The following is a 140,627-nucleotide window of genomic DNA, read 5'->3' as shown; positions in this document are numbered from 1 at the left end:
AATGAAAATTTTTTAGAATTACTTAAAGTTTCACAAAAAAAAATCCTTGTGAAAATATGAGTCATTGTTGATTATATTAAGAAAACTTAAAAAAAATTGTATATTTTTTTTGGAGTTCAGTTTGCCAACATATAGTGTAACACTCAGTGCTCATCCTGCCAAGTCCTCCCCTCAGTGCCTGTCACCCAGTCTCCCCATCCCCACATCCCCCCACCCACCTTCCCCTTCCACTACCTCTTGTTCATTTCCCAGAGTTAGGAGTCTCTCATGTGTTGTCACCCTCTCGGATTTTTTCCACTCATTTTCTCTCCTTTCCCCTTTATTCGCTTTCACTATTTCTTATATTCTCCACATGAGTGAGACCATATAATGATTGTCCTCCAACTGACTTACTTCACTCAGCATAATACCCTCCAGTTCCATCCATATCGAAGCAAATGGTGGCTATTTGTCATTTCTAATGGCTGAGGAATATTCCGTTATATATATGGACCACATCTTCTTTATCCATTCATCTTTTGATGGACACCAAGGCTCATTCCACAGTTTGGCTATTGTGGACATTGCTGCTATAAACATTGGAGTGCAGGTGTCCCAGCGTTTCATTCATCTGAATCTTTGGGGTAAATCCCCAGCAGTGCAATTGCTGGGTCGTAGGGCAGGTCTATTTTTAACTCTTTGAGGAACCTCCACACAGTTTTCCAGAGTGGCTGCACCAGGTCACATCCCCACCAACAGTGCAGGAGGGTTCCCCTTTCTCCACATCCTCTCCAACATTTGTTGTTTCCTGCCTTGTTAATTTTCCCCATTCTCACTGGTGTGAGGTGGGATCTCATTGTGTTTTGGATTTGTATTTCCCTGATGGCCAGGGGGGCGGATCATTTTCTCACGTGCTTTTTGGCCATGTCTATGTTTTCCTTTGTGAGATTTCTGTTCATGGCTTTTGCCCATTTCATGATTGGATTGTTTGTTTCTTTGGTGTTGAGTTTAAGAAGTTATTTATAGATCTTGGAAACTAGCCCTTTATCTGATACGTCATTTGCAAATATCTTCTCCCATTCTGTAGATTGTCTTTTAGTTTTGTTGACTGTATCCTTTGCTGTGCAAAAGCTCCTTATCTTGATGAAGTCCCAATAGTTTATTTCTGCTATTGTTTGTTTTGCCTTCTTGGATGTATCTTGCAAGAAGTTACTGTGGCAGAGTTCAAAAAGGGTGTTGCCTATGTTCTCCTCTAGGATTTTGATGGAATCTTCTCTCACATTTAGATCTTTCATCCATTTTGAGTTTATCTTTGTGAATGGTGCAAGAGAATGGTCCAGTTTTATTCTTCTGCACATGGGTGTCCAATTTTCCCAGCACCATTTATTGAAGAGACTGTCGTTTCCCAGGGCACAATCTTTTCTGCTTTGTCGAATATTAGTTGGCCATAAAGTTGAGGGTCCACTTCTGGATTCTCTATTCTGTTCCATTGATCTTTGTGTCTGTTTTTTGTGCCAATACTGTCTTGATCACAGCTTTGTAGTACAACCTGAAATCTGGCATTATGATGTCCCCAGCTCTCGTTTTCTTCAATATTCCCCTGGCTATTTGGGGTCTTTTCTGATTCCACGCAAATCCTAAGATTATTTGTTCCAACTCTCTGAAGAAAATCCATGGTATTTTGATAAGGATTGCATTAAATGTGTAATTTGCCATGGGTAGAAAACTTTTAATTTGATTGTATTATTTTGAAAATCCTTATGATCATAGCATCCATTTTCACATTTAAAGAGAAATACAAGCACTTTTGTACATTAGAAATATATCAAGAAATTGGTGATTAACTATTATGTAACATGCCTTCTCTCTTGGCTCAGATGTCTCTATTCGATACAAATGTAACCTTCAGAGTGGGATGTTTTAAATGTATAGTTTTTCTGGAGTTACTTTCTGTGCCTTCAATCAGAATTATTTAGTTTCTTACAGAAATTTAAGCTGTATTTGGAAACATATTAATACATGTATCCTTTTTCATTTCTTTCTTCTTTTTTTTTCATTTCTTTCTTCTTTTAGTGTAGTTCACTCAGGCTTATGTATCAGTTGAGTGAATAATATTCACTGATGGACATAAATTATTTCATAAGCACTTTATGAAAAATTGCTTAATACAATAGTGCCTTTAGATTTACACGCTCGGCTTTTTATCTGATTTCTTATGTCTTTCTAAATAGATCATTAGATGAATGAAGCTATTATATGGACTTACAAAAGAAGCATGGGTTTAGAACTTAAGGACTTCTGCTAAAATTGCTAGTATTACAGAAAAGTAAGTTAGTAGTGAGGTCTTCTTAAAAGTGATCCTACTAAGTGATCTTATGTACCACTCTTACCTTTTAACAGAATCTTTTATGCTATAATGTTGACCATTTTTGTTGTTGAAATTTTAATGGAGTAAACCAAGTAAGGCTAAATCATATTAATTATCTTAGATCTATATTAATTTACTAAAGTCCTGTGGTTTTGTTTTCACTTATTTCTTTTTGAATGACTGGCTACTATAAACATTTGGAAGAGAAAATATCTAGGATAAAAAATTTCCTTCCAGTAGTTTTCTTCTTTGATTTTTCATTTGTTCTTTTCTTTTTTGAAAAAAAAATTGCTTAAAGTAACTCTTTTTTTAAGATAGGTTTGGTTTGTTTGTTTGCCTATTTATTTATTTACTTATTTATGAGAGAGATAGAGAAAATTCAATCTGGGGTAGAGACAGAAAGAAAGAGAGAATCCCCAAGCAGCTCCCTCTGATCGCACAGTCCCACCCAGGGCTTGATCCCAGGAGCCTTAGGTCGTGACCTGAGCCAAAACCAAGAGTTAGACGTTTCACTGAATAAACCACACAGATATCCCTTAAGGTAACTATTATGGATGGTGATGCAGCAAAAAGCAAATACTCATTGCTCTCATTTCTTCCAATATGTTGCTTTTGTGATATGACCCTATTTACATTTTTATTTACTGTGTGCACAACACTTTTTCTCACTAGACTCTTACAGAGTAATCCTGGATTATGACAATGTAAGCAGTCTTCCCTTCTACTAAAATAATGTTATTAATTATTGAGTCTGAGAGAAGAGATGAATCAAATCCTGAGTCTAAGTATTGCTTTTTAATTACCTCCCAAAGGCTCTGCTTGTGTCTCTTCAAAGACAAAACCAATCTTCAATAAAATTTTACTCTTTGTATAAACAATTACTGAAGTAATAGGGACATTAAAGACTATCATTTACATGTAGAAATTCAGTAAATAGGGCTAAACATTAAAGGAAACATTACTAGATATAAGACAGTCTCAGATTAATACTTGAATGTTTTCATTGTTTCCTTACTTCCCTTCTCCACAACCTCCTTCTTTGTCATTTCTGATCCTATTAGATCTGCTGATACTGCAGAATGGTGAAGAAAACAGGAATGGCCTTCAAGGGGCTTTCATTCCAATTGCATTCCAATTGCCTAAAAAAAATCACTTGAGAATGGTGATGTCTCAGTGATAGGGTCCTGGAATAATTGGTCACTTACTGAGAGACATATTTAGAATATGTTTAATGTGAGAGTTAATATTAAAATAAATTTCAGATTTTTAAAAAATATTAAATACTGAAGTGTGATATCATAAATATCTTAGAAAAAAGTGAATATTTGAATTTTGGATTTCATGATGAAGAATCACCTTAGCTTAAAAATAATAGAAGATTCACGCCAGAACAGATGGACAGATTTGAATACATAAATATGTATTAAACCTATTTTGTATCAAAACATGGATATTTTAATATACACTTGTGTAGAGGACCGAACATATTTAAATCAAAATATTTTAGTAGATATTTTGTTTATATATGATATAAACAATTAAATATATATATATATGCATATATATATAATATCCCTATCCATTTCTATATTTCACATAACTACAATGGCCATGGCTTACCTATATAATAAAAAATTTTTTTAAAAATTCAGTCCTTTTTGAAAGTGTTGTTGATGGCTAAGAATGAGGTCAGGCTACAGTATTTGATAACTAAGCCAAATTAAAATTTTATTTTATATTTTAAGTAGCATATACACAAAAAACAAATTCAACAAATATTGAATCAATAAAAGTAATATTAATTTTCATTTTTTAAATGAACGTAATGGGTTTTAAGACCTATTTTATCCTCCATATTAAAATTTTAAAAATATATAAAGCTAAGTGTAACATTATCAAATCTACTATCTAATCATATTCCATTAGTTCATGTCCTTTTCTTCACTTGATGCGTTGGATGGGAAACACTCAGAAAAAAATATCACTCTAAGTATTCATAATTCCTATATTTAACCAAGCTTATTTATGCATGCGTATATATATATAGTATGTATGTATGTGTCTGCTTCAAGATGTTTTAGAGGGGACGCAGGTTTCCTCCCTTTCCTGTCACAGAAGCACACACCTAACAAAAAGGAAGGAGGATGAGGGACTCATTTATGGAAAGTTCTGCATCATACATAAAAATAACTCATATTAAGTTTTTGGCATGTGAGTCCAGAATAATAATGCTGGATTATTATATAATCAAAAATGTTAACTTTATGGATGAGCGAGTTATGATGCCAAGGCCCATATATGCATATATTCTTAAAAAGAGTAGAACTACAAAATTTATATTTTGAAATATAAAACTTATAATAGAAAACTTATAAAATCTAAACTTTCTAAGTTTAATATATTAAAATTTCATTTTATTGGCATTGTTGTCTAACTGAATTTTCCAATGTGCAAGTGTTATAGAATAGCAAAGTTTAATCAATATTATCTAAAATTCATGTGCAGCTTTTACTGATATTTTGGCAAATAAAGCACTGGATAACATCAAGAAAGTATTAAAGTTTTATGCTTTTGTTCTCGAAAATTAGCAAAAGAATAAAAAAAATCTATAAAAGTTGAATCAGTTGAATATTCTCATCAGTCAATACCTACTCACATGGAAATGTGACTGTAGAATAAGAAGAGAATATTAAAAAATTGCTACCTCTAAATTACTTAGGTATAAAAGGAATTACTATTGCTCATTGCATTCATATAAGTGTCCCCAAATATAGGTACCTCAGAAAAGTTTTGAGGCCTGTGATACAACATCATGGAATACTTCTAATTTTTAAATGCAGATCTACCGTTAAATGTGAAAAATATATATAACATATGATTTGTACTGTGTTGACAATTTACTATTGTTTAAAGTGTTTACTTTTGGGGCGCCTGGGTGGTGTAGCCAGTTAAGCATCCTGCTCTTGGTCTTGGCTCAGTTTGTGATCTCATGGTCCTGAGATCCAGCCCCCATCACTTCATGTTCAGGTAGGGGTGTGCTTGAAACTCTCTCGCTCTCCCTCTGGCCCTCCTGCTCATGCTCGCTCTCTCTCTACAACAAATAAATAAGTCTTAGGAAAAATGTTTACTTCTATGAACACACGGAGTTGATGGATGCCTCCCTCTGTGACAGCTTGCCAGCCCGGGTCTGCCGAATGGGAAGACGTGGTTGGCCCATCCATACATGCACTTCCACATCGCATAATTCTTTGTTTACTTGATATTTCTACACTGCTGACTTTACAGTGGTATTTCCATTATTAAATGGTAGCTTGGGAACCCATACCGCAAATGAGTGTGCACTGTTTGCAAGGTTGCGATTCTGAGTGTTTAGAGTACATGCACGCACACTTCTAGTCAGAGTTGGTCGTAGAACAAGGGTTCTGAAACTTCAGTTTGCATGACAATCTCATGGGTCTTGAAAATTCCTGGGCCCTACGACCTCAGTTTCTGAACTCCCTGGAGTGTGTTTAAGATTTGCTCTTCTAGGGGATCCCTGGGTGGCTCAGCGGTTTGGCACCTGCCTTTGGCCCAGGGTGCAATCCTGGAGTCCTGGGATTGAGTCCCGGGTCAGGCTCCCGGCATGGAGCCTGCTTATCCCTCTGCCTGTGTCTCTGCCTCTCTCTCTCTCTCTCTCTCTCTCTCTCTGCCTATAAAAAAAATCTAAAAAAAAAAAGATTTGCTCATCTAACAATATTCTAGCTGATGCTGGTGCTGTTAGTTTTGTGGTCCACATTTTGAGAACCAGTGATTTACAGGGGAAAATATTGGGCAGTAACTGGAGGGTCGCAAAGTCTGTTTGATCCATATTGTTTGTTATCTCAGGAGGATTTTTAAAAATTCACATTTAAAAATCATTTATTCTTATAGGACATTGAAAAAATATGGTTGCTCTTTTTTGCTTATTGATAGATCAATTCGGAAGTGGGATAACAACTAGACCAGCGTTTTGCACACTGGAAAATGATTTTCTTTCCATATAGTCATTCCCTTGGCAAGTATTTATTCATCAGAATATCATTAAAATTGTCGTTGGAGTCTCTGGTGGATTAAAACAACCTGACTTAATTTCACACGCATGCACGCACACATTTTATACAGGAAATAAATACTTTGACGTGCCTAGGTTGGAGAAAAATTGTGAAATATTGCCTGTGTGCCTGGCTTTTGAATTGCTGTGAATTTCTGGTCAGTTTTCAATGACATGACTCACATAGTATCTTGGTAAACGTTAAGTGCCTAAGACAAATGACCTCTCTCCAGTGAAGCTCCTGAAAGATGATGAAGATTACAACTTCTCATGATTGAAACGGATTGAAAATTATTGCCTTCCACTGAGAAAAAATCCCAAGCTATTCTTTCTGATCTGTGCACATTCTATGAAAAAAAAAAGGCAAGAACAGGGATGAATTTTTTTCCTTCAGTGTGCACCAAATTTAGAAATTGGACATTTTCAAATTTTAAAAATTTCTAAATCTGTAGTACCTTTTGAAATATTAACGGGTATTAAGTCTTGAAACAAGATAGTTTCAATGTATGTATTGTTAGCTCTTGAAGATTAAGTGATAGACTTGACGGCCTTTGCACTTTTCCTCTAGGCTTTATTATATGATATTGAGAAAAATTAAAATCAGTATCTAAGAATTAAACATTATACATTTATAGAAGTATATTTGAGGCAACAAATGCCTATTAAAATATTACCTTATGTTCTGTTCACAACTAGAAAGTCATAAGAGTGTTGGAGTAAATCTTTCACTTTATGGATTTGTAAACTCTAAATAGAACTAGGCATAAGGTATTAAATGATGCTGAGCAAAGCACTAGGGAAAAGTCAATTAAATGAAGTGGAGAAATAATCCAAGTTACAAGGTAGACCTGCTCCATAGCTATATTCTCTCATTTATTATAATGAGGCCAAGTGGATGATATCAAACAGCTAAAAGAATACATACAACAACATAAAATGTTCTAATAACAGTAAATATAATTTTTGAGTACTTTTGAATACTTTGATAACCTTTGAGACCGATTTTTAACTTTAAAATGGAAATTAAAGTTTGTGAGACATAAAACAAAATTTTAGTGTGGCATGTATGTAAAAAAGCTATAAAATGAATAACGACTCGGATTTAACTTTCATGCTTTTAAAATAACATAGGAATAGAAAAATAACAGCAAACAAAAGTTAAATGGAGAGACCAGGTCATTAATATCTACACTTCGTGCCACCTCTTCTCTCCACCAAATATCTTGGTTTTTTCTTTAGGGAAATTTAAATCCAAAGTCTACAAGCCATCAAAGTTATAAGGCCAGGTAAACAAAGGTAGCATGCCCTGGGGTCTTGACTTTTTTATGTTAATAGATCTTATTTTGATGTAGATAATAGATTGTTTTTAAATTTAGCTATCTAAGGATTCGGATGTATTTTGAGTAAGTGTAACTACTTATCTCACAGTTTTAAACAGGTAGAAGAATTTTAAATGCGGCTATATTGAGAGGGCATGGACTCCTGTGAGTGACCCCATAAAACATCTGTTAGGAATCCTCTTGTAGGGTCCATGGCAGGTCTTATCTTGAAGCTAAGGAAAAACAAAACAAAACACAACTCAAATTCTTGATTTTGTTAACAACAGGTTAACATTCTGTTAACATCCCAACTAACATAAAATAATTCCTTGAGTAAAAATAGAATAGAATTGACTTCCCTTTTCTCAAATCAGGCAGCCCTAGCAGTGAATTTAAACCATGGTAGTCAGACTGTCCTTAAACACACAACTGTTAATATGCCGTGAAAGCCATTGCATCCTGGATCATTTCCAATGCTCTGTAACAAATTACCTGGAACTTAGGGGTATAAAACAATACAGATGTATTATGTTGCATTTCTAGAAGAAAAAGTCTGAAATGGTTTTGTAAGGTTAAAATCAAGGACTGTGTTTTATCTGGATGCTGTAGGGAACATTCCGTCCCTTGCCTTTTCCTGGTTCCGGAGGCTGCCTTCCATCCTTGGTGTGTGCACCTGCCGCCCTGTCCTCAGCCGTGTAGCCACATCCTCCTTCACTCTGACCTTCCTGCTTCCCTCTTACACTGGTTCTTCTGGTCATATTGGGTTTCCTGGAAAATCCGGGACAATCTTCCCATCTCAGAATCCTTAACCCAATCACTTCTGCAGAAGCCTGTTTGCATGGCGATATGATATGTTCCAAGGGTGACAATGTGGGCATCTTTCAGGGGCCAATATTTCTCTTACCTGAGACAGGAGCACAGTTTTTATGTAATAATAATGTGTAGTTTCTGTGGAGTGTCAAATGGTGTTCCCCCTGAAGGTATACCCACGTCAAATTTCTGGAAACAGGACACGTCCGTCACCTTATTTGGAAGAAAGGATCTTTGCAGATGTTAGGTCAAAGATCTTGAGAAGAAGCTGCTTACACCCTCCCCTGTCCTGGAATTGTGCCTGCAAACTACTATTCACATGTCGGCAGCCCTTTTGGGGATGCAGTCTGAAGAGAGTGAGGTGTTCTTGAGACAATGAAGATGTTGTTGAGAGCAAATAACTAAACCAAGTTAAGTCCTCTGTATAAACTTTTTTTTTTAATATGCACAGAGCCTGATGTGGGGCTCGATCTCACAACCCTGAGATCATGACCTGACATGAAATCAAGAGTCTAATGCTTCATGGACTGAGCCACCCAGGAGCCCCTAAACTGTTAAGGTCCAGTGTGTGGGTGGGTGTGGGAATCTCCTTGTCTTGGGGCCACTTAGGATAAGCCTCATATTCCCTTGTTTATTAAAACAGCCACCTGCCAATCTGGAATCCTCTGCTGCTTTCTCTGGGCTCTCCAAGCCCCCTGTGTGTGGGGGCCACATTCAGATTTCACCTGGGGAGCCCTCAAGGTTGCAAACCAACAATACAGCCCGTCACAGGAAAATGACATAGTCCCTAAATGTGAAAATGCCTGAAAGGCATATTTCGAGTTCTAGAAATTTTTCAAAGATTAAAAATAACTTTAATAATCATAGTATTCATATGCTGTACATTTATAATCTTAAAGATTTTCATATTTTTAAGAAAGATCTTATTTATTTATTCATGAGAGACCCAGACAGACAGGCAGAGACACAGGCAGAGGGAGAAGCAGGCTCCATGTAGGGTGCCCAATGTGGGACTCGATCCCAGGACCCTGGTGTCATGCCCTGAGCCAAAGGCAGATGCTGAACCCCTGAGCCACCTAGGTGCCCAGATTTTAGTATGTTAAGACACATCTTTAAAGACTGTGTAGAGGTGTCGCCTGGCTGGCACAGCTGGTTAAACATCCAAGTCTTGCTTTAGGCTCAAGTCGTGATCTCAGGGTCTTGAGATCAAGCCTCACATTGGGCTCTGTACTAAGTGTATAGTCTGCTTGAGATTCTCTGTCTCCTGCTCATTCTCTCTCTAAAATAAATAAATCATAAAAAACTGTATAGAAATATCATACCTAGAGATATACCCAAGAGGGGTTTCTTGTTTGTGATAACTGAAAGATAAATACATAGCTCTGCTATGAACTCTTGTTTCAGGAGTTGAGTAAAATTTTACAGAATTGAAAATGGTGAATTAAGCAAAACAAACCTATAAATCCCTTTCCTTCATACTGGTGGACTAAAAATGGTTTGTAAGAAAAAGAAAAGATTATATATAACATTGTTACTCTGGGTACCAAATATAAACTTGTAAATAAATTCACAATATGATGAGTCTTTAAGAGGATAGTTGATAGAGTGAGTCATTCTTTATTGGTGCCATTATTTATGTTTTTCATTTCCTACAAGTTTTCTTGGCGAGAGCTAGATGGAAAAATAAATTTCAAATATTACAACACCTGCGCTTCAGTAAAATTTTCTAAGAAGAAACTTTATGCTAACAACTGTACTAAATATTCTAGGAATACAAATTGCAGATGATCTTTCTTAGTTTTTGAGATTAATAGAACTTTGTGGGCTCTTTTTTGTTATTTTTTATTTTTTCATTTGAATGCACATATCATTTTTTACCTAAGCCTGAATAATGTCTACTTGTTACAACCTGGGATAGTCATATAGTGTAAAGAAGTGCATGAACCATAGGCAAAATGTTTAAAACAGGATGGCCTGTCATTATCAGAGGAGTTAGTGTCATAGAACTATTATCTAAACTACTTCTGATATTCATGCCATGGTTTAGAATGATCTGGTGTTTGGTTTGATTCCTTTGTTTTTATTTATTTTTTAAAAAAACTTTAATTTTCAATGTATTGGAGAAAAAGCAAGTCTGTTGCCACAAACCATGAAGGTACATGGCTCTATCTCTCAACATGAGATCCTGTGCAAGTCTGTGTGCGTGTGTGTGCATGTAATTGATTCATAGCATTTGCAAAATACTCTGGGTCTTAGGATCATTCAAATGACATACATTTACAATATAGACTCCATTTGAGGTTGGTTGCTTTTTGTCTGTCATTAGTACCAGAATCTCAAAATTGTGCATGGCAACAGTGTATTTGCCTTAGTGACTGTACGTATCAATGACATCTATAACCTGTTTATTAGTAACATTCCTGTCTGTACTTAAAACATTTTTAAAATACAGATTAAATTTTACTATTTGAAACTATATGGGGATCTAAAATTTCCTGATGACATATTTATAATGCAGTATGCTAATTCAATCATATTCTGTAAATCATATTTTTATTGACTGTAAGACATACTGATTTTAAATAGCTTTTTTTAATAATAAAAATATTTTTTTATGGGTGTTCAATTTGCCAACATACAGCATAACACCCAGTGCTCATCACCTCAAGTGCCCCCCTCAGTGCCCATCACCCACTCACCCCCACCCCCGGCCCTCCTCCCCTTCCACCACCCCTAGTTCATTTCCCAGAGTTAGGAGTCTTTATGTTCTATCTCCCTTTCTGATATTTCCTACCCATTTCTTCTCCTTTGCCTTCTACTCCCTTTCACTATTATTTATATTCCCCAAAAGAATGAGGACATATAATTTTTGTCCTTCTCTGATTGACTTATTTCACTCAGCATAATACCCTCCAGTTCCATCCATGTTGAAGCACATGGTGGGTATTTGTCATTTATAATGGCTAATATTCCTTTGTATACATAGACCACATCTTCTTTATCCATTCGTTTTTCAATGGACACCGAGGCTCCATCCACAGTTTGGCTCTTGTGGACATTGCTGCTAGAAACATCGGGGTGCAGGTGTCCCGGCGTTTCACTGCATCTGCATCTTTGGGGTAAATCCCCAGCAGTGCAATTGCTGGGTCGTAGGGCAGATCAATTTTTAACTCTTTGAGGGACCTCCACAGAGTTTTCCAGAGTGGCTGCACCGTTCACATTCCCACCAACAGTGTAAGAGGGTTCCCCTTTCTCTGCATCCTCTCCAACATTTGTGGTTTCCTGCCTTGTTAATTTTCCCCATTCTCACTGGTGTGAGGTGGTATCTCATTGTGGTTTTGATTTGTATTTCCCTGATGGCAAGTGATGCAGAGCATTGTCTCATGTGCATGTTGGCCATGTCCATGTCTTCCTCTGTGAGATTTCTCTTCATGTCTTTTACCCATTTCATGATTGGATTGTTTGTTTCTACGGTGTTGAGTTTAATAAGTTCTTTATAGATCTTGGAAACTAGCCCTTTATCTGATACGTCATTTGCAAATATCTTCTCCCATTCTGTAGGTTGTCTTTTAGTTTTGTTGACTGTATCCTTTGCTGTGCAAAAGCTCCTTATCTTGATGAAGTCCCAATAGTTCATTTTTGCTTTTGTTTCTTTTGCCTTTGTGGATGTATCTTGCAAGAAGTTACTGTGGCCGACTTCAAAAAGGGTGTTGCCTGTGTTCTCCTCTAGGATTTTGATTAAAATTCCCCTGGCTATTCGGCTTTTCTGACTCCACACAAATCTTAAAATAATTTGTTCTAACTCTCTGAAGAAAGTCTGTGGTATTTTGATAGGGATTGCATTAAACGTGTAAATTGCCCTGCATAGCATTGATATTTTCACAATACTAATTCTGCCAATCCATGAGCATGGAATAGTTTTCCATCTCTTTGTGTCTTCCTCAATTTCTTTCAGAAGTGTTCTATAGTTTTTAGGGTATAGATCCTTTACCTCTTTGGTTAGGTTTCTTCCTAGATATCTTATGCTTTTGGGTGCAATTGTAAATGGGTTTGACTCCTTAATTTCTCTTTCTTCAGTCTCATTGTTAGTGTATAGAAATGCCACTGACTTCTGGGCACTGATTTTGTATCCTGCCACACTGCCAAATTGTTGTATGAGTGCAAGCAATCTTGGGGTGGAGGCTTTGGGGTTTTCTATGTAGAGTATCATGTCATCAGTGAGGAGGGAGAGTTTGACTTCATTTTTGCCAATTTGAATGCCGTTAATGTCTATTTCTTGTCTGATTGCTGAGGCGAGGACATCCAGTACTATGTTGAACAGCAGTGGTGAGAGTGGACATCCCTGTCTTGTTCCTGATCTTAGGGGAAAGGCTCCCAGTGCTTCCCCATTGAGAATGATATTTGCTGTGGGCTTTTCGTAGATGTCTTTTAAGATGTTGAGGAATGTTCCCTCTATCCCGACACTCTGAAGAGATTTGATCAGGAATGGGTGCTCTATTTTGTGAAATGCTTTCTCTGAGTCTATTGAGAGGATCGTATGGTTCTTGTTTTTCACTTGCTGATATGATGAATCACATTGATTGTTTTATGAGTGTTGAACCACCCTTGCATCCCGGGAATAAATCCTACTTGATCATGGTGAATAATCCTCTTAATGTACTGTTCTATCCTATTGGTTAGTATCTTGTTGAGAATTTTTGCATCCATGTTCATCAGGGATATTGGTCTATAATTCTCCTTTTTGTTTGGGGTCTTTTTCTGATTTTGGAATTAAGGTGATGCTGGCCTCATAGAACGAATTTGGAAGTACTCCATCTCTTTCTATCTTTCCAAACAGCTTTAGTAGAATAGGTATGGTTTCTTTTTTAAACGTTTGATAGAATTTCCCAGGGAAGCCATCTGGCCCTGGACTCTTGTTTCTTGGGATGTTTTGATGACTGCATCAATTTCCTCCCGGTTATTGGCCTGTACAGATTTGCTATTTCTTCCTGTCCAGTTCTGGTAGTTTATGGCTTTCCATGCAGGGATCCCAATGTGGGACTCGATCTTGGGTCTCCACGATCAGGCCCTGGCCAAAGGCAGATGCTAAACTGCTGAGCCACACAGGGTGCCCTATTCATTTGTTTCTAATAGTGATTAAGAAAAAATCATTTTAAGATACATTGAGTACCACGTGCCAATTCAAAGTTACTATTGATGTTTTTTTGTTTTATTTTTTTTACATTTCCAACTGATCTAGATACTGAAAAAGGAATCTGACAATATTCAGTTACCTGGCAAATAAAATACATATACATAAAATTTACATAAAATATATATTACAAATAGAGACAGTCATATATATCAAAGGAAAGGCTAATTATCTAACTTTCTAAAAGTGAATTCCACATCATCAATTTGCCCAATGCAGTAACATCTTGTGGAGGCCTGTAAATGCAGCAAAAAGAAGTTTATTAAGTAATGGTGTCATTTCTGCATCTAGAGAACAATATGCTATCGGTGATCTAATTATTAATATTAAATTTAAACTAGAATATTAAAATTAAGCTAGAACTTTCGTGTTATAAGACAGGGAACTACAAACAAACCTTAAAAGAATTTCCAAAACCCTGGTCCAGAATGAGAAAAAAAGAACAGGCACCTGAGAGGTTCAAAGAATTGAGAGAATCATCATGTGTACCTAAATTCCACTTAAATGACAGGAGAGCAGAAAATAAGTTCCATTAGCAACACATGAAAAATTTTTAGAAATGTCTCGAAGATTAGAAATCAGGGTTGAAATGATAGATAACCACTGCAGAAGAAATCTCAACTCATAACAGACACAAGAAAAATGTTACAAAGAAGAACCTGCTTCCCAAGGAAACCCCAGAGAAACTTCACACTTGGAATGAACTGGCACACAAAACCCCTCTGGGCCTTTGGCCAATCACCAGGGAGGGCAGAACTGGGGCTGCATAGCTTGCTGTCCCCAGGAGAAACACCCAGAACTGCTGTCTTTTACGTAGTTGAGGATTTGTTCTGGGAGTTGACTGCTGAGGATAAAGAGAAGCAAAGCATGGCCTGAATTTTTTAATCTTGGTGGTGCCCCTTGGTAGCAAGGGGAGGAAAGGACCAGGACAGTAAGCTCCACTAAGGAGTGAGATTCAATAAGGGAGAGAACACAGAACAAAGCCTTCTCTCCCTTGGCATTATCACCACACTCCACACTCCTGTGAAGGAGGAGACAGAGGAGGGGGAAGAGGTTACGTGAGTGGGAGAAGGGAGAGGGGAGGAAGAGGAACTTGTGTGTGTGTGTGTGTGTGTGTGTGTGTGTGTGTACACAAGCAGAATCCTTGTGAAAAGTTGTAAAAATATGAATCAGACTGTTAACAGTTATCATTTGGAGGTGGGGAGAAAAAGTAGCCTATATTCAATACAGTTTTAGGGTTTTTTGTTTTGGTTTTTACAATGAACAGAATCGTTGTAATTTTTAAAACAATATATATTAGAAAATTCCAGGAAGAGACAGACATGATCATAGTCATCATTTCTGGGCAAGAAAGGGTTGATGCAAAAGTTCAAAGCACTGAAGCAAATCTAACCATCAGCTACAGTTAATTAAAGGATGTTCCTGTAACAGTTAAAGCATCCTTGGAAGTGTTTTAATTCCAAACCTCCAGAAACTATAAAGTTATTTGTAATTAAGAACATAATTAACTTCTATACAAATGTTACTTTTTTATGCAACAAAAAAAAACAAAAAACAACACACTCGGCAAAAGAGAAGACTCTTTCTAAATTAACTCAAAGTGGTAATTTCCAGGGTTTGGAAACCACTTACTAAGAGTTACCCAAAGCAACAAAGGATTCACCTAATGAAAATTTCAGAAGACAATCATAAATCTTAATACTTACCTGATCAATACCCAAGAAATTTAATTGAAATGTCTTTCCAGAATATTAATCATTAGTTTCATGATGGCCTTCATAGCAGCAAGAAAAGATAATAAGTTTTAATTTTAAAACATGGTAACATTAACTTAAACTGCAATCATAAGACAGACACAGCATGCCTATTTAGGGGCTCCATAACAAAAGAAAATTTTAACGTACCCGTTAAAATCTCAACTTAGAGTAATAAGAGCATTATAGCCACCAAGGACCAACCACATGTTTTGTCTGTTTGCCAAGATATGGTAAGAAGAGAAATGTCATTACAGGTATTTCTCCAATCTATTTATTTAATAGAAATCTCTAGGTACCTTTCTAAATATAATTCCTACAACTGCCCCAAATCCCCCCCTTCATTCACTACCACAATAGTTTTCAGAAATATCCCTAAACTTCTCTAATTTAATCACATAACTCTTCATTATATTGTTCTCCTTCAAAATTTCCCATTGTCAGAACCTGCCAGATTCCTAATCCCTGGAGCTCTTTTGAGCCCTTGGGGCAATATTCCTCACCTGTAGACTCACCTCCAGGCCGAATTCTGTGCCCTTTGGCAAGGATTTAAAGGGTGTTGACCCAGGGATCCCTGGGTGGCTCCGTGGTCTGGCACCTGCCTTTGGCCCAGGGCACGATCCTAGAGTCCCAGGATCGAGTTCGCTTCAGGCTCCTGGCATGGAGCCTGCTTCTCCCTCTGCCTGTGTCTCTGCCTCTCTCTCTTTCTCTCTCTGTCTTGCTCTCTTTCTCTCTCTGTGTCTAAAATAAATAAATAAATAAATAAATAAATAAATAAATAAATAAATCTTAAAAAAAATAAAGGGTATTGACCCAACATCCTGGGAACTCAGCAACTCCCCATTGCCATTAGCCTGGCTCTGCCCTGGTATTCCAGCTTTGGGGACTACTTTCGTATTCTCATCCTGACCCCCTCCTAAACTCTGCCTGGAGTCTGGGGTCCTGCTTATGGTTCCTGTTATGGGCTCCAGGTGATTTTGTTGAAAATGCTTGAGCTGGGGGCACCCAAGGTGGCTCAGTCAGTTGAACATCAGACTCTTGGTTTGCACTCAGGTTACAATCGCAGGGTCATGAGATTAGGTTCTCCTGTCAAGCTCTGTGCTCAGCAGAGTCAGCCTGACCCCCTCCCCCGTTCTGCTCCTCCCCCTGCTTAATCTCTCTCTCTCAAATAAATAACACCTTCTTAAAAAAGGCCTTAGCTGGGACGCCTGGGTGGTCAGTGGTTGAGCATTTGCCTTTGGCTCAGGGCGTGATCCCGGAGTTCCAGGATCGAGTTCCACATCCGGCTCCCTGCAAGGAGCCTGCTTCTCCCTCTGCCTGTGTCTCTGCCTCTCTCTCTGTGTCTCTCACGAATAAATATATAAAATCTTTAAGAAAAAAAAATAAAAATGCCTTAGCTGAAAGAAGGCTGTTCAACATGATCTTTCAAAAAGCAAATATTCTTTTATTAAAAAGTTATTTATTTTAGAGGGAGAGAGAGACAGCGAGCATGAGTGGGAGTCAGAAGTAGAGGGCAGAAGGAGAGAGCATCTTCAAGCAGCCTCCCCACTGAGCTAGCAGCACCACAGGAGGGGGTGCCAATCTCAAGACCCTGAGATCATGACTTGAGCCAATACCAAGAGTCCCATGCTTTATGGAATGAGCCGCCCAGGCACCCGAAAAGCAAATATTCTTCAACCAGTGGTTTTCATTGTGTTGGTAATCAGAATACAACATAGAACAAATGGTTTTATGTTATCCATCTCTTGCATTATATCATCCATCATTCTGAATTTTTTGTTTTTTAGTCTATTTTAAAAGATTTGATTTATTTATTCACGATAGACATTGAGAGGCAGAGACACAGGCAGAGGGAGAAGCAGGTTCCATGCAGGGAGCCTGACGTGGGACTCGATCCCAGGATTTCAGGATTGCACCCTGGGCCAAAGGCAGGTGCGCTAAACTGCTGAGCCACCCAGGGATCCCCTGTTTTTTAGTCTTAATTCATTTTGCTTTATTTATATATCATTTTCAGCTAATTACTTTTTACTGTAAGCAGTTTGGAATATCAAAAAGCTGCAGTGGGGCAGCCCCAGTGGCGCAGTGGTTTGGCGCCTCCTGCAGCCTGGGGTGTGATCCTGGAGACCCGGGATCCAGTCCCACATCAGGCTTCCTGCATGGAGCCTGCTTCTCCCTCTGCCTGTGTCTCTGCCTTTCTCTCTCTCTCTCTCTCTCTCTCTCTCTGAGTAAATAAATAAATCTTAAAAAAAAAAAACAAAAAGCTGCAGTAGTCTAAATGTCCAACAAGAGAAGTTGCAATAAATTAAATGCCTAAAAAATGGTTTTAAAAAGTATCAAATATAATTTTTGGGGGGGGGCATACACTTGCATTATTTTATTTTGCTTTTCCAGTCTGAAGCTACTATCAGGGGCATTTAGTTATACAAATCACACAAAAAATAAAAGACCAAGACACCCAGAGTGAGATGCATGGCAGAGATGAACTGGTAGCGGGGGCTGGCAGGGGCCGGGCTGGGAGCCAGGGGCCTGCGGTTTCCCGATGGGGCTCTAGGTGGAGGGCGACGCCCAGCTTCATCCCACCCCGAGAACCGAGGAGTCCGGTCGGACAGGGAGCACCCATCACACTGGGGGTTCTGGCTGAGGCGGCGAGGGAGCTCAGCACCACCAGATGGGGAGAGAGGCCTAGGCACACAGGAAGGAGGGGGCCAGCGAGAGCCTCCTGGGGAGGTAGGGGCAGGTTCTGGATTCAGGGGAGCATCCTGCCCCCTCCCCCCAACTAGCAGACAAGGAGAGCACCGACTCCTAGAGATGCTGCTTCAAGATTCCCCCACAGGACCCCTTGAAAATCATTCACGGCTACCACGAGGCTTGCCTGGGTGCTTCCAGCAATAATGCTTCATATAAAAAAAAAAAGATACTGATTTGGTCATTTTCTGATTCCAGTCAGGCCAGGATGAAGGGAGAGAGAACAGGGCCCCAGGCCAGAGCGGGATGTGCGGAGGGTGAGCCTGCTTGGTGCACAGGAGCAAGCAGCAGGCGCACACTGGTTGCACCGCCTCCTTCCCGCGGCCTTCCCCAGACACAGGGAAAGTGCATGGGGCGGGGGGCGGGGGGCGATGGCCCAGTTCATGGGAAGTCGGGGGTAGAGGCTCTCACACGGGGACGTACTGGACGCTGACAGCCACGGTGGGCGTGCAACCCACCGCCTCCACCAAGAACGCCAGCTGCTATTTTGACATCGAGTGGTGTGATGGGCGGATCACACTGCGCGTGTCCGTGCAAGTGTGTGACAGCCAGGAAGAACGGCAGCTGGCTGCCTTGGTGGAGACAGCAGGGGACTCGGAGCTTTTCTTCATGAAGCTCATCAACCGTCCCATCTTCGTGTTCCGTGGAGAGCATGGCTTGCACCCTGGGCCAAAGGCAGGTGCGCCGTCACGGGCACCCCGGATGCCAACCGATCCAGCTACGATGTCTTCCAGCTGGAGTTCAATGATGGTGCCTACAACATCAAAGACTCCACAGGCAAGTGACTCGTCGGTCACCACCGGCAGCGACACCCCCGTGGACTTCTTCTTCAAATTCTGTGACTACAACAACGTAGCCATCAAGGTTAGCGGCGCTACCTGAAGGGGGACCATGCAGGGGTCCTGAAGGCCTGCGCTGAGGCCATCGAGCCAGCCAGCTCTGAGAGTACTAGCCCGCTGCCCAGCGACCCATCCCCTAATAACTCTCTTCTCCAGGCGGGCTGTGGCCTGGTGGTGAGCCCCTTGCCCTTCAAACTGGAAACCCAGCAAAACTGGTGCCCCTACCCATTGGCCCAGGCCTGGCCCTCAGAGGGATCTCAGATCCTTCTGTCCTCTCTTCTCTGCTGTGGGCGAGGCTGGCACCCCTTTCTTCTGACCTCAGACGACTCTGAGCCTTATTTTCCCAAAATGGCCAAGAAGAGTGGGGGGCTGGTGGCCTGGCGGGTGTGTAACTGGAATCTCCTGCCCCCTCCGACAGCTTTAAATGTAATTTTAGAGGAAAAAATATGTATGTATGTCATGTATATCATTGTGCTACATATGTATCATTGTGCTATATACATACATATATATCTCAATAAATATAGACACATATATCAGTGTGCTCCCAAAAGAAAAAGATATCAAACAGGTTAGCAGACCTTGTTTATTTGTTTTTATTGAAGTTCGATTTGCCGACATACAGTATAACACCCAGTGCTCATCCCATCACGTGCCCTCCTCAGTGCCCATCACCCAGTTACCCCAGCCTCCTCCCCGCCTCCCCTTCCACAACCCTTTGTTCATTTCCCAGAGTTAGGAGTCTCTCATGGTTTGTCTCCCTCTCTAAATTTTCCCAGTCAGGTCCCATCCTTTCCCTTATAATCCCTTTCATCATTTCTGATATTCCTCCTATGAGTGAAACCATATAATGGTTTTCCTCCTCCGACTGACTTACTTCACTCAGCATAATACCCTCCAGTGTTATCCACATCGAAGCAAATGGTGGGTATTTGTCCTTTCTGATGGCGGAGCAATATTCCCTATATATATATACATCTTCTTTATCCATTCATCTGTCGAAGGACACCATGGCTCCTTCCACAGTTTGGCTACTGTGGATATTCCTGCTATCAACATTGGGGTGCAGGTGTCCCAGCATTTCACTGCATCTGTATTTTTGGGATAAATACCCAGTAGTGCAGTTGCTGGGTCATAGGGTAGCTCTATTTTTAACTTTTTGAGGAACCTCCACACTGTTTTCCAGAGTGGCTGTACCAGCTTGCATTCCCACCAACAGTGTAAGAGGATTCCCCTTTCGGGGATGTCTGGGTGGGTCAGTGGTTGAGCATCTGCTTTTGGCTCAGGGCATGATCCTGACGTCCTGGGATGAGTCCCATATCAGGCTCCCTGCATGGAGCCTATTTCTCCCTCTGCTTACATCTCTGCCTCTTTCTGTGTCTCCCATGAACAAAGAAATAAATTTTTTAAAAAAGAGAGGATTCCCCTTTTTCCACATCCGCTCCAACATTTGTTTTTTCCTGCCTTGTTAATTTTCACCATTCTCACTGGTGTGAGGTGGTATCTCATTGTGCTTTTGATTTGTATTTCCCTGATGGCAAATGATGGGTAGCATTTTCTCATGTGCTTTTTGGCCATGTGTATGTCTTCTTTGGTGAAATTTCTGTTCATGTCTTCTACCCATTTCATGATTGGATTTTTTGTTTCTTGGGTGTTGAGTTTAATAAGTTATTCATAGATCTTAGATACTAGTCCTTTATCTGATATGTCATTTGCAAATAGCAGAGCCTATTTCTAAGTAGAAGGAGTTGTACATATTTTACCATGTTCTTCTGCTAGTCCATATGTTATAATTTTTCTAGAATTAACGTGTTATTTTCGCAGTAAAAAAATAATAAGTAATAAACAGACCTTGATAAATAAATAAACTTGATGCCAAGCAGTGGTACCACTTAGTGACTAAACAGCACAGGCGCTGGGCGGGCTAGGGTTCAATGTCTCTTTCTATGATTAATTGGCTGTGTAACTGCAAACAGCTTCATCGCTCAAACCACCAGTTTCTTCATTTGCAAGATGGAGAAAATAACAGTGCTTATCTCATAGACTGATTTTAAGGAATAAGGTGCTTGGCACATGATGAGCATTTGTGAATGGTAGTCGCTATTATTATTATTATTATTATTATTTTTATTATTATTATTTTTATTAATTATTATCATGATGTAAAGCTTGAAAGCCTGTGGTTAAAATATTCATTTTATTTTCAAATTTATTTCAACCCAACTGTCAAATAAAGTTGCTCTGACAATGCTGCTTTTTACTAAATTTCATTTGGCCAAGTTGATCTCAGCCAAAATATAATTCAATTCCACTGACTGCCTCCCAGAGCTCTGAATTGCTTTGGATTTCTGCTGCCACGCACTGTTCGCTTGTTAACATACTAATGCATCACTCTGGGATCACTCTGATCCCAACCACTTGTCTGAACTATATCTCAAGTGACCAGCCATCTGCTTTGTCTGCAACTGAAGAGTTTCCCAGATCATGGGGCTTTCAGAGCTAAAACTAAGAAGAGTTCTGAGCAAAACATAGCTTTTGGTCACCCTAATTATACCCATCATGTTCTCCAAAACCACATTCTTTACTTACAATTTCCTACCAATAATATTTATTGGGTCCATCCCCCAATCTCTAGTCTCACCTCAAGACTCTCAATAGACAGAACCAGCCATAACCCAAATATGGCTTCAACAGCATATCCAATAGACTCCCATAATCTGAACTCAGTTTGTCCTCTCATCTTCAAATATCCTTCAAACGAACCTGCCTCCTATTTTTCAGTCCAATTGGTATACTTCCTCTCAAAAACACTGGACTCATTCCTGCCTTAGTACAACTGCAAAGATGCCACCTGGCCTCTCTTACAACGCTTCATCATCATCATCTGAGGCACAGGTCATTTTTATCCTTCTCCATCTCTAATCTACTAAATGCATGTAGGTTCCAGGAGTTTTTCTATATAAAGTGTCTTAATTTTATGGGTCACTTATAATCCATTTCAGTATTTTTTGTCACTTAATTCATATGATCAGTGAAATTCTAATATGTGTTGATATCATCTTCCCAAATATAATTTCCTCAAGGCAACAAACAAGAATTACCATGTGTTGCCCACAGCATTAGCTGTACTCATTACAGTTGCTCAACATTTGACAAATAATGAATAGTAAAAAAAAAAAAAAAGCATATTAAGATGCTTGTGTCTATAGAAGAAAAACACTTATTAATAAAAGTTTACTAAAATAAATAAGTAAATAATAAATAAATAAATAAAAATTTACTGATATTTTCCTTTATTTGACTTTGGTAATAGGCTATTACAATAAGCCAGGTCACAGATAGTGATGACTTGGGAATATTATGACAGGGGAATAGTGGAGATGGGGAGAAGTAATCAGTATGATCTGAAGAGAAAGCAGATGCTATTTCCTGACAGAATGTACATGCAGTATGAGAGTAAAAGGTTTAAGGATGAGTCCAGGGTACTACGGTTTTCCCTCAAGCATTCACAGATGTTACTCTATTTAATGATAATTCTTGGGATGCCTGGGTGGCTCAGCAGTGGTTGAGTGTCTGTCTTTAGCTTAGGGCATGATCCTGGAGTCCTGGGATTGACTCCTGCATTGGGCTCCCTGCATGGAGCCGGTTTCTCCCTCTGCCTATGTCTCTGTGTGTCTCTCATGAATAAGTAAGTAAAATCTTTAAAAACATTGAAAGGAAAATTTCCTGTTGAAAAATAATAATAATTCTTCTTAATGTTCAAAATAAAACACTAACTACAGATTTTTGCTTTGAATCAATATCTTCTCTGTATATTTCAACATATTTTCACGTGTTCCTTCACTCATGTGCCAAAGAATATTAATCAACTCATTTTTAAAAAAACATTTTATTTATTTATTTGAGATAGAAAGAACAAGATAGAACAAGCATGAGCTGGGGGTCAGCAGAGGGAGAAGGAGAAGCAGATTCCCTGTTGAGCAGAGAACTCATGTGTTGTTTGATGCCAGGACCTTGGGATCTTGACCTGAGTCGAAGGCAGAAGCTTAACCAAATGAGCCACCCGGATAACCCAAATTCAGCCATTTTTAAAGTTAACTACTATTCTTCAACAAATCTACACAGAGTCATTTATAATTCCCAACCAAAAAATAAATCATTTTAGTAACAAACTACTTGCAAAGCTCTTCCTTTGGACTGATAATCTATTCAAGTAAGTAAAGTACAGGAGAATGTTGATCTGTTTCTCTGAATGACACACAAAAATCATGGTGGCTTACAGTTTTATTAGATTCATCATTTTGGTAGTAACATCTCATAGAGAATTCAGATTTACAGGCAAATTTGCACATACAAGAGCTTCTCTGAATGTCCTAGTTGTTAGGGTTTTTTAAACAAACTTAGGAAATGAAGATTAAACAAGCCCAGAAAAATGTAGTAAGTAACCTGGCTGGAATGATTCAACAGGAAAACTGGAGATAGTGCCTTATGGTAGAGCTGCTACAGAGTATTCTCTTGAGGCGGGTGCTCTGCCAAAATCCTAATGCACCACAATGACCGTTTCTGAATTCATAAAGTATGGAAGGGTCGCCATATAGTGTTATATCCAACTATCATGAAGTTTGAAAGATTACCTGTATGCATATAGTCTTTAAAAAATACTATCATCGATGTCATTACCTCTTTCCATACTAGTAACCTACTCTTACCTCGCTAGAGTGTCTTAGCTGATTGGGAAGTTCCAACACAGGAATCAGTACATAGTGATGGAATCAGCCCCTATGCCAGAATAAAAACTCAGGTCTAGAGAGGAATAAGGAGAAAGACTGGACGATTGGCTTTAGAACTAGACTAGGAACTGACACTACTCTCCTACTTTCTGCCTATGTAGATATCCTTCCTTATCCCATGGGCCTCAATTTCCTCATCCATAAAGCAGAAAATAGAAAACTTATTTATGCCTTGGATCGTACTGCTATTTTCCAATAAGTGGCTAAGAACACATAAAAGAAACAACAATACCTCACATCGATAAAGCACTTGGCAATTGTCTAAAAATATCACGTACTTTATCAGGTTTTCACCTTCTGAGAGATGGATGAAAAAGTCAAGTGCATTTCCAAGTACACTGGGTGGAGAGACTCTGCCTTGGAATCAGATAGACCTGACTTGGGATTCTGGTATACAACTTATTAGCAATGTATCCTCCGGAAAGGTTATCTTAACTTCATTTATTACCTTATCTACAAAATAGGATCAATAGCACCTACCTAAAAGAGTAATTCTGGATTAAAAAATTCAAAAAATATCAGGAAGGGAGACAGAACATAAAGACTCCTAACCCTGGGAAACGAACTAGGGATGGTGGAAGGGGAGGAGGGCGGGGGGTGGGGGGAAATGGGTGACGGGCACTGAGGGGGACACTTGACGGGATGAGCACTGGGTGTTTTTCTGTATGTTGGTAAATTGAACACCAATAAAAATTAATTTATTAAAAAAATTTCAAAAAAATCTGGGTCCATCTCCCAGAAGAACACCTCCAAGCTGTGCACATTTTACCAATGGGAGAGTTGAGACTAAGTGATGATAAACAATTGTAAAGCTCACACTTAGCAAATCCTAGAGCCAGCCTATAACTAGAACCATGAGAAGAACAGGCGTAGTGAACTCAGGAGTGAAATAGAATGAGTTAATCTATATATAGCTTTCAATTTTCCTGGATAAAACATTTCTTAAAGGAGGCTAAAACAACCCAATGCGTTTGACAGCTAAATGGAATTTGTCCTCATATATTTCTTTTATTTCTTATGCTTACTTTTCAATGACTCACAAAACAATTTCCTTTCTTTGGCCAGACACCTATTATTAACTATGCTACCTCAATGTTATGTGCAGGAAGAAAACTTATATTCTGTTATGTACATCTGATATTAATATACTCATGAAATAGCCACTTATATGTCATATACAAAGTAAGAACACTTAATTAGGAGACAAGATTGTTCTTCTGGCTTTGGCTTTCCCATTTGGGCCCTTTCACCTTGGGCGAGTCTCATCATCTTTGAAACTCTTTCACTTAATCTGTAAAATGGTGTAGGTAGACTTTGTAATCTCATCCCTTTCAGAACTAGATTCAATCACAGGTGAAATAACATCTTTCCCAAGAGCTTTAATGACGTTAAAGAGAAATGCATATACAGGATGATGTGATCATTGCTGCCCCTCTCAGACCTCACCCTTTGAAAAGGACAGTTGGTATGGAATTAAGAAACACACTTAAGTGGGATATGACAGTGAAAAACTGGAATACACAATCTTGGAAGATTGGGGGAGGGGACTTCTCTGAAATTACACAGGATAATGTAAGCCACCATTTGATAAGCTTTTACCAATGGAACTGCTTCTGTATTGTGGCAATAGCTAGGACCAAATAAACTCACAATGCCTTCCAGTCTAATTCTTTCTGATTCCATCACTATCACAAAACATTTACTCCTGGATATCTAGATGTATCTACTTTTCAAACTTCCTATCTCCTTCCAACATCCAGCATCACTCACAAATCTCCAATTTCTCTGACAAGTTGCCCACTGTCCCTTTTCAAGTACCATACCCCACTAAGATTTCATGTTCTCATGCATTTGAGGTTCAGTTCTGCTATTTCAAAACAGCAAATGTAACTATCTCTTGTTTTGTAAGGAAATATAGTCCCCACTGTGCACAAGTAAATATAACTCTAGAAAAGGCCATGCGTGATTTGGTATTTCAGCTGCACCTGTCTGTGACTTAACTTGGTTTCTCTTTACTTGCTGGGAGACTGTTGTCCACATGTGGATGCTGTTAAAAAAAAAACAACATGACTATGAAATTGGCAAAGGCATAATTTAGTGTATTGAAATGGTAGTAGATAGCGTCAGATTATCCAGCCAAATTGACTAATGACTAATCAATACAATAGGAAATAGTCTTCAAAATTCCTAAAGTTACAAACTGAAACTATACCAGTATGGACGAAAAAAGTTTGAACTCCCGCTCAATTATCAATAGAAGTAGGAGACAAGTGATAAAGGTGGAGAAAATAAAATATAATGAAGTAGGAAGTAAGAATTCCATATGTAATATCCTTTCACTTAATTCTTCCTTACAAAGATCCTAATTCAATCTCAACCTGTATATTAACATCAGTTCAACAGAGTTCAAAATATAAAGCTGAAAAATATCAGGAAAAAATTATTTCCACAGTAAAATTCACAAAATATATCCTTAATACTCCTCTAACAAAACAAAAAATCTTTAAAATGAACACTGGGTGTTTTCTGTATGTTGGCAAATTGAACACCAATAAAAAATAAATTTATTATTAAAACCTAAAAAAAGACCTGACTGTAACAGAGCATTGCATTCCTATTTATTTACTCCCATCCCAGGAGGGGGCACTGTACCAAGTTGTGATCTAGCCCAGAGTGGTGTGTGTGTATGAGGTGTGTACTGTATCAGGCTTGACCAAATGACTTGTACTGACACATGAAATGTGACTGGAAGCAAAGTGAATCATGTCCAAGAGAATGCTTTAAGAGTCGTCATGTTTGGGGGACTGTTCTTTCCCTTCTGCCAGAAAAATGCATGTCTCTTGTAAGTGTTGTTCCCTTACACATCAAGTGGAACCAAATGCTGGAAAGAGTCACAGCCTCCTGTACCCCACACTTGCATGGACAAGAGCTAAATCTTTGTTGCTAGAAACCGCTAAGACTTTAAGGTTATTTGTTTGAGCAGTCTTCTTGGCAAAAGTTGACTGATACAATGACTTAAGCAAAATAATACTTTTTAAATTATTCCCTTGGTAAAAATGAAGCATCTTTTAATCAAGGAAATTTATGTGAAGCAGAAAAATGACAGGTGTATTCAAAAGAGTGAACTGTGCAAAATAAGTTAATTTCATATTTACGGCACACTCATCGGGTCCTATTAAAAAGTGAAGTTTCAAACAAATGTAAATGTTTCTTTTCTTTTCTTTTAAAAAAGATTTATTTATTTATTTGTGAGAGAGAAAACAATGGAGGGGAAGAGGGAGAGCAAGAAGGAGAGAAGCAGATTCCCTGCTGAGTGTGGAATCCTACTCAGGGCTGGATCCCACAATCCATGAGATCATGACCCGAGGTGAAATCAGGAGTCAAATGCTTCACCAACTGAGCCATCCAGGTGACACTAAAATGGTCTCTGATGGTTTCTAATCACAGCTAATAATCAGCCACACAGCAAGGAAACAATTTAATAGGATTCCTAAGAATGGGATCCTATATTAGACAATAAAACTAAGTCCATAAATAAAAAACAACAACCACAAATCACTAACATATATGCTATGTTTCTCTGAGGGGCTCAGGCAAAGACAGTAATCTTTAAAGTATCTTACAAAAAAAAAATCTGACATGGAAAAAAAGTCAACAGAAAAGACAAGAAGAATAAAAAGAAAAATCTGTTACACAGAAAACATGTGATCTGATCCTAGGAAACAGGTACTCTTCACAGGAAAAAAAAAGGTATACCTCAACTATTTTACTGAGATAAATTACCAATCTCGACAGGCCAAGAAACTTTAGAATAAGATTATGTCACAGAGAACAGAGTGGCTATTTTATAGACAAGCAATTAGAGAGCATATTGTGTTCCCAGAGCATTTTTGCTCTATTTTACATCAGAAGTTTTTTAACTGACCTCCACTTAACTCATTCCCAGATTTACCTGACACTGCATCAAGTCAGCTGAATGACGTCCAAAGCAAAGTCTTCTCAGTTGGCAGCCTGCTCTCTGCTTTACTGGCACACCTCTGTCCTCAGCCCTTGACTAGCATGCTTGTGTCGCGAGAGTCCCTTGTGTGTGTTCCCACATATGTTTATGACACTTGTACAAGATATTTTAATCGATAACTTAACCAAATATTACATAAACCAAAGATATACGAGTTAGAAAAAAATTCATTTGTTTCTAAGAAAATCAGCTGTATATTTTTAAAAAACACTCAAAGGTAAATCTGTAAAAAGAACTGTCAAGTTACAGAAGGAAAAGAAAAGAGGAAAAAAACAAAAAAAGTTACAGAACGAAAGCAATTATAAAAGATGGAGGAAAATCATAAGTCTGGAAGGAGTTTATACTCCACTTGCTTTACAAGAAGGAGGCTTTACTCATATTACTTTAAAAATAGCAAAACTGAATACTATAAGGAGTGGTTATAAAAAATATATATGGTTGCAAACTCTAGTGAGAAAACCTATGCTCAGAATCAAGAAGGCTTTGGTCATAAATTTTATTTTTTTTAAAAAGATTTTGTTTATTTATTCATGAGATAGAGACAGAGACAAAGACACAGGCAGAGGGAGATGTAGGCTCCATGCAGGGAGCCCGACGTGGGACTGGATCCCGGGTCTCCACTATCACGCCCTGGGCTAAAGGTGGGACTAAACTGCTGAGCCACCCAGGCTGCCCATAGTTTTAAAACTTAAAGAATCAATGTGTTCTCATTCATTTAGGGAATATAAATAATAGTGAAAGGGAATATAAGGGAAGGGAGAAGTAATGTGTGGGAAATATCAGAAAGGGAGACAGAACATAAAGACTCCTAACTCTGGGAAATGAACTAGGGGTGATGGAAGGGGAGGAGGGGGGGAGGTGGGGGTGAATGGGTGACGGGCACTGAGGGGGGCACTTGACGGCATGAGCACTGGGTGTTATTCTGTATGTTGGTAAATTGAACACCAATAAAAAATAAATTTATTATTTTAAAAAAGAATCAATGTATACTTACAAAACTTAAACTAAAATTAAATGGTTGAAATATCAGTTCTATTTTCCCTGCTAGCACAAACTTTTTCTATTACCTGACCACGTACCGGTCCATATAACATCAGAAAAGAGAATTTCAACCAAATTATTATATAACCAAGTTTGAGCAACGGATTCCCCACACATGCCTCCCTAACCAACTTTGCTATCCCTATCAAAGTATTTCCCACCCTGATCTGTATTTATTTAGATGCATCCCCCAACTGGGCTGCAAACTCCATGGGGGAAGGGGTTATATCCTCAAATTACATATAAATTATCATTCCCCAAATATATATTATTCTCAATGGCAGGAGACTTCACTAAACACGGATTTCTCCTTCCCCTTGCCTCCTCCCTTCCCCAAAGATTCCTTGCTCCCAGAGGGCACGCAATACATCATATTCATCTATGTAGAAATCTCAGTACCTGACTCAAAACCTTGCTCACTGAGGGCCAGACACAAAGAACCCAATGGACTAAAAACTAAGAAAAATAACTGGCATTTTCCTGTAAATTAATAAGATGATAAAGGCAAGAATGTCATTCAGGAAAGTGGAACTTGCTAGAAAAAGGATTGAGGAATCAAGTTCGCATTCCCAACAAATTCTTAAGAAATCAAAAGTTAACCAATAATTGAGAGTATTTTAACCGACTGGAAATAAGAGGACAGAGTAGATAAGCAGATGTGCTTCCTGGAAAGAGAACCAGAATCAGGCCAAGCACACTCCACTCACATACCAAAAGTCAATTCAAAAACCTATGAGAGAAACCGAGTGTTCATTCAATGCATTTATTGTAGCACATCATGTGCACCATCCTGCAGGACCCCCCCACCCCCCACCACTCACAAGAAAGTCAATACCAGTTTCTGCTCTGTAGGACTTGACATGCTTTTGGTGGAAACAGAATAGGAACTGGTTAAATTACCATAAAAAGTAAAAGAGGCCAAGACAATTGCATGGAGAGCAGCAGCTATGGAAGTCTCAGAGGCAGTTTCACAACAGTGTTTGAGATTCACTCTGAACCTTGAAAACTAGGAAAGTTTGGGACAAGATTGAGAGGGAGTGGGTTTATTAAAATAGGGCAAACAATGTCAGCAAAGTCACAGTATTACCAAGCGTAGCTCAGATTATGGTAAGCAACAAACCTAGCTAGAACACTGGGTATTGCAGACAAGTTGTAGAAAAGGAGACTGAAAGAGCAGCTTCGATGTGTGGAGTGACTGAAAAGTCAGGCACAGATTCAACATGCCCTGCCTTTGGCTCAGCTCGTGATCCTGGAGTCCGGGGATCCAGCCCTGCATCAGGTTCTTTGCTCAGTAGGGAGCTTGCTTCTCCCTCGGCCTTTACCTGCCTTCATGTTCTCTCTCTCTTGCTGTTTCTAATAAATAAAAAAAATCTTTTAAAAAAATCTAAATATGCCTTGTCAATTGCAGCATTTGAAGAAAATTATAAGGCAACCACCTCACCCTAATGAAATAGAAAAAAAAAAGACTAAAAAGTAGAAATCTATAATAAATTTTGTTCATTTGATCAATATGATGGTATATTTTATGTATCAACCTGACTGAATCATAGGGTGTCAGATATCTGGTCAAACATTATTCTGAGTGTATCCATGAGAATATATTCAAATGAGATTAAGATGTGAATTCATTGACTGACTATAGGAACTTGCTAGCCACAACATGGGTGGGCCTCATCCAATCAGCTCAAGGCCCAAACAGAACAAAAGACTAACCCTCCCCTGAGAATTCCTCCTGCCTGACTGCCTCCAAACTGGGACATTAGCTTTCTTCTGCCTTTGGACCTAAGTTGAAACACTGGTTGTGTCTCGAGCTTGAGAGTCTTTGACCTGAGCTATACCCTCAGTTCTCCTGGTTCTTAGGCCTTCAGACTCAAACTAGTACAGCACCAGCTCCCTTTGGTCTCCAGCTTGCTGGCTTACCCTGCGGATCTCAGAACTTGTCAGCCTCCATAACCACCTTAGCCAATTCTTACAGTGAGATATATATATATATATATATATATATATATATATATATATACACACACACACACACACACACACACACACACATCCTATTGATTCTGCTTTTCCGGAGAGCCCAGACTAATACAATCAAACTTGAAATTTCAGATGTCTGTTATATTGCTACAATAGAATCTATCTGATAAAAAACTAAAGGACTCTTGATACACCTTCTAGTCAATGAAAACATGTTAACCTTGACCAAAATGTAACATTAAATAGCCTTCAGATAAGTTCAGAGCAATAGTCATTCAATATCAACCATTTTTAATTTTACTTCTTTTTATTTTAATGAAGAAAGAAATACTTATATAGATAAACAATTCTTTTGAGAAAAAAAAATGAGCCTGTATGTGCAAGAGTAATGCTAGGACTAAGTATAACACAGTGAAATAAATAAAGCAGGCACAGTACCCAACCTCAAAGAGCTTACAGACTAGGTAGGGATAAGCCATTAATCAACCACCAAAGAAATGGAAAATAACCTGATGAATGCAAGGACAATGATGAACATGGTGCTACTGGAGTATATAATGGAGAGAGCTAATCTCATCTGGAGTTCAAGGATGGTTTCTTGGCCCTGTGATGACTGAACAGAGGAATCTAGCAAAGGAAAAAGAGAAAATGCAAATGTAGAGCAAGTGGAAGGCACTCAGACATTTAATAGCTGGGTAAAAAGCGTATAAGCTGCAAAAAAATAGAACAAAAAAATGAGTGGCTAGGAGATGGTTTCAGTGAAGTCAAGGAAGAGAGTGCTTTAAGAGGGAGGTATCTGTCATCTGTCAACAACCCCTAATGCCACTGGGCAGATCAGCAGAAGGAGCTCCAAAAAGCCTGCAGTGCTTTAGTGACACAAAGTGCATGGTGGCCTGAGAGAGTCACTAGAAAGCTCAGGGCAGAAGCCATCTCAGTGCGGGCAGAGGAGCACATTGGAGGTGAGAAAACTGGAGACCTAGAATATCCAAGCAAAGAGGGGATCCCTGACGAAAGGGCATGTAGAATCAAGAGGGAACAATTTTGAAAAGAAAAAGTCTGAATATTTAATATCAATGACAATGATCATCAGTGTCAGAGGGTGAATATCAAATGAAGAGAGGGGATGCTCTACGTCCTAAGTGTTCATCAGAGGGGGTACACAGGCTTGTTCTTCAGAAAGAGGAGGGGACAGACACTTCTCTATGCCGGGAGGACGAAAACAGAACGAGTGCACCGATGAGTGAGTGTGAGTGTGTGCTGTCAGGAGCTGATGTGTCAGTGTTATTTACATTATCTTTCCAGTTGTTTACTGACATTCTAGGGTTAAAATTACCATAGGGTTTCCTATGGGATTCAGATGGTGTCAACAGAATTAAAAATCTTACGTGTGGCAAGGTACAAAGTATTTCAAGGGATTATTAAATGTCACTTTTGTGTACAATATGGCATTGGTCCTACCATGAATTGAAACAAAGCAAAATATATTTATAAAAGTTTAATATAGCATATAAATACCCAATAATGTGCATTTAAATTTAATAGAGAAAAAAATGAAGAAAGATCAGGAAAGCTGTTTACAAGCACACTACATTCCAAAGTCGACAAATGGGCCCATGGAACTAAGTCGCGGAGGGAAAGCTCTCCAAAGCCTGCTTGGTTCCATGCTGTTGCTAGAGGAAGAGTCAGGGAAACTGTCAGCAAGAATGACCATGCTCCTTTTTCTTTGCTTTTCCTTTCTGAAAAACAAAAAGAATGGGAGGGAGGGAGGGAGGGAGGAAGGAAGGAAGGAAGGAAGGAAGGAAGGAAGGAGAAAGAAAGAAGGAAAGCAAACCGATAGACAGACAGACATGTAACCCACCCCTAACTGTGCACAGCCATACATCACAGGACTTAGTTCACCAAAGGGAAAGACACAAGGAAATGTCGCTGTCATCTCTGCCCACTGAGATGAATTAAATCAATCGCCCATTCAATCCCGCCTGAAGGAGGCAGCTGAGCTGGGGCGGGACCCTGAGGCTGCGTGTCCTGCCCCTGAACAAGGGGCCTGGGACACGGCCTGGGCGCTGCTGCTCCTGCTGGCGCTGCTCCAGGCGCCTGTGGACAGCGCGCGCCTGCACGGATCTCTGCATGCAGAGAATTCGATGCCTCAGGAAACCACCAACAGGGAATGTCACCTCTGTGACCTCCAGCTCTAGGAGCCAGGCCACCAGCAGCTCCGGGAACCCGCTGACCAACCGCCATCTCCATCTCCAAGACGCATGGCTACAGCCAGAATCCCAGCAGCTGGGGGCTGGGCCAACAGGATCTCCAGCAGCTCAGGGTCCCAGAACACAACCCAGGCGCCACTGGCCTCGGAGACCATCCCCATGACAGTTCAGCCGCGGCCTTTTCTTATCAGTCACAATCACACCAGCTATTAGCTCTAAAGGAAATCCAGGATCCAGAGTGGATACTGGCAGCTCTCTGGGCGGTATTGTGCTGACACTGGGTGTCCCGTCGGTTCCTTACATCGGAGGCAGAAGGTATTATTCCAGAAGAGGCGTTCGATCACGAACCATTGGTGAACATGATGCCATCATCTAAGGAGGTCCAGGACCAGTGGAAGAAGACGGATACAGCCCTGTCAGATCATTTCGGTGATTCGGCCATGCACATAATATACAATGTGCTATATAAACATGTGGAGCGTCCTCCTGGTTCCTAAAGGGAAAACGGGTTTGGTTTGGGTTTTCTAAAGGAGTATTTGGAACATAGAGTTAATGCAATGGTTATAGTCACTTTTAAGAAATACACAGTAAGACAAGGCCTGCCCTTTCCTTGTATGGCACTGGTCACAGCAGGGGAGTGATCGGCAGACATGGTCCCCCATGGGTGCTGTGCCCTCCCCACATACAAATAAGGCCCTCAGGATGCTGACAGAAACACCACACAGCAAAAATTATAGGAGTTCACCAGCTCGCAAGCATAACTTTAAAGCGTTGTGCTGGGTGCACTGCCCCCAGGGCCCAGTCAAACTAGCAATGATATCTGGGCTTTGCCCTGCTAGGGAGAGCCTGAACTTTCAATGAGAGGTAATCTAAGTATTTTTTTCCTCTGTGTATTTCACTAAATTGGAACACTGAACAGTGTTTTAAAGATTTGGTTAGGTTATTGCTGATGTGAGACTAGTGTCACTACCAGAAATCGCTCTATTTCATATGGAACAGTTATTTTCTGTTTAGTGAATATTTTTAAGAGGTGTAAAGCTTTCTGCTCCTAGAATCGCTGAATGTCCTGTAAACTTCCCTAACCTAAGTTCCTCCTGTGATTTCCAAACCCACCCCACAAGCTAAGGCTGTGCCAGTCCATCCAGGGGCCGTAGGGCAGCACTACCTACACAACCCCTCAGGCTCCCACCTACATACCAAATGCTGCATTTTTGTGCACTGTTGATTTTACTCAGATTGGGGACATAGCATTTTTATACTACAAAAGCTTTGGAGTACATTTTTAAGGCTTTTAAAGATAAGCTTTTATTATTCTTCAGGCCACTGGTCTACTCGGGGCGGGGACATGGCTGTATTATGGTATTAGAGAAAGCCCCATGTTGTAGGGACCCCAGGGCCAGTCAATGTAGTTCCTGTTACAAGCAGCCAAAACTCGTTCATGTTTGGTGAAAAAATGGTACTTAATCTGACTATATGACCATCCGACAGAGTGTTGCTATCTTAGTAAATTTCTGCTAATCCAGAAATGCACTAATATGTCCTAATGTCCCTCGTCTGCACTGCAAAGGATTTAAATGTGACTTGTGATCAGCTTTTGTGTTTCAGAGGATGCTAGGAATTTCTATGTAAAAGCATCACGTCTACACACTGTGCATTAAGGCCTAGTCTGCTGAGGACCAGGTAACGCCGCAGGCCTGAGATGTGTATTGTAGAAGGAATCCAAGAAAGCCTGGGTGGGCAGAGTTGGTAACAGACCACATACTTGCCTGGTAGGAACCCCCACCGTTTCCATTTCTTTGTAAAATGACGATGCGGGTGGGGGGTGTTTTCAATTTTACCTTTTTCATCTCTTGTGTTCTTTGTGCTTCCCGGCTTGAGGTCCATTAGAACCCCAGAGGCAGGGGATCCCTGGGTGGCGCATCGGTTTGGCGCCTGCCTTTGGCCCAGGGCGCGATCCTGGAGACCCGGGATCGAATCCCACGTCGGGCTCCCGGTGCATGGAGCCTGCTTCTCCCTCTGCCTGTGTCTCTGCCTCTCTCTCTATCTCTCTGTGACTATCATAAATAAATAAAAATTAAAAAAAAAAAAGAACCCCGTAGGCAGCCGGATTCTGAGCACTCTGAGGATAGGGAACCACTTCATGTCCCTGAATACCTTTCCGGTGGCCTGAGGCCTGTCTTCTCCCTATGGAAGCTGCATCGCTCACTTCCCAGGCCAACCACTGCTCCCCTAGTGCACATTTCACGCGCATAAACTCATTACCTAGTCCTGTTCACTGCGGCAAATACTCGCTTCTGTTCCCGCTGAGAAATGTATTCACTTGAAGATACGTGAGAATCCAATCCAGGACTTTAGATAATCCAAAACATGAATCACTCCCATTCAGGTAAATGAGAGTTGACAATATATTCGTGAGAATTTTGTATTTTTAAGGAGAAAAATTTAAAGCAAATTCCTTTAACTCTTTTTTCCTTTTATTATAATGACCAGGTTTTGGTATTTAATTGTCACTGAGAACTATTTTTAGAATAAAATTTTGTTCTTCATCTAAAAATTAAAAAAAATAAAAAAGTAAATACCAACCTAAGAAATAATAGACACATCAGTCAGTTGATTATGCATTTAATTAAGAATAATAGTGTGTATAGTTTTGACATAAGTCAGCCATGATAATAATATATTTAATTACTTTTTAGACTCTTGTTAAACAAACTCCCGGGATCCCTGGGTGGCGCAGCGGTTTAGCGCCTGCCTTTGGCCCAGGGCGCGATCCTGGAGACCCAGGATCGAATCCCACGTCGGGCTCCCAGTGCATGGAGCCTGCTTCTCCCTCTGCCTCTCTCTCTCTCTCTCTCTCTCTGTGTGACTATCATAAATAAATTAAAATAAAATAAAGTTTAAAAAAAAGAAAAAAAAAACAAACTCCAAAAAAGGGAAGGCCACATTTTAGAACTCCTCTCCTTTTTTTAAATTTATTTTTTATTGGTGTTCAATTTGTAAACATACAGAATAACACCCAGACTCATCCTGTCAAGTGCTCACCTCAGTGCCTGCCACTCAGTCACCCCCACCCCACGCCCACCTCCCCTTCCACCACCCCTAGTTCGTTTCCCAGAGTTAGGAGTTAGAACTCCTCTTCTATTCAACTCTGTACCCTCTTGATGCAATAAAGCACCACAAACAGTGGCCTACAACTCAGTAACTTATCTTCCTTTTTCTTTTCTCCAAGCAGTCTTTTTTTTTTTTTTTTTAGGCACAGGATTTCTTTTATTTTTGATTTTTTTAATAATAAATTTATTTTTTATTGGTGTTGAATTTGCCAACATACAGAATAACACCCAGTGCTCATCCCATCAAGTGCCCCCCTCAGTGCCCAGCACCCAGTCACCGCCCCCCCCCGCCCACCTCCCCTTCCACCACCCCTAGTTCATTTCCCAGAGTTAGGAGTCTTCATGTTCTGTCTCCCTTCCTGAGCAGTCTTTTTTGGATCATGTGAGATTTCCAAAGAGGGCTAAGGCACAATGAAGGATGACTAAAGTTCTAGGAAACATTTTTCCTAAGGTTCTAAGAAACATTTTTCTTAAGGTTCTGTGAGCTTGTTTCTCAAATTCTCATAATTTAATATACTTAGCTGAATACATCTTTATTGTGCAGGTTACATTCACTGAATTATATAAAGTATAAATATAAATCATAAAAATTTATATTACAAGACAAATTTTAAACCTTCTTTTGAATATTTTATTAATTCAATGATGCAATGTAGAACTTCACATTTTATTTTGTATGGCTAAGTAGTGGCTGAATCTTTTATGAGTATCCACTCATGTTACTAGATGGAATAGATTTTTCTTGAATAAAAATCTCCCTAGAAACGCAACTTTCCTTCATAAAGAACTAAATCTAGCTAATTCAAGTGTTTTATGTTATGTGCATTACATTAACTTCACTTTGCAGCTTATTGACTATTTTTATACCAATCATTAAAAAATAATCTAATACTCATCATAAAATATATCCCCAATTTAAAAAAAAAAGGCATTTTCTTCTTTATCTTCCTACACAAAGAAATCCTGTCTGGAAACAAGCAATATGTATGGTTAATTTTAGTTGTCTAGATATTAGATTTAACACTTAAAAGTGTTATATTCTTTTAATTTCCTCTTGTGATAAGTGATGTATTCATGTTATTTGCCTTACTGAATCTAACTCGAATGCCTCTTCTTTTCATCATAGTTTTTAGCAACAAAAGATTGTAAACTTTCTCCTTTTTAGTTTTTACCATATCTCTTCTTAAACCTGTGTATTTAATGCAATGTGGATTAATTTTAGAATACTAATCTTTCATTATTACATTTGTTAAGCATAATTTGAAAGAACCCTGCAGCAAATACCATCTTCCCATGAACCTTAGTCATTTCACTGCTCTATATCCAGGTTTCTGAGTAGTCCAGACAGGACTGCCAGGTTCTTAGTCAATGGGGTATCTTAATCGAAGGCTCTGATTATCTGTGGTAATAACCATAAAAAGATCTATGACCTAACAACAAGATGCTGTTGGCCACACAGTTATGTGGCTCAGAGATAAGCTACTTACACAGTAGACCAAAATGTGTACACACATACCAGTACATACTCAGCAATCCCAGGGTAAAAATGTAACACTTTGCCAGACCAAATACTTCCATGCACATGAACAGCAGACCAGAGTTCAAGTGGAAGAATTTGCTTTCTGTGACTTCCAAGGAAAGAGACATAAGCTTTCTTCCGAATTGAAAAGGCACACTGGACGAGGTGTACTGCATCAGGAGAGAAACGAAAGGGAACAGAGGAGGCCAGATCACCCAGCATTCACTGAGCCCCGACTGCCAGGGTGGGCAGTGAGAAAATAAACATAGCTGTTCTGTGTTCCTCAGTTCAGTTCTTGAGGAACTCAGTTCAGTGACAAAAACACATATATAAGTAAATCATTTCTCTAAGTGGGCCCATGGATATATTACTCTAGATTTCTATTCTAGAGGTATTGGGAAAATCTTAAACAATTCTGCTTCAAATTCACTTAAAATGTTAAATTAGAAATTAAATAGAATTTAATTTTCAATTAGTAATAATAATAACTTTAAATATAAAATCCAAGACTCAGCACTTTTCCTCCCAAAGAAGAATTTCACAGAATTCCTTTTTTAAATTCTATTTCATACTTTCAGTATCACCAATCCTGTTAACAAAGGCCGCAGCGCAGTTAGGAAACAAACACTCTAGCTTCTCCTTGGTTGATGCCTCAGCGGTAGGCTTTACTGCCCTACAAATTATGAAGGTGTAGGCTCACTGAAATGATTTCTAAAGACCCTACCTACTAACATCCAGCATTCCCCATTCGGAAAGGTAGCTGACTGCAGGCACAAGGTTGACTAAGAAACAATCAGCTGGCACAAAACCTGCTTCTCTTAAAAAGCTGAAAGCGGTTTAGCATAATAATAATGATCTTAAACCTATCTCTAAAGCTGCCAAACCACCATATCTAATAAAGGTCTCTGCACAGCACAACAAGATATCTTCCCTACAGGACATTTCTTACATTTATAAAGTCCTAGTAACCTTTCCAAAGAGAAGACAGGCCACCCAGCCGTAGCCAGTACGATGGCCCCGGTAAACAATATTCAAGTGGCCTAAGTGAACACATGCTTCCCTGTGCATCCAACTGAGGAGCCCAGGAACAGGGCACTAGGCTGCTGCTGTCTTCATTGGGAGTAGGCCCGTTAGGACTGTCATCCACATAGCACGTTGTTCCTTGAGTGGTGATTATTTACTTAAACGTCTTTGGCATGCTTGGGATTTATACCAGCTACCTTGAGATGTTAGAGAAATAAAACAGACTTTGCTCTGTTTTATATAGAAACAAAACTACAGAGACAAAAACTATACACATGGCAGAGTGGTGATAAAAATACTTGCTAACTTATATGGCACACATAGGGGCCAGGTGTTTTGCTTATGTTATCTTATTTAACTTAATCTTCACAAAATCCAATGAGGTAGGTATTATCATCATTAATTCACAACAGAAACAAGAGTTCCAAGATTATTTTTACCACTATGGAAACAGTGACTAGATTATCTTTTGAACTATAACATGTCCAGTGTTCTGTACAGGCCCTGGCCCACAGCAGATGCTCGAGGGCTATCAGTTGAATGAATGCATCAAGTGAAGTGTTCAGCCAACAAGGGTCAGGGCCAGAAATTAGGCCTTTAAATTGCCTTTCTTAACAGAATCCAAACTGGGCTCAGTTCTGCATTCTTTCTACTTCTATATCAAGTGGTTGTTTTGTCCACTGACTCTAACTTTTCCTCATCCTCCAACAAAGCTAATTTCCCTCACCAAAGGGAAAAAGAGGCTAAAACACATATTGCCTACGCATGACTTTTGTATAAAAGAAAAGAAGGTGCAATGCCTTTGAATGAATTCAGGATGTTTTGAGAACTTAAAAATATCAAGGAACATGAGTTCTAAATAACTCTAAACTATGTATATTCTTAAATGAAACTGTTTGCAAATGTTCAGTAGTTTCAAAACTATCTAAATAGTAAATTCAGAAGCATGGAAGGCTTTTAAAATCTGTGTTTACTCTTTTGCAAATTAACTCTAAGGTATTAGAGCACAGAGGTTTACACGGTGGACAGGGAAGACAAATTACCTGGACTCAGTTCCTATCCAGCTACTCAATGGCTGTGTGGCTCAGGCAAGTTACTTAGATTCTGTATCAGCAACCTCACCTGACAGAGGAGGGGACAATTCTAGTGCCTTCCTCACATATTCATGGTACATATTAAGGTTCTAATACACATGACCACTTATAGGCACATAGTACCTATTCTGTGCTAGCTGCCGTCACCATCATCATTATTAAGGATTAAATGATGTATTTCAAAGTTATCAATCTATACAGCTTAAGGATATTTCTAAAAATAGTCGTTTGACGTGCGGATAATCTCCAATTGAATTAAAATAATATATTTATAAGTAATATAATAATTTAACTTCCTATAGTAATATGTAGCCACAGTAGGGCTAGTACTTAAAATTTCATAGGACCTACTGCTTCTAATTGTACTTATTTTAAACTTTTAACTAAGGAAAGACAAATATGTACTTTACTATAAAATAATCCATTAAAAGATCTCCAAGATATTTAACTGATATTATTATGGTATTACTAAAGAAATCATTAGATAGCTGCTCCCTAATATTCTGTAACAGAGTCTAGAAAAATTATTAAAAAAAATTTATATAAATCTGATTTAAAAAACAGAAAAGAAACTGAATTAGAGAAAAGTCTTTATAATTTTTGGTATAAATGAAAAATCCAGTTGATTTTTTTTTTTTGGTTGCTAGGTTGGTGCCCCTGTGATCTGAATGCTGCATCAACAACATTTAATAAGCCCATGGATCTCAATGTCTTCATGACAATGGAGAAAGTCTTGTCTGTGCTTTAGAAACAATCAAGTTGCTTCTCTCACAGGAATCCACATTTGATCTCTCGGCTCCGCCATTTTGAAATATCATGTGTCACCAGAAGACTCCAAGATAAACTGCCTAAGACTACCCATCCTTGCACAAGGCAGAGAAAGGAGAGAAAATAATATGTAATAAAATAGCTCTCCTACTAATGGGAAAACGAAACTGACATCAGAATTGGGACAAAGCTTTGTTGACATCACAAGTTTGGCTCAATACCTAGTGCTCTCTCAACATATTCAGTCCATCCCCACAAACTGACATCCCTCATGAGGTGTTCCAAAAACCCAGGTTTTCTATATGCTCCTTTTTCTTATAACACCAAGCCACCTTTTCATTTATGTTGATATTATGCTGCAAAAAAGTCCCAGGAAGGGATGCCTGGAACTATGTCTTTAAGAACATGAGATGTAGCACTATATCTAAAATATTCCAAGAATTCAAAGTCTTGACTTTAAATGATGTAATTCTGTACATAAATAATTTTCTATGAAAAGATCAGAAATTTTTAAAAGCCTGTAAAATCTGAGTAGGTCAAATATTTCTTCCAATATTACATTTTTCCTTTGGTGTAAAGAAATTAATACTTAGTAATAAGAATCACCCATTTTTTATGGAGCCTAAGAATTCTTTTGGTTCATTTTAAGCCACATCTTTCACACTTAGAATTTTCTGGTTCAGTTGGAAATACTTTTCAGAAGTCTGAACATACAGTTCAATGAATTGTTCTGAAATGTGTGCATGTGGGAAGAATTTTTTGCTTATGAGATCCTTCAATAATTCATATATTTAAATCATCATTTCCAAAGCAAATCTTCCAAAATCAAATAAATTGCAAAACTACCAGTGAACTAAGTCTCCAAAAAGGAGTTCCAATTCTCTGCCAAAACAGACTTCAAATTCTTAATCCCTTGTCCAAAAAAATTGGACCAACTATTGATGTTTTCCACCAAGCAAGCCACATAGCCACAAATGTTTCTCATTTACTCCAATCCTGGGACATACAGCTCAAACAAGAAATTTCCTGAATACCCCAAATTTCAGATACAATTTGGAATGTAAGTGATTCATAATGTTAAGCAGGAAACATTATGGTCTTCTCCTACCAGCTCGATGTTTCTGGAATGCAACCCTCAGGAGATTATTCCACCGAATCAGAAGGCTGACATCACTGTCAGCCTTGTGACCCATTATAGCTGGGTCCTCTGCTCCCAGCTCAGATGTGATTCTGAACCCTGAACAGTCTGCTACTCCAGCTAGCATTCAAGGAAAACAGACGTTCCGCCAAGGGAGCGAACAAAGATCCATACTGTGCTCTGTGGCAAGGAACACAGAGTGCACTCGATCCCACTCTAAGGAAAAGCCAAGATAATGTTAAAAAGAATTAAAGACACTGTCATCACTTGTGCACCAAAAGGCTCTCACACTGGCCTCTGAACAGATTCTAATTAATTTGAATATGAAACTTCACAGATCTTCTAGTTTATGAATCCTCTTCCAGTCACACCCCCACTTCACCTCCTCTTAAATCGAACAATAATTTCTGAGAGTATCAAAGTTGCCAACAGTCATCTTCTGTAGATTCCTACTCTATTTCAAGGAAGGAAGCGCACCTGACATAGCAGAAGACAGGTATGACACTGAATGACCGAATGACCGGGAGAACTGTGTGAGTCTTTGCTACACCGGCTACTAAACAAGAGAGACGTGCAGGTGGTTCCCTTATAAAGAAATACATAAGTAGGGCCTAGAGGAGTGATGTGGGTAAAAGGTGGAGATAAACACTTACCGACATAGTATTCCATTACCTAAAGGGATCATTGCAAGCAAAATATACAGTTAAAGGGAACTCAAAGCTGAGCAGCCAATCCTTTGGGAGTCTGGGCAAACGTAGAGTGTTATCGATGATACAGACATAACCACCAATAGGAAGAAAGGTCACAAACAAAAGGCAGCTGAGCAAAGGTTAGAGTTACTGTTTAAGCATAAGGAAAAAATGTAGATTAAACAGAATAACATTCTCTAAAACACAGAATAAAGAAAGAACACAAAACAGTGGATTTGCCTAAAGTAAATTCCATGAGTCTACATGTAGGCTTTTTGATATCAGTAACATTCACAAGGAGACACTTGAACTGAGTTTGTAAATTAAAATTGTGAGGTCATGCTGGAGGTGCTGGAAGAGGACTGCATCAGGAAGCCATAAAAAATACAAAATGCTTGGAAAAAATTAATGTATGCACATTTAAAAATATCAGTTGAAATTTGTGGTTGGATCAACGTATATCATGAATAACCTAAAAAGTGGCTTGAATATCTCCAGCTGCCAAAAAGATTCTATTTTCCAGCCCAATCTAGCCTTTTGTAAGAGGCATCTCTCATTTATCCAGACAAAAAAAGACAGTAATTACATTGGTTATCCAATGCTTATCTGTATGGAGAAAATATGGTTAGCTAATAACATCAGGAAATGGAATATTCTAGATGACTATCCTTTCTGGTTACTTTAAAAACTAATTCTGTGCATTTTCCCTCTTCTGACTGTGGACTTTACACTCAGAATGGAGTGAAATCAGCATAACTCTCAGCAAATTATTAAATTTACAGTCTTTCGGATCAGAGTAAATGACATGATGTACAATGAAGCTTCTAGAACAATAAACATGGTAAATTCTTTGTTTTTAAAGATTATTAATTAATTTATTAGAGAGAGAGAGAGAGAGAGAGTGAGAGAGGCAGACGGAGAAGCAGGCTCCATGCAGGGAGTTTGACATGGGTCTTGATCCCGGGTCCCCAGGATCACGCCCTGGGCAGAAAGCAGTGCTAAACCGCTAAGCCACTGGGCCTGCCCGCACATGGTAAATTCTTAAAGAAATATTAGTTTCCTTATTCTTTCCCTTCTCTCTTACTTCTGCCAACCATAGCTTTGCTTTTTTTTTGCAGCTTAGGTACCAGGAGCTGTGCTTTCACATGCAATCAACCAATTTCCCAGTGAATTGCAATGTTTCTTCATTCTGTTAACCATCTGATAAAGGAGTTTTAATTAGAGGACTCCTCTAAAAACCTATTGCTTAACTTTTTCTCATCTTGGCGGAATTTCTGCTGAGGAATCGGCTATGTTCAACTCACAGTTTCTGTCAGAGCCCAATGTAATGTGCAGCACTAGGCAAGGATACAGGGATATGGAATTCAATAAAATACGGTTCCTACTGAGGATGGTTAATTTTATGTATTAACTTGACTGGGCCACAGGATCACCAGATAGTTGTTCAAACATCATTCTGGGTGTTTCTGTGAGGGTGTTCTGGCATGCAATTAACATTTAAATAGATGGACTTGACTAATGCAAATTGTCCTCCAGTGTGGGTGAGCCTCATCCTATCAGTTGAAGACCTGAACAGAACAACAGGGTGATCCTCCTCCACATAAGAGGATTCTCCTGCTTGATGATCTTCAAACTAGAATATCTGCTCTTCCAGCCTAACGGTGTGTAAAGTGGGACACTGGTTCTTCTACGTCAGCCTGTGGCCTCTAGATTCAAAGTGGGACACTTGTTCTGCATATTCTGGACTTGGCCAGCCTCCATAACCACGTGAGCCAATTCCCTGGAATGAATCTTTCGATAGATAGAGATATATATAAATAGATAGACAGAAAGACAGATATCTAGATCCTATCAGTTCTATTTCTCTGGGAAACACTGGCTAATACACTATCCTCGAGAAGCTCAAAATCTAGTCATGAGGATATACCCAAATAAAATTTCTCCATGAAGCCTTTCCCAAGTAATAACACAGAATATTGCACTATGAGCCAAATAAACCATCAAGTAAAGAAACTATCAATAAATGTTCACTGAATGATTCAAAAGTACTTGAAAACAAGATCTGCCAAGGACATTATCAGAGCATGTAATTCATTCCCTCAAGAATTCTCATAAAGAGAATGATCTGGTGTCAATTTACAACTAGATTTAACCCTTTTCTGCATATGCTGAATACATGAGATTTCTCTGCTTTATGAGTTAGTTACTGTTATTTGAAGCAGGTCATTGGGAATAAATTTAAAACAGGGAGTGCAGTTATAAATTGGTTCATTCCTCTCACAGTACATAGTACAAATAAGAAGCAAATAAGCTTCCTTGAATGGCAGCCAAGTTTTTCTGCTCCTGAGATGGTGCCTCATGAACAAAGCGAAGCCAGTTGGAGTGTTGAGGGTTGGTAGCATCCAAAATGTATAGTACTTCTCCCTTACTCCCACGAACCTGAAACATAAAAAGCTGCTGAGTTTGGACATGAAGTTAGTATTAGTCATACTAAACATATCAAGAGTAGGATATGATATTTTCTCATAAGGATACACATTTCTTATTAACAGATGTTGAATAGATGCTGGATTAACATCCATTCTCCCCCTTAAACATACGTACAAATAGAACTTACTATTTTATTTGGCAGATGTCTAGACGACTCACAATTGCAGCAACTCTCAGAGTTGATAGCTCTTTTCTGGTTCAAATTATTTGTTAGTTGGTATATTTTAATAGACGTGTTGCAACTGCAACCACCCAGGGGACAACCATAATTGCAACCTGTCCCCCTTTTCCCACTGAAAAGGGGATACTGCTTGGTTCCCACTTGAGGGGGGCAGAGCTGGAGCAATCCTTTCAATTTCACTCTCCACCTGTTTCCTGAATCTTTTCCATATGAGGAGAACTTGCCAATGAAACCAGTAGAATCTGACATCCACTGAGCCACATTTTCACATTTCTAAATAGTAGATAAATAAAATAGGTTCCATTTTGTCTTTTCATGGCCTGCTCATGGCTTGTTGAGGTCAGTGCGCCCTCTGTCTTTTGTTTCATGCCATAAGGCTTCCTGGTCAGACCCACTCAACATTCAGTTGGAGGGAGAGAGGTAACTGCCAAAGGAGTGGGTAGCTCATTTTACATTCTGGAAACCAAGTTGCTTCAACTCAAGCTTCTCCAAGGCCCCCACGCTGTAGGTTATCAGGCGGTGCTCAGTTTAATAATGGAAAAATCAATCTCCATCCAACTCACTGTGTGTTTAAATTCCATTGGAATCCAGGGGAGGAGGAAAGGAGTGAGTGATCAGCACTTCAGATCTCTAATACCAAGTAACACAAATATAAGAATATAAATTCACCTTTGCAGACTTGGGGTGGGGATAAACAAATTCTACATCTCCAAAACTTCATTTAATAAAATAAAGCACCACGAGCCTAATAATGTCTGAATTTCCCAATGATCCATTTGGACAATCATGCATTCACTGGACATAATTCACTGAGTCCCTACCATGTGCCAGGTACAACTTAAGGCACTATGAATCTTTCAGTGAACAAGACAGCTGGAACTGGACATCGTTGCAGCACTTAAGAACAAACAAGCATAGGATATCACTTCAGGGAAAGGTAAGAGCTGTGAAGACAACTCAAGCAGAGCAGAAGGAGGCAGAGTGAGGGGAGCTGAGCAATCTCAGAAGAGATGATACAGCCTCTCTGACCTGAGAGGAGCTCTAAAGAAGGTAGGGACTGGCCAGTGGCCAGTGGAGGGCTGGAGACAGAGTGCTCCTACCCAGAGAGAACAGCACATAGAAGGCAATTAGAAAGGCCCCGGGAGTGGCACAGAAGCAACCAAGAAAATGAGGGGCAGGGACATCAAACAAACTGCACAGGTCCAGCCACATACTGATGTACAGACTAGGAAGCCATCTGCAGAGGTCAAGTTACCTCCAAAAGACTGTTACATCAAAACATCTGCTACATGAGCTCCAAACACTGATATGTCAAGATTTTAGCATATATTGTCCAGAAAAAATGCAGTTTTCCTGTTCTGTCTTTATACCATTCACTGCCATGTGTCTCAAACAATTCCTGTTTTCTTAAATGCCAAAGGATCCTCAATAATCATTTAAAAATCTTGCTGACAAAATGCGAGACCTCCATGAGAAGCAGAAATTTAATTTTTGATATTGTAACTGCTAAAAGAAGAACTCAGGACTATAAACACCTACTATTTATATCTCATATGTTTAGGTGAGAAGCCATGGGAATTTGTAACTTCTCACTAGGAAAGCTCATACTGAGATCTCCTTTGGGAGGCACTTGAAAACTGTGCTATGTTGCTGCTTACCCCTCACTGCCCATTGGGTAACGTCAGAAGTGTCCAGAAAGACTGCTGGGATACATAGAAAGAACTCTCCATGCCCCTCCTCAAAGAGGACATCAACTCACTGTTCTTTAAGGACAGTGAATAAATCATTAAATAAGTCACGTTAGATAATTGGGTATGAAGTCTCCTTTCCCGGTTCCTCTGTAGCTACAGTAACAAAACTGTTTACCTTGACAAAGAGCTAAATGAAGCAGAATGAGCAGCAATGCCATTAGATTCTTGAAACAAAAATTTTCTTAGAATCAGATTTTAAAATCTGCGACTGTTTTGCAGAAGGGAGACTGAAGCAGTGGAAGGAACACCCTAAGGCACGGTCCCCAGTCTTTAAAGGGAAATGATGGGGAGAGGAGCAGAGGCAAGGCTGGTGATAAATAAGCTACACATTAAAATCCTGGGAAGAGGCATGCCTGGGTGGCGCAGCAGTTTGGCGCCTGCCTTTGGCCCAGGGCGCGATCCTGGAGACCCGGGATCGAATCCCACATCAGGCTCCCAGTGCATGGAGCCTGCTTCTCCCTCTGCCTATGTCTCTGCCTCTCTCTCTATCTCTGTGACTATCATCAATAAATAAAAATTAAAAAAAAAATCCTGGGAAGACAATGGCCTCCTTTGTAGTTTCTAAGACCTTGGGGTGGGCAGATCAAATGCCTCAGGTGTAGAACATGCTCTCTCCCCTTCCACCCCTACCCCAAGGTAACCCCTAGACTCATTATAATGTATTTGCATAATGGCTACAACTCTCTATCCCCCCCCCCCACGGAGAAGGCTGCCAAACCTCAGAGGGTCAAACTCTTACTCCCAACTTGTGGGAGGAGTTTCCCAAATGACTGGAGGCAGCCTCCATTAAGAGACCACCTCACTGCAGATCACAGCTCCTCCCAGCCCAGAGAGGCCCAGTAATACCCAATTCCAGAACAACCTAGGGGCCGGTTCCACCTCGCAGAACCTGCCTATTCTCCCACCTTGAGAGTGCACTTTTTTTGCTTTAATGAACCGCTTTGCATTTACTACATTCTTTCTGGCTATCTTTATTGGAGTGCAGATCCCCACATAAATCTTCTGGGGAATCCAAGGACTGAGACCTCCATTTACACAAACAGACACTCTCTTCCAGAACACCATTACTGTTTGGAATCCACACAATCCAACTTTTTTTTTTTTTATGTAGGGAAACCCCAATGGCTCTGTCAGGGACATATCTCCGTTGGAGAGGACAGCACTACTCACAGAAACTACCTCTGAGTCATACATTGGCTGCCCAGTAGGAAGTACAATATACATCAGATGTGTCTGACATTTGGAATTCTTTCTTCAAAGATGTGAAATGTAACAAAGATTTCTCTGTGACTTATTAGAGTAAGGACACTCGGCCAGGGGCATCGTTGGCTCTTTGTATATTTCAGCTTTTTCCCAGGCCCTTTGCCTCCAACCAGGTCCAAGTATTCAGTATTAGTGACTTATTTCCGGTCCATTAGATGTATTCACTCTGGTTGTCTGTAACCATCTCACACCACATCACAGCTTAGGAGACAAGCACCATTTAATTTTATATTAAACTTCTGATGAAACCTGTCCCTTTCAATACATCCATTTTACATATCGATTCAGGATTACTTATATTCTCATAGCAACAAGATCATAGACAGCAGTGTACTGTAGAGTTGCTTACATATTCATAGCTGAGATACTTCTTTTTGTTCATTAACAGAACCACTATTTATTTTATTCAAAACACCCTGAACCAAATGACTTCTGAGTTCCTCTCTGCAGGCTACCTGTTCCCTCCAACTCTGAAGTGCCTTGTTCCCCTTCCCAGTCTTAACACTTCCCTGAAGCTGTAAGATCATCTGCTCATGTGATTTGTATCTTCCCACCCTACCCACAGCATTCCCCTCTTGAAATATCTAAGAGACATTCAAAGATAATCTAAGCCATCCTTCCTCTCTCCAGACAAACCAAATAAAAACTCTCCAGACAGATGGCTACTATTAAAGTCTCCATTTATCTATTTTTAATTTGATACCAAACCCTGAGGTAATAAATTGAACATTTTTAAAGTCTAAGGAATAAGGAAGATATTCCTCTTAGTATCATTTTCCTGCATCTAACTAACCTTTGCAGCCAAAATATAATTTTTTCCTGTCAAAACTTGTCTTCCAAATAGCATCATCTTTTATTTGAATTTTCATGAAGATGAAGTGTATTGGTTACTGTCCTACTGAAGATCATCTCCCACATGTCTGGGGGCCTGTAATGAGTGAATATTCTCATCTTGCAGTAAAAACCATCTCGATCCCAAACCCTGTTTGATTTGCACAGACCTCCTAAGCCAGTTACATAAAAAAAAAAAAATGTAGCTAAGGTGGGGAAGGAAAAGAAAAGAAAAAGAAGCTAGTTTTAAGCACTAATATTTAAGGTAGGGATATCTTTGGAGAATCAGATGGCACCATATGTTTATATTAAATTACAGGCATTTTTTCCTTTGTTTTTAACTGAAGTTAGGCCAGATGCTCTGCCTTCAGTGTCCAATTAAACAGATCTCAGGATATCCTTAGAAGCACAAAGAAAAAAAAAGTCTGCTCATGTAATCAATTCTGACAGCCCACCGTTCTCAGATTTAAACCCAAGAGAGACACATTTTTAGAAATCAACAAAGATCGTCACTAGGACAGTAGAGATTTACAGTTTTTCAGCAAAGGGCACAGGGCTTTTTCTACTGATTTCTCAAAGGATTCTTTTTTTTTAAATAATAAATTTATTTTTTATTGGTGTTGAATTTGCCAACATACAAAATAACACCCAGTGCTCATCCCGTCAAGTGCCCCCCTCAGTGCCCGTCACCCAATCACCCCCACCCCCTCGCTCCTCCCCTTTCACCACCCCTAGTGATTTTTCAAAGGATTCTGTTAAAAATTCTTGCTGTTTTGGGCTTATACACACGTATACACATATCACCGAGGCCTACCTGTTTATATCTTCTCCAGGGGTATTATCCAATAACCCTGACCCATGGAATCCCCTATCTCCAGATTGAAAAGCAGATAGAAAACACATATTTTTACAGATCGCAGTCTCTTTAACTGAACAGCATTCAGAATACAGTACACAGGAAGTTAAATAACTTAAAAGGGTTGATGTGAAAAATTAAGTCAGTTTTTCATTACAAGTAATTAGTGCCCTAAATATGTGTAGCTGAAGAATGTCAGAAAAGTATTCTGGGCAAGATGGTGGAAGAGTAGGGTTCCCAAGTCACCTCTCCCCACCAAATTACCAAGATAACCTTCAAACAATCCTCAAAATCTACCAATTTGGCCTGAGACTTAAAGAGAGAACAGCTGGAACGCTACAGTGAGAAGACTTCATGCATCTATCAAGGTAGGAGGACGGGGAAAAAGAAATAAAGAAACAAAAAGCATCCAAGGGGAAGGGGCCCCATGTGGAGCCGGCTAAGGCTGGGGACGGTGTCCCCAGGACAGAAAAGTCCCGTCCCGGAGAAGCAGGAGCTTCACCAATCTTCCCAGATGGAAAGGGGCTCACAGGAAGTTGGAGCAGGACCCAGGAGGGTGGGGATGCCCTCAGGCTCCCAGAGGCACTAACAGACACCTGCGCCCCGGGGACAGCACGCCACACTCCAGAGCCGAGCTCCCTAAAGGGCTGCAGTGCACTTGGCTAGACCGGGGAGTAGCTCGGAGGGGCTCCGGCTGCGGCTCCGCGTGAAGGGGGTTGCGTGGCAGGAGCAGGATTCCAACAGCACAGGCCTGGGAGCCCAGGGCGCCGGGGACACAGCCCAGTATCTGGCCTCCTTCGCTGACAGGTAGAAGCCGCGAGGGCCAAGGACAACAAGGAGGCTCCTGCCACAAGCTGAGCAGATGAGTGCCCCCGCCCGGGAGTCTCCAGGCCCCTGCAGACTGAGAGCTCCCGAGTTACTGCGGGAGCTGACTGTAGGGCTGGAGAGCTGGCTGCCACTACTCTGGTTGCTCCTACTGGGGCCTCAAGGGGTAAACAACCCCCACTGAGCTTCACAGTGGCCTCACCTGATAAACAGTTTAAACATCTTTCACTGAGTCTTGCAGCAGGCAGGGGACTGAGCAGTTCCCCCAAGTGCTAACACCTGAAAATCAGCACAGCAGGCCCTTCCCCCAGGAGACCAGCTAGGGGGACAGGGGAAAAACAAATTATTCACCAAGCAGCACTGGAAAGTTCCAGGGGGGGTCGAGGGATTTACAGTACACAGAATCAGAGGGTACTCCCCCTTGTTTTTTTTGTTTTTTGATTTGTTTCTGACCCCCCACCCGTTTTTTTCTTTTCTTTTTTTCTCTTTCTTTTATTTTATTCTCTTTCTCTTTCTTCTCTTCTCTTCTCTTCTCTTCTCTTTTCTTTTCTTTTCTTTTGCAAGAGAAACACAAGCAAAAATGAACTATTGGGACTTGATCAAGATAAGAAGCTTTTGCACAGCAAAGGATTCAGTCAACAAAAGTAAAAGACAACCTACAGAATGGGAGAAGGTATTTGCAAATGACGTCTCAGATAAAGGGCTAGTTTCCAAGATCTATAAAGAACTATTAAACCCAACAGCAAAGAAACAAACAATCCAATCAGGAAATGGGCAAAAGACATGAACAGAAATCTCACAGAAGAAGACATAGACATGGCCAACACGCACATGAGAAAATGCTCTGCATCACTTGCCATCATGGAAATACAAATCAAAACCACAATGAGATACCACCTCACACCAGTGAGAATGGGGAAATTAACGCAGCAGGAAGCCACAAATGTTGGAGAGGATGCGGAGAAAGGGGAACCCACCTGCACTGTTAGTGGGAATATGAACTGCAGATAGGGGATTCCAGGGTGCAGCCACTCTGGAAAACTGTGTGGAGGTTCCTCAGAGTTAAAAATATATCTGCCCTAGACCCAGCAATTGCACTGCTGGGGATTTACCCCAAAGATACAGATGCAATGAAACGCCGGGACACCTGCACCCTGATGTTTCTAGCAGCAATGTCCACAATAGCCAAACTGTGGATGGAGCCTCAGTGTCCATTGAAAGATGAATGGATAAAGAAGATGTGGTCTATGTATACAATGGAATGTTACTCAGCCATTAGAAACGACAAATACCCACCATTTGCTTCGACGTGGATGGAACTGGAGGGTATTATGCTGAGTGAGATTAGTCAATCAGAGAAGGACAAACATTATATGGTCTCATTCATTTGGGGAATATAAAAAATAGTGAAAGGGAATAAAGGGAAAAGGAGAAAAATAATTGGGAAATATCTGAAAGGGAGACAGAACATGAGAGACTCCTAACTCTGGGAAACGAACTAGGGGTGGTGGAAGGGGTAGTGGGCGGGGGGTAGGGGTGACTGAGTGACAGGCACTGAGGTGGGCTCTTGACGGGGTGAGCAGTGGGTGTTATTCTATATGTTGGCAAATTAAACACCAATAAAAAATAGATACATGAAAATAAAAAAGCCACAAAATGTAAAGTAGAATAAATAAATAAATAAATATTTTTTAAAAATTTAAGGAAATGAGACATATAACGTGACAGCATAGAGTCTCAGACAAACCTTATGCCTAATACAGTCTTTAATACATGATAGATATTACTTTTCAGTTAATCAAACATTATTAAATGGAGTATACCTTCAAAAGTGATTTCTTGTAAAAATAAAAATTATTCAAGAGGCTTGTACAGAACAACTAGATGTTAGCCACTGCTGCTTCTTAGGCTCCTGTTTTAAAAGCACTAATATCTGTACAGAAACACTTAAAGGAATAAAATGGTCTTTTCAATGCTTGTTTTCTCTCAATTTAGTACTGAAAAACCATTAAGACTCCCTAGACTAATAATAACTACACTATATATGATGTAATTTTCTGAATAATGTATAAAAATAAAGAGCTGAATATTTAGTTGAGAAAAATAAATATAAGAACATATCTTGTTTTCCCATTACTATCAAAAACTTAATTTTTTTTGCAGAAATAAGTTATAGATTTGGGGGACCTTTTTTCAAAATATCAAAGATAAAACTCACAACAAATGTGAGAAAATAAATAACTATAATGAAAACAATTGCAATATTTCACAATAATCATAATTCTAAATCGCAGAATGGTTTTTAGTACTAGATAACATAATACTTTAACACTCTGATACAGATTTGGAAACTAAAGTTGGTCTGTTATAGCTCCTACCGAAGGGGCTCAATTGAGGAAATTCTCTAAGTATGCTGAAGCTTGGGCCTCCAGGAGGGCTATGCACCAGGTTTTTGAGCAGTAATATTTGGGGAGATTTGCAGGATGCTTCAGACAAGTAGATTAAAAAGTTGCAGGACCTGAGTAATCCACAAAACACAACATATTCCCAAGTTTTGAAGATTACTATTAAAGTGTCATCCCTTTTTCTTTCTGTCCAGTGCTTTTTTCCATAAGTCATGTGAATTAATCACTTTAAAACCAGAATTACAAAAATTATACTAATTATTTGTCTGGAAAGGGATGGTTAAACACCTATACGGAAATCTGCTAAAATGATCTGTAGGAAAACCACAAAAATAACTCACAAAAATAAATATAACATTAGATATTTTTCCTGCCCTTCAATCCTAATTTTACAGTTTGAGTTACACTGTTTGAATGATTTGACCTGCATCCACTACTCATATATTTGGAAAGTAGTTAAAGAAGAAAACTATTGAATCTGAGAATCTGACACTCTGCTCTCCTTGTGAGAATCAAGAATGCTTAGTGCTGGGGCACCTGGTGGCTTAGTCGGGTAAGCATCTGCCTCTGGCTCAAGTCATGATCTCAGGGTCCTGGGATAGAGCAAGGAACCATGGGCATCAGGCTCCCTGCTCAGGGGAGAGTCAGCTTCTCCCTCCTCCTTCTGCAGCTCCCCCTGCTTGTATTCTTTTGTTTGTGTGCATGCTCTCTCTCTTGCTCTCTCAAATAAGCCTAAAAAAAGAATGCTTAGAGCAGAGATTTTTTTATTCATAATTTTTTTTATTGGTGTTCAATTTGCCAACATATAGAATAACACCCAGGGCTCATCCTTTCAAGTGCCCTCCTGAGTGTCTGTCACCCAGTCACCTTCACCCCCCGCCCACCTTCCCTTCCACCACCCCTAGTTCTTTTCCCTGAGTTAGGAGACCTGAAAGAGATTTTTAAGCTCACTAATGAATGTCTCTGCTTTGATTCCCTACCCTCTCTCACTTTAAAGCTGAGGGTTATTAATTTGGGCCAATTCCAATGCTGGGGACAGCACTGGGAGGTCTGAGCTCCCCTTCCACTTCCTTTTCCAGTACCTCACAGAATTCACAAATGGTTCTGTTCAAATCATTAATTAACATTCATGTAAAAAATAAGGACGCTTAAAATCTATAAAATCACCATTCATTTGTTCTAATTCCCACTTGCCAGAATAAAGCAATGACTGTCTGTGATTATATTTAAGGTGCTGATGATTCTCAAGATAAAGATAAAAGAGTAAACTACTGAAATTCATTCTAGGAGAGAGAAGAAAATATACATTATTTCCTTTAAATTTCTTAAGAACCCTACAAAGTAAATGCTATCCCCATTTTACAGAGGAGGCAAATGAAGCACCTAAGGTCATACTCTTTGAAAGAGATAGCTCCAGGGTTTGAAGCTAAGATTTGTCCTATCTGGGGCCCTTACACAGTATTCATCAGTAGAAATCAATATGAAAGAGTTTGGAACAATGGCTTCTAACCAAGTAGTATGTACGTAATAGTATGTCCTTGGGGGCATTTGGAAATGTGGGTCAGTATGATGGGGGCACTCTGGCAATTAGTGTCTGGGGCCTTGGGATGTTAAATATCCTGCAATGTGTTGTACAGTGTCTCAAAACAACATAAAAAAGCCACCATCGAACTCCAATAGCATCCCTCACCTTTTCTTTTTGAGAGGGGGAGAGAGAGAAGCTGGGGAGGGAAAAAAGTGAGAGGGAGAGAGAGAGAATCTTAAGCAGGGTCCATGCCCAGGATGGAGTCCAAGGTGGGGCTTGATCTCACAACCCTCAGGTCATGACCAGAGCCAAAATCAAGAGCTGGACACTTAACCAACTAGACCACCTAGGTACCCCCACAGCATCCCCTTTGAGGAGTACTGCTTTAGATAAAGAAAAGATGACTACACTATAATAGGCTATTATATGAAGCTGGGGAGATTCGGAGCACCTCCAAGTGATATCCTCAAATAACCTCTACTCCGATATTACAGTGATTAGTTCTCTTGGATCTGGCATGGAAAGGACATGAACGCTCTGCCTGAAGTTATCTAGTATTTCCAAGTTTTCTCCAGCTATGAAAACATCTGAGAAGCTAACTGGGACCCGATACAAATTAAATGCATAACTGCTTCATGTGGTTTTACATTCACACTTGACTGAGAGTTGAAAGAGATGTGTTCTGTAAATTTCCGTGCACTCACAAACACATGTGTGAAAAATATTCCTTAAAGGAAATCCTACTTATCTCTGAAAGAAAACATAGTCACTGACGTCTATGCTGTAAATATGTAAACTGATTTGTTTTGCAGCTGAGATATGGGAAAGACTGTGCTGGTTTGGCACTTGGGGGCACCTCCAATTGGAGGGACCCCAAACAAGTGTGTTGTGGAGATCTGTATTTTTCTATGAAAGTGTCTTAAATTTTGTGTTTCCACACTGATTAATAATAATAATAATAATAATAATAATAAGAAGAAGAAGAAGAAGAAGAAGAAGAACAAGAAGAAGAAGAAGGACGAGGAGGAGGAGGAGGAGGAGGAGGAGGAGGAGGAGGAGGAGAGAAAGAAGGTGAAAGAAGTATACTTTAAAATACTGGGATGACCACCTTGGAATCAAGCACTGTCCTGCAATTTTGGCAGTCAGGTATATATTTGTGTTCACAATCACACTGCAGTTTAGTGGTCGCAGAACAAAGGGAAATCTTGAAAAGAGACCACCTTGATATGCAAATATGCTTTCAGACCAAGGGAAACCCAAAGTTGGTATGCTGTGCTATTGGAATAAAAGCTTCCTGACTGAGCAGACCCAGGGGAAGAAGTCAATCATCATTAAGGCAACTGTAGCAAAGGTGAGCTGACCTCAGCAGACCCTTTACTGGGCAGGCAGGGCCAGATTCACTCTAAAAAGGTGATTTAATAAATGCTGTCAACTTGTATCTGGCTGGGGTTGTACCATTTTAGTTTGTAATTAACTCACAAATTTATTTTGGTATTACAATTGGAAAAATGCTGTAATTATGGCAGCATTATACCAGCTCTTAAGAATTCCACGTTTAACTAACATTAAATAAAAGGAAGCCCGGCACTAGATGGTAGGTATCTGGAACTTCTTGCTGTGTCTACATCGCTTTCTTTTAGGAAATTCCCTCTCCCCCAAAGGCATTTCAGATTGTGGCTTATCCACCCCTTGGATAAACCTATTCTTCTGGACACAGTGATTGGTCCAGAGCTGGCACATGACCCAGGCAGGGCCAGAGAAATTTTGAGAGGACTGACACAAATAACAAGGTATTTCTCTAGTTTCAGAATATTAAGAGCCACCGAAAGTTGCACCAAAAAGGCTTCCAGCCTATAAAGAAAATGTACAGAATAAAGCCAACACAGCATAAGACCAAAAAATGGAAGGGTAGATGGACAGAAGGAAAGAAAGAAGGAAGAAGAGGTGAATGGATGGACTGAAGGAAGGACAAACAGATTAAACAGACATACAGACAAACAGAATCTTGACGGGTATTTGATCAGCTCAATTTCATAACCAAACCAATCTCCAGGCACTTAATCATGTAAGTCAATTTTATATGCATCCAAGTAGGGTTTATGTTACTTATGACCAAATGCTTTCTAATATGCTAGAGATGAATAAGACTGTCTTTAGCAGGGGAACACTACTTAAGTCTGAGAAACACCGGATTACATGATCCTCTCTAACTCTAAAGTGCAAAAATTCTGTGTGTGTGTGTGTGTGTGTTTTAATTATTTCATCAGCTTAAGAGATCCGGATCTTTTCTTATACCTCGGTATATGTACAGAGAGCAGAAATAAGGATGGCTATTTTTTATAGTTATCACTAGAGATATGATACTAGAAGAGGATCTTTTCAGTCCCAAGTTTAGTTTTAATAAAATTATTCAGAAAAGGTAATTTCCAAAAGGTTGACTTTACAATTCAGAATCAGAGGAAAAGTCTCGAGGAAAACAGAAGCTACCAATGGCACATAACACTTTAAATAGCATGTTCAGTACAAACTACAAACCAGAGAAATAAATAGATATCCTTAAGAGCTTCTTAAAAGGTTTTTAGAATACTTAGCAAAATGACTCTTAAGAACTCAAGTTCTTAACTAATTCAGCACAGTTTTGCAGTGTCAAAACTTAAGCCAAGTGAGTACTTGGCTTTACCTGCCTTAAACATTTGCTTGGCAGTAAGCGTAAATTTCTACCAGTTAGAGAAAATGAATAAAGCACTTACATCGTAAAAAAATATATATAGTTCAAGTTAAGTGGGAATACCAAGTCGGTAAATAAGATTACAGAGCTAAATATCAAATGAATGACTCCTATATTGGAAAGCCTTCCTTCATTTTTTATTCCTAGGTATGTAGCTCACAGGCGCTTTTTACTCAGAGCCTGATATAACAGATATCACCACGACCACATCAATCAGCTGTAAACACTGGTCAACTGAATCCGCATCTATCCAGCTAAACTAATTTCATAGGATGTCCTGCAAAGTCAGTAACTAGACTGCATCCTAAATTCAGAAATTAGTCGTTTTGAACCCTCCATGATAAATCAACTCAGTGATTTGTTTAATTGCCCAGTGGTCCTTATGGAAGACTTTCCTCCTAGGAAGAGGCTGTCATCCTATAATCAGCTCTGAGAACAAAGAACACATCTAATTCGACATAACATTTACAGGTTTAATAAAATAATAGGTTGAAAAATGTTTGGGGGATAAACTAATAAACACCAAACAGTTCTGTGTAGCCTTTTCAACTACAGAAGAAATCTTTCTTGAGCATTCTTAAAATGCAGTAGGAAGTTCAAGCAAAGTCCTAAGTTATTTTGTGTTTCAAACCTTAGGAAACCTTCTCTGTATTCAGATAAGGATGAAGGTACAAATTCTACCTTTGAAACTTAAAAGCCAGTTTCGGATATTTTAAATATTTAGGTGGAATTACTAAAAAGAAAATTTTGTTGCACAACATATTCAAAATACTAAAAACTGCACATCTTGAGGTGAGTACTAAAGAGCAGCTTAAAGCTGGCTATATGAACGCTGTTTATAAACCATACAAAAAGAAAAGGTCATTACCGCATCAGAATTACCACCATAAAATTATTATAAATAAGACCGAAGTCAGACTGAGTCAATAACCATAGAGTTTTATTATCTTCAACACTAGTGACAACTTAATAACATATGCCTCACAAATCATTTATCTGATAATTGGAATTATATTCCTATATATTCACAGAAACAGTATCTTTTGAAAAAGTGGATGGCAATATTTATTTGATATCTATCATCTGATTTTATTTCATTTGAATTTTTTATAATACATTTATCTTTTATTGGTGTTAAATTTATTTCATCTGATTTTAATAGAACTATTTTGCAAATAAGAATATTACAGCTTTTAGAGATGAGAAAAATTATGACAGAAACAAAGAAAGAGAGAAGAAAAGAAAAGAAGTGAAAAAAATCCTAGACACAGGACCAGGAATGTGAACTAATTCAGCACAGTTTTGCAGTGTCAAATAAAAAGTCTATCGCTGAAAGCTACACGGAAGTGTAAGACTTCTGTTTCTGGACTTTGATCCAAGCGGTCATAAAAACTTGTCCTCACTTAGTAATTCCTATTTCCATTAAATGCCAAATATTCTGAATATTCTCTTTGCCTAGTACAAAACAAAGCAATAAAAAGTCAACCATGCTACTCCTACAATACTAAATGATGTAAAACATCACCCTCCTTGGCAGAGAAGTTTAGTAAATAATGAAAGGTAACATTATTTTAGTATGATGGCAAGAAGAAGAGCTGTTAAAGTGGCACTGGCACCAGAAGCCTTCATTTGCAAATGCATGAAGATTAGAGCCCTTAGTTCACAGGGTATGTACACAGGCAGGTAGAACAGTGAGGGTGGGATTTTCCATACGTTGTAGTTTGCAAGTCTCAAAATAATTTTTCTGCCTATAGACTATGTTATGAATTCTTCAATTGACACTCAAATTCACATAAAGAGGCTGCGATTCCTTTTTTTTTCTTTGAGGCTGCGATTCCTAAAAAGCATCTATGCCCCAAGCTTGTAGCTTTAAAGTAGGTGCTTAGCTCTGTGTTTGAAGATTAGTTATAACAAACAATGTAATATAGCAGCAGAACTCCTTTCAAGGTCAACCAATTTTCACAGGTATTTTTTAAATTTTATTTATTTACTCATGATATATATATGTGCAGAGACACAGGCAGAGGGAGAAGCAGGCTCCATGCAGGGAGCCCAATGTGGGACTTGATCCTTTGTCTTCAGGACCACAACCTGGGCCAAAGCCGGTGCTAAACCGCTGAGCCTCCAGGGCTGCCCACCTGTACTCTTATCTAATTAATACTTTCCTTAAGTAAATTTAAGGCTTTTATCTAAAATTTTATTGATGATGGAACTCTGTTACTAGTGCAAATCAGAAACCAGAACTAATTGCCTTAAGTAAGTTGTAGAAGATTTCTACACTGCAAACAAAGTCTGGGTTTATATTCTTCCCTGCCCTTAAGTGAAATAAGGAGACAGAGAGAGAGAAGAAGAGAGTAGCAATTACTGCGGGAGCAATACATACAAACTGGCACCAGTTTGAGACTTTATCCTTGATGTTATAAAGTTAATTACAAAGAAGTTTTAAAGGGAATAATTTTTTTATGGTCTGATGCTGTTGTTACTTAAGACCACTTTGTTTAGTCCCCATAATCATCTTGTTTATAGCCATGGCCTACTTTGGGAACATTTCTTGTAACATGGTCCCCAAACAGAACACACAGCACACCTAAATTCATAATTGTTTGATTTTTCACAAGTTACTTAATTCCTTTAAGCCTTGGTTCCTCATTGTGAAAAAGGGCTAATATATTTACATTTCAAGATCACTCTGAGAATTAAATGAGGTAATGTCCACAATGTGTCTAGTCCTGTGCCTGGAGTTTATTAAAATACATGAATACCTTGGGGCAGCCAGGTGGGCTAAGTGTCAATCTGTTAAGTGTCCTACTCTTGATTTTGGCTCAGGTCATAATCTCAGGGTCATGAGATGGAGCCCCATATTGGCTCCATGCTGAGCGTGGATTTTCTTTCTCCCTCTCTCTGCCCCCCCCACCCCACCCCCCTGCATAAGCTTTCTCTCTCTCTCTAAAACAACAAAAACAAAACAAAACTATGTGCCAAGCACACCTCTTTGGGGCTCAGGCTCTAGAAGAACACGTGACAGAAAATGGCTCTGCTTTCATGGAACTTACAGTCTGTTGAGATACAAATCAACCATAAACTCAACAAAAGAGCAAGTCACTCCAGGCAATATCGATAAAATCTCTATAGTAAATAAAGTGAAGCACCATGAAAGAAAGTGACTGGTGTTTACAGAATGCTAATTTTCCTCCTGATTTTCAACTGTATGTGATTAGTGTTCCATATATGGAGAAAGAGATACCGGCTATTGAGAATATGCTTGTCCAATGAGATAAGCAAATGGCAAAAGATAGAGAATGAGTAAGAACTGCAGTTTAAAACATAAATACGTGGCCCAAATTTTAAATGTCTGTACTGCTCTAAGATGTGCCTTCTTAAATGATGTTCTTTTTTTTTTATTAAATTACTTTCTATAGAACACATGATCCTCTCAGAAACAGAGAACATTTCATTGTTCATTGTCATTGGAAAGAAAATACAGTTGGGGCTTTATCACTTTTGTTGTGGTTGTGCTTAAAGAAAAAAAAAACAATATAACCAACTTCAGAACTTACTGTAATATGTGTGATGAGTTTGATTTTAGTAAAACTAAGAACATTTTGTCACATTATTCGGGCCCCTAACTACACTGAAGTCCACAAATTCTGAGTTGGGCTGGGCTCGGAAGTCAGCGTGCTGATGAGGACAGAATGGGAAAAATTAGGATTTGTTTCTAAAACAAAGGATGGATTTATATAGAGAGAACCAGTTCTGAGATTTCTGAGACCTATTATCTGGCCCATGAATGATAAATGAACTCATTTGAGGCACTGCAGATTAACTTTAGAGGGCCAGGAAAAAAGTTTCCTGTTTTCCAATCCATTTATCTCTTTGCCACTCTAGTCATTTGCAGTGACTTTGAATCCTGTTGCTCTTACTGGACTCTGTTTAACATCCTTCCAATGTCTAAATGGCTTAATTACTGGAATTAAGATTTTGAAGAATCCATTAAGAGTATCTTCTGGAGATAGGATACCCAATTAGGAAGCACTGAGAAGGCAGCTACTCTGCTCCCAGCATCCTTCATCTCAGTCCTAATGGAATTCTGCTTTTCCCTCTCAAATAAGAGTAAGTCTTTTGATCTCTGTGAAAGAAGCAAAGATCAAGCTGATCCTCTGAATGAATATCCTCCTTCCTCTACTTCTTCAAAGATGTAGTTAAGTGTGAGTTGTACTTATTTTTTAAAAATGTTTTCCAATGCAATTACCAGACACAAAAGAAAATTACTTCATCATCATAACACAAAACACCATTTCTTTTTTCTTCTAGTTTTTTTATGTTACATTTTAAATCAATGAGAGTCTTGTAAATTTAATTTTTTTCTCTGACAGTTCACAGTAAGAGACTTTCATGGTAATGCCACAAATAGTTGCTTTTTTTTTTTCTTGTGTAAGAACTGTTACCTCTAACACAAGTCGTTCGGGGCTGTTGGTTCATAATTTACTTTGGAAACATAATGATTTTTATTTCCCAGAACAGCAATTGAGAATGTTTAACAGATGAGATGATATAGTGGATAAAGCTGTGATCTACTTCTGACCCAGTATTTGCTATTTGTTTTCCGCAAGTGAAATCTGAATTCTGAGCCCCCAGTTTCATATCTGTCGAACAATATTTGTCCATGGTGCTATTTGGAGGAAGAATCAAATGTGGAAATACATATGTGCTGTTTTTAAACTGCCAAGGCTGCTACGATGAAGTTTTATTATTACCACGGTGCTGGAAGAAAAACGTGAAAGGGCTCATGAAGCATAGCAATAGTTAATCTCACGTTTTAGTGCTTACTTTATGCAGCTACTTGCATTCATTTGAATGCTTTCAAATGTCATTTTGAGAGTTTGAAATGCCCCTGATGCTGTATCAGTTCTGCTCTAAAAAATTCCAGGAGATGACTGCTGAGATTCCAAATACAGAATGAAAGAGCAGCTCAGATCCACCCTTACCTAGCGACTCTCCATCAGTCTTGACATATGTATCAGGGTACAGGTTTAAAGACTTCAAGAAAATTTACTTCGAGCAATAATGACACAAATGATACACCATCCATGATGTGAATTCAGTGGCAAATGTGTATTAACATTTTGAGATCAGCCTGCCTCATAGACATTTGCTTTTTTCACTCATTGTCTCTTCCACCAAACCTACCATGCAGGAAAACCTCTGATACACAAAGCTGTTGGGAATTTGGTCTTTGTGGCTGTGTCATCTAGAGAGCTCTTTGAACTCCTGATTAGTTCAGAGGTTTTAGGTCTGTAGCAGATTGGAGACCCTTACAAAGCTGAAATCATATTGCATTTTATTTGGTGGAGTAAGGTGAAATGAAGTAGAGCTGAGTGAGGAAAAGAGGTAGAAAACAGAGCCTAATAGACAATGACACACCGTGATGGTTAATTTTATGTGTTATTGTGGTTATGCTATGGTGCCCAATAGTTTGGTCAAGAACTAGTGTAGACGTTACTGTGAATATATTAGATGTGAATAAGATTTAAATTAGTAGGCTTTGAGTAAAGCAGATTACATTCCGTAGTGTGTGTGTGTGGGTGGGGGGCATCATCCAAACAGTTGAAGGCCTTAAGAGCAAAGACCAGTTTCCAATAGAAGAAGGAATTCAGCCTCAAGACTGTGCCATAGAAACCTTGCCTGAATGTCTCATTTGCCTGTGCAATTTGGGCTCAAGACTATAACATCAATTCTTACCTGAATTTCTAGCCTGCAAGCTTGCCCTATAGATTTGAGACTTGCCAGACTCCACAATTGTGTGAGCCCATTTCCTCTTTTGAAATAAAGATTTTATTGAATGATTGATTGATTGATTGATTGAGAGCATGCAGGAGAAGGGGCAGAGGGGGAAGATAAAAAGTTTCTAGATAAAAATTGTGGTTGTTTTTCCCTCCAAATTCTAATCTTCTCTTAAGGATAATACTTTCTTCTTAAATTATAGCCATTTACAGATTTTCTTAACACCCATTAATGTGCTTTGGAAAGAAATCTAAAATTTGCTGTCTGCAAAGAACCATTAATGCTATAAAATTTGTGTTCATTCTGGGAGGCCTGAGGCACCATTTTTTAAAGAAAATGTTAGAAGGGAACTAACATTTAGGAGATTGGCACAGAGATGTTTGAAAGATTAAGAGGAGTGATGACTATGGATGTAGTCTGCATGTTTGCACACAAACCAATCAAGAATAAGCTGACCCAATTATCTAGACATAACTGTGCCAGTCTCTTTGGGAGCAGAAGCCTGTGTTCTCCTAAGAGAGACAAAGCTAAAACATACTACACATTTATACCAATATTTTTGGGTTCACAAAACTTTTTGCTCAGATCCAAAAATGAAGTAATAAAGCAAAAAGTATAAAAAAAGAGTTGAGCTGCTTGTTCAAGGCTGTGGAGTGACCAGAGCAAGGCTCCACTGGTTTGCTTAAATTTCCCACTGCTCTAGCCCTGCTCTTGTACGTGCCATGTAGAACCACCTGAGAACCATTCAGCAGTCACATTTTCTATTTCCTCATATTCTAGGACCCGTGGATTACATATGTGTTATCCATAAAAAGCATTTGATGGGTAAACAGAGAATTGCTGAAAAAGATATAGATATATACACAGACAAGAGAGTAAAATTGAAATTTCAATTTCAGAAAATGTAAAATTACAAAATGAAACGTGCCTTAAAGACTACATGTCACAAAAATCACAGGAAAATGATTATAAGGCTACAGAAATTCACAAGAGAAAATGCCAACATGACTGAACAAATCAAGACAGACTTTGTTGGGAAGCTGACTCTATAGGTCGGACATGGATGGGAAGAGGACAAGAAGGGAACTGTCTAGGGATAGCAAGAGCATGAGTACAAGTGCTAGAGCAGAGATGACAAACTGAGAAATTCGGAAACTTGAGAATTTTCCACATCTTTGAGTCCTGACTTCTTTTTGCTTAATACCTTCTTCAACTCATTTCTCTCTTCTTGCATTTTAGTATAAGCAGTCAGGAAGAAACAAGCTCCTTTAAAACTTTCCTGAGCAATCTACTCAGATAAATCTCTGATTTTATTGCTTCCAAGTTCAAACTTCCACAAAATACTAGAACACTCGTTAAGCCAAGTTTCTGCCATTTCATGACAAGGTTCTCCTTGTTTATGGTTTCCAATAACACGTTCCTTATTTCCATCTGAGATCTCACAGAAAGATCTTCAACATCCATGTTTCGAACAATCTGTTTCTGATTAGTTATGTATTCTCTAAAAGATACAGTCTATCTCTGAAGCTCTTGCTTTTATTTCTGAACTCTTACCGGAATCGCCTTCAACATCTATTATTTCTACCAATAGTTCCTTCACAGCAATGGGGCTTTTCCCAGTGTGGCCCTCCAAACTTCTACAGCCTTCCCCCTTACCCAGTTCTAAAGCTGCTTTGGCATTTTTAGGTATTTGTCACAGTAAGACCTACTTCTTGGTACCAAAATCAGAGGGGAAAATGAATGAAATGAACTTTTTAAAGATTTTCATTTAATTAAGAGAGAGCACATGAGCAAGAGAGAGCAGGGAAGGAGAGAAGAAGAGAAGGTATCTCAAGCAGACTCCCCGCCCAGTGAGGAGCCCCATGTGGGGGCTCCATCTCATGACCTGAGCCAAAATCAAGAATTGTATACTCAACCGACTGAGCTACTCACATGCCCCTGAAATGATCTTTACTGAAAAAATATAAAATTGTATGAATAGGAAAAAGATCTGATTAGTAATCCCAGAAAACATATAGGTGTGGAGAAAAGAAAAAATAGGAAAGTAAAAGAATAAACTCTAGAATGACCAAGGTTAAGGAATTAATAAACTGGAAAAAAGAACTGAGAATTCTACCCAGGATGCAGTACAAAGAGAAAAAGTGAAAAGGTTGTTCGTATCGAGTGTTCTTTGAGAATCATTGTTTCAGAAAATTTTAATGGATTCTTGTAAAAGATAATAGAGGAATATTGGAACAAATTGGTCAAAGACATAATAGCTGAGAAATTCTAATATAAATAAAAATTGACACAGAGGATACAAAAATATGATTTATGAATCTAACAAAACTTAGGAAAGAAGAAAAAAGGAACCAGGAGGAATCTTCAATGAAAAAGAAACACAAAATACGGTTTGTCAGTATAACTCGAAATATACTATAATGACAATAAATGTAATAGATTAAATCGCTTTAATAAACATCAGAAATTATCAGTGTGGGGATCCCTGGGTGGCGAAGTGGCTTGGCGCCTGCCTTTGGCCCAGGGCGCGGTCCTGGAGACCTGGGATCGAATCCCACATCGGGTTCCCGGGGCTTCTCTCTCTGCCTGTGTCTCTGCCTCTCTCTCTCTCTGTGACTATCATAAATAAAAAAAAATAAATTATCAGTGTGGATATAAAAAAATCAGTTATATGCTGCTTACAGGGGACACTGCTACACACACAACCTAAAACAGAAAATATAAAAAGGGAAAAAAAGAAATAGACTAAGCATATATGAACCAAAAAAAAAAAAAAAAACGCTAGTGCAACAATATCTGTCAAAGTCGAATATGAAGTTGAAGCATTAATGTGAATAAACCAAATAAGCTATAATATATAATTCATGAAAAGGCTACAGAAATTATAAATTTGTATGTGCCTAATAATATAGACTTAAACCATAAAACACCAAAAGCCAGCAACTACGAAAACTCAGAATTACAAAATAAAAGTGAAAAGCTCAGAGAAGCATAGTGGCAAAATTTAACACCTCTCTCAGAAACTGCACATTCGGAGAATATATAGAGAATTTGAGTAACACGTATGACATAATTGTGAGTTTACATATCCCTGCACTCAAAAGAGGATACAACAGAGAATAGACATTCTCCTAAAGCATGCATGCAACATTGTAAATATTTATAAAATCAACTGTACACTCTCAGTCACAAAGAGTCATAGTTATTCAAACCATATTATCTGATTACAGTGCAGTTTAATTAGAAATGAACTATTACAACTAGTAATTAAAATCCTACAGGTTAGAAAATCTGAAAAAAAAAAAAAACCCAAATGCTTAAATAATGACTAGGTTAAAAAAGACTTCACAAGGAAAATCATAAACTGTAATGGCTTTATCAACAAACTAAAATATGAAAAATAAATTTGTGAGGTATAGCTAAAGCAATACTTAGAAGTTCTGAATAGTCTTAAATATATTTACTACAATCAGCTAGCATTTAATCCAAGAAGCTAGATGAAGAAATCAAAAGAGTAAGAAAGTTGAAGCAACAGAATTATAAAAACAAAACACAAATTAATAAGCCTAGGAAAAACATTTATGGAGATGATTTAAAAAATCAATTTCTTTGAAAGCTAATAAACTAGGTAAGCCTCTAGAAAGTTTGACTAGATGTGCCCACACATACATGTATCATCATATAATGGAATACTACTGTTCAGCCACTTGGACTGAGTGAACCAGATCATCAATACAGAGGAATCACAGATAAAATTGCTGAATGCTAAGAATTTCTGTAGTTTAGGGACCTCTGGGTGACTCAGCGATTGAGCATCTGCCTGCCTTTGGCTCAGGGTGTGATCCTGGTCTGGGGATCGAGTCCCGCATCTGGCTGCCTGTGAGGAGCCTGCTTCTCCCTCTGTCTGTGTCTCTGCCTCTCTATCGGTCTCTTATGAATAAATACAAAATCCTAAAATTTCTGTCGTTTATTTACTTATTCATTGAACAGTGTTTTGTATGTTTACATATACAATTCAATGTGTGCGTTTGTGTGTGCATGGGTATGTGGTAGATATTTATATGATCAAGTTACCTACAACATGTTCTTCATTAGTATGAAGCACATGGTGAAGTGTAAGCATTTTGAAATCTTCCAAGAATTTAAATTGATGTATGTGTGCTTGGAGTTTCTTTCTTTCCCCTTTCTCCTAATCCTGGTCTTTCCTTGCCCAGAGATAATTATTATCCTGAGGATGATGTTGTTTTGTTATGTTTTTTTTTTCCCCCAACTAGTTTTACACTTTTACATTTTGGAAAACCTCCCATTCTTATAAAGCAGTCTCTTTATCCACTTTAAGAAATTACAATTTTCCTTTGGCAATTTGGTTTTTCTACTTGTTTCTTTTATTTGACAAAGGAATGACTTCATTCTTTAAAAGAGCAAGCCAACTAAATTAATACTGACATTGAGGCCCAAGACTACGAAAAAACCAATTTGTTCGTAGCACCAGTTATGCTATGGGTAAGTAAAACAAAACAAAACTGGAAAAGACTCACCATCCACTATAAATCTTCAGAGTATTTATTGGCCCATTTGACTAGCATAGAAAGAATTACAGAAAAATAAAAAAGGCATTGTTCAGTGCTCTCTGAAAAAAAAAGCTGGTTTCTTGTACTGATATATATTCCATTCACCAAATTCTTACATGTTCCTCGTATGAATAAAAACTGAGTCTTATTAGAGAGAGAGAGAGAGAGAGAGAGAGAGAGATTCATCATGGTAATTGATCCACCAATTATGAGAATTAGCTTTCTTATACTGGTAGCCTGTGAGTAACTTTCTTTCTGGAATAAAGTCAGATAGTCATTCTAAGTACCTTTGTTTTACTTTTAGACATGTTAAACCTTAACTGTATCACTAAGTGCATATTAACTAATGATTACACACACCTTACTCCCAGGTATGGTAAAGGCCAATGGGGAACACCTAATTGCCTGTCATTCATTCTAGATTATGCAATTATCCTTTTACAGTTTATCAGTATTCTCAGGATCTTCTCTTCAAAATTAAGAAATGAATTGCTCAGTCCAAGTTAACTCTGTCCCCAGAATTTAGTTTCTGCTTTAGGATTCTGCATGATTTTATATTGGCTGATTTTTTGAAGATGCCTCTGTGACTGTCATTTAACATATTCTGTTAGGATTCATGGATTCATATTTGGCACAGGATGTGTCTTTAGTCTTAGGTAAGATGTTTTCAGTTGTTAGATTAGGTAGACTCAGTTGAAAGAGACTGGAGACTACTGTGAGTTCAGAAGGCAATGGGAAAATGTGAAGATGATTCATGCACAGAGTCCATTTTGACTGATCTGAACAGGCCTACGTGGGTCTCTGGAAAAAAGTGGAATGGACAAAAAGTTGTCCTGCTGTATTGGCCTCATGACTCTGCAATAGATAAATCAAATGACACTACCAAAGCTTCTCAGCCACAGCCAGGGGCTGTCTATAGATTTCCCCATTTGGGGTAAGTTTGCATGAGAACACTTGGCCTCTCCGAGGTCCCCCTCCTCAGGAAGGCAATAAAAGACCAAACTGAGACCTACCAGAATTGGGAAGGGCAAGTTGTCATTACTACAGATATCCACGAGAGGGAACTCCAAAGCGCTGTCTGGGATCTGCAGAAGGCTCAGGTGTGCACTTGTTGCAGCAAGTAGCACCGTAGCACCAAGAGGCTAACCTTCTGAAAAGACTTCTTTTAATGGTCTTCTGGCCTGAATCTAAGGAAGAAGGGAGGTTAGTGTATTTTCATTCACTTAGCCTTATTTTCACCATTGTCATTCTAGAGCGTGTTCATTGTAGTGGCTAGAGGAGGGAAACGGAGTCATTTGTTGGGTACAACTCTCCACGTTGTGCTGTTGGCTAATACCATCGTTATGGTGTTGAAGAGTTCTTCCTCATATCCTTCAGACTGATGGTTAAACCTAGAGACTCGATCAGATTGAAGGTCAGTATTTCCTGTGCCATCAGTTACTGTCTTTGCAATGCAACAGGAGACACTGAACCTGGAGATGTTTGTTTTCTACTGGAGTGATCAGTGGGTTCAGGTGTCAGATCTGATTTTAAAGGCTAGAAGGATTTGGTACGCAAGTCAAACTGAGTGTGGTGATCCTCTGCTTTCACAGCCAGTCTCCCCTCAGCCTCAAATTTCCTCTTTGGCTTTCTGACTGCTCAAGTTCTACCATCCAAAGGATCTGCCTCTTTGGAAACAACTTGCTGACCCTACTTCTCTGTTCCTCTGCTCTGGGCCACCTTCAAGGACGACTTTCTGCAGTCAGGGTCCTTGGGAAGTAGTCATTCCATGCTGGCTATGTGGTGGCTGTGTTCCCTTGTGATACCACTCCAACCCACCCAGAAATGATGTTTTCAGTTAAATAGGTTTAACATTTACTGAAAAGAGCCTAAACCAGAATGAAGTGTGGAAACACTTCCTCACACACACACTCAAACATACATGTATATATACACCTACACACAAGCACAAGGCTTGAAAGAAAACATAGAAAATGCAAAACAATAAGAGGTTAGGAATGCATTTATAGACCACCAGTTTCCAGAGATGATTTTTAACTACTCAACATTCCCTATTGAAGGAAGAACTTTCCAAAGAAAAGGAGATCAGCAGTGAAAAGCTGAGTTCAAATTTCTACTGCTCAGCAGTGAATGTTTCCCTTTGAAGATACCTTAACATTGCTTAAATAACCGATTGCTTTAAGAGTCAACAGATGAGCCAAGCTGTCGAAGGATAAAAAGATGAGGAACATTTCGCCAAATAACCTTAAACACCGGGCAACTTGGCTTTTCTGGGATGTAGTACGTGCATCAGCACCTCCACTCATGTAGGGCCAGCACTGCACCAGAAGCATCCATGTTCTGCCACTTAGGAAGCTCAGCATTTTAAAGCTTTGGTTTGCTCAACTTTAACGTAAATGATGCTGTCTACACCAAGTTAAACTAAATGTATAAGATACTATTCGGCACAAGACAATAAATGTTCCCAGGATCATTAATGAATGGGGTCGCTTCAAAAGGGTCGAATAATGTGAAATATATGGGGAAGAAAACTGGGGCATTTGACTTCCAAAAGGAAAGTAAGAATTTCCTAGACCTATTTAACAAGGGAACCGTTCCTGGGAAAGGGAAAACAATGCATGGATCATATATTCTATATGCACTGATAGCAATCTCCGTCTACACGCTGGCATAACTCAGAAATGTACAGTTCTGTAGTTCTAAATAGCTCACTTGATGCCTAGTTTGATTCTCTGTTCTGAGACTGGTAGTGATTTAGGTTTTCTTAATTGCCCCATGAGTGTGTCTATGTTCTGGAGTCTTCTGGTGCAGGACAAGTTGTAAAATGGTGAAGTGCCACTTATCTAATTGCTCTGTGTCATTGATGTATATAAATAGCTGCTGAGGTGTCCAAATTGCTCTCTGGTCCTGGGAAATTGGCCTGTACTCTTATTGCTGAGGCATGTCTTTCACACCCAGTGGCTTTTTATTTCTTCCATACTATTCTGGGACTGATGGAGATACATGTTCCATGTTGAGGTATAAGAAACTTACATGGACATAGAGGGCCCCATAGTTCTTAGACATGTCAGCTCACTATTCTGTGAGGATTTTCTGCTTCCATTTGGTTTCCATGCAGGAAATGGTGCAGATATCCTATGTACCTACCAAAGGTTTTGGGCTTTTTTCCCGTGAGATTGCCACCCAAATCTTCTACTCTATGCCATGAATCATTTCTGTTCCCTAGAAAGCCAACACTGTAAAACTCATAAGCAACATGGAGATCCCTTTTCCTCATATTCTCCTCTTGCTTCTATGCCCGGAGGAGGTGATTTAATTGTCTCTAAAGGCAGCTTAAGGTAGGAAGAAGGTTGAGGGAAGGAATATCTCAGGTAAAAAAAAATTAGTATTTCAAAGATTCTTCCTACCCTACTTGGAATACCCCTTAGGAAATGCTGGTGTACAGAAATGAGGATGAAAAGCCAGTGAAGGAAAGGATATGTGTGGTAGTGGTGCTGCTGTGAGTTTTATGATGTGTGGTCTCAAGAAATAATGCCTCCTCGTCTTGAAAACCACCACCTTTGGCGTGGTCCTTTGCACAGTCCTCTCCCACATTAAGTCTTGAAAAGTCCCTCTTGCCTCTGGGTACTCTTCCTCCACCATATGAAAGGAGGAGAAGCTACCTTATGGAAGACATGGGGACCAATTGAGAGCCAGCGCCAATACACAGACACCTAGGTTAGCTCGACAGGAGCTGCAGGCTAACTGCAAGTGCACATGTGACCTCAGCTGAAACCAGAACTGCTCAAATGAGCTTCCACTGAAGGGTTATGTGAATCATGAACAAAGAAATGGTTGTCTAACCTACTGAGCTATGGAATGATTTTTATTATCCATATAAAAGTATACAACACAACACAGTACAATACAATTCAAAAAGTAGGTAATAGGATATGGTCGGCATTGAAGATAGAGGAGATAATTTGTGGGACGATATCCTCAATATGAATATATGGGACCATGGAAAATCTTTTGAATGCAAATAGCTGGGTCTTGGAAGGGGTTCATTTCTCATTCATTGGAAAAATAAAGAGGAGGTGTCAAGTGTCATTATGGAGATTCCAGTCTTCAGTGACTTCATAAACTGTAGATATGTAGGTGGATGGACGCATGCCAGATGGGAACTTGGTAACATTCTGCAGTTGTGCCTTTTGGGAAATCAGTAGCACTCTCAGTGGCTTGGATTCAACAGTTTGTTTTTCTGTCACTGACGACATGAAAAACAAACACTTGTCTTGCACCAGCACATTCTCTGACATGGCACTAGACTCATCTTAATTCCTGATGACACGGATTATCCAAAAGCTTCCCTCAACACAATGAGGTATATGTCGTAAAACGAAGACATGTCAAAAGTATGGAGGGATTGATGATATGTATCTCCAGGTTCTGAATCTAAACGCCATTTTACAAAAAATGGGGTGTTGCCAGTGAGCTGTGATTTGTTAGGCTCCAATAATACTCACACTAGTCTCAGGGGAACTTTTCCTAGTTCTATTAATTACGTTTTAGAAATGTGTTTTACACCCTTTATCTTATTGAATCTTGACAACATTTCTAAGATTTAGACATTATTTTTATCCACATTTTAGGCATGAATAAAGTGATACGGAGCTAGAGTAATTGGCCAAAGGTCCTATAGCTGATAAATGGGGGCACTGGAATTTGTACCCTGGAGAGGTTGTTTGACATCAAGTCAAGTCCTTTTCTCTCAATGATGCTGGTTCTTTTCAACTTCTTTTAAAGAGCACTGGAATCCTGTGGTGCCTCAAGAGCCACTGATCATAAAGAGGATGGAGCAGGAATAAAAGTCCTGTGCTATGGTTTCAACCAGAGCACATTTATATATTATTACTAGAAATAAATAATTATGCATTATATGCTTACCTACATATATAATACAATATAGATGTGGGATCCATTTAAAATTGTGTTTTAAAAAATCCCCAAACACTGTATCATACCATGCTATCTCCTAATACTGCCAAAACGTCTTGAAGTTTCTATGCTTTCGTGGGTCTCCAACAGTGTGAAACCTCCCTTGACCTGCTAGCCAGCCTTCAGAAGAAGGAGCAGCTGGGAATCATTGCCCTGGGGATGCTCTGGGCTCCAGAACAGGGCTAAGTATCTGCCATGACCCCTGGCAACCTTGCTGTCTGTGTCTCCCTAAAGCTTATTAAATTATCCACAGTACCTGCAGCCTTCTCATTGTAATGACAACTCTTTGAATTATCTCCCATGAGAGAAGTGATGTCTTCGCCAAATATCTTCAGACAATTTTCATACAAAAATTGTATAAGAGAAGCCTGTAATGCAAAAAGAACACAATGGGGTGCTCTTTTTCATATGGAAGAGTTATAAGTCACATTTTGTTTATAAACCTTGGATCTAACCAAAACTGTGAAAGACTTCTATGAAAAATTCAGAGTTGATAAAAATATATAGAAACCCAATTTCTCTAATAAAATAACATAGAGTGATACTTTCCATTGTACTTTGAGTACAGATTTTAAAATACTACTAGTCAGTGGGCTAAAGTCCTAATTTGTGGCATAATTTAATAGCTAATATTGTGATACCAATGGTTACACCTTAAAACTAGGATAGCTTTCAAAGTAATCTACCTTCTGAAAGTTTACTTATTTTGTAAATATTTGCTTCCAGAAAATATTGGGATGTAACTTAGTATAATATATGATTAAAATGTATAAAGCAGAGACAAATTCCTATGAAATCAATTTCTTAAATAGGGCAGAATATTTTTTTGGAAAGTGCATATTCCTGTGGATTTTTTTTCTATGTTTTCTTTTGTTTTGTTTTTGAGTAAAACCTCACAGGGATGGGGAGATAACATGTCTGTCTCTCTAACCGAAGTCCCTTCTCATGTCTCGCTTTGCCTAAAGCTGGCTCTTGGCATGAGCTTGGGGAAAAGCTGTCATCTTATTAGGCATGTGTGGCTTCATTAGGATGTTCTGGAATATCTCTCTAGTTTCTGTCTGATGTAGCGGAGGCAAAACAGTAGCCAAGTATTTTTCTAAATGAGCCAAGACTTGCAGAGCAAAGCCAATGTGTTTGGAGCCATGGGTGCTCATAGTGCCCGAGGCACCTAGGACGTGCCAGTAAGGACCACAGAAGCCGGGGGTTGTTATCATTGTGTCATGAAGAAACCATGGCTTTGCCCAAGGTTACAAGCTCCCGCCTCAAGGATAAGGCTGAGAAGGATAAGGCTGAGATCTGACCTTGGCTTGTCAAACTCTGGAGCCCAGGTCTTTTCTACCATATTACATCATTCTTCTCTCTCTTTTGTTTAGTCAGTCTAGTATTGAATCTCCTGGATGGGAAAGAAGCAACTCAACTGCCCTGCGTTTCCCACTTTAACAACACCCCTTCCCAGATTCCACCAGAGAAGGATAACAAACTCTGCAATTCCAAGGAAGCCTATGAAGATGTGCACTGTTCAGAACTGATCCATCCAATTGACTACTACACATTTCAGGTTCAAAGCATGGATTCTAAACCTCAGGGGACACATATGAGAGCTCTCCCTACCTTTTTTATGAAGTTCTCTTCCAATTCCAAGCTGCCACAATTAGGTGGACAAAGAATGCTTGGGGCTATACACACTGATAAATCATAAGCTGATATCTGGTTGGGTGAGGATTCTTGCTCAATGTTGTGTAGCACTCCGAAAAGGTATCGCAAGACAACCACATTCACATTTGGCAGCTGAGCTAGAAGCCTAAAGTCAGAAGGATGTACTTTTGAATAAGGCAAGTCATTGCACTTAGCAGCTGGAAGTATAGAGATGGAGAGCAGAGAACATCTTTCTAGATCTAGTACACAGCCTGCTGTAGCAGAGTTCCAGGCATGAACGTATACAAAAATGTTTTACCGAATTCAATTTCTGAGATAACCCACTCTGTTTAAATCATTGACAAACTGAAGGTTATACCACAGACTGTTGATGCTCTGGCATCTCTTTTAGGCCACTGACTTTTGTTTACCAGTTTCATATATACAGAAGTTGTATAATGGCTAAGGAGTCCACATTAATAAGGTCTGGAGAAGAGCAATAATAGCCATAAGGCATGCCTGTATTCTGAAACTGGCCTCCATGGGTGTGAAGAATTGAAACTATTTGGCATTGAATATTGTTTTAGTGGTCAAAGAGGCAAGAAGGAAGCCAGTATTTTCCTAATAGTATATTGGCTGTATTTCTGAGCCATGACCAGAGTAGAGTACTTATTGCATCATTACCTCCGGGCTGCATTTATTTTCTCCTCCTCGGTCATTTCGTCAAGAACACCAAGCCATTTTTCGTAGAGTTCCGATGAAAGTAAACTTCCTTCGATATTTTCAAGAAAATCCTTATGTGGATAGAAAAATAAATCAATACATGCAAACAGACACATTCACACAGACGCAGACACACACACACACACAAATATATAGGTATATATGATACAAAATATATATTGGAAATATCACAGAGAAAACACTTAGTTCAAAACTTCAGTTCAGTCCCTAATTTCTTCCTAGATACCCGAACTGTGACCCACACGGAGTTCACCTCATACTCTCCATTGACTTGCACGTGCAAAAGCAGGTTGTGGATTTTCTCCAACAAAAATGAAAGCATCAAAGCAGAGCCTACGCTTCAGTGGAAAGGAAGACAAAGCTCCCTTCTATCATATGGCACTTACTCTCTTGTGTGCTTTTTTGCAAACTACTACAAAAGCTACTCTCATAATTGCTTCATTCTTCCTTTCCTTAACTATACAAAAGTAGATGGTCTAATGGCAAACTCATGATGTTCCTGTGGATGTATTCATTTCTAGTGTAGACCAATTCTCCAGATAGTTTGACATGATACTATTCAGGCCAAGGTTGCAGAGTCTGTTCCTCCACAAAGATTAGTCAACTTTAAGTAGGGAAAGCTTCAGAAATGTCTAAGAACTCTATGCACACGTGGTCACCATCCTCCTAGGCTGTGCCTATAACACGGAAATAGAAAAGACCCTACTAAACCTTGCTAGAAACATCAATTGCAGGTGTGCACCTTCAAGAGGGCAACACTTATCATGCTATTCGAGTACCTAATGTATCATCATTCTTTCTCCTGTGTCTTGATGCCTATTTACTGGTGTGTTTTACTGTAGCCCGGTGTAGTAGTGGTCAGGGAGTATTGCTATTTATCATATAGTTGGACAGTAATGGGGGACAAGGAAAGACCACTTGTGACAAGGAAGGACCAAATATGACCTTGGTTCTAAGAGTGCCATCATTACTGCCTTCACATACTTTTGTTCAGAGCTGTTAGCAAAGTGCCAAGGTAGATGGATTAAATTCTTTGTTCTAGTTCTCACTTCTTTCTCCATTACCATTTTAGCAATAGAATGGGATATCTGTGATGTAGCTGTATAATTTCCAAATTAATCTAGTTCTTAAGTCATTCTATTGAATTTTCAGAATACCAAAGTACTTTTGTCTCTTGCACCTACTCCAAAAGTTAGATTTATCAAAAGAGGCATGTAGCTAGAGCTGGTTACCGTGTCATTATAACCTTGGATTTTGGGCTAGACATCACAAATATTAACAAAAGGATACCTAAGATCTGGTGAAAGGAGACACAAATGGCGAAATCCTTCCTCCATGACTTAAAAGTAAAAGGCACTAAGAAACAGGAGACAATGATGGTTAAGAATGATTTGGTCGCCTCACTGAGCCTTTTTGTATCCCTCATAAAGTAAACATTTGCTTACTATTGTGAACTTCTAGATCTATTCTCAAATTTTTCATGTGATTTTTCTTTTGGAAACTGCCTTCATTAGGAGTGTGGTGAGGTAATCATCAGGAACAGGATGTTTTCTTTGGTAAACGTTATGAAAGTGTCAATGTATATTTTGAAATTTCTTATTATTATAGTAGTCACATTAGTACTAGTATTTTGCATGGAGTCTTCAGGTGGGAGGTGTGTGGTGAAAACAGAAAGTATCTCTAATGTAAGGGGCTTTTTCCTTCTACAGTATCTTCCTTAAATTTTTATTTCATGAAGTGTTTTCCATCTGACCAGTTCTTAAACAGTTATGCCTATGTTGGTTCTTGGGCAATCATAATGAAAGACACCATCACAGCTTGAGTAACTCATATGTGGATAAAGCTAGAACTTTCCCCACCTTTAAAACAGATGGTACCAGAAGAACAGATTCACTGTCCAAGTTCACTCTGTGCCTAGAATTTAGTTTCTCTTTTAGGATTCTGCATGATTTTATACTGGCTGATTTTCTGAAGATGCCTTCCATGAGTGGTCCTTTTTGATTGATAAAGGAAAACATATAATGTAGGAAAAAAAGAAGAGTATATGGCATTTCATATCTCAAGCCCAGAGCAAAAGCTTGCTTCCTTTTTGAAAGAGCTAGGCTATCGGATGGTATACAGTTTTAGAGCTGCAGAAGTAAAGTCAATTTAGATTCTTTAGTCAATGTGTCTCTATCGTTTCTACCCAAAATCCCCGTTACAGTCATACACTGAAACTTTGTAATCACTTATTTAAATCAGATTTTTTCATTGAATTTACTTTTAAATCAAGCTTCCGTGTTTCAAGGTCTTGTGGAATCCTCGCCGGGTCTCCTACTTTATCAGTCTTTTTTCATTATTCCCTTCCATAGATGCACTTCCCCATATATGGAAATCTTTTGTATACTCATTTCCCATTAGTTGATTCCTCTTTAAGTGATTGTATCCTCCAATCCTACTATCTCTATTTCCCTTCCTCTTTAAAAGAATAGCTCAAATGCTCTCTTATTCTCTGATTACATTCCCTTCATGAGTCTTTCAACCGTCCTTTGCTCTATCTTCATGCCCTCTCCCTGCAGTGTAGAAAGATAATAAGGGCTGGAGTCAGATGGACCAAGGGTTCAGAAACCTACTCTGCTTCTGATATATTGTGTGACCTGGGGCACATGCGAACTGTACTGAAAACTTTCTAATCCATTTATAATGTGTGGAGGATGACAGTTATAGCTACCCCCTAAAATTGCTGTGATGCAAGGACTGGGGTAGTAGCAAGCATGGAACTAACGTGGTTAATTTCTTCACACCTAGGATAACATTCCCAAATCTAGTGCAGGGTTGCAGAGGTCCTGGATACTCCGCAGTTTCCATACTGACAATTCAGTATACCGATTTCAGATAACACAGGCCAAACTCTGTGGCTGTCATTTAACATGCTCTTTTAGAATTAGCAGATTCATATATGCCTCAGGATGAGTCTTTATGCTTAGGTAAGATGTTTTCAGTTGTTAGATTAAGTAGACTCCATTGAAGGAGACCTGAGACTACTGTGAGTTCAGGAAGCCAACAGCAGAATGTGAAGATGATTCATGCACACAGAGTCCATTTTGACTGATCTGAACAGGCCTACATGGGTCTCTGTGGAAAGAAGTGGAATGGACAAAACGTCGTTCTGTGTATTGGTCTCATGACTCTGTAGGAGGTAAATCAAATGACACTAGCAAAGGTTCTCAGCCAAAGCCAGGTGCTGTCTAATGATTTCTCCATTTGTGGGTAGGTTTGCATGAGGACACTTGGCCTCTCCGAGGTCCCTCTCCTCAGGAAGGCAATAAAAGACCATACTGAGACCTACCAGTATTGGGAAGGGGAAGTTGTCCTTATGAAAGATATCCGTGAGGGAAACTCCAAAGAGCTGTCCTGGTTTTTCAGACAGTGCAGCTCTGCACTGGTTGTTCTGGCAAGTGCCAGCACAGTGGCAAAATGCCGAGTTCGTGAAAGCACTGCTTTCCTTGGTGTTCTGGTCTGAATCTAAGGAAGAAGGGAGATTAGTGTTTTTTTAATTCACTTAGACATATTTTCACCATTGCCATTATACAGCATGTTCATTGTATAGGCTAGAAGAGGGAAACTGAGTCATTTCTTGTGCAGAGCTCTCCACGTTCTGATATTGGCTAACAGCATCCTCATGGCATTGGTGAGTTCTTGCCAATAACATTCAGACTGATGGGTAAACCTGGGACTTGATCAGACTCAGGGTGATTATTTCCTTGGCCATCAGTTACTGCCATTACACTGATCTGGAGGCACTGAAACTGTAGATGTTTGCTTTCTACTGGTGTGATCAGTGGGTTCAGGTATCAGACCTGATTTTATTTTTTTATTTTTTATTTTTTTCTGATTTTAAAAGCTATAAGTTTTTGGTATGCAAATCAAGCTGAGTTTGGTAATCCTGTGCTTTCACAGCCAGGCTCCCCTCAGCCTCAGATTCTCTCCTTGGCTTTCTGAGTGCTCAAGTTTCTACCATCCAAAGGAATTGCCTCTCAGGACACAATCTGCCTGACCCCTACTTCTCTGGTTCCTCTGCTCTGGGCCATCTTCAAGGACGACTTTCTGCAGTCAGGGTCCTTGGGAAGTAGTCATCACATGCTGGCTATGTGGTGGCTGTGTTCTCTTGTCATACCCCACCAACCCACCCATAGATGATGTTTTTGGTTAAATAGGTTTAACATTTACTGAAAAGAGCCTAAGCCACAATGAAGTGTGGAAACACACTTCCTCACACACACACTCAAACATACATGTATATATACACCTACACACAAGTACAAGGCTTGAAAGAAAACATAGAAAATGCAAAACAATAAGAGGTTAGGAATGCATTTATAGACCACCAGTTTCCAGAGATGATTTTCAACTACTCAACATTCCCTATTGAAGGAAGAACTTTCCAAAGAAAAGGAGATCAGCAGTGAAAAGCTGAGTTCAAATTTCTACTGCTCAGCAGTGAATGTTTCCCTTTGAAGATACCTTAACATTGCTTAAATAACCGATTGCTTTAAGAGTCAACAGATGAGCCAAGCTGTCGAAGGATAAAAAGATGAGGAACATTTCAACAAATAACCTTAAACGCTGGGCAACTTGGCTTTTCTGGGATGTACTACGTGCATCAGCACCTCCACTCATGTGGGGCCAGCACTGCACCAGAAGCATCCATGTTCTGCGACTTAGCAAGCTCAGCATTTTAAAGCTTTGGTTTGCTCAACTTTAACGTAAATGATGCTGTCTACACCAAGTTAAACTAAATATATAAGATACTATTCAGCACAAGGCAATAAATGTTCCCAGGATCATTAATGAATGGGGTCGCTTCAAAAGGGTCGAATAATGTGAAATATATGGGGAAGAAAACTGGGAAAGTAAGAATTTCCTAGACCTATTTCACAAGGGAACCCTTCCTGGGAAAGGGAAAACAATGCATGGATCATATATTCTATATGCACTGATAGCAATCCCCGTCTACACGCTGGCATGATTCAGAAATGTACAGTTCTGTAGTTCTAAATAGCTCACTTGATGCCTAGTTTGATTCTCTGTTCTGAGACTGGTAGTGATTTAGGTTTTCTTAATTGCCCCCATGAGTGTGTCTATGTTCCGGAGTCTTCTGGTGCAGGACAAGTTGTAAAATGGTGAAGTGCCACTTATCTAATTGCTCTGTGTCATTGATGTATATAAATAGTTGCTGAGGTGTCCAAACTGCTCTCTGGTCCTGGGAAATTGGCCTGTACTCTTATTGCTGAGGCATGTCTTTCACACCCAGTGGCTTTTTATTTCTTCCATACTATTCTGGGACTGATGGAGATACATGTTCCATGTTGAGGTATTAGAAACTCTGCATGGACATAGAGGGCCCCATAGTTCTTAGACATGTCAGCTCACTATTCTGTGAGGATTTTCTGCTTCCATTTGGTTTCCATGCAGGAAATGGTGCAGATATCCCATGTACCTACCAAGGTTTTAGGCTTTTTTCCCGTGAGATTGCCACCGAAATCTTCTACTCTATGCCATGAATCATTTCTGTTTCCTTTAAAGCTAACACTGTAAAACTCATAAGCAACATGGAGATCCCTTTTCCTCATATTCTCCTCTTGCTTCTATGCCCTGAGGAGGTGATTTAATTGTCTCTGATGGCAGCTTAAGGTAGGAAGCAGGATGAGGGAAGGAATATCTCAGGTAAAAAAAAAAATTAGTATTTCAAAGATACTTCCTACCCTACTTGGAATACCCCTTAGGAAATGCTGGTGTACAGAACTGAGGATGAAAAGCCAGTGAAGGAAAGGATATGTGTGGTAGTGGTGCTGCTGTGAGTTTTATGATGTGTGGTCTCAAGAAATAATGCCTCCTTGTCTTGAAAACCACCACCTTTGGCGTGGTCCTTTGCACAGTCCTCTCCCACATTAAGTCTTGAAAAGTCCCTCTTGCCTCTGGGTAATCTTCCTCCACCATATGAAAGGAGGAGAAGCTATCTTATGGAAGACATGGGGACCAATTGAAAGCCAGCGCCAATACACAGAAACCTAGGTTAGCTCGACAGGAGCTGCAGGCTAACTGTAAGTGCACAGGTGACCTCAGCTGAAACCAGAACTGATCAAATGAGCTTCCACTGAAGGGTTATGTGAATCATAAACAAAGAAATGGTTGTCTAACCTACTGAGCTATGGAATTATTTTTATTATCCATAAAAAGGAAACAACACAACACAGTACAATACAATTCAAAAAGTATGTCATAGGATATGGTCGGCATTGAAGATAGAGGAGATAATTTGTGGGAAGATATCCTCAATATGAATATATGGGACCAAGGAAAATCTTTTGAATGCAAATAGCTGGGTCTTGGAAGGGGTTCATTTCTCATTCATTGGAAAAATAAAGAGGAGGTGTCAAGTGTCATTATGGAGATTCCAGTCTTCAGTGCCTTACTAAACTGTAGACATGTAGGTGGATGGACCACATGGGGACTTGGTAGCATTCTGCAGTTGTGCTCTTCTGGAAATCACTATCACTCTCAGTGGCTTGGATTCAACAGTTTGTTTTTCTGTCACTGACGACATGAAAAACAAACACTTGTCTTGCACCAGCATATTCTCTGACTTGGCACTAGACTCATCTTAATTCCTGATGACATGGATTACCCTAAAGATTTCCTGAACACAATGAGGTATATGTTGTAAAACGAAGACATCAAAAGTATGGAGGGATTGATGATATGTGTCTCCAGGTTCTGAATCTAAACTTTATTTACAAAATGGGGTGTTGCCAGTGAGCTGTGATTAGCTAGGCTCCAATAATACTCACACTAGTCTCAGGGGAACTTCTCCTAGTTTTATTATTTGCATTTTAGAAATGTTTTTACATCCTTTATGTTATTGAATCTTGACAACACTTCTAAGATTTAGGCATTATTTTTATCCACATTTTAGGCATGAATAAAGTGATACCGAGCTAGAGTAATTGGTCAAAGGTCATGTAGATGATCAACGGGGGGCACTGGAGTTTGTACTCTGGAGAAGTTGTTTGACATCAAGTCAAGTCCTTTTCTCTCAATGATGCTGGTTCTTTTCAACTCATTTTAAAGAGCACTGGAATCCTGTGGTGCCTCAAGAGCCATTGATCAAAAAGAGGATGGAGCAGGAATTAAAGCCCCGTGCTATGGTTTCAACCAGAGCAGATTTATATATTATAAGTAGAAATAAATAATTATGCATTATATGCTTACCCACATACAAAATATAATATAGATGCGGGATCCATTTAAAATTGTGTTTAAAAATATCCCCAAACACTGTATCATACCATGCTATCTCCTAATACTGCCAAAACGTCTTGAAGTTTCTAAGCTTTCGTGGGTCTCCAACAGTGTGAAACCTCCCTTGACCTGCTAGCCAGCCTTCAGAAGAAGGAGCAGCTGGGAATCATTGCCCTGGGGATGCTCTGGGCTCCAGAACAGGGCTAAGTATCTGCCATGACCCCTGGCAACCTTGCTGCCTGTGTCTCCCTAAAGCCTATTAAATTATCCACAGTACCTGCAGCCTTCTCATTGTAATGACAATTCTTTGAATTCTCTCCCAAGAGAGAAGTGATGTCTTCGCCAAATATCTTCAAGCAATTTTCAATCATAAACTGTATGAGAGAAGCCTGTAATGCAAAAAGAACACAGTGGGGTGCTCGTTTTCATATGGAAGAGTTATAGGTCACATTTTGTTTATAAACCTTGGATCTAACCAAAACTGTGAAAGACTTCTATGAAAAATTTAGAGTTGATAAAAATATATAGAAACCCAAGTTCTCTAATAAGATAACTTAGAGTGATACTTTCCATTGTACTTTGGGTACAGATTTTAAAATACTAGTAGTCAGTGGACTAAACTCCTAATTTGTGGCCTAGTTTAATACCTAACATTGTGATACCAATGGTTTCATCGTTAAAACTAAGACAGCTTTCAAAGTAACCTGCCTTCTTAAACTTTACTTATTGTGTAAAATTTTGCTTCTAGAAAATATTGGGTTGTAACTTAGGATAATATCTCATTAAAATGTGTAAAACATACATGAAATCCTATGAAATCCATTTCTAAAATAGGGAAGAATGTTTTTTGGAAAGTGGATATTCCTGTGGATTTTTCTTTTTTGATGTTTTCTTTTGCTTGGTTTTTGAGTAAAAATCACAAGTCTGGAGAGAAAACATGTCTGTCTGTCTAACCACAGTCCCTACTCATGTCTTGCTTTGCCGAATGCTGGCTCTCAGCATGAGCTTGGGGAAAAGCTGTCATCTTATTAGGTATGTGTGGCTTCATTAGGATGTTTTGTAATATCTCACTAGTTTCTGTCGGATGTAGCAGAGGCAAAACTGTAGCCAAGTATTTTTCTAAAAGAGCCACAACTTGCAGAGCAAGGCCAATGTGTTTGGAGCCATGGGCACTCATAGTGCCCGAGTTACCTAGGATGTGCCAGTAAGAACCACAGGAGCTGGGGGTTTTTACCATGAGGTCATGAGGAAGCCATGGCTTTGACCAAATTTCCAATCTCCCTCCTCAAGGATCAGACTGAGAGTTGAACCTTGGCTTGTCAAACTCCGAAGCCCAGGTCTTTTCTATCATATTATGCCACTCTCTCTCTCTTTTGTTTAGTGAGTCTAGTATTGAATCTCTTGGATGGGAAAGAAGCAACTCAACTGCTCTGCATTTTGCAATTTAACAACACCCCTTCCCATATTCCACCAGAGTAGGATAAAGAAGTCTGCCATTCCAAGGAAGGCAATGAAGATGTGCACTTTTCAGAACTGTTCCTTCGAATTTACTACTACACATTTCAGACTCAAAGCATGGATTCTAAACCACAGGGGACACATATGAGAGATCTCTCTACCTTCTTAATCAAGTTGTCTTCCAATTCAAAGCTGCAGGAAATGGGTGGACAAAGCAGACTTGGAGCTATACACATTGATAAATCATAAGCTGTCATCTGATTGGATGAGGATTGTTGCTCAATGTTGTAGAGCACGCCGAAAAGGTATCGCAAGAGAACAACATTCGCTTTTGGCAGCTGTGTTAGAAGCCTAAATCAGAAAGATGCACTTTTGAATAAGGCAAGTCATTGCACTTAGCAGCTTGAAGTATAGAGACGGAGAGCAGAGAACATCTCTCTAGATCCAGTATACAACCTGCTGTAGCAGAGTTCCAGGCATTAACGTATAGAAATATGTTTTATCGAATTCAATTTCTGAGCTAACCCTCTCTGGTTAAATGTTTGACAAACTGAAGGTTATACCCGGGCTGTTGATGCTCTGGCATCTCTCTTAGGCCACTGACTTTTGTCTACCAGTTTCATATATAAGAGAAGTTGTACAACGGCTTAGGAGTCTACTTAATAAGGTCAGGAGAAGTACAATAATAGCCATAAGGCATGCCTGTATTCTGAAACTGGCCTCCATGGGTGAGAAGAATTGAAACCATTTGGCATTGTATGTTCTCATTGATTTGGGGAATATAAATAATAGTGAAAGGGAATATAAGGGAAGGTAGAAGAAATGTGTGGGAAATATCAGAAAGGGAGATAGAACATAAAGACTCTTAACTCTGGGAAACGAACTAGGGGTGATGGAAGGGGAGGAGGGTGGGGGGTAGGGGTGAATGGGTGACGGGCACTGAGGATGAGGGTGAATGGGATGAGCACTGGGTGTTATTCTGTATGTTGGCAAATTGAACACAAATAAATAACAATTAAATATATTATTAAAAAAAGAAACCATTTGGCATTGAATGTTATTTTAGTGGTCAAAGTGGCAAGAAGGAAGCCAATATTTTCCTAATAGTATATTGGCTGTATTTCTGAGCCATGACCAGAGTAGAGTAATTATTGCATCATTACCTCCGGGCTGCATTTATTTTTTCCTTCTCAGTGACTTCGTCAAGAACACAAAGCCATTTTTCGTAGAGGTCCGATGAAAGTAAACTTCCTTCGATATTTTCAAGAAAATCCTTATGTGGATAAAAAAAAACACACACACACAAATATACACAGAAACACACACACACACATATGTATATTTAATACAAAATATATATTGGAAATATCACAGAGAAAACACTTAGCTGAAAACTTCAGTTGATTCCTACTTCCTTCATAGATACCCAAACTGTGACCCACATGGGGCTAAGCTCTGACTCTCCATTGACTTGCACGTGCAAAAGCAGGTGTGTGGCTTTTCTCTGACAAAAATGAAAGCATCAAAGCAGAGCATAGCCTTCAGTGGAAAGGAAGACAAAGCTCCCTTCTATCATAGGGCACTTGCTCTTTTGTGTGCTTTTCTGCAAACTACTACAAAAGCTACTCTCATAATTGCATCATTCTTCCTTTCCTGAACTATACAAAAGTAGAGAATCTAATGGCAAACTAATGATGTATTCATTTCTAGTGTAGGATGTATTCATTTCTAGTGTAGGTCAATTCTCCAGATAGTTTGACATGATACTATTCAGACCAAGGTTGCAGAGTCTGTTCCTCCACAAAGATTAGTCAACTTTAAGTAGGGAAAGCTTCAGAAATGTCTAAGAACTCTATGCACACGTGGTCACCATCTTCCTAGCCTGTGCCTATAACACGGGAATAGAAAAGACCCTACTAAGTCTTGCTAGAAACATCAATTCCATGTGTGCACCTTCAAGAGGGCAACACTTACCATGGTATTCAAGTACCTAATGGATGATCATTCTTTTCCTTGTGTCTTGATGCCTATATATATATTTGCTGTGTGTTTTACTCTAGCCCAGTGTAGTAGTGGTCAGAGACTATTGGTATCTTTTGTGTAGTTAAACAGTAATGGGGGACAAGGAAAGACCAAATGTGGCAAGGAAGGACCACATATGACCTTGATTCTAAGAGTGTCATCATTACTGCCTTCACATAGTTTTGTTCAGAGCTAGATGGATTAAATTCTTTGTTCTAGTTCTCACTTCTTTCTCCATTCCCATTTTAGCAATAGAATGGGATATCTGTGATGTAGCTGTATAATTTCCAAATTAATCTAGTTCTTGAGTCCTTCTACTGAATTTTCAGAATACCAAAGTACTTTTGTCTCTTGCACCTACTCCAAAAGTTAGATTTATCAAAACAGGCATGTATCTAGAGCTGGTTACCATGTCGTTATAACCTTGGATGGTGGGATAGACATCTCAAACATTAACTAAAGGATGCCTAGGATGTGGTGAAAGGAGACACAAATGGCGAAATCCTTCCTCCATGACTTATAATGTAAAAGGCACTAAGAAACAGGAGACAATGCGACAATGATGGTTAAGAATGATTGGTTGCCTCACTGAGCCTTTTTTAGATTCCTCATAAAATAAACATTTGCTTACTATTGTGAACTTCCATACCTATCTTCAAATGTTTAATATGATTTTTCTTTTGGAAACTGCCTTCATTAGGAGTGTGGTGAAGAAGCCATCAAAAGCAGGATGTTTGCTTTGGTAAACATTATGTATGTATCAGTGTATATTTTGAAATTTCTTATTATTACTAGTAATCATATTAGTATTAGTATTTTGCATGGAGTCTTCAGGGGCGTGGTGTGTGGTGAAAACAGAAAGTATTTCTAATGTATTGGGCTTTTAACTCCTACAGTAGATTCCTTAAATTTTGAATTCATGAAGTGTTTTCCGAATTGAGAAGTTCTCAATCAGTTCTGCCCATGTCGCTCCTTGGGCAATCATAATGAGAGACACCAATCACAGCTTGACTTACTCATGTGCGGATAAAGTTAGAACTTTCCCCACCTTTAAAACAAATGCTACCACAAGAACAGATTTGCTGTAATGCCTCACTCTGTCTCCAGAATTTAGTTTCTTCCTTAGGATTCTGCATGCCTTTATACTACCTGGTTTTCTGAATATGCCTTCCGTGAGTGGTCCTTTCTCATTGATAAAGGACAGCATATCCTGAGAGAAAAAAAGAAGAGTATATGGCATTTCATATCCCAAGCCCAGAGTAAAAGCTTGCTACCTTTTTGAAAGAGCTAGGCAATGTGATGGTATACGGTGTTAGAGCTGGAAGGACTAAAGTCAATTTAGATTCTTTAATCAATGTCTCCCTATAGTTTCTACCCAACATCCACCTGACAGTCATACGCTGAAACATTGTAATCACTTATTTTAATCAGATTTTTTTCTCATTGAATTTACCCTTTTAAATCGAACTCCCGTGTTTCAAGGCCTTGTGGAATCCTCGCCTGATTCCTTGTGGAATCAGTCTTGATTCCTTATTCCCTTACATAGATGCACTTCCCCAAGTATGGAAATCTTTTTGCCATACTCATTTCCCATTTGTTGATTCTTCTTTAAGTGATGGTATCCTCCATTGCAACTATCTCTATTTCCCTTCTTCCTTAAAAAAAAAAAAAGCTCAAATGCTCTCTTCTTATTAACTGATTACATTTCCTTCATGAGTCTTTCACTGTCCTTTGCTCTATGTTCATGTCCTCTCCCTGCAGTGTAGAAAGATAATAAGGGCTGGAGTCTGATAGACCAAGGGATCGGAAACCTATTATGCTTCTGATCATTTGTGTGACCTGGGGCAAATGTGAACTGTACTGAAAGCTTTCAAATTCATTTTTAAAGTGGGAGGATGATACTTCTAGCTACCCCCTAAAATGGATGTGATGCAAGGACTGGGGAAGCAGCAAGCATGGAACTAACGTGGTCAATTTCTTCACACCTTGGATAACATTCCCAAATCTAGTGCAGGGTTGCAGAGGTCCTGGGTACTCAGGAAATTTCCACAATGACAATTCAGTACACCGATTTGAGATAACAAGGGCAAACTCTGTGGCTGTCATTTAACATCCTCTTTTAGAATTAGCAGATTCTTATATGCCTCAGGATGAGTCTTTATGCTTAGGTAAGATGTTTTCAGTTGTTAGATTAAGTAGACTCCGTTGAAGGAGACCTGAGACTACTGTGAGTTCAGGAAGACAACAGCAGAATGTGAAGATGATTCATGCACACAGAGTCCATTTTGACTGATCTGAACAGGCCTACATGGGTCTCGGTGGAAACAAGTGGAAGGGACAAAACGTTGTTCTGCTGTATTGGCCAAATGACTCTGCAGTAGGTAAATCAAATGACACTAGCAAAGCTTCTCAGCCAAAGCGAGGGAATGTCTAATGATTTATCCATTTGAGGGTTGGTTTGCATGAGAACACTTGGCCCCTCCGCGGTCCTTCTCCTCAGGAAGGTAAAAAAAAAAACGACCAAACTGAGACCTACCAGTATGGGTAAGGGCAAGATGTCCTTATCAAAGATATCCGTAAGGGAAACTCCAAAGAGCTCTCCTGGTTCTTCAGACAGCACAGCTGTGCACTGGTTGTTCTGGGACGGGCCAATGCGCTGGCAAAAGGCCGAGTCTCTGAAAGCAGTGCTTTTCATGGTCTTCTGGTCTGAATCTAAGGAAGAAGGGAGATTAGTGTGTTTTAATTCACTTAGCCTTATTTTCACCATTGCCATTATACAGCATGTTCATTGTAGGGGCTAGAAGAGGGAAACTGAGTCATTTATTGTGTAAAACTCTCCATGTTCTAATGTGGCTAAGAGGGTCCTCATGGCATTGATGAGTTCTTGCTCCTATCGTTCAGACTGATGGTTCAACCTTGGGACTTGATCAGATTGAAGGTCAGAATTTCCTGCCATCAGTTACTGTCTTTGCAATGCAACAGGAGACACTGAACCTGTAGACGTTTGTCTTCTACTGGAGTGATCAGTGGGTTCAGCTGTCAGATATGATTTTAAAAGCCAGAAGGATTTGTATGCAAATCAGGCTGAGATTAGTAATCCTCTGGTTTCAAATCCAGTCTGAGACCAGAACTGCTCAGATGAGTCTCCACTGAAGTGTTATGTGAATCGTAACCAAAGAAATGGTTGTCTAACCTACTGAGCAATGGAATGATTTTTATTATCCATATAAAAGTATACAACACAACACAGTACAATACAATTCAAAAAGTAGGTCATAGGATATGGTAGGCAGTGAAAAGGGGAGATAATTTGTGGAAGATTCCTCAATATGAATATATGGGACCAAGGAAAAAACTTTAAATGGAAATAGCTGGGTCTTGGAAGGGGTTCATTTCTCATTCATTGGAAAAAACAGAAAAAGAAGTGTCAAGGGTCATTATGGAGATTCCAGTCTTCAGTGCCTTACTAAACTGTAGACATGTAGGTGGATGGACCACATGGGGACTTGGTAGCATTCTGCAGTTGTGCTCTTCTGGAAATCACTATCACTCTCACTGGCTTGGATTCAACAGTTTGATTTTCTGTCACGGACGACATGAAAAACAAACACTTGTCTTGCACCAGCATATTCTCAGACATGGTACTAGACTCATCTTAATTCCTGATGACATGGATTATCCAAAAGCTTCCCTCAACACAATGAGGTATATGTCGTAAAACGAAGACATGTCAAAAGTATGGAGGGATTGATGATATGTGTCTCCAGGTTTTGAATCTAAACTCCAATTTACAAAAAATGGGGTGTTGCCAGTGAGCTGTGATTTGCTAGGCTCCAATAATACTCGCACTAGGCTCAGGGGAACTTCTCCTAGTTCTATTAATTGTGTTTTAGAAACGTTTTTACATCCTTTATGTTATTGAATCTTGACAACACTTCTAAGATTTAGGCATTATTTTTATCCACATTTTAGGCATGAAAAAAGTGATACCGAGCTAGAGTAATTGGTCAAAGGTCATGTAGATGATCAACGGGGGGCACTGGAGTTTGTACTCTGGAGAAGTTGTTTGACATCAAGTCAAGTCCTTTTCTCTCAATGATGCTGGTTATTTTCAACTCATTTTAAAGAGCACTGGAATCCTGTGGTGCCTCAAGAGCCATTGATCAAAAAGAGAATGGAGCAGGAATTAAAGCCCCGTGCTATGGTTTCAACCAGAGCAGATTTATATATTATAAGTAGAAATAAATAATTATGCATTATATGCTTACCCACATACAAAATATAATATAGATGCGGGATCCATTTAAAATTGTGTTTAAAAATATCCCCAAACACTGTATCATACCATGCTATCTCCTAATACTGCCAAAACGTCTTGAAGTTTCTATGCTTTCGTGGGTCTCCAACAGTGTGAAACCTCCCTTGACCTGCTAGCCAGCCTTCAGAAGTAGGAGCAGCTGGGAATCATTGCCCTGGGCATGCTCTGGGCTCCAGAGCAGGGCTAAGTATCTGCCATGACCCCTGGCAACCTTGCTGCCTGTGTCTCCCTAAAGCCTATTAAATTATCCACAGTACCTGCAGCCTTCCCATTGTTATGACAACTCTTTGAATTCTCTCCCAAGAGAGAAGTGATGTCTTCGCCAAATATCTTCAGGCAATTTTCGATCAAAAACTGTATGAGAGAAGCCTGTAATGCAAAAAGAACACAGTGGGGTGCTCTTTTTCATATGGAAGAGTTATAGGTCACATTTTGTTTATAAACCTTGGATCTAACCAAAACTGTGAAAGACTTCTATGAAAAATTCAGAGTTGATAAAAATATATAGAAACCCAAGTTCTCTAATAAATAACATAGAGTGATGCTTTCCATTGTACTTTGAGTACAGATTTTAAAATACTACTAGACAGAGGGCTAAACTCCTACTTTGTGGCCTAATTTAATACCTAACATTGTGATACCAAAGGTTACATCTTTAAAACTAGGATAGTTTTCAAAGTAACCCACTTTCTAAAAGTTTACTTATTTTCTAAAATTTTGCTTCCAGAAAATATTGGGTTGTAACTTAGGAAAATAACTGATTTAGATGTATAAAGCAGTGACAAAATCCTATGATATCCATTTCTTAAATATGGACAAATATTTTTTGGAAAGTGGATATTCCTGTGGATTTTTTTTGAAGTTTTCTTTTGTTTTGTTTTTGAGTAAAAACTCACAGGGCTGGGGAGAAAACATGTTTGTCTAGCCGCAGTCCCTTCTCATGTCTTACTTTGAATAATGCTGGCTCTTGGCATGAGCTTGGGGAAGCTGTCATCTTATTAGGTATGTGTGGCTTCATCAGGATGTTTTGGAATATCTCACTAGTTTCTGTCTGATGTAGCGGAGGCAAAAGAGTAGTCAAGTGTTTTTCTAAATGAGCCACAACTTGCAGAGCAAAGCTATGTGTTTGGAGCCATGGGTGCTCTTAGTGCCCAAGCCACCTAGGATGTGCCAGTAACGACCACAGGAACTGGGGGTTGTTACCATTGTGTCATGAGGAAACCATGTCTTTGCGCAAGGTTACAAGCTCTCCCTCAAGGATCAGGCTGAGATTTGAACCTTGGCTTGTCAAACTCCGGAGCCCAGGTCTTTTCTACCATATTACATCACTCCTCTCTCTTTTGTTTAGTCAGTCTAGTATTGAATCTCCTGGATGGGAAATAAGTGACTCAACTGCTCTGCGTTTCCCACTTTAAGACCCCTTCCCATATTCCACCAGAGAAGGATAACAAACCTGCCATTCCAAGAAAGCCTAGGAAGATGTGCACTTTTCAGAACTGATCCATCCAATTTACTACTACACATTTCAGATTCAAAGCCTGGATTATAAACCCGAGGGGACACATATGAGAGCTCTCCCTACCTTTTTTTTGAAGTTCTCTTCCAATTCCAACCTGCAGGAATTAGGTGGATAAAGAAGGCTTGGGGCTATACACACTGATAATTCATAAGCTGTCATCTGATTGGATGAGGATTGTTGCTCAATGTTGTAGAGCACTCCGAAAAGGTATCGCAAGAGAACAACGTTCACTTTTGGCAGCTGGGCTAGAAGCCTGAAGTCAGAAAGATGCACTTTTGAATAAGGCAAGTCACTGCACTTAGCAGCTGGAAGTATAGAGATGGAGAGCAGAGAACATCTTTCTAGATCTAGTATACAGCCTGCTGTAGCAGAGTTCCAGGCATGAACGTATACAAAAATGTTTTACCGAATTCAATTTCTGAGCTAACCCACTCCGTTTAAATGTTTGACAAACTTTAGGTTATGCCACTGGCTGTTGATGCACTGGCATCTCTTTGGCCACTGACTTTTGTCTACCAGTTTCATATATTCAGAAGTTATACAATGACTAATGAGTCAATGTTAATAAGGTCAGGAGAAGTACAATAATAGCCGTAAGGCATGTCTCTATTCTGAAACTGCCCTCCATGGGTGACAAGAATTGAAACTATGTGGCATTGAATGTTATTTTAGTGGTCAAAGTGGCAAGAAGTAAACCAATATATTCCTAATAGTATATTGGCTGTATTTCTGAGCCATGACCAGAGTAGAGTAATTATTGCATCATTACCTCTGGGCTGCATTTATTTTTTTCTTCTCTGTCACTTCGTCAAGAACACGAAGCCATTTTTCATAGAGGTCCGATGAAAGTAAACTGCCTTCAATATTTTCAAGAAAATCCTTATGTGGATAAAAGAAAAATACACACAGACACACTCACATATACAAAATATATATTGGAAATATTACAGAGAAAACACTTAGTTGCAAACTTCAGTTCAGTCTTACTTCCGTCATAGATACCCAAACTGTGACCCACATGGAACTCTGCTCTGATTCTCCATTGACTTGTACGTGCAAAAGCAGGTGTGTGGATTTTCTCCAACAAACATGAAAGCATCAAAGCAGAGCCTAGGCTTCAGTGTAAATGAGGACAAAGCTCCCTTGTATCATATAGCACTTACTCTTTTGTGTGCTTTTCTGCAAACTACTACATAAGCTACTCTCATAATTGTATCATTCTTCCTTTCCTGAACTATACAAAAGTAGAGAGTCTAATGGCAAACTCGTGATGGTCCTGAGGATGTATTCATTTCTAGTGTAGGCCAATTCTCCAGATAGTTTGGCATGATACTATTCAGGCCAAGGTTGCAGAGTCTGATTCTCCACAAAGATTAGTCAACTTTAAGTAGGGAAAGCTTCAGGAATGTCTAAGAACTCTATGCACACGTGGTCACCATCTTCCTAGTCTGTGCCTATAACACAGGAATAGAAAAGACCCTATTAAACCTTGCTAGAAACATCAATTCCATGTGTGCACCTTCAGGAGGGCAACACTTATCATGCTATTCGAGTACCTAATGTATCATCATTCTTTCCCCTGTCTCTTGATGCCTATATATATATTTAGTGGTGTGTTTTACTGGACCTCAGTGTAGTAGTGGTCAGGGACTATTGGTATCTTTCATATAGTTGAACAGAAATGAGGGACAAGAAAAGACCAAATGTGACAAGGAAGGACCACATATGACCTTGATTGTAAGAGTGTCATCATTACTGCCTTAACTTAGTTTTGTTGAGAGCTGATAGCAAGTGCCAAGGTAGATGGATTAAATTCTCTATTCTAGTTCTCACTTCTTTCTCCATTCCCATTTTAGCAATAGAATGGGATATCTGTGATGTAGCTGTATAATTTCCAAATTAATATAGTTCTTGAGTTGATCTATTGAATTTTCAGAATTCCAATCTACTTTTGTCTGTTGCACCTACTCCAAAAGTTAGGTTTATCAAAACTGGCATGTAGCAAGAGCTGGCTAACATGTCGTTATAACCTTGGATGGTGGGCTAGACATCACAAATATTAACTAAAGGATGCCTAGGATGTGGTGAAAGGAGACACAAATGGCAAAATCATTCCTCCATGACTTATAAAGTAAAAGGCATCAAGAAACAGGAGACAATGCGACAATGATGGTTAAGAATGATTTGGTCACCTCACTGAGCCTTTTTGGATTCCTCATAAAGTAAACATTTGCTTACTATTGTGAAATTCCCTACCTATTCTCAAATTTTTCGTATGATTTTTCTTTTGGAAACTGCCTTCATTAGGATCGTGGTGAGGATGTCATCCAAAGCAGGATGTTTGCTTTGGTAAATATTATGTATGTGTGAGTGTATATTTTGAAATTTCTTAGTATTAATAGTATCATATTAGTATTAGTATTTTGCATGGAGTCCTCAGGTAGGCTGTTTGTGGTGAAAACAGAAAGTATTTCTAATGTATGGGGCTTTTAACTCCTACAGTAGCTTCCTTAAATTTGATTTCATGAAGTGTTTTCCAGTTTGACAAGTTCTTAATCAGTTATGCCTATGTTGGTTCCTGGGCAATCATAATGAAAGACACCATCACAGCTTCAGTTACCCATGTGTGGTAAAGCTAGACCTTTCCCCACCTTTAAAACACATGCTACCACATGAACAGATTTGCTGTAACAGTTAACTCTGTCCCCAGAATTTAGTTTCTCTTTTAGGATTCTGCAGGATTTTATACAGGCTGATTTTCTGAAGATGCCTTCCAGGAGTGGTCCTTTCCGATTGATCACGGAAAGCATATCCTGTAGGAAAAAAAGAAGAGCATATACATTTTGTATCCCAAGCCCAGAGCAGAAGCTTGTTTCCTTTTAGAAAGAGCTAGGCTATTGGATGGTGTACGGTTTTAGAGCTGGAAGGACTAAAGTCAATTTAGATTCTTTAGTCAATGTCTCTCTATAGTTTCTACCCAAAAATCCACCGTACAGTCATACACTGAAACATTGTAATCACTTATTTTAATCAGCTTTTTCATTGAATTTGCCCTTTTAAATCAAACTTCTGTGTTTCAAGGCCTTTGTGGAATCCTCACCTGTCTCCTACTTTACCAGTCTTGGCTCCTTATTCTCTTACATAGATGCTCTTCCCCCAGTATGGAAATCTTTTTGCCATACTCATTTCCCATTTGTTGATTCCTCTTTAAGTGATTGTATCCTCCATTCCAACTGTCTCTATTTCCCTTCTTCCTTAAAAAAAAAAAGCTCAAAAGCTCTCTTCTTATTATCTGATTACATTTCCTTCATGAGTCTTTCACTGTCCTTTGCTCTATCTTCATGTCCCCTCCCTGCAGTGTAGAAAGATAATAAGGGCTGGAGTCCAATAGACCAAGGGATCGGAAACCTATTATGCTTCTGATCATTTGTGTGACCTGGGGCAAATGTGAACTATACTGAAAGCTAATTCATTTGTAAAGTATGGAGGATAATACTTCTAGCTACCCCCTAAAATTGATGTGATGCAAGGACGGGGTAGTAGCAAGCATGGAACTAACGTGGTTAATTTCTTCACACCTAGGATAACATTCCCAAATCTAGTGTAGGGTTGCAGAGGTCCTGGGTACTCAGGAAATTTCCACACTGACAATTCAGTACACCGATTTGAGATAACAAGGGCAAACTCTGTGGCTGTCATTTAACATCCTCTTTTAGAATTAGCAGATTCTTATATGCCTCAGGATGAGTCTTTATGCTTAGGTAAGATGTTTTCAGTTGTTAGATTAAGTAGACTCCGTTGAAGGAGACCTGAGACTACTGTGAGTTCAGGAAGACAACAGCAGAATGTGAAGATGATTCATGCACACAGAGTCCATTTTGACTGATCTGAACAGGCCTACATGGGTCTCGGTGGAAACAAGTGGAATGGGCAAAACGTTGTTCTGCTGTATTGGCCAAATGACTCTTCAGTAGGTAAATCAAATGACACTAGCAAAGCTTCTCAGCCAAAGCCAGGGACTGTCTAATGATTTCTCCATTTGAGGGTAGGTTTGCATGAGAACACTTTGCCTCTCCAAGGTCCCTCTCCTCAGGAAGGTAAAAAAAAGACCAAACTGAGACCTACCAGTATTGGGAAGGGCAAGTTGTCCTTATCACATATATTTGTGAGTGAAACCCCAAAGAGCTGTTGTGGTATTGCCGATGGTGCAACTCTGCACTGGTTTTTCTGGCAAGTGCCAGAGCGCCGCCAAAAGGCCCAGTCTCTGAAAGCAGTGCTTTTCATGGTCTGGCCTGAATCTAAGGAAGAAGGGAGATTAGTGTATTTTAATTCACTTAGCATTATTTTCACCATTGCCATTTTGCAGCGTGTTCGTTGTAGTGGCTAGAAGAGTGAAACTGAGTCATTTGTTGTGTAGAACTCTCCACGTCCTGATGTTGGCTAACAGCATCCTCATGGCATTGATAAGTTCTTGGTCATATCCTTCAGACTGATGGTTAAACCTAGAGACTCGATCAGACTCAAGGTGAGTACTCCCTGTGTCATCAGTTACTGCCAGTTACAAGGCATCAGGAGGCACTGAACCTGTAGATGTGTTTTCTACTGGAGTGATCAGTGGGTTCAGGTGTCAGATCTGATTTTAAAAGCTAGAAGGATTTGGTATGCAAATCAGGCTGAGTTTGGTAATCCTCTGCTTTCACAGCCAGTCTCCCCTCAGCCCCAGATTTCCTCTTTGGTTTCTGAGTGCTCAAGTTTCTACCATCCAAAGGATCTGCTTCTCAGGACACAATCTGCCTGAGCCCTACTTCTATGTTCCTCTGCTCTGGGCCATCTTCAAGGATGACTTGCTGCAGTCAGGGTCCTTGGGATGTTGTCATTACATGCTGGCTATGTGGTGGCTGTGTTTTCTTGTCATATCCCACTAACCCACCCAGAGATGATGTTTTTGGTTAAATAGGTTTAACATTTACTGAAAGGAGCCTAAACCACAATGAAGTGTGGAAACCTACTTCCTCACACACACACTCAAACATATATGTAAATATACATCTACACACAAGTCCCAGGCTTGAAAGAAATCATAGAAGCGAAAAAAACAATGAGAGGTTATGAATGCACTTATAGAGGTTATGAATGCATATATATATTATATATATATACGAAGGCACCAGTTTCCAGAGATGATTTTTAATTACTCAACATTCCCTATGAAGGAAGAGCTTTCCAAAGAAAAGGTGACCAGCAGTGAAAAGCTGAGTTCAAAGTTTCTAGTGCTCAGCTGTGAATGTTTTCCTTTGAAGATTCCTTAACATTGCTTAAATAACTGATTTTTGAAGAGTCCAGAGATGAGCCAAGGTTTCGAAGGATAAGCACATGAGGAACATTTCACCAAATAACCTTGAACACCCGGCCACTTGGCTTTTCTGGGATGTAGTGAGTGCATCACCACCTCCACTCATGTGGGTGCCAGCACTGCACCAGAAGCATCCTGGTCCTGCCACTTATGAAGCTCAGCATTTTAAAGCTTCGGTTTGCTCAACTTTAACATAAATGATGCTACCTACAACTCGTTAAACTAAATATATGATATACTACTCAGCACAAGGCATGGCTCAGGGCAGCCTTGAAAGTGCTCTGAGGGTATAGAGAAAGACAGGAGTTAAAGGTCTTCCCAAAAGATTTAAAACAAGGAAACAACCTTCATAGAAATGAGTTGGGTCTTGATGTCAGACTTTTGAATTTTTCTAAGCTTGATTTTGGGTAGTTTTTGCATTCTTTCCTATACTGTTCCTCCTCATTGATGACAATAAGCTCACCCAGAAAGAATAAACTGTGTGTCTGAATTGTGTTTAAGCATGGAGACATGAGCCAAGGGAAGGCACTTGAAGAAAAGCAAGCGGCTCACCTCTCCCTTGCTTGTTCTGGGCTGGGTGCCTGGGCTTCAGTATGAAATGGATTTGCATCTCTGTGATCTTCTGCTCCAGAAGGAGGGACTCCTGAGTTGGGGAAGGAGAGATGGAGTCCTCTGCTTCCTTTGGCAGTGCTTTAGTAGATGGAAGATGGCTCATTTTAATTCCATAGGGATGTTCATGTCCTGTATGGAAAGAAACCTGAATATTTAAGATGATGGTGATGGCTGTCATCAAACTACCTGAGTGTAAGCATCACCCTATTTGTATATGTTGGTATTTTTCTGGGACTTCTAGATAAAGAAGGCTGTGCCTCCTCAGTGAGCATCATATGCACCCTTGTGGGAACACCTTACAGAAAGCGTGTGCCCAAGAGAAAGATTTTAAGAAGAGAAAACAATTTAAAGCATGTTACTTTGCTTGAAATACATATATTCATGAGTGCAATAAACAATGCTGACTTTTGCTGGGTAACTATCTGAGAATGTTGAAGGTTTTCTAGTTTGTGCCTTGACACTAACTACATCTATACATCTTAGGCAAATTACTTGACCCCGTCGAGCCTTACACTAATTCTTTGAAATGCTTGTCCACACACAAACTTATCAGAGTGAATATATTAATAAGCATTGGTGGTTAATATTCTTATTTTTTATTTTTATTTTTTGGTTAATAAATTTTTAAATATTTGGAGTATATATATATAGAATTGCTATCTTCACTATTCTCTCCAACAGAATGTCAGTCGAACAGATTTTTTGTTCATTTCCTTTTGTCAATTCTCCAGCCAGAGCTACTCTAGAGTAGTGGGATGGGTTGCCCTTATGCTTTATGGTTCCCTTCCACTGCTGCCCTCCCTCTATGGGGTGTCCTGCCAGGCAATGATCAGAAGGAAGGGTGTGCAGAGTGGGAAACCCAGAAGCAAACTGTAAAACGATGGTTAGAGAATAGAAAACCACACCCAGAGCTATCCAGAATTGCCTGCCAAGTGATTTGTTTTGCTCTTTTATGCTTTAAATTGTTTTTCCTCTCTAGAGAATTCTCAAAGACCCTATGAAATGATATGGATTTCATTTTTTAAGAATAGAATGAAAATTCTCATTCTGTCATTCCAGATTTATTACTGAATGTACCTAAAGGAGCTTTTGCTGTTCTTTTCATCCGTCATGAATGCAATGTTCACAAGAATCACAGGGACTTCGCTCCATTAAGGAAAAAGAAGCTTCTATGACAGCAATACAACCAAACCAAGATAACCAGGAGTTAATCCACAATTGAGAATTGAGAGTATGTTTTAAAAAATGCATTTTTGAATGCTCTAATGGATCATCATGAACGACAGGCTCTTCAGATTCCTTAGAGCTGCGTTCGTGTGTGAAGCTATTCAAATTCTCAAAAGTTACCATCTACATCATTTTATCTAAATTAATGCACTTTATTAAAACATATATAAGTATTTAACTTTTTTCCTTTTTACTGCTAACCAACTATTTTTTTAGATTTTATTTATTTATTCATGAGAAACAGAGAGAGAGAAAGAGGCAGAGACACAGGCAGAGGGAGAAGCAGGCTCCATGCAGGGAGCCCAACGTGGGAGTCGATCCCAGCTCTCCAGGATCCCACCCTGGGCTGAAGGCAGCGCTGAACCACTGAGCCGCCAGGGCTGCCCCTGTCCAACTTTTACAAAGATGTCAACATTAATTCAAAACAGGAAGTGGTACTGAGGGGTTTTGTTCTCAGTGATGAGCTTTGTGACTCTATAGTCTAAGACTGGGAATATATATTTTGCAGAAAGAAATTGGTTGTTTTTTAAAAAAAGGAAATTGGTTGTTTAGATTTCCAGATTATTTGAAAAAGAGTTATAGCTTCACAGGTTTATTAAAAGGATAAAAAAATTTCATGTAAGAAGGAATGCTTTAAGATTTCTAGAAGAGATTATTGTCACCATTACCATCCATTACTATACTTCAAGGCCTGCTACCAATCCTGTCTTCTTTTTCTTTTTTTTTAAACCCTTCCATTACTGGAAACATTAAACAATTTTGCTAATCCAAAGATTTTTTTTTTCAGAGAACTTGTGCTAATAACTATTTTAGAAGAGGTGCAATCTGTTTATCAATAACCTTAAGAACAGTGATGGAAAAAACCTGAGAAACAGCAAAGTGCAGGCGATTTCATCAGTGAAGATGAGAGGAGTTTAAATGTGATTATCTCATTTTCCTTATGATGCAGAGAAAACTGGGCACAGGGCAGGGGTGTTAAATACATATCTGTACCTGGATTCAGAGACATAACTGGATTTTAGAGAATTCTCACAAATAGAGGCTTCTTAGCAGTTAGGAACTAGAATTCAAAATTGACATATGAAAAATAAATGTATGGGAAAAATTCCAATCCATTTTGCTTTCATACCTAATGAGTAAATAAGTAAGTAAATAGTAAATAATCACACTTTTTCAAGACAGCTCTGTTTGTCAGGTAAAAAGAAGTAGAAACAAAAATTTACATTTCTCTCCCTCACTAAATCATAGCTGCTGAATGAAGAGATGTTATCAATGCCTGGGCAACAGTACCTGGTAATTCTTTATTAAACATGTGAGTGAATATTGCATGTGATTTTCACTTTTAAGGATTTTGAAGCTTAAGAAAGAACAACCATTACTTTGAAACTTAGAGTTACAATTTTGAACCTAATCAATCCCATCTTAGATTTTCCCTGACACTTACCAATTAGTGGAAGTTTTTCCTTGCCAGAACTCGCCCACAGCTGGAAGTCGTTCTCAGAGCCCTTGGAAACAAAAAGAACTAGGTGTCAAAACATATCTTTCACAGTACTTGAAGAACACATTTCCTTAGCATATCTGTGTTTCCAAAAAGAAAGAATTGGGGCCAGGATAAATGGTATTTGGTCCATGGAGGTAGCTATAGTACTTGTTAACTAGTTCCCCTCACAGCTTCCAATAGACTGTCCCAGATTCTTGTAATTTTTGATAAAGACCGGGAAACCACAGTACAGCCAGCCCCTCACTTTGTGGGTGGCCCATGGTGTAAGAAATGAGATTTGTGTCCCTTTACTATGGAGTAAAAGTCTCATCTCAGAGTCCTCTCTTCTGCTGTCTCTAGACTCCTTGGATAGCGTTGGCCTTTGTCTCCAAATGTCCCTGCCCAGAGATGCATGTTGTCCAGAGAGCCATATACTCTGCTATGACTAATCCTGAGCAAAGTACCTTGAGAGGCATCAATAGCTCAGCAGCCCTGAGCCAAAGGAGACAAATGCCCAAGAGACATTGAGGAGATAGTGGACGGAAGTCTGCCACTGGCTTTGGGGCAGGCAAACTCCACTTTAGGGAGAGAAAGGATGAGGACTCTAGGCAGCATGTCAGATGCAGAAAATGATTACTCCCAGCACAATTATTGCCCAGTAATACTGAAAATCCCAATTGTTTGAAACAAACAATTCTAAATTATAAAGATTGCTGAACTATTTTAAAGAGTCTTCCTGGAGACGAAAGCAAAAAAACGTTTGAAATGGAATTATTGGTAATAGTTATCATGTGCCCTTGACTCCTGATTAAAAATCATGGCCTTCACCTTATGAAGGAATGTCATAGGTATGGGCACAGACACAGATACACACACACACACACACACACACACACACACACACACACAGCTAAATCTGCTCAAGATTGTGTTGCAAATAAGAAGTAAGAGCTAATAAGGTAGGGTAGGGTTTGGAAATGCCATGCTGGAATCCTTTAAATCAGGTATACATAAAGCCAAATAAGCCCAGTTCTTCATTAAAATAGAAATTCTTTGCCTAGTGACATTGATCGCTTAAGTAAAGAAAATCACAAACATGAAATAAAATGAGTTAAATCATTAGTCAATCTCCCCACCTTCATCCCTCAAACCACTCACTCTCTTTTCCAGGATTTAATTCTTACTTAGGGTTTCTATATCATACAGGTTAGAAACGTATGTAAAGATGTGCTTTAGTCAGTACATATAAATTCAATTTATTTTGGATGTATTATTAAATGTTGTTTGTACAGAAATCATTGATTTCTTCTGCCAAATTCTCGTTGCTCTGAAATTTTAAAGGCCTTTATTATACCATTGGCTCAGATAGAATTTACAAACCATCTTATGATTATGTCACATCACATTTACAGAGGATTTTGGATAAGAAGCTGTGCTTTCCAAGTGCTCCCTTTGGTTCTCTCCATCTATCACTGTCCCTCTTTTTTCCCTTATAAAACCTCATCCTCAAATATCTTTCTCTTTCATAAAAAGAGATCAGCCCCAGATCCATGGTCTTATTCAGAACTTGTCTTTGTCTTTACCAGTTGCTAAAGGGTATGAGCTGCTTCATCCTCAGGATCTGCATCAAAAGGAGGTAGCTTGTAGCCATGTAGTCTTTATGTCAAAATGTACAACAGAACATGTAATTTAGGATTCATTAAACGGATTGAGTCCTTCCTTGTGTGATAACTAGGGTCAATAGGGATGGAGACGTATCAGAATTGAAAACACAGAAAGAAGAGTCCAATAGAGGAGGAAATATTTAGAAATTTAGAAACAACAATAAAAAAGAAACTTAGAAACATCTTTATTGTCTGTATTTAAAATATATACAGTAAACTGCATATTGTTATTAGCACTCTAAAATTATAGTCCAATTTTAGGCTATAACTTTGAATTTGCAGAAAATTTCAAATGGGAATATAAGAATAGCACTCATGTATAAGCTAATACTATAGCTTCGCTGCCTTCAATTTCTAAAGTTGGAAGGAAAAATATGAGTATGTTATCCACAATAATCAGCTGTCTTATGATGGGAGGTGCACAACACCTACACACACACACACACACACACACACACACACTCACAAAACTCAAAAATCAAAGTTGGTTCGTAAACTAAAAATAGATAGTAGGCAACTTACGGTTATTCCCAGCATTGTTAGTAACATGTTGATAGTGTCATTTGCTGTGTCAGAATTTGTCACTGTTACAGTTATGGACTGTAAAAAATAAATAAGAAAAATTGCTACAATTTTTTTAAAATTTAAAGCATGTGACCAAATAATTGTCAAATTATTATCCATACTCCAAAAGTAAAGCTTGTTTCCAGGTAATGACAAAGTAAAGCACGTGTAGAACACGAACCCTTAATTATATTTTCATTTTTTTATATAACATGAAGCTAGTAGGAAACATGTCAGTAAAACATATATTTCCCTCCAGGAATTTGTGGCATACAAAATACAGCAGCTGAAGCAAGGAAGAGAAAAATTGAGAATTCTAAGAGGGCACATGGGGTGACCCTCAGCTCCATAAGGCTATTTCCAAAATGGTGGGAGGGGGATAGTATTAAAGGAAGGCACTAGATACTTTCCTCTCTTACTGAGTTGTGTTTGTATAGTATGGCTTAGTTCCTTTGTTTGTTTGTTTCTGGGTTTTTTTTTTTTTGGCTTAGTTCCTTTGTAATTACATAGTCGGTTTCAGTAAAATCAGGTAAGAACTGGCTATGAAAGACACTTTTTAAAAACTACTATTTAGTCCATATTTTCTTTGTCAGGCATCATGGTTAACTAAGACTTCCATTGTTGCAATCTCTTAAGACTGATGAATCTAGGAAATGAGACTGGAAATGTTAGAAGTTGATGTTCCATTCACAACTCTGCCAGCGAGTAGGTACTTCTAATAGCTCTCTATCAGACCATACATTGAGAAACTGCTCCATACAACTAGGAAAAGTTTAAAGAAAATTTTCTGAAAGGGGTTAATAGCAATCTGAGATGGATCTATAAGACTATCTGAATTACAAACTATCTGAATTACAAAAATTACGAAAGTCATATAAGAGAATATGTAACCAGAACATTTACTATGCATACAGTTTTTATAACATGTTTAGGCAATGGGGCCTGTGTCCTTCGGGAAACAGTGCATAAAGAAGAAACAGCACAAGTGGACACCCACAGGCCTTGAAAATATTAAAAGCAAAGTTAAAAGAAACTCTTTCATAAATCACTCCTTGTCCTTTCATTGTATTTTTCTTCTTATGAATTGAATGCAATTGCTTGATATCACAGATGGTCCCAAAGTAATTCAATAATCATTCAAATAGCAATTCAAATAGTAATTAAAGGATGTATGTATATTTTCCTGCATGTTGTAGGTTCTCCCAACAGACAAATTCCATTAGATAGAACTCTCTCTAAACAAATAACTTCAGAAAAATAAACTATTTTTTGAAATAATTCAAAAGAAAAAGAAAACTTAGGTTATGTTCATGAGTCAAAACTGTTACTTAATATATGAAGAACCAGGAAAATGAGATCAATTTTCAAGAGCTGAAGCCACACCTGAGATGATCTCGATGCTTAGACTATTAGTCAAACACAGCTATTACAATAATGCTCAATGACACAAATGAAAATATGTTCACATTAAACAAAAATAGAGGCATCATAGTATAGAAATAAGAAGTATTAATGACTTTTCCTTATTTGAGAGGAAAAATATTTAACATAGAAATTTTTATCGGAAAAATATTTTTATTTATTTAGTTTTTTTGAAAAATATTTTTAAAAAATTTATTGACTAGGCTACATTGCATAATGGAGATGATGAAAAGAAGTCAGTGATTTGAAAATAGATACTAGAAATTATCCAGTGTGAAGAAGAAAAGGGGGGAAAAGATTGAAAAAAAATTACAGAGCCTGAGGGATCTCTGAACAATGTGAAAGTGTCTGATATGGAAAGAATGGAACTGTCAGGAGGAGAGAAAGAGAAATAATGAGGAAGGAAATATTTGATGAAATAATGATTAAAATTTCCCAAATTTGGTGAAGACATAAATTTACAAATTCAAGAAATTCAGAATATGTCAAATAGGACAGATTCAAAGACAACCATGCTTAGGAACTTCATAGCCACTCTGCTAAAAACCAAAAATAAAGAGAAAACTTGAAAGCAGCTAGAGAAAAAATGACAAATCACCTACTGAGGATTAATGTTTAATCACAGACTACTCATCAGAAAGCATCAAGACCAAAAGACTGGAACATCTCTAAAGGACTAAAAGGAAAAAAATTTGCAAACAAAATTCTACACCCCCAAAAATATCCTTCAAGAGTCAGTGTGAAATAAAGCCATATTCAGATAAAAGAAATTAAGTAAATCTGTTTGCAGCAGTTCTGCACAAGGAATGCTAAGAATCATCTTTCTAGGATGAAGTGAAACAGTGCAGTGGGAAACTTGGATCTTTAAGAATGGGTGAAGAACATCAGAAATGTTTATTTCACCAAAACTATACCTCAATAAAGTTGATTTTTAAAAATCTCAAGGTAATTTTCCAAGGAAAGTTCTGAATGTAAACCACTGCCACAATTGATATCAAAGGCAGAGACAAGAATGTGCTCTGCTGCTAGAGAATTCTCTCTCCTTCATGCAGTGCATCTAGCTGGCACTTAACAACAGATCAAACTATTTGCATGGCTTTTGCTTTAGCCAGGAATACCTTTTTTGTTCCACCTTCAAATGCTGTTTTGTGTGATCTAGAGCTACTTCGAACTATAACAACAACCACAAAAAATACCATTTAAAGATACCCAAAGTATCTTGTTCATCACTGTAAATGTCTTGGTTACTGTACTACAATTTCAGAAATCAAATTTTACACACAAAACTGGGCCAATTGGTTTGATTTTTTCCTCCCCACAGTATAAAGAAATTGAAATAGAAATATGCTGATCCCTTAAAAGTGTCATCCCTCTTAGTTCAATTCAATCCTGATATTCCTTGGAACAAAAGACTTTTTGAAACTCCTCTGCATTTGACATAACTACTCAATAAAACACCTGATCCTTAAGTGGATCCTGTACTAGAAAGGAGACATTATTGAGGTCAACTGACAAAATGAGAATGGGAATGGCAGAGTAAAGTATTACGCCAAGGTTAAATTCACTAAAGGTGATAACTGTAGAATATCTTTATTCTTAAGAAATGCTTAGGTTTAAGGAAAAAGGGCTATAGTATATGTATGACCCTCAAACGTATGTATACACATACATGTAATAGACACAGAGAAAGAAAATAAATGATAAAGCAAATGGAATAAAGTGTTACCAATAGTGAATCTGGATAAAGAGTATACGGGGTGTTTTTTGTATTACTTTTATATTTACAACTTTTCTCTGAGTTTATAGTTATACTAAATAAAATATCTGGAGGGGAAAAAGGACTGTGGAGACAATCCAGACCATTCTGTATGTAAGTGGTGGCCCTTGGAAAAAATGATGGTTCCTTCTAAATCACTGTATTACAAGCCACTATAAGCAATTAGAAGGATCCAGAGAAATGTCATAGACACATAACATCCAATACTCTTTCCTTGCTTAAGCACTGTAGTATGTATTCCTCTTGCTTCATGTTACCTAGGACACAGTTTTTAGGTCTATAAAGAAGTACATGGAGAGGGGGAAAATACATTTTTCCTCATGGCACTTTTCTAAATATTCTCTCTCTCTTCCTACCTTTTGCTCTCTCCTTCCTCTCTCCCCAACTCACTGCTTCCTCCCTCTCTGTGTCTCCACCTCTATCCCATTTTTTCATTCAGTCAGAATTAGGAACTCAGAATTTAATTGTTGGTCTTAAAAATACTTACACAGGCACAGTTCTTGATGTTCTCAGTGAAGATTTTGAGGGGAATGCTTTTTGGCTGCTCCTTCTCTTTGGCTAGCATGATGTACCTAATCCAATTCGATAGTAACCCAAAAGAGAGTAGGATAAATTACCTTACTTTCAAATCAATTTATGTTGATCATATTTTCAACATACTTCGTTATTTTTAAATGCATATAAATAAGCTCAGCAAAAAAAAATTGGGGGTTGGAAGGAAACATGCAAAAATATTTCAGGAAAATAAGCTGTGACTAGGAAAACAATAGATCACTCTTGTCATGTGAGATTTGACCAGCAGATCCAGGCACCAAAGCTTTCCTGCCTAGACCGGAGGTCATACTAGCACCTTCAAATGTAGGAATGAGAAGTTGCTTTGAGCATTACTTGGTAGGGTAAACTGCACTTATGGAAATTTAATATATGTTTTGAGAATAATGTTAGCTATAATCATGAGGTTGGAAAGTGGGGGAAGATGAGAGTAATAACCAGAATTTCATAAAAAAAAATAAGCAATATATGGATGTAAAGGAGAGCAGGTTATTTGTAGTAATGGGCAGGGTACAATTAAATAAGAAATCATTGGAGGATAGTGTAACAATTCGTACTAAGGGGAGGGAACATAGTTTGGGGGCACTGCTTTGAAGAGATCTACATTTTTTTCATCATGGGTTAAAGACTTATAATATTACACTGACAAAATACCTTTGAAGGTAAGAACGCCATTTTTCCTTTTGTTCTGAAGAGCTGCAATTTAAAAAATGAGAAGAAAAAAATTGAGGAACGTACGATACTCCTACTAACATATTAAGATCACCACTCCAGACTAAAAATATGAACAGCCCGTTGTTAAGGGATGTGGATGTGTAAATTGTACTCCCCTTAGAGTGGTTTTGATGGACTCCACTCTTCTGTGAGTGGTATTAAAGCAATGGGAAGTAGATCCTAAAGAGGGAGAAAAGTTGATTTCAAATCTGAAAACTTAATTGTGACTATGTGATGCAAGCTATGAGATCACGGGCACGTTGTTAACCACTCTGATATTTAGTTTCCAGAACTGGAAAGGGGTTAAATTATAGCTCAGAGTGTTCCTGCAGCTGCAAGGGCTATTCAGATATAAAGAATATTACCATTCAAATTAAATCACATTTAAGAAATTTAGCAATTTGATGGAACTGTCTTGGCTCAGAAACAAGAATATCTTTTTTGGAAAAAAACACCTGTAATAGTTTTATTTCCTTATGCATATGGCAGATTGTAATATGTTAAATTAGTTCCTAAAAACCTTATTCTTCATCACTGTGATCTTCTGAGAAAGATCAATCCCCTGATGCAAAATTACTAAAGATTAATATTTTCTCTGCTAAAATTTTCACAGCATTTAATATCCAAAGTTGCAAATGTCTTAAGGCTCATTCACACGTGGACTTATCACTTACCAGCATTCTTTTTTATTGTGGTAAATTACACATAAAAGAAAATTGACCATTAGTGACCTTTACTATATTCATCGTTCTGTGCAACGATCGTGACTGAACATGTTTATCACCCCAAAGCAAACATGTGTCTATTAAGCAGTCACTCTCCCTTCCCTCCTGTCCCTAGCTCCTGTACCACATTTTGTATATTGTTGATAAAAACTTGGTTTCTTCTTTCTTTCTTTCTTTCTTTCTTTCTTTCTTTCTTTCTTTCTTTCTTTTGGGACAACTACAACAGAGTGAGGTTCAAGGTCTCCTCTCCAAGATCCTGCCCTCTGATTCCCAGGAGGTATCTGCATGTTTAAATCACCGGAATAGATTTCTTGAGCAAGTACTATTAAAGGGTCCCATTAAATTTGAGAAATTGCTTTTACACTCCCAAGTTAATTCCCTTAACAACAGTATGTAATTATACAAATAAATTGATCATGCCATTGAATACTAGGTTGCCTGAATTGCTGTGTACAGATTATCTTAGTTGGTAACGATCTGAAACAAAATATGATTCCATTGAGGCACTAAACTCAGATTATTCATTTGATTCCATTGAGTAGAGTTTAGTTGTGTAAGACACATTCTTAGGCTGACATGAGGATGGGAATGTGGCTCTCGACCCTGGATATCCTGAGCAGACACCTCTGAGTTTACAGGGATCATGCCACACTTGCATCTCTGTTTGAAACATCCACACCCCAAGCCTCATTCCTGTTTTACGCAGTTGCACTTAACACACTGCTTTCTTCTCCTCACCCCACTCCACCAAAATCTCGCAGGTCATCATAAAGGTAAGACAACAAAATTTGAAAAACCATTGATCAAAACCGAAGGAAATTACTCCAGTAGTTCCCACTATACATTATCTACTTGTTTCCTTGTGGATATAAGCACCTTCTTACGCAGAGTACAAGGCAAAACAAGTGTCATGGGAGGTCAAGAAGTGAGTCACCAGCTTGGTAGACAATAGATTACAATGTTATCCTTTTCAAGCCATGTAGATACAGGACACCAAGGCATCGGTCTTACCTGAAGGTGGCCACGAAGTTCACCGTGGGCCAGCCCAACACAAAGGACCTCCCAGAACGGATGTTGGCATCTCCCACTGTATCCATGCAGTTGGCAATCCACATGGTGTTCAGTGGTATTTTCTTTTTTATCTTAAAGTTTTTCTTATACCTAGAAAGATCCCAAACAAGACCTCTGTTAGTTCATTTCAAAAATGTTATGGGAGCAGCTGTGCTCTTTAGAGACCAGTTCTCACTGCTCCAGGGCAAATCATGTCTCCCGCATCTCTATTACCCTCTGTGCACACACAGAAAATGGTTAGATGGGCCTTTGCAATGTGTGTGTTGAGCAAACTCTGGCTTGGAAACCTGAAAACACTTCCTCTAAAGGCAGCAAATAGCCATATTTTTGAATGGTGAGTATTGAGTAACCACTGTATATTTTAGAGCTTTGTAGGAAAACCATTCATTCATTTTCTATTGCTGGATTTGTTACTTATTACAGATAATTTTTATGGCTAATATTGCAGTTAATTATTCATTTATGACTTGCATACTTCAAAAAGTGTTTGAGGGGCTGAAGAAAGGTACCTGATACATGACTTATAAAAACAGTTATATGCTTTTTTTTTTTCTTAAGAGAGACAAACCAGGGGCACCTGGGTGGCTCTGTCAGTTAAGCATCCAACTCTTGGTTTTGGCTTGGGCCACGACCTCAGGCTCTTGAGATCATGCCCCTGTGTAGGGCTCCCCATTCAATGAGTCGGATTCCTCGCTCCCTCTGCCCTGCCCCCCACTCATGTTTACTCTCTCTCTAAAATAAATAAATAAATAAATAAATAGATAAATAAATAAATAAATAAATAATCTTTTCAAGAGTGTGAGGAAGACAGATGAAATCGAAACAAAAACATAAGCTTGGATCAGAAAGATTTAAAAGTTACTTTCAACGTTAATTTACAAAATATTTTCTAGCCTTTGAAGCATAGGTTATTTTCAATTTCCCTTCTTAAAATTTTGTCCATACCATTTTCCCTTAGATTCTGGCTAAAACAAAAAAATTGTTAGCCTACAGACTGAGCCCAACTGAAAAATCATCCATCCATCCATCCATCCATCCATCTGTCCATCAATCAATCCAAGATCAGTGGTCCGGAGGTCTTATATGTAAGTCATGGATACTTCCCGTTTCTCTGAGGAGTAAGAAGGGGTGAAATGGGTTTTTGATAATTTCTGCCTAATCCTCTTTGACCTCAAAGGTGAAAACCACCATTGATTTATTTTGGTTGATTAATTGATTAATTTGGTTAATTCATAACTTTGACTCGCAGGTGGGCTTGAGATTTAAATAGTTACAAGTCCTATAAGGAATGCCTGGGGAACGTGGATCCTCCACTCTGGAACTCCTTACTATTCAGAAACACATGTGGAAAACACTGAACTAAACTGAGATGAAAGCCACCTCATGTGCAAAAATCCCTATGGCTCCACTGATTCATGGAACAATTAGAGCTAAACTCTTCAGTGGGATTTATAAAATAAAAAAAATCTTTTAGGAAGCCCACTTGAAGGATAATCTAGATTCAAACTTAGGACACAATGAATATAAATATGATGGATACCAACATCTTTCCACATTTTTTTTATTTCAACATTACACCCAAGTGCCTGTATCTCTGTGCTTGGAGATTTTTATGGAACATAGTCAATTAACAGATAAAATCATTTTTCTAGATAGTAATTCCAAAGGCATTGTCACGTCAAAAATATATGGCCAAGGGGAATGATAGACAGGTATCTGCTTGTTCTTACACATTTTTTTCTTTCTAATATAGGTATCTGTGTATATACAGACCCCTAAGATCCTGTGTGGAAACTTCCAAATACATTGACCTGGAAAAATCCATCCAATAACTTTAGTTCAATAAGGCACCAGGATTAGTTGAACCAAGGAATTTTCCTAGAGCCCAGTGTGTGGTTTCTACTCTCCTACAACGTTTTGAACACTTATCATATGCCAAGCTCTGTTCTAAATATTTTATAAATATAAATATAAAAAATTTAATCCTCAAGCAACTACACTAGATGGTCTCTATTAGCTCCATTTTACAAATAAGGAAACTCACAGAAAGTTTAAATAAATTGTCAAATGCAGGAGACAGGGTTTGAACCCAGACAGCCTAACTCCTAAGCCCATGTTTGTAACCACTTGACCGTGAAGTAACCTTTTCATCTTTCCTACCCTCATCCTCATTTCTGTCCCCAGAGCCATCAGGTTTTCTCGTGGGATTTACACTGGGAGTGAGAGGATAAATCTCAAGGCATTATATCAATAAAACCAGTTGCTAGCTTGGAAATATTTACAACGTGTACAACTAAGCTTTATACTTCAATAGATTCTTCTAAGGTCTTACTGTGTTTCTTTACTCTCAATCACTGACCCAATTGGATTATCTCAGCAGAAATTAGAAAGTGTTAATCTACTGTAAACTGACTCAAGAAGAAGAGGAGGAGAACTGCAGTTTTTATTTCTAAAAATAGTCATTTATTATAGTTGTATTAACATGATGTCCTTCTTGCTTTCCACTACCTTAATCTTTATGCCAGAAGGTAAGCCCCAGTGAACTGTGGAGTTTTGCAGTATTCTAGGGAGATTTCCTCTGTTCCAAGATAGAGGCATTCTCTTACAAATGTTGGGAGAAGGGGTCATAGTCTATTCTGTAACTATTCGTCATTTCACCGACAGTGAGTTAATAGTCATCTTCATCTTTTGACCAAATTAAATTCATTTTTTATTTCATTTCTACATTCCTTAATAACTAATGATGAGGAATGTGATGTATAAAAAGGGTGTGATCTAAGTTCAGTCCCTTTTTCTAAATTATTCACGGGTCTCTACTAGTACAAATATCTTAATATTTTATCAAATAGATACTATTCTCTCTTTCTTAAAGATTTCATTTATTTATTCATGAGAGACACACACAGAGAGAGAAGGCAAAGACATAGGCAGTGGGAAAAGCAGGCTCCCTCTGGGGAGCCTGGTGGGGGACTTGATCCCAGGACCCCGGGATCATGACCTAAGCCAAAGGCAGACACTCAACCACTGAGTCACCCAAGGGCCCCAAGTAGATACTGTTCTTAAAAATAAAATAATTTTTATTTCAATTTTTAAAGTACTTTAAAGTACTTTAATTTTTAAAGTAATTTTTATTTGAAAAATAACTTATTTAGCATTCTAATGAATATCAAAAGTGATAAGGAAGGTTCCATTTGACTTCAATTCTTGCAAACACAACTTTCTAGTGTAGGAAAGAAGTGACAAAAATCCCCAAACAATTTTCACTATTATTAACATCTTGTACAACTAGAGAAATAGAATTTCTTTGTGAAGAAACAAACATTTAATTCCCCTCATTGTTACACACAAGCCAAAATTCACTAATTCTGACCGAAAAATTGGTAGAAATTAATCAAGTATTTATTCAATTTCTGTTAAATTCTGTAGTGTCAACCTAAAGATGAGAGAGTCTCCAGCTGAAGCCTGAGGGTGAGCTGAGGTAAAATGGAACCTGGGTCACCCTACCCCCTTTTTATTGCTAATTGGAAAAATTAGGCACTAAACTCAGATTATTCATTTGAATAGATTGATTGAGGGTATTGATTTCTCCATGTAAGACCAAGGCATGACAGGGATTAAATATGTTGGTTATTTCAGGGGCTATTTCTTTTTAGTTTTTCCTTCTAGAAAAAAAGGTAAATTTTTTCATATTAACAGTGATCATAAATATACCCAAATATTTACTATGGGAATGATCTCATAGTAGTTTTCTAAAGATTGTGGCAGGCATTAAGTGCTGCCTGCTACTGCTATGGATGAAATGGTGTCTCCCTCCCACTGCTTTCCTGCCTTCTTACCATAAAGCCCTCTCTGCCAATATCATCATGTTTGGAGATAGAGCTTTTGAAGGTAATTAAGTTTAAATGGGATCATCAAGGTAAGGTCCTAATCCAGTAAGATGGATGGTCTTGTGAGAAGTGGGAGAGATCTGTATGTGTGTACATACATGCATTGAGGTAATGCCTTGGGGCACACAGTGAGAAGGCAGCCACGTGCAAGCAGAAAAAGAGCTCTCACCAGAACCTGACCATGATGATATCTCGAACTCGGAATTCTAAAATCTGTGTTCTCTCTATATCAAAGACCTTGGCTTAAATATGAAACTCAAATGCCTGTGATCACTTACATTTTCTAATATTACCAATGTATAATATAAAGTATATAAGATAAACTTTTGGGAACCGAGTCCCTTTCAAAGAACATTAACAAATAAATTGATAAAGATTTTGTCATATAAAAACCCTTGAGTAGACATAAGGACATATCCCAAAAGCAATATGTGAAAGATGAAAAATGTTCAACTTGTTTTGTCTTAATGAACTATTCGAAATAAAAATTCAGCCCTTCAATAGAGGCAACTCTCTAGTGGAAAAACAACACTATCTTTATATAAAAATCTTTTTAGCAGAATATCGTAGGCTCTGTAAAACCCGCTGAGAGGTAGGCAGCACCCAGGAGAAGAAATAGCTCTGGTAAGAAAAGGAAAGTCTTCTCCTCTCCCTAAAGGCTATAATACTTACAAAGATGAAAAAAAAAAAAAGAACATATTCCCCTTACAAATTGAATATGAGTGGTCTGCAAGGTCCTAACAACCAGGAAATGAGTTTGCTATTTGTTAGCATGTCTCTTGGGCTAAGGATGGAAGGGTACAACATGGTATGTGAGGAAGAACATGGCCTTGTGATGAAGGCAGGCCTGGGTAGGAATCTCTTGCATGGTTTCCCTATGTATGACTGGACCATTTCTGAGACTTCCTCTGTCCCCATTTTCATCTCTGCAGCCTGTTGATGATAAAAAATATGGGCCTTGGAGTGCTGTGAGAAAAATTTTCTTTATGCATGAGAGATACACAGAGAAAGGCAGAGACATAGGCAGAGGGTGAAGCAGGCTCCCTGTGGGGAACCTGATGTGGGACACGATCCCAGGACCCAGGGATCACGACCTGAGCCAAAGGCAGATGCTCAATCACTGAGAAACCCAGGTGGGTGAGGCATCTGTGATGTTCCTAGTGTGGTTCCCAGCATGCATCCCGCATATTTTGGTCTCCCATACTCACTTTGGTTAAATAAAGAGAATGGTAACTAGTCTGCATTTTTAAAATAATGACATGGGCCTCTATCAAGAGGAAGAGAGTCTTTCATATGGACCTCATGCCAAGGCCTGGACATCCTTTTTCTCTTTGGCCTCCTTATGACATCACCACCCTCGAAGTTACATCTATGGGCAATTTCCCTAGTCTCAAATATATTTTACTACTATCTTTGCCTCTGATTTTTTGATAGCTATATTTCCTTCATTTTTCAATTCGCTAAGCGTTCTGATCTATTTGTTACCAAGCAGACTGGAGTTAGTTGTTCACTCAATGTAAAGGAAGGGTTGCTTTCAATAGTGAAAGAATCTAGGTGTTCATGGAATGTTGTATGAAATTCAGGAAAAAAGAGAGAATAGAAATGGTAGCACCACATAGTGAATAAAAGCCTGTGCTTTGAAATAAATAGACCTGATTTCAAATGTAGACTCTGTCCATTACTAATATGGTAACCTGGGCAGATCCATTAGACCTCTGAGCATCAAGGTTCTCCAATATAAAAATACTCCCATCTCACAGGGTCGTTGTAAGGTTGGACAAAATTAGGTACATAAAGTTTTTTAGCATAGTATCTGACATGTAGTAAGCCCCTGATAAATTACTATTAATGTAACTCAGATGAGTATAGCATTTTGCCAAATTATTACTAGCATGTCTTACCTATGACATGGCATAACTGGGATCTAGGGTGAAAGCAGTAAAAAAAAGAGGGAGTTAGTTTTTTCACAAGACCATAGCTTCTTGATATTTTGTTTGTGGGAGTGTTCTTTGTCTTCCATGTTTTGTGAATAATGCAAACAGAGATGGAGTAAGTAAACAGGTGACCTTCCATGAACTGCTCCCAGACGTTTATTGAGCAATCATCATGTTCTAGACTGGATATTCGATGCATTTGTGTTCAGGGTTGAGAGGAAAGTGCACACAGTCGATTCTTTCTCCTAGATTCCATCTATCTGCTCCATCTTTTTTTTTTTTAAAGATTTATGTATTTATTCATGAGAAACACAGAGAGGAGAGAGAGAAGTAGAGACACAGGCAGAGAGAGAAGCAGGCTCCCTGCAGAGAGCCTGATGTGGGACTCAATCCTGGGTCTCCAGGATCACGCCCTGAGCTAAAGGCAAAGATAAACCCCTGAGCCACCCGGGTTAACCTGCTCCATCTTTCCTTTTTACTAAACTGCTAAGATAGAGCCCTGATACCATCCATCAGGACTATGGCCTCCCCTAACTACTCTCCCTGCTTCCACTCTTGCTTACCCATCCATCTATTATCTAGCAACAGTCAGAAAAATTTGCTAGAAATATAAATCAGATTTGGTCAGTCCCCTAGTTAAAAATCCTTTGGCAAAATATTTCCACTTTTTTACCATGGCCTGTGAAGACCCTGTGTGACTAGACCCCTGAGCATAGTATCATATCTGATAGCATGGCCTATGCTCTGGGCTCTAGTCAAATCAGGCTTCCCTGAGCCCCTCTCTCTGAGGGGTCAGATTGTACCCACGTAGGCCTGCAAGTCCCTCAGCCTCGACGGCTCAGGCACATTGTCTGGGAATGTGGCTGCTTCTCTTCTCATAGATTTGGTTTTAATGCTCCACCTCAGAGAAGCCCTCCTAGACTATTCCTCTCTAACACGTTCCCACCCTCTCCGCACAGCCCCCTATCCACCTTCTATCAGCAGCACTAATCATTATCATTCCCCCTCTTATTTTGCCATTTGTAAGTCCCAGGCAGGAGAGACATTGGCCTGTCACATTGGCAATTGTATTTGCTGCAGGGACATGACACAAAACAAGACCTCCAGAAGTACTCATGGAATGAAGGATTCAAGCATTGGCAAACACAAAAGGGAAAAAATGTAATGTTTTCGTATAGTAAGGGTTAATGGGAATGCAATTTTTTGGAGAATCACAAGAGCACGAAACATGGTACACCTACTTGGTATTAGACATCAGTAATAAATCGCTGTACAAGAAAAGCTGCCACTTCTTCCTCCTCCAGCCTTTCTTGAGCTCAACGGGACCATGGATGAGCAGGGTACGAGTGGCACCCTCAGATGATGTAGTGCTTTCGCTGTGGGTGTCCACCTCCACAGACGAGCTCTTCCTACAACACATCAAACACAGAGCAGCTAGTTACTGGTCAAATACACAATATAGTTTAATGCCAAGTTTCAAGGTTCACACAACACTAAAATGTAGTCTCAACCCCCAAAGCAGAGCTCCAGAGCTCAGAATCAGGGATTCCTGAGTTACCGAAAGCTATAGAAAGTGGTGAGGTCACTTGGGAAACTGATGCAGAGGGAGGACAGTTTCAAGGACAAAGCCCTTGGGCCTGCCAATACTTAGAGGTGTGGTGGAGAAAGAAGCAAAGCTCATTGTGAGCCATTAGGTAGGCAAAAGCCAAGAAGCCAAAGGTAGAGCACATTACAAGAAGGTGAATGAACAACAACAATAAACAGGACAACTTGTGGCCTAATATAAAATAAAACAACGTGTGAAGAATCAATTACAAATTGCTTTTATGTTAAGATAAAATGAAGATAACTGAAGATCCTGGAAGTTGACCCCCATCTTATCTAATTCAATATTCAAAATTGGGGTAAAAATTCTCAAAGATCAGCAAAAATATTGGAAACCTCAGAAAGTTTCTGCACACAAGAGTTTAGCTATTCCTTGGCTGAGCTCTGACAGGAATTCCTGGTCAAAATAGGTACTAAAACAACACAATTGAACAGAATGTAAAAATTCTTTCATAACTAGGACAGGTATTTTCATAGACCCACTGAAAATTCTGTCTCATGGAGAGAGAGAGTTGGCTCTCTCGTGGAGCCAAGAAAGTGTCTCCGCCTCCCCCAAGGATGTATAAAGCCTGCTCCCTTCTGCTCAGCAGCACTGAATCTTAAGAACAGGAGCAGCTTTTCAGGAAGCTGGTGCTGAAGTGACTACTTAGTTTCTATGTATTAGAGGAAACAAAAGAAAACAACAGTTCCTGTTATTGCCGGTCTGTTTGGATGATCAGAAATAGTGTATCAGAAGACTACCTCATGCGCTGAAGCCTTGAATGACCACCTGTGAGCTCAGCATGCTTTCTGATTGACGGGAACATCCTTTTCTCTTCAATTCGTGGGACGGGAAATCAAGGGAGTCTACAGCACTTGGCAGAGTACTGTCAACTGCTTGAAGCCTCAAGATTCCGCAGCGGTCCGCGGTCACTGCCATTATGATGTCACAGATTCAAAGCTCATGCTGTAACTGCCAAACTGACATACTGGTTTCCTTTTCTTGGCCTCCAAGTTTTGATTTTTTAAAAGTAATCATTTTATTTTGAGATAACTGTAGATTCGTTTGCAGCTATAAGAAATAACACAGGGAGATGACATCAGTTTTTTTTACAGATGGAGTCTTCCAGAGACACTTCCATCACCACAAGGGTCCTTCCTATTCCCCATTTACAACCACACAAATTTCTTTCCCCCTCCACCACCTCCTTAATCCCGGGCAATCACAAAATCTGTTCTCCATGTGTAAAAGGTTGCCATGTCAAGAATGTTATACAGATGGGATCACATAGTTTATGACATTTGGGGATTTGCTTTTTCCCATTTGGTGTAACTGGAGATTCATCTAGATGGCTGCAAGGATTCACAGTTCATTTCTTGGTGTCCCTTAGTAGTACATTATGATATGGATGTATCACAGTTTGTGTAACTACCTGTTGAAGGAGTTCGAAGTGTCTGCAGGTTTTGGCTGTCACTAATAAAGCTACTATAAACATCTGTGTACAGGTTTTTGTGTCAGTGTGAAGTCTTCACTTCTCTGGGCTAAATGCCCAGGACGGGAAGAGCCAGGTCATATGCTAGCTATTTTGTTGTTGTTGTTGTTGTTGTTGTTTTTATATTTTTTTCTTAGGAACTGTCCAACTGGTTTCCAGAATGGCTGTGCCATTTCACATTCTCCCCAGTACTGTATGAGTCGTTCAGTTTCCCCCCATCCACACGAGCATTTGGTGTCATTTTTTATTTTAGCTATTCTGATAGCTGTGTAGTGTGATATCTCACTGTGGATTTCACTTGCATTTCCCAAATGGTTAGTGATACTAACCATTGATTTGCCACCTGGACATCTCCTTCAGTGTCCAAGCACCTACAGGAGCCTGTTAAAAACATGTTACATGAAGACAGTGTTCCCTTTCCACTAGGAAACTGATGATTTTACAGATGATGAGGCTCCTGCGCATACAGGTTGGGCTCTGAATCCAAGCAGCCGTGACGTAACATGAAGGATTCAAATCCAGCTGACTCAGGAGGTCACGCAGCTTCCTGTGAGGACCCCCCACCCCCACTCTTCCCACATGGACAGTGTCTTTCTTTGACAACTGTGGAGGACTGAAATTTGATCCTACAGACAAAGTTTGTGGTTTCTCTTACAGGCTCCTGTAACAGGCATGTGAAAACCTATCTTTTATGCCCCACTAGACTCTAGGGACCTCAAGGAAGGAGTCTATGTCTGATTTATCATTAAATTCTCACAAACATTGACGCATCAGAGGAATCAAAAAATTCTGTATTGAACAAGTGAATGAAATAGTTTTCTGGCAGGGATGGACAGGGGAAAAGGCATGACATAAAATAGTCTTTGTCTTATTTACTTTATTCATTCAACGGATAGTGTTTGAACCTGTACTAGGAGAAAGGCACTTGATAGGTCTGGGCAACAGGGAGCCAGGCCCAAGTCTCACAAAACCAGGATTTAAGTGAGGAGGGGGGAAGACAGATATTAAACAGAGAATGCCATCAAGAACTGCCTAACACAGCCTCTGGGAAGTACTGCAGAGGAAAATTAAAGAGTGAGATGAGAAATTTAGAGAGGGACTTGACACCTGATTTCAATTATGGAGAGGAAGACTTCTTTGACGAGCTCATTTGAAATGACTTTTAAAGAATGACTTGGGACTACACAGAAGAGAGAAAGAGGAAGAAAAGGGGAAGGGAGGGAAGATACATTTGTCAGTTGAAGGGACAGAATGTGACTAACTGATGTTTCAGAAACATGGAAGACTTTGCTGGATTGGAGACACAGGCAGAAGGTACAGGAGAGTGAAATCGGCCTGTAAATTAGGTAGAGGTGAGAGCACAAGTCCTGGTAGTCCTTTTAGACTTTATTAAGGCTTCTCATCTTAAAACCAAACTAACACAGAAGTGGCATGTAGATAGTGGCCTCCAGGCTTCAAACCACTTTTATTAAATTTTTATTATTTATTTTTTTAAATAAGTTGATTTTTTATTGGTGTTCAATTTACCAACATACAGAATAACTATTTTATGTATTTGAGAGAGAGAGAGAGAGAAAGAGACAGTGCATGGGCACAAGAGGGGGAGCAGAGAAAGAAAGAGAGAGAGAGAGAGAGAGAGAGAGAGAGAGAGAGAGAGAAGCACAAATGGTGCTGAGTATGGAGTCTGACCTGGGGCTCTCTCTCATGATCCTGAGATCATAACCCTGAGCGGAAATCAAGAGTCAGAAACTTAACCAAGTAAGCCACCAGGCGCCCCTTCTCACCACTTTTAAAGGACAAGTGCTAGTCTGGCCATGCTTGACTGTATTCAGAACCATGGAGGCTCATTGGGCAACACTTTCTGGCCTCCCATCAAGCACCTGTCAAAATCTATTTCAGGTAAAAAATAATCTATTTCAGGTAAAAAAATATAGGCAGACTTCTCTCTGCACCTTCCCCAATTCTCAGAATATGTCCCATTCTCTGCGTCTCCCTTCAGAGAGGTTAGAGATTTAGAGGCCAGGAAAACTTCTCTCCTTTTAGAATCTCGTCCTGTTGATCAATTCTGATATGCATCAGACTCACTTGGGAGGCTTTTCAGGCACTCATTCTGAAACTGCCTCCCCCAGAGCTTCTGATTCATCAGATATGGAAAAAGCTCTTTGAGTGATTCTTACATGTAACCAGGATGGTGAGTCACTGGTTTTAAGGAATTAATTGAGAAAGATACAGTTTTTGATAGCATCTTCTCCTTGTAGTAAAGCAAAGGAGAGAAAAGTTTGCCTGAGAAAGCTAAAGGGAGCTTTCTTTTACCATGTCACAGTTACCTTTGCAGTAATAAAGCTTAATTTCTTCCATAATACCATTGTGATTTATTTTAATTTGATGAATGAGCTCTAAAGAGAATAATAATGATGGGGTCTGTTTTCTTTTTTCAAGACTTTATTTATGTATTTATTCATGAGAGACACAGAATGAGAGAGAGAGAGAGAGAGGCAGAGACACAGGCAGAGGGAGAAGCAGGCTCCATGCAGGGAGCCTGACGTGGGACTCCATCCTGGGTCTCCAGGATCATGCCCTGGGCTGAAGGCAGCGCTAAACCACTGAGCCACCTGGGCTGCCCGGGTCTGTTTTCATCTATTTCACCGAACACCTATGTTTTCACCCTAAATATCAAATAGAAGAGATACTGTAAGGTGATCTTTATGCCCATAATACCGTATTATTGATCTATTGTCCATTTTTGTCAATACCATACTGTTTTGATTATTACAGCTTTGTAATATATCTTGTAATCTGGGACTGTGATACCTCCAGTTTTTTTCTTTTTCAAGATTGCTTTGGCTATTTGGGGTCTTTTGTGGTTCCATACATCCTTACGAATTACTTGTTTTAGTTCTGCGAAAAATACTATTAGTACTTTGATAGGGATTCCATCAAATCTGTAGATCATTTTGAGTATGGAACATTTTATTAATACTTGTTCTCTCATCAATAAGCATGGAATATTTTTCCATTTGTGTTGTCTTCAATTTTTTTCACCAATGTTTTATAGTTTTTCAGTGTGTATATATATATATAGGTCTTTCACTTCCTTGTTTAAGCTTATTTCTAGGTATCTTATTATTTTTGGTACAATTGTTAATGGGACTGTTTCTTAATTTCTTTTTTTGCTCTTCATTATTAGTGTATAGAAATGCAGTGGATTTCTGTATATTGGTTTGTATCCTGTGACTTTCCTGAACTCATTTATCAGTTCTAGTCCGTTTCTGGTAGAATCCTGAGGGTTTTCTACATATAGTATCATGGCACTTGCAAATAGTGAAAGTTTTACATCTTCCTTACCCATTTGGATGCCATTTATTGCTTTTTCTTGTCTGATTGCTGGGGCTAGGACTTCCAGTACTATGCTAAATAAAAGTAGTGAGAGTGGAAATCCTTGTTTTGTTCTTGACCTTGGGGAAAAGCTCTCACTTTTTCACCATTGAGTATGACATTAGCTGTAGTTTTTTCACATATGGTCTTCATTCTGTTGAGGTATGTTCCCTCTAAACCTACTTTGTTGAGTTTGTATCATGAATGGATGTTGTACTTTTAAATGCTTTTCTGCACCTATTAAAATGATCATCGTTTTTACCCTTCTCTTGTTGATGAGATGTATTATGTTAATGGATTTGTGAATATTGAATCACATTTGCATACTAAGAATAAATCCCACTTGATCATGGTAAATGACTTTTTTAATGTATTGGTGGATTTGGTTGGCTAATACTTTGTTGAGGATTTTTGCATGTATGTTAATCAGAGATATTGGCCTGTAGTTCTCTCTCTCTCTCTCTCTCTTTCTCTCTCTCTCTCTCTCTGTAGTGTCTTCATCTGGTTTTGATATCAGGGTAATGCTGCCTTCACAGAATACATAGAAGCTTTCATTCTTTGTTTTTTGAAGTAGTTTGAGAAAAGTAGGTGTTAACTCTTCTTTATATGTTTGGTAAAAAAAAATTTTAAGTATTTTATTTATTTATCCATGACAGAAAAAGACAGAGGCAGAGACAGAGGCAGAAGGAGAAGCAAGATCTACTCAAGGAGCCCGATGTGGGCCTCAATCCCAGGACTCTAGGATCACAACCTAAAGGCAGATGATCAACTGTTGAACCACCCAGGCGTCCCTACATGTTTGCTGAAATTTACCTATGAAGCCATCTGGTCCTGTACTTTTGTTTTCTTGGGAGTTTTTTTATTACTGATTTGATTTCACTGCTGATAATCAGTCTTTCAAATTTTGTACTTTTTCCCAACTCAGCATTGAGACGTTATATGTTTCTAGGAATTTATCCATTTCTTCTAGGTTGCCCAATGACTTTGCATATAATTTTTTCATAATATTCTCTTAAAATCCTTTATATTTTTGTGGTATTGTTTGTTATTTCTCCTCTTTCATTTCTTTTTTTAAATAAATTTATTTTTATTGGTGTTCAATTTGCCAACATACAGAATAACACACAGTGCTCATCCTGTCAAGTGCCCCCCTCAGTGCCCACCACCGAGTCACCCCCACCCCCCGACCACCTCCCCTTCCACCACCCCTATTCATTTCCCAGGGTTAGGAGTCTTCATGTTCTGCCTCCCTTTCTGATATTTCCTACCCATTTCTACTCCGTTCCATCCTAGTCCCTTTCACTGTTATTTATATTCCCCAAATGAATGAGACCATACAATGTTTGTCCTTCTCCAATTGACTTATTTCACTCAGCATAATACCCTCCAGTTCCATCCACGTCGAAGCAAATGGTGGGTATCTGTCATTTCTAATGGCTGAGTAGTATTCCATTGTATATATAAACCACATCTTCTTTATCCATTCATCTTTCGATGGACACCGAGGCTCCTTCCACAGTTTGGCTATTGTGGACATTGCTGCTAGAAACATCGGGGTGCAGGTGTCCCGGCATTTCATTGCATCTGCATCTTTGAGGTAAATCCCCAGCAGCGCAATTGCTGGGTCGTAGGGCAGGTCTATTTTTAACTCTTTGAGGAACCTCCACACAGTTTTCCAGAGTGGCTACACCATTTCACATTCCCACCAACAGTGTAAGAGGGTTCCCCTTTCTCCTCATCCTCTCCAACATTTGTTGTTTCCTGCCTTGTTAATTTTCCCCATTCTCACTGGTGTGAGGTGGTATCTCACTGTGGTTTTGATTTGTATTTCCCTGATGGCGAGTGATGCAGAGCATTTTCTCATGTGCTTGTTGGCCATGTCTATGTCTTCCTCTGTGAGAATTCTCAGGTTGTACTACAAAGCTGTGGTCATCAAGACAGTGTGGTACTGGCACAAAAACAGACACATGGATCAATGGAACAGAATAGAGAATCTAGAAGTGGACCCTCAACTTTATGGTCAACTAATATTCGATAAAGGAGGAAAGACTATCCACTGGAAGAAAGACAGTCTCTTCAATTAATGGTGCTGGGAAAATTGGACATCCACAAGCAGAAGAATGAAACTAGACCAATCTCTTGTACCATACACAAAGATAAACTCAAAATGAATGAAAGATCTAAATGTGAGACAAGATTCCATCAAAATCCTAGAGGAGAACACAGGCAACACCCTTTTTGAACTCGGCCACAGTGGCTTCTTGCAAGATACATCCACGAAGGCAAAAGAAACAAAAGCAGAAATGAACTGTTGGGACTTCATCAAGATAAGAAGCTTTTGCACAGCAAAGGATACAGTCAACAAAACTAAAAGACAACCTACAGAGTGGGAGAAGATATTTGCAAATGACGTATCAGATAATGACAGGAAATTTGCATCAGCTCTCAATGTGGGTAGGAGACTCCTGATACTTTACAGAACGAGATCTTAGGTTTTAGACAGGCTGGGAGTAAGAGTCAGGACTGTGAAAGTCTAATGATTCCCCTCCTAATGTCCAGTGGTTCACATCTCTTTGATAGATACCAGGCTATGAATTTGTGGCTAAACATTTCCACTGCCTTCTAAGCTTGATACCCATCCTGGATCAGTATTATGAGTAATTTCTATCCTGATTCTGGCACTCTGGATTTTCGACTACCACTAATTGATCTCTATAAAGAGGGAAAAAAGGGAAGCCCAGGCCTTGGCAGTTGAGTGTTCACGCCGCTACCCTTTGCTGCCCTCTACTGACCATATCTGGAAATTACTTTTAACCTTCCAGGTCCTTGTCCCAAAGGAGATAGAGATACTGCAGTGAGTGAAACCAGGCACACAAAATTTGAGATGCATCAAAAAACTAAGTAAAGAAGATATGATATTTTAATGTAATATTTTTAGAAGTCAATTTTCAAAAAATACATGATGAACAAAATACCGAAATGTACCCTAAAACAGTACTACTAGCTTATATGTACAAAGACCCTGCCATCCATTTTTCATTCAAGAAAAAGGTCTAATACCACAGTGGAAAATCATGCTACCAGTGCTGATGAACCTTTTTCATCACTCGCATATTTGGGAAAAAGACCCAGAAAATTTAGAATAAACCAAAAAAAAAAAAAAAAAGGTGCAAGTGGAAGAGATATTAGTAGACTCCTGAGGAAAACAAGAGAACGGAAAAAAAAATTAAGAAAACAAAACCAACAAACATCTTTAGAGTCAAGAAGCCAAAAAAGAGGTGGCTACAAAATAAGAACAAAGGCAGATAAACATTTCTTGTATATTAAAGGTATCATCGACCAAACTGAATAGAAAGTCTTGAAGATTGAGTTCAAGGAATCCTATTTGACCTTGACACTTGGAACATTCATCTTTCAGTTTGCCTGACCTAAGGTTACCCTTTTTTTTCCTCAATAACTAGACCTATTTAGTCCTTCAGTAAGGAGAAAATTAATCATTGGAATAACAGAAAAGCTATTTTAATTGGTAGAATCAACATACAAACAAAGCTTGGAAGACAACAAGTGTAAAAGAGAATCTGACTAATATTAACACTGATAATATGAAATACTGGAAGTCTGAATATTAAAGCAGCAGAGAGATATGGAAGATAATGTCACAGATTTTTCTCACCTATTTATTTATATAGCAAGAAATCAATTATATACCGTGTAAAATTGATGTAACAAAATAGAGTTTAAATATACTCTTTAAAATGATAATCACCAGAAATATCAAAGCAATGTAACTGGAAAAGTGTAGACATGGATGGATCAAAGAAATAAGTTTCTCATCTTCCAATAGATGCTATCTAAGGTTGATAAACAAGATAAAAGGAGAAATCAAGTATTAACACATATTTCAGAGGTACTGTGATAACCACCAGGAGAACAGAAAATACTTAAAAACAGGGAGCTGGAAATGAGTCGGGGAACAAGTTCAGGCTGAGAATTTACTTTTCTCTTGGTATCATTCTCTACTGCTTGATTTTTAAAGCATGTGTATGTATTAATTTTAAGTTTAAAAGTTAGAAGAAACAAAACCAACTCGACTTTTTGCAGCTGCAGCTCTTGGCACCACTTCCTTCCCATCTGCAATCTCTCTCCTTACCCCAGTAGTCCAATCCAATGGAGGCAGGAGGGAATAAGAGACTAGAAAAGTTCCTGTCCTGGGGATCCCTGGGTGGCGCAGCGGTTTAGCACCTGCCATTGGCCCTGGGCATGATCCTGGAGACCTGGGATCGAGTCCCACGTCGGGCTCCCAGTGCACGGAGCCTGCTTCTCCCTCTGCCTGTGTCTGCCTCTCTCTCTCTCTCTCTCTCTCTCTATCATAAATAAATAAAAATTTTTAAAAAGCTTCTAAAAAAAGTTTCTGTCCTGAATTTAAGTTTTTTGGAATATTTTTGTTTTGTGCTTGGGTTCTATCTTTTCAATGTGCAACTCTTTGGAATACTAACTTTTGACTACTTTAATCTGTGATATCTAGATCCTCTTTAAAGTTTTGCTAAACTTTGTTATCTTTCTTTTACTTCTTGACAAAAGACTAATCTTGACTCATTGCCTCTTACTGTGATCACAGTATTTTATTTTCTTAGAATCTTGATTCTGTCCAACTACTGCTTTGCCTGGCCCAACTCAACCTGCCTAGGTAGGAATGAAACGTCTATGGACGAGAGATGACAATTATCATTTTCAGAATAAATAAAACTTCATATACTAGTAAAACATAGCACTAAGGGAGTAGGGTGATGTTCTTTATCCCATTCCTCATGCATTTTAAGAGGAGAGTGTACTTCCCTGTCCTAGAGAGAACAGACTTGGGAGAATGTGGGAGGAGAAATTCTCTCTAGACTTGTGGTCTCACAATCTTGTACCAAAGTAGCCAAAACATGAGACACAAGACACAAGGAAATGAAGAAACCAGAATACCTATCTACATTTTTGAAGAAGGCAATAATGTCTCAAATGTCACTCTCTGAGAGAAAGTAGGTAATATATATGGGAGACCACTGCACACATCACCAAAACAAAACAACAGCAAAAGCAAAGGAATACCTATATTAAACATGGGGAAGCACAACTATTGGTGGGCACTTTCTGCTCAGTCATACAGATTCACAGGCCGTGGATTCAGTGCTGGTGCAGCTGGCTCGCTTGCCACCGGACCTAGACCAGGTCCTCGCTGTCTCCAGCATAGGTGCTACTAAGTTATCTGCTGTGCTCCGATAGCAGTATCAGATGACATTACATAGTCACTTAATTGGGGTACCACAGTTTTGTTTGTGACAACTTCTATAGTGGACAGTTTCTTTTGTGACTGCTGACCCCTTGGAGACTAGAACTAATTAGAGATTTGAAGCAACTTTGAAGAGGCTGAAGAAGCTATACTCATTCCTGTGAAATCCCAGGACACAGCTGCAGCTATAGGAACCTCGGCTCTAAGTAAAAGCCTCTGGCTTACACTGAGCCAATTGTATAAAATGGAGAGTGAGAGCATTTGGACTTTAAATAAAAGCTCCATGAGCTTTTCCTTGCAAGGGGATTTAGTTTGTGGGGAAGTTGAGTAACAAAAATCAGTTTCATATTGTTCAAATTTGGGACATTTTCATATTGATATAGTTCTCTGTATTCATTTCATAAAGTCTGGTGAGCTATTTTGGACAACATGACTGGGCATAATTAGTGATAAAAGAAATAGAATTAGAGAGTGAACTTTCAGCTTAGTACTATCTGACTCATGGTGCTAGTCTTTTATGGGCAAAAAGCAAAATGCCCTTCAAGAAGTCCCAGAAGGACTCTGTGTAGGGAGAAGCAGACATGGGGTCTGTGTGAGCACAGCAGCACTGTGAGCATGCACCACTCGGCTGAGAGGGACAGCTGCCTGGTCCCCTTCTGATGCCTGAGTACAAAGGGTTATGACATTGTTTCTCAGCCTTCCATCATGCGTACACCGCCTTCATGACTTTTCTACAAATACATGTTTTTAAGTATTCAGCATGGACTTTACAATCTTTGCTCAGGGTAATATGTGTTAAAACATGTTAGGAAAAAAAAAACAGGTATCTTTCTGACTACAGATGAAAATGCATACATAATTAATAAAACTGAAAAAAAAATGCCTGGGAGTATGCTACTTAAAACAACTCACATGATGCCAGTGGAATCCACAATGTAATATATTTAAAAAATTAAAAAGCTGGCAAGCATTAGGAGGGATGCATGTTATTCCCCTCTTCAGGATTCGACTCGAATCCTGATGACACAACATGGTGTTGGAGAAGAGATTTGGGGTCGCTCTCTTCACTTTCTCACACCATCCCAAGCAACGTAGAGCAGACCTTTTTAAGACCTATAGAAGCTGTGTAGAGCTTTTGTACTTAAAGAGTTTCTTGGTCCCCTATTGGAGTGGGCTTGAGTGAGGACAACTGCAGTTGTCTGGCCATCCCATGGCTTGTTTATGGAGATGCAGTAGCAAACCCTGTTTTTGCATGACGTCTAAGCCTCTACCCAGCTTTACTAGGGAACCCTATAATTTGGATGATAACATACATTTCAATTGCCTGCTGTGTCCCCTTTCTCGAACTGGTTCCAACCCATAAAGAAGCCCAAATTCCAACATAGCATGTAGTTACATAAACAAGTGAAAGAATGAGAGAAGAAAACATTGATGGAAGAAAATGCATGCTGCTATTATACAGCAAAAATACTATGTATATATAAACATTTAATGATAGCTTATTTTGAAAAAGTGTTTTTTAAAAAATGAATGCAACTCAATACTCAAATAGTGTTGAGTTCTCCTTCCCCAACTTGCAGGTACAGTCATGTAGTATTCCAGTCTTTCTGGCTGAGTCCCTGCAGCTGGAGCAGGGCACCTTCCGCTGTTGCCGAGTTTCTGAAAAACAATGAGAAAGAATATTAGTTTAGGGTCAGGCCTGGGGCTAGATCCTGGATATCTGAAGTTCAGCAAATTACCTGGCCTTCCTGAGTCTCAGGTTTTATACGTGTAAAATGGGAATAACCCCTCTAGATTTGCTGTGAGGATTAAGTAATAATGCATGTGAGTCAGTGACACTGCCATTCAGAAAGAAATTCAGATCCATGTCTAGGTATCCACTGGGTATGTCCATAACTAGATAGTTTTGGAAGAGGTTTGAGATCTTTCCCTTGCATGGATAGTGGAGTATGTGTGGTCGTGCCTATAATCAGAGGCTTTTGTTAGCACAGATAAAATGCCAAAACAATAAAGATTTTGATGTCATGTGTTCCTTTGTGCAAACAAGCTTGCCTAGCAAAATGGTGCAGATAAACACAGATGAATGGAATTTATACAAATAAATGAAAATTATGTTTCTCTAGTATAAAAATAGATCAAATGGTAAGAGCACAAAAATAGGTGAAATGGTAACATAAACTGACTTTTGTAATCAGAGGGTCAACTCTTGACATTTTCCTCTCTAAGCTTTTTCTGATAGTTTTGTTGCTAAGGCTACCATGTTTTTTGCCAGATTGGAAGAGGATTGTCAACTCTAATGAAGATTAAGTAGATTTCCCAACGAGATTTTTTAAAAATAAGCATCAGTTAATGCTGCTGGCTTTCAAAGCCATATTCATGAAGAATGGAAAGATCTTTAAAGAGTTGCTCTTAGAGACTCCTAAATCTGGGAAACGAACAAGGGGTAGTGGAAGGGGAGGTGGGTGGGGGGATGGGGTGACAAGGGGACGGGCACTGAGGGGGACACTTGAAGGCATGAGGACTGGGTGTTATGCTCTATGTTGGCAAATTGAACTCCAGTAAAAAATAAATAAAAAATAAATAAAAAACAAAGATCTGCTCTAAGAAGGTGTAACTAATAAAATTTGAAATTTAGCAGCATTTCTATTCCATAGTTATTCCAACACACAAGTTTTTATCATGGTTACATTGTACAAAAATAACTTAAAACAGAACTTTACATATTTAATAAAAAGATGAAGATATTATTACTTACAACTTTAGCCAAAAATTAATTCCCTAAAGAGTAAAAGGTTATTTAATGAACAATTCTTTTGACTGGTTGGGAAAGTGTTGCACAACGGTTCACAAATTCACACTTGATTTATTCTTTGAACGATATAGATAACTTACAGGATTCAGTCCTCTGTCTTTTGGTTCCTGCCATTAATTGGTTAAAGTCATCTGAGGACAGTGTAATTACAACGCTCCCAAAGAAACCTGGAGTTTTGTAAATACAGTAAATGGAAAGTAATGTGTTATGGACATTCAATTGCTAAAAGGATGTAAAAGGGTAGGAGCCATTAGGAAAGGTGAATACACACTTCTCTTGATGTGCTTGCTGAGGAGCCAAATGAGCTTCTTGATCATGGACAGAAGAGACCACCTAAAGTTTAAAAAATGTAGAGCTGTTTGTGTGTCCATTGATCCTGCAATTCTACTTGTGCACTAAAGCAGGAAAATTAAATGAAAAATTACCTAGCCAATACACGTGCTGTGTTTTCTTCCTCTGATGTCTTTATATCTTTGTAGCCAGAAATCCCAATGTTAATTTCGAATAGGAAAGGCTGAATACTAAAGTTAAAAGTTCACCTTAATTTGAATATTGTAGCATTAGTGACATCTGATGAAAAAAGGAGTTACAGGGTAGCATTATTTAGGTATCCTGATCTTTCTATCACTTTCATCAGATTTTCGCACAGCCCTCTCCCCACGTCCATGGGAAGAGTGTACTTTCTGGCCCCATTGAAGTTTGGCTTAGCCTTAAGGCTTACCTGCATCAGTGGAATATGGACAAAAATGTCAGTGTGAAAGTTCTGAAGATAAGCTTTAGGAGTCCTGGTGAGCCATTGCCCCTTCAATGATAGAAGGAGACACGTGCCCTGCAGATTTGCAGGGGCAAAGAAGAAGACAAGCACTCCAGATAACCCACAGACTACACGGGAAAAAATTGTTATTCTATGGTTGTTTGTGCAAAAGCCAATTAATACATGAGACTATTACACACCTCTGTGTGAATTCCCATGGAGGCTTGACTCCTCTCTCCAATTGATGACACTGGGAGAAGAATCCTGGAGACGTGTGGTTCAGTCCCTTCTGGGGCTCTATTTCAGACCCGGATAGGCCCAGTTGGAACATGTTTCCATTCCTCTACCTATGGTAAGCAAAACTGAGTCAAGAGTCCAGGGCAGGCCCATTAGGCTCTCTTAGAATCTTGGTTTCACTGTATAACATGGTGTGGAAGTCATGTAGGGCTTTTTTTTTCTTCCAAACATTTATTTAAATTTTAATTAACATATAGTGTAATATTGGTTTCAGGAGTATAATTTAGTGATTCATCACTTACATATAATACCCACTGTCCATAGGTCATTTGCAATTCTTACATCAGTTGGTTTAAATATCTTCCTCTTAAGGTGGACTTCAAGGTATAGGAAAAGAGGGCAGGACAAGTTTAGTTGGAGCCATAGGCTAAAGCTTTTCCAGTTGAGCTTTGCCAATAAAGCTTGTAGCTTGGCTCCCACTCAACTCTAATATATGTACTAGTAGGAGTCAGTAGTGGTATAAGCCACGAAGTATAAGTGGTAATATTAGGACTTTTTAATTTGGCGAATAAAAACAACTGACAGAAATTTAAGTATTATCCATGATCTGTTAAGAAAGTTGCTACTGGTGAACATTTTTCAGGAATGACCACATTATTTCTGGTTATTTAGCAGAGGCATTTAGTGTTTCCTAAAGCAGTTACTGCTTTCTAAAAAGAATTTCAAACTTTTGTCCCAAAAGTAGGACCAGATTTTTTAACTCTTCATATTTTTACTGAACTTCGAGTTCTGCTTTCCTTCTCAACCTAATGTTTCATGTTTAGAGGTTACAAACAGCACAGAATTTAAATGCTTTAATCTTACTAGTGTCCACATTGTTAACATACCTCATGTTTGGAAAACCAGACTCTTGACCACACCTTAATTCAAAATCATTTTCCTTTCTGCAGAACTGCTTTTCTTATTCAGGAAAAGGACATATGTGGGTGGACCTCAATTAGATAGCTTCAACAATTCTCCAGGCAATGGGCTTTCACAATAGAATTCACTATACCTGTCATCAAATACTGGCACTTATTTGTCTTGCAATGAGAGAATTGCCTTTTATTCTTAACAAGCAGGCAACTGGATCAAAGAGATTAGATTACTCAGGTGAAAAAACAAATACATAATGAGATAAACCTGTGTAGTAACTGCCTGGAAGCTTGCCATCTATTTTCCTCTCCATATCTCAAGCTTCAGAAAGACCAAGACTTTGTTTCATTCATCCTAATACTTGGCACTTTAACAGGTGCTCACTTTGTCATTTCTGAATGGGTGATACAGGCTATGTGTTTTTACTTTATAGTGAAGGTTAATGAGTTAATTCATATAAAAAGCTTAGAACGGTGTCTGATACTAAGCACTTAATTACAAAACAAGGTAACATTTAGGATAGAGATTAGAAAAGACGTCAGAAGTTTGCCTTAAACTGACCCTTAAAAAATAAGGAAAACTAGGCTGGCAATAAAGCTAAGAGGATAGAAAATTTCTCCAGTCCACTACATGCTAAAATGAATTAATTCCAAATGACATGTATTATTTTATACAGAGAATGATGCTTATTTTAAGTCTAAGGTTATAAGATTAAAGGGATATAATCAAAGCTTGTTCGTTAAATTGAAAGTACCTCCAGATTTATTCAAGTTGGTATCCTTAGGCCTCAGTAGGCACAAGATATTATTTGCTATACTGAATCCATTCTATTATATGTGTTAATACCACACCAATATAAACATATTTAAGACAAATTTTAAACATACATATTTAACTTTATTTCATCATCATTTAAAGCTTGATTTTATAAAACAAAAAAATTAAGAGTTCTGTATCACAGGAATTTAAACAGTGGCAATACACATAGCTTTGTAGGTTCGAGTTCTACAACAAATCAAAATCAAATAATTGGAAGTGTTTTCAATATGGAAAATATACAAATGAAATAAATGGCAGAGACCTATTATGAGCAATGTTTCATTACTTGCAGGTTGTCATTAGATAATTTCAGAATCTAAACAAAGACTCTCAATATTCATACTTCTGTTGCTGTATTTTACATTTAATATCTCCCTACCTATAATCCAGAGGCAAAGTCCTTGACCAAAAGGTCTGATTTAAGAAGGCATTTAGTTTTATGGCAAAAGTTATCCATCTACAGTTACCACTTTCAAGGAATTGACAACAATGCTGATGTGATCTGCTAGTTCCCTTTTGAACAATGTGCAATAATTTATGCCAACCCTGTATCAAGTCATACAGGTAACAAAAAATGGAACAATTATGCACAGTTCAATAGATGTATAATGTTAAGTTTCCCCAGTCTAAAAATTAACCAGTGATACAAAATTTATCAACTATAGTTGACTTGGTTTCAGGAAAACCGCATCTGAGAACTACAAGTACATCACTGTCCTAATCTCATCCTCAGTCACTGGTCGGAATTTTATAGGCCACCATGCTATTTACTTTGTGGATAGTAGTAGTAAATGAATGAAGACAGACTTCCTCAGAATTGGTAATAAACTGTGGTCCCGACTCTTCCCATTATTCAAGTACAACCAAATCTTTGTATAAATCAGTAGGTCAAATGAACCTAAATTGGGGATAAGATCATTAAAGTACAATTAGTTTTTGAAAGGTACAACTATCCTTCCTGTCTCCCTCACATGTGAGCCACCTATCATGTCAGAAAAGCTAGTTTGGCTTGATCTCTAATCAGTTATATTAGCTAATTGCTTTTCTTCAATGGAAATTTTAGTACAGAAAATACTGTACTCCTTTTTACTTAATGAAAAACTCGATTGTTTTTTTTTCTTCAAAGAGAAAAGCCATTAAAGATATTTGCAGAAAGTATATAATTGATCACGAGACAGCATGAATCTAAGCCAGAGAAAAAGAACATCTTGGTTTTGTGACCGCTGTATCCCAATGCCCAGAACCATGGAAGGCATACAGTAGGCATTTAGGGTATATCTGATGAATGAAGGAGTAACTAAGCCAGAAAAGAAAGACACAGTTATACCTGTCTAAGTCTTAATTATATACAAGGAAATGTGTATAAAATAAAAGTAATGGAAGAAATTACGTCAAAATATTCAGGAGTACTGAATGAAAACTTTCATTCTTTCCCTATTCAGCACTTGTAAATAAAACACAACCAGCATCGCTTTAGATTCATGACGTTTTTCTCACTTATATACCATGACATGGATAATTAAGAAAAAACTCAACAAAACTGTTAATTCTTAAAGTAATAGCTTAATCTTTCCACAACAAATCTGAACCATCATGAAGTCATATAATACTTACAAGAGACTTCCAACAGCGGCAGAAACATCACGGTAGCTGTGATCTGTCGGATTACGGAGAGGATCTCATCCTGGATGGCCTTCTGAGACTTTCCTCTGGGTGTGCTACTGAAGAAACCAAATGAGTTGATTCATTTTAAGTTTTAACAAGTTATTTAAAACACTGGTAAGATTATTTGTTTGATTAAATGCTTCAAAACTCAAATTAAGGAATGCATTCAAAAGGAGTTTTTAAAAAACAATTATAATTTCACTTATTATTCCAGTGATTAAGGCTGATCTTAGTATCAGGTCATTAAATAACAGATGACCAGAAAACCTGCCAAGTGCTTCAAGTCAGGAAACATTCAGCATATTGTAAAATAAAGATAACAATTAGTATCTAAGATCTTTAATTGGCATAATCATTTTGGCATTTTTAGGAATACATAAATGTCTAATTCTGTAGTGCTTCAAAGAAGATGTTATATCAAGTTGTTTTTATTATTAAACATTTTCCAGGGGAGGGGCAAGATGGCGGAAGAGTAGGGTCCCCAAATCACCTGTCCCCACCAATTACCTAGATAATCTTGAAATCATCCTGAAAATCTATGAATTCGGCCTGAGATTTAAAGAGAGAACAGCTGGAATGCTACAGTGAGAAGAGTTCGCACTTCTATCAAGGTAGGAAGACTGCGAAAAAAGAAATAAAGAAACAAAAGGCATCCAAGGGGGAGGGGCCATGCAAGGAGCCAGGCGAAGGCCAGGGCGAGTGTCCCCAGGACAGGAGAGCCCAGGCCCAGAGAAGCAGGAGCTTCACCAATCTTCCTGGGCAGAAAGGCCTCGCAGGGAGTTGGAGCAGGACCCCAGAAAGGCGGGGATGCCCGCAGGCTCCATGGGACACTAACAGAGCAACTGCGCCCCGGGGAGAGTGTGCTGAGCTCCCTAAAGGGCTGCAGCGCAGACACGGCTGGACCCGGGAGCAGCTCACAGGGTCTAGGGCCACAGTTCTGCAGAGAGGCGGCTGTGTGGTGGGAGCACAAATCCAACAGCACAGGCCCAGGAGCACAGGGCGCCAGGGACACAGCCCAGGATCCGGCCTCCTCCCGGGACAGGCAGAGGCCAGGCGGGTCCAGGATGGGAAGGACGCTCCTGCCCCAAGCTGAGCAGATCAGCGGCCCTGACCCCGGAGCATCCAGGCCCCAGCAGATGGAGAGCTCCGTAGTAACTGCAGGAGCTGACTCCAGAGCTCCAGAGCAGGCCGCTGCCACTGCAGGTGTTTCTTCTGGGGCCTCAAGGGGTAAACGAGCCCCTCTGAGCCCTGCACCAGGCAGGGGGTAGAGCACCTCCCCCAAGCGCTAACACCTGAAAATCAGCACAACAAGCCCGTCCCCTAGAGACCAACTAGATGGACAACTTCCAGGGGAAGTCAAGGGACTTAAAGTATACAGAATCAGAAGATACTCCCCTGTGTTTTTTGTTTGTTTGTTTGTTTTTGTTTTTTGTTTTTTGTTTTTTTTTGTTTTTGTTTTTGTTTTTTGTTTTTTGTTTTTTGTTTTTTTTTTGCTTTTTGAATTTTATTTGTTTCCCTTGGCCTTTTTTTCCCTTCTTTTTCTTTCTCTTTTTCCTCTTTTTTTCTTCCTTTTTTCGTTTTTCTTTTTCTCTTTTCTTTCCTCCTTTCTCTCTTCTCAATTTCTCCTTTTCCCAATTCACCTTGTTTTTGGCCACTCTGCACTGAGCAAAATGACTAGAAGGAAAACCTCACCTCAAAAGAAAGAATCAGAAACAGTCCTCTCTCCCAAAGTGTTACAAAATCTGGATTAGAATTCAATGTCAGAAAGCCAATTCAGAAGCACTATTATACAGCTACTGGTGGCTCTAGAAAAAAGCATAAATGACTCAAGAGACTTCATGACTGCAGAATTTAGAACTAATCAGGGAGAAATTAAAAATCAATTGAATGAGATGCAATCCAAACTAGAAGTCCTCACAACGAGGTTTCATGAGCTGGAAGAATGAGTGGGTGACATAGAAGACAACAAAGAGGGAAACAGAGGAAAAAAGAGACAAACAATTAAAAGACCATGAAGATAGATAAACGGAAATAAACGACAGCCTGAGGAAGAAAAACCTACGTATAATTGGGGTTCCCGAGGGCGCCGAAAGGGACAGAGGGTCAGAATACGTATTTTAACCAATCATAGCTGAAAACTTTCCTAATCTGGGAAGGGAAACAGGCATTCAAATCCAGGAGATAGAGAGATAGAGAGATCTCCCCCTAAAATCAATAAAAACAGTTCAACACCTCGACACTTAATAGTTAAGCTTGCAAATTCTAAAGATAAAGAGAAGATCCTTAAAGCATCAAGAGACAAGAAATCCCTGACTATTATGGGGAAGAGTATTAGGGTTACAGCAGACCTCTCTACAGAGACCTGGCAGGCCAGAAACGGCTGGCAGGATATATTCAGGGTCCTAAATGAGAAGAACATGCAACCAAGAATACTTTATCCGGCAAGGATCTCATTCAGAATAGAAGGAGAGATAAAGAGCTTCCAAGACAGGCAGGCGCTGAGAGAATATGTGACTTCCAAACCAGCTCTGCAAGAAATTTTAAGGGGGACTCTTAAAATTCCCCTTTAAGGAGAAGTTCAGTGGAACAATCCACAAAACAAGGACTGAATAGATATCATGATGACACTAAACTCCTATCTTTCAATAGTAACTCTGAACGTGAATGGGCTTAATGACCCCATCAAAAGGCACAGGGTTTCAGACTGGATAAAAAAGCAGGACCCATCTATTTGCTGTCTACAAGAGACTCAGACAGAAAGACACCTACAACCTGAAAATAAAAGGTTGGAGAACCATATACTACTCAAAGGGTCCTCAAAAGAAAGCAGGGGTAGCCATCCTTATATCAGAAAAACTAAAGTTTTTCCCAAAGACGGTAGTGAGAGTTGAAGAGGGACACTATATCATACTTAAAGGATCTATCCAAGAAGAGGACTTAACAATCCTCAATATATATGCCCCGAATGTGGGAGCTGACAAAACTATCAATCAATTAATAACATAAATTAAGACATATTTAGATAATAATATACTTGGTGACTTCGATTTAAGGCTTTCTCCACTGGATAGGTCATCTAAGCACAACATCTCCAAAGAAACAAGAGCTTTAAATGATACACTGGACCAGATGGATTTCACAGATATCTACAGAACTTTACATCCAAACTCAACTGAATACACATTCTTCTCAAGTGCACATGGAACTTTCTCCAGAATAGACCACATACTGGGTCACAAATCGGGTCTGAACCGATACCAAAAGATTGGGATCATCCCCTGTATATTCTCAGACCATAATGCCTTGAAATTAGAACTAAATCACAACAAGAAGTTTGGAAGGACCTCAAACACGTGGAGGTTAAGGACTATCCTGCTAAAAGATGAAAAGGTCAACCAGGAAATTAAGGAAGAATTAAAAAGATTCATGGAACCTAATGAGAATAAAGATACAATCGTTCAAAATCTTTGGGATGCAGCAAAAGCAGTCCTGAGGGGGAAATACATCACAATACAAGCATCCATTCAAAAACTGGAAGGAATTCAAATACAAAAGCTAACCTTACACATAAAGGAGCTAGAGAAAAAACAGCGAATAGATCCTACACCCAGCAGAAGAGAGTTAATAAAGATTGGAGCAGAACTCAATGAAATTGAGAACAAAAGAACTGTGGAACAGATCAACAAAACCAGGAGTTGGTTCTATGAAAGAATTAATTAAGATAGATAAACTATTAGCCAGACCTATTAAAAAGAAGAGAGAGAAGACTCAAATTAATAAAATCATGAATGAGAAAGGAGAGATCACTACCAACACCAAGGAATTAGAAACGATTTTAAAAACATATTATGAACAGCTATACGCCAATAAATTAGGCAAACTGGAACAAATGGACGCATTCCTGAAAGCCACAAACTACCAAAACCGAAACAGGAAGAAATAGAAAACCTAAACAGGCCAATAACCAGGGAGGAAATTGAAGCAGTCATCAAAAACCTCCAAAGACACAAAAGTCCAGGGCCAGATGGCTTCCCAGGGGAATTCTATCAAACGTTTAAAGAAGAAACCATACCTATTCTACTAAAGCTGTTTGATAGAAAGAGATGGAGTACTTCCAAATTCGTTCTATGTGGCCAGCATCACCTTAATTCCAAAAGCAGACAAAGATCCCACCAAAAAGGAGAGTTCCAGACCAATATCCGTGATGAACATGGAAGCAAAAATTCTCAACAAGATACTAGCCAATAGGATCCAACAACACATTTAGAAAATTATTCGCCATGACCAAGTAGGATTTTTCCCCGGGACAGAAGGCTGATTCAACACTCATAAAACAATCAATGTGATTCATCATATCAGCAAGAGAAAAACCAAGAACCGTATGATCCTCTCATTAGATGCAGAGAAAGCATTTGACAAAATACAGCGTCTATTCCTGATCAAAACTCTTCAGAGTGTAGGAATAGAGGAAACAGTCCTCAACATCTTAAAAGCCATCTACGAAAAGCCCACGGCAAATATAATTCTCAATGGGGAAGCACCGGGAGCCTTTCGCCTAAGATCAGGAACAAGACAGGGATGTCCACTCTCACCACTGCTATTCAACATAGTACTGGAAGTCCTAGCCTCAGCAGTCAGACAACAAAAAGGCATTAAAGACATTCAAATTGGCAAAGAAGAAGTGAAACTCTCCCTCTTTGCCGATGACATGATACTCTACGTAGAAACACCAAAAGCCTCCACCCAAAGATTGCTAGAACGCATACAGCAATTTGGCAGTGTGGCAGGATACAAAATCAATGCCCAGAATTCAGTGGCATTTCTATACACTAACAATGAGACTGAATAAAGAGAAATTAAGGAGTCAAACCCATTTACAATTGCACCCAAAAGCATAAGATACCTAGGAAGAAACCTAACCAAAGAGGTAAAAGATCTATACCCTAACAACTATAGAACACTTCTGAAAGAAATTGAGGAAGACACAAAGGGATGGAAAAATAGTCCATGCTCATGGATTGGCAGAATTAATATTGTGAAAATGTCAATGGTACCCAGGGCAATTTACACGTTTAATGCAATCCCTATCAAAATACCATGGACATTCTTCAGAGAGTTAGAATAAATTATATTAAGATTTGTGTGGAATCAGAAAAGACCTCATATAGCCAGGGGAATTTTAAAAAAGAAAACCATAGCGGGGGGCATCACAATGCCAGATTTCAGTTTGTACTACAAAGCTGTGGTCATCAGGACAGTGTGGTACCAGCACAAAAACAGACACATAGATCAATGGAACAGAATAGAGAACCCAGAAGTGGACCGTGAACTTTTTGGTCAACTAATATTCAATAAAGGACGAAAGACTATCCATTGGAAGAAAGCCAGTCTCTTCAGTAAATGGTGTTGGGAAAATTGGACATCCACATGCAGAAGAATGAAACTAGACCACTCTCTTGCACCACACACAAAGATAAACTCAAAATGGATGAAAGATCTAAATGTGAGACAAGACTCCATCAAAATCCTAGAGGAGAACACAGGCAACACCCTTTTTGAACTCGGCCACAGTAACACCTTGCAAGATACATCCAGGAAGGCAAAAGAAACAAAAGCAAAAATGAACTATTGGGACTTCATCAAGATAAGAAGCTTTTGCACAGCAAAGGATACAGTCAACAAAACTAAAAGACAAGCTACAGATGGGAGAAAATATTTGCAAATGACGTATCAGATAAAGGGCTAGCATCCAAGATCTGCAAAGAACTTCTTAAACTCAACACCAAAGAAACAAACAATCCAATCATGAAATGGGCAAAAGACATGAACAGAAATCTCACAGAGGAAGACCTGGACATGGCCAACATGAACATGAGAAAATGCTCTGCATCACTTGCCATCAGGGAAGTACAAATCAAAACCACCATGAGATACCACCTCACACCAGTGAGAATGGGGAAATTTAACAAGGCAGGAAACCACAAATATTGGAGAGGATGTGGAGAAAAGGGAACCCTCTTACACTGTTGGTGGGAATGTGAACTGGTGCATCCACTCTGGAAAAGTGTGTGGAGGTTCCTCAAAGAGTTAAATATAGAGCTGCCCTATGACCCAGCAATTGCACTGCTGGGATTTACCCCATAAATTCAGATGCAATGAAATGCCGGGACACCTGCACCCCAATGTTTCTAGCAGCGATATCCACAATAGGTAAACTGTGGAAGGAGCCTTGGTGTCCATCGAAAGATGAATGGATAAAGATGTGGTTTATGTATACAATGGAATATTACTCCGCCAATAGAAATGACAAACACCCACCATTTGCTTCAACGTGGATTGAAGTGGAGGGTATTATGCTGAGTGAAGGTAAGTCAATCGGAGAAGGACAAACATTATATGTTCTCATTCATTTGGGGAATATAGATAAGAGTGAAAGGGAATATAAGGGAAGGGTCAATAAATGTGTGGGAAATATCAGAAAGGGAGACAGAACTTACTTACTCCTAACTCTGGGAAACGAACTAGGGGCGGTGGAATGGGAGGAGGGCGGGGTGGGCGTGACTGGATGGTGGGCACTGAGGGGGGCACTTGACGGTATGAGCACTGGGTGTTATTCTGTATGTTGGTAAATTGAACACCAATAAAAATAAATTATTTAAAATAATCAAATAAACATTTTCTAAAATAGACCAAAGGCTTCAGGAACAAAGTACATTTCATTATGAGAGAGAGTTCTGAGTTTACAGGTAAGCATGCCTTGGACAATGCTAAGAATTAGCATATAATGAGGGGGCATTTCCCATCCAGAGGATCTAAGAACTTCAGTTCAGAGTGTCTTAGGAAGTTCATAGCATTAAATGAAATACAGTAGAGCTGCATATCAAGCTAGGAGAACGTCTAGGATAATACTTCATGGTTAAAAGTACCTTGACACAATCCATTAAATGGGCCACCTAATACATCCTAATACACCTAATACATAGCTTACATATAGCACCATAAATACTAACGGTTGAAATTCATGGATTTTAGACTAAGGGCAGTTATGTTAAAAGTACACTATACAAGTCCATAATAGGCATGACTCTTTTGTGAGCACAGTTT

The 140,627-nt window shown here is 39.0% G+C and overlaps 2 protein-coding genes and 2 long non-coding RNA genes across 4 annotated transcripts in view; all 4 read right to left on the bottom strand.

Moving 5' to 3' along the window:
- Positions 1-25,223: 25,223 nt before the first annotated feature.
- LOC140598560 (uncharacterized) lies at positions 25,224-34,434 on the bottom strand. Its single transcript, XR_012001003.1, has 2 exons — positions 32,482-34,434; positions 25,224-25,911 (listed from the first exon to the last, which is right to left on the bottom strand). It is a non-coding gene; the product is annotated as an uncharacterized lncRNA (long non-coding RNA).
- A 42,470-nt stretch (positions 34,435-76,904) lies between these two features.
- Positions 76,905-85,457, bottom strand: LOC140598739 (rho GTPase-activating protein 20-like). The gene is made up of 5 exons (XM_072757268.1): positions 84,917-85,457; positions 83,915-84,104; positions 82,573-82,684; positions 78,343-78,518; positions 76,905-76,928 (listed from the first exon to the last, which is right to left on the bottom strand). Exons 2-5 carry the CDS (start codon positions 84,008-84,010, stop codon positions 76,905-76,907), a joined length of 408 nt encoding a protein of 135 aa, XP_072613369.1. The 5' UTR covers positions 84,011-84,104; positions 84,917-85,457.
- Positions 85,458-86,782: 1,325 nt separating this feature from the next.
- On the bottom strand, positions 86,783-128,663 carry LOC140598738 (rho GTPase-activating protein 20-like). Its single transcript, XM_072757267.1, has 17 exons — positions 128,061-128,663; positions 127,866-127,980; positions 116,941-117,250; positions 115,836-116,003; positions 108,714-108,863; positions 106,918-106,959; positions 106,199-106,283; positions 102,471-102,548; positions 100,249-100,309; positions 97,518-97,706; positions 95,738-95,910; positions 94,264-94,425; positions 92,382-92,491; positions 91,676-91,865; positions 90,351-90,462; positions 88,312-88,487; positions 86,783-86,985 (listed from the first exon to the last, which is right to left on the bottom strand). Exons 3-17 carry the CDS (start codon positions 117,003-117,005, stop codon positions 86,788-86,790), a joined length of 1,959 nt encoding a protein of 652 aa, XP_072613368.1. The 5' UTR covers positions 117,006-117,250; positions 127,866-127,980; positions 128,061-128,663; the 3' UTR covers positions 86,783-86,787.
- A 4,645-nt stretch (positions 128,664-133,308) lies between these two features.
- LOC140598559 (uncharacterized) overlaps positions 133,309-140,627 on the bottom strand; it is an 11,335-nt gene continuing 4,016 nt past the window's right edge. The window contains exon 3 of the long non-coding RNA XR_012001002.1: positions 133,309-133,579. This is a non-coding gene — a long non-coding RNA (uncharacterized lncRNA). The remainder of the gene's footprint in view (positions 133,580-140,627) is intronic.

The sequence above is a fragment of the Vulpes vulpes genome, chromosome 4 (assembly GCF_048418805.1).
Source record: "Vulpes vulpes isolate BD-2025 chromosome 4, VulVul3, whole genome shotgun sequence".
Taxonomy (NCBI): domain Eukaryota; kingdom Metazoa; phylum Chordata; class Mammalia; order Carnivora; family Canidae; genus Vulpes; species Vulpes vulpes.
This window is presented reverse-complemented; position numbering and strand designations above follow the sequence as displayed.

Bases quoted from the DNA above. Each gene is read 5' to 3' on its own strand.
- LOC140598739 (XM_072757268.1), bottom strand. From the start codon at position 84,010: ATGACAGCTTATGATTTATCAATGTGTATAGCTCCAAGTCTGCTTTGT. The intron at 78,519-82,572 runs GTACTGTGGATA...CTTCTTCCTTAG, and splicing joins TTACAATGAGAAGGCTGCAG to ATTCAGACCAGAACACCAAG. The intron at 76,929-78,342 runs GTAGGTCTCAGT...ACTAAATTCTAG, and splicing joins ACTTCCCCTTCCCAATACTG to GCACAGAGTGAACTTGGACA.
- LOC140598738 (XM_072757267.1), bottom strand. From the start codon at position 117,005: ATGTTCCCGTCAATCAGAAAGCATGCTGAGCTCACAGGTGGTCATTCA. The intron at 108,864-115,835 runs GTAGGTGTACCA...GGATCTTTCTAG, and splicing joins TTACTGATGTCTAATACCAA to GTATAAGAAAAACTTTAAGA. The intron at 92,492-94,263 runs GTGGGGAAAGGT...TATCCACATAAG, and splicing joins TGGTAGCATGTGTTTTAAAG to GATTTTCTTGAAAATATTGA.